The 144,179-nt window shown below is 36.7% G+C and overlaps 1 protein-coding gene across 2 annotated transcripts; it reads right to left on the reverse strand.

The window, feature by feature from the left end:
• Positions 1-41,528: 41,528 nt before the first annotated feature.
• LOC131052167 (uncharacterized) lies at positions 41,529-112,669 on the reverse strand. Of its 2 annotated transcripts, XR_009107296.2 has the most exons (10): positions 112,370-112,669; positions 102,744-102,849; positions 86,264-86,613; positions 86,044-86,149; positions 85,468-85,944; positions 85,289-85,374; positions 85,004-85,128; positions 72,007-72,201; positions 42,104-42,267; positions 41,529-42,020 (listed from the first exon to the last, which is right to left on the reverse strand). XR_009107296.2 is itself a non-coding variant. In XM_057986774.2 (9 exons), the coding sequence occupies exons 1-9, from the start codon at positions 112,444-112,446 to the stop codon at positions 41,989-41,991; spliced, it is 1,554 nt and encodes a 517-aa protein (XP_057842757.1). In that variant the 5' UTR covers positions 112,447-112,665; the 3' UTR covers positions 41,529-41,988. The 2 variants fall into 2 exon arrangements, 1 of the variants encoding a protein (XP_057842757.1); XM_057986774.2 differs by lacking the exon at positions 42,104-42,267 and having other exon boundaries at positions 112,370-112,665.
• Positions 112,670-144,179: the final 31,510 nt, after the last annotated feature.

Here is a 144,179-nt window from a genome sequence, read left to right on the forward strand (position 1 = left end):
AATCGGTCAGTTGTTGAAGCTGCTAGAACTATGCTAATAGAAGGAGGCACTGCTAAAACTTTCTGGAGAGAAGTTGTCAGCACAACTGTCTACACAATGAACTAGATATTGTTTAAAAGAGGTAAGGATAAAACTCCTTATGAATACTGGTGGTATGGTAGGTCGCCTAATGTCAGTTACTTTAAGATTTTTGGCAGTGAATGTTTTATCAAGAGAGGTGACTATGTTGGTAAGTTTGATGCTAAGAGTGATGAAGGCATATTTCTTGGTTACTCCACCAAGAGAAAGGCCTACAAATGTTACAACAATCGGACAAAGAGAATCATTGAAAGTGTTGATGTCCAAGTGGATGAGTGTCCTGAAGATACAGGAGAAACCAATGAGGAAAAGAAGGAATATGAACCTTACATTCTGATTTTGGAACCAGAACTGGTGAAGCTAGAAGTTGTTAAAATGAATGTTGCAGTGCCAGTTCAACCGAAATGGGTAGATTCTGCAAAAGATGAAGCTAGTGAGGAAGAAGAACCTGAAGATAATGATCATGTTATTCCAAGGTATGTTAGACTCAATCATAATCCTAATCAAATTATTGGAGATAAAGATGTAGGAGTGTTAACCAGAAGAAGAATAAGAGAAAAATTTTGTATGATCTCCACTATTGAGCCTAGAACAGCAAAGGAAGCCTTTGGAGATGATCACTGGATCAAAAATATGGAAGAAGAGCTTGACCAAATTGAGAAGAACAACACATGGACCCTAGTACCCAAACCAGTGAACAAAAATGTAATAGGTACTAAATAGGTATTCAGAAATAAACTGAATGAAGATGGAGTAGTAGTCAAAAACAAAGTCAGATTTCTATGCAAAGGTTATGCATAGGAAGAAGGAGAAGACTATGGTGAGACATTTGCACCAATTGCTAGATTGGAAGGTGTTGGGACTCTACTTGCATTTGGAGCATATAGGGGATTCAAAGTATATTAGATGGATCTGAAGTCAGCATTTCTAAATGGAATACTGGAAGAAGAAGTTTACATTGAACAGCCAGATGGTTATGCTTTGACTGATGCAAAGGATATGGTGTGTAAACTACACGAGGCACTATACGGTTTGAAGAAAGCACCAAGAGCATGGTATGAAAGACCACATTCACTTTTGGTGAAGATAGGTTTTCAGAGGACCAGTAAAGACAACAATATATATCTCAAGACTGAAGGGGAAAAGATAATGGTTACTGAAGTATTTGTGGATGATATTATTTTTGGAGGCAATGATGACATGAGTGATGAATTTCCAAATGAGATGAAAAGTGAATTTGGGATGTCTCTGGTAGGAAAGATAAAATTCTTCATAATTTTGCAAATTCAACAGATGAAGAATGTTATCTTTATCACACAGTCCAAATATGTGAAAGAGGTATTGAAGACATTTGAAATGGGAGATTGTAAACTAGTTGGGACACCAATGGTTATAGGCTATAAACTGTATAAGGAGGATGATTCTACATCTATTGATCAAAAGGAGTATAGGTCTATGATAGGGAAACTACATTATGTTGTTCACAGCAGACCGGATATTTCTCAAGCAGTTGGATTAGTTGCCATATTTCAAAAGAACCTGAAGGAAACGCACATGGTAGCCACTAAAAGGATATTCAGATATTTGAAAGGTACTATTGATTATAGATTATCGTATCCATATGCAGGTAACTTTGATTTGAAAGTCTATACAAATGCAGACTGGGCATGAAATGTTGATGACAGGAAGAGTACAACCAGAGGTGCATTCTTTCTTGGAGGAAGCCTTGTATCTTGGAGCAGCAAGAAGCAGAGTTGTATATCATAGTCCACTGTTGAAGCTGAATATGTTGCAGTATATATGAATTGTACCCAGGCAATCTGGATGAAACAAATTCTAGAAGGTTTTAAGTTGAAGATCACAGAACTAGTAAGAATTTTATGTGATAACACCAGTGCAATAAATATTTCAAAGAACCCGGTGTTGCATGCTAGAACCAAGTATATTGAGTTGAAATATCATTTCTTGAGAGAGAAAGTGCAGAGTAAAGATGTGTTATTGGAGCATGTATCTACTAAGGAACAACTAGCGGATATCTTTACTAAACCTCTGCCTAAGACTACTTTTGAGTATCTTAGAGGTTAGTTGGGGGTTGTGCCCCTACATGAGGTCAGTTGAACAGATGTGGAAGACATCAGTCCCAGAGCTTATTGAAGATCTTGAAGCAGGATTGGTGTAGAGTGGAGCTACTCCACAGGGGGAGCATCTTGATGCAGAACACTGAAGTATGACACTGTATGTTTTACTTTCACTTTGGCATTGTTGTCAAAGAGGGAGAAGAACTATTATGATTGTCTGTGAGAAAAATTGTATGATTGATAGAGAGAAGAATTATAGCCAATTACCAGCTAAAGACATGGAGACTCAGTTGAAGGAGAGTACATGGTGAAATATAAACCAGGAATCATGTACCTATGTATGTGTATTACTCTCAATCATCACAATCAAAGCGTATTGATATTTGTATTGTCATCAATGCCAGAGGGGGAGATTGTTTGCATTTGCATGAAGATTGCATTAATGAATTTTAAGTGTTGTCATTGATCTTAATTGTAACTTGTAATGGAGTTGTTTTGCAATTAGTAGTTGAGCAAGTGATGGAAATCAGTATTACTAATGTAGTAGTGAGATCAACCGGTAACCCTACCTGTTGATATGCCAAACCCTAACCGATGGAGCTTGGTGAATCGATTGTCTTGATCTATGATCAAATGGTGATTATGGATGATTATTGCATGTATGCATGATGCACATGATGAGTTTCAAAGTGGTTTTTGGTGCATAGAGATAACTGTTTAATCTTGGGAATGAGAGAGTACATTGCATGAAGTGGAAACCACATGATGAGTTATAGGATTCGATGAACGGTGATCAAGGAGTGGTCGAGGTTGTCTTGAACAATGTGTTGATGATTTTTATATGATCTAACAGTCATGTTTGATCCAATTTGTTTGTAATCTCTATGAGATCTTAGGTTTTGTGATGTGTTACCGACCTATTGTTTTTCTTATAAGGTCGATGAGTTGTTTTGTAGTAGTGTTGGCAATTTTGGTTAAGTGTCAGTGTGATTGATTGTTGAACCAGAAGGAGTATTTGAAGAATGTTTGAAGGTAGATAGGACCATGAATAGGATCTGATCAAGCAAAGTAGTGTTATTACCAAATCCACAAAAACCATGTTGTTCTCTAACAATTACAACAGTTAAATCCCTTAACTGGGTAAGCTTTAACAGGCTTAGTGTTTTATAAATCCTCTATCCAGGTGATCCATTAGCTTGGATTTCAAATCCTCTATCGATGTTACTCCTAACAAGGTATTTCCTTAATCGGGGTATTGTAGTCAATCCCTTAATCGTGTGGTCTTTAACCAGATTTGTTCCTAAAAAGACATTTTTGTAAAGCTTCTAACAAGGCTTGGCTCCTAATAGGGCAAACTTCAGAAGAGTTCAGAATACCTGTGGGTATTCATCCCCACCATGGTTTTTCCCATTTGGGTTTCCACGTCAAAAATCATTGTGTCAAGTGGTGAATGGTTTTTTGTGGTTATGTTTTGATATGGTTAATTTGTTTAACTGGTAAAGTCACTTAGATATATTAAGATTAATGAAAGCGGTCTAAAAAGTGCATTTACTGATGTTAGTAAAGTGTTTTGATGTTTTGGTTAAATGGTTTGAGAGTTTCATATTTTTGCACTGTTATTTTTGTTATGCCAGTCAACCAGTAAACTTGATAGTGCGATTGCAGTTTGTAGTTCAATGTTTGAACCAATTACTTCAATGATTTATTTATGAGTTGGGTTTTGAGTTTGGTGAAAGTTTAGTTTGTTTTCTATATACTTAGTCACTCCCCCCCCCAATAGTTGTCCAGATCCTTATTGATTCATCATATCATCAAACCCATGATTCTAGAAAATGGGTTTTTGTTGTTTGTATTCATATTGTTGATTACATAGGCAAATACTCATTTAACTTTATAAAAGGGCAGTCACCAAATAGTTGTCTAAGTTTGAGATCAAAGAGTAGCCAAGTCTAAGGAGTAGGTTGTGAATTTAGAAAAAGTGGAAGCTATTTTGAAGTGATCCAAGACTTTCATTATGATTGAGACATGGAGTTTTCTAGGGGTAGTTTAATATCTGAGAAAGCTTATCAAATCATATTCCACAGTTGTAATGCTTCATATTCCCTTATGGCAATTGTTAAGTCTTTTATATGGGGTAGAATTCAATAAAAGGCATTTGTTTAGCTGAAGTAATTGATTAGAAAGCCTCTGGTTTTGGCAATACCTAGCTTGCAACTACTATTTTAGGTAGAGACAAGTTTTAATGATTGTGTGTTGGAGGCTCTTTTATTACAATTTTGTAAGCTTGTTTGTTGTCATTTAGACTTATTTCATTGAGCACTTTGGATATATTGCTCACATAATGAATTGTATGTCTTTGTTTGAGCAAAAATTAACTATATCAATTATAAATTATTTATATATATCAAAATGCATAATAATGAACACAATGAATAAATTGTTTATGTAGCGAATATCAATATCAACAAAATGCACAATAATGAACATAATGCATATTTATTGGATCGAATATCAACATTTATACATATCAAAATGCACAATAATTGTGTATGTATACAAAAATGGCATATATGCCAAGCCAATAAAAGTTTTATAAAAATGTGGCATATGCCATGTCCAAATCAATATACAATAAAAATGCAGAATATATCTAGATGCAATGGTCCTTTGATGACCACAGCTAACACTATATGATCCTATAGTTGTGGTGTATCATCAAAATCGAGCCTCTTTGATGCAGTATGCGGCTCTGTAGATGGCTACACAACCACAATTCGAAAGCCAAGTTAGAATCCATTTGAGGAAAATAGTTCACAATTATCAACATAACTATAAATTCAATTATAATTTCTTTTCAATTGAATTGTACATTATCTCATATGTCGATCTGGGATCTACCATCTTTTTTCTTGTTGCCTTGTTAGCCTTAGAAGTCCTCTTAAAATGGAACTTGAGACAATCCACGCTATAGCCAAACCGCAAAGGTGCCTATTGTAGGTTAAATACAATTAATACAACGTAATAACATATATAGATCAAAAACACTAAAAATCTATAATATATAGAACAAAAGTGTATTGGAGCCTAAGATGCTTCTCCTGTTGACTTAGGAGGGCTCGCCATTGGTGAAACAACTATGGCTATTTCCTTTATGAAAAATGATAAGATTATAATTTATCTAAAGTTCACATTTACATGTAAATGTAATCATCAAATCAAGAAAGTTAAATAGAGATACATACATCTTCCCTCTCTTGATCCTCTGGCGAATCAGGTGCATTCATAAATTCTACAAAGCAAAATTGTCGTTGTATATAAAAGAGACAAAAAAGACTAATCAATCTACAATTTCCAATTTCAATCTTTTTAAACAATTGTGTCAATTAAAAATGTGTTCAATTTCCTTTTTACGTTTAGGCGTCCTTGAGGATTTCTTTCGCCCAGGAGGTGTCCTAGACACGCGTGGGGTACCCCCAAAATAAATTAACACAAGAGATATTAGTAGATAATATTAAATACAATTTAAAAAATCTAAATTTAAATGACTTGCATATTCAATCAAAAGAATACATAAATAAGAGGTGTGCAAATTATGATACCGCATAGCTTTCTAGGCCAAAATCGATGGCTAAGACCATGGCATTATCAATCTGGGACATTTGATCCTCTTACACCACCTATAAAATGCAAAATAAATATACATTAAAGAGAGTTAGTATATCTCATAATTTATTTTTTGAATTCAAGGTACTATTCTATTTTAACATGTTACAAAATTTATACCTCAGGCGTTGAAGCTGTAGCTGCAACAACTGCAGGAGGAATATCAGACGGTGTATTAATAATCGTTGTTGCATCTTGAAATGCATATTGTTTGTATCAATTTAAATCAATCTATAAATGAAAATTTATTTACATTTACAACTTTTAATTGATTGATAAATAAAATGTTATCAATTTAAATAACACGTGTCTGCGTCTGACCACCAAACACCATATCCATAAAATCATTAGTCAACGCCATATCCTCTCCCATGCGAGTCTACATCTATCCTTGCAACATGTTCATAGATGGGACATGGAACCATCTAAACTGGCTTGAACATCCATCCCAGAGAATATACATGAACAAGTGGGACACATGGTTTAGCTAAACCGCAAAGGCCAAATGGTTCAGCTATTGCATCATCGTTCAGTCCAAGAGGGTGTGATAACTATGTGCCATGCAATGATCGCCTAAAGAGTTTGTAGCTCCATCAACTCTCTTAGGGCTACTGGGACCATGACATGGACCACAAGTTTTGGTGCTAGGTGGATGCGACTTTCAGGGTTTAGTATCCTTTGTGTTCTAGGTCTATCTTGGGTAGAGCCTCCACCTCTACCTTGGAGCTCTCTCATATAAAAATAGTTTGATCACTCATTGAAGATAAATTCACAATATAGTTTCTTCAAAAAATATAATGGAACCTCAAAATTATTACAAGGTGGTTGGTCAAAGACCATCCACCACCTATTCCAAAAAGCAATTTTCATCAGCAAATGGTTACACTAGTGTATAGGAAACCTCTTTGAATTAAGACGTAAGGTATCAACGGTTTTGGGATTAGTAAAAAGAGCACATATTTATGCTTTACTTATGATTTTTTTCACTTCATTATAGGACAACCCACTAGCATAAAAAGCATGGCATTGATCCCTATAGCTTCCCCATTTTATAACATGTTTGGAAACTTCATTGGCACTACTAGCCAATGATTCTATGGTTGTGGCAAGGGATGCATGATGTTCATGCTCAGATGCCTTCAATCTATTCACCAATCTAGTTATTTTGGCAATGTTTTGTGTCTATTGGAGGAGTTGGAGGGTTTGTATCTTGAGGGTCTAGTTATGGGTTCTCCTATGGGTTTTTCCCTAAGTTATCAAGAGGTGTGTCTTGTTGGGGGGCATTATTTTCAGAATCTGACATGCATTCATAACAAAAAATAAAAAAACATAATAAAAAACAATGAATTTACATTCAAAATCCGAATATAATTTATCAAATGGATAAAATAGATGAAAAAAAATCAATCTCATTGTAGCATCGTAAATTGTACACCCTTAATTGGGTGGTACAATTCCACACTTAGGTTAGTGCTTGCCTTAGTGTGTTTGCATCTTGCATTTAAAATTCCCTTTAAGAATTTAATTAAATCTAAAGTCTTATTTTATCCCTCTACACATCATAAAATTGGGCCCTTTACCCTAAGTGTGCCCCTTTTTATTTTATTCCTCCAATTACCTATTTCATCAAATACCCTAATTATGTCCTATTTCGACCTTCAAGGCCCGATTTCGCATATCTAGACACCTCAAATTCCCATATACTCTTGGAATTAGCTCTAAAATCACAATATCTTGCTTTCATGAAAATTTGGCAAAAAGTTGGTTGGACCGTGTGTTCGGACCAGCTACTTGGTCCTAACATTTTCCCCCCGAATTTCGGGAACATGTTTTGGTAGTATTTTAATATTCAAATCCAAGATATTGGCGGGAAATTTTATTTCTAGGTCAGCCTATGACTCAAAACAAAGTTAGGGTCTCTTACATGAAGCCTTCCTTTCTTCATTTGAACGATCTAAGATCTAGCGATTGAAGGAGCCTCTTGTGAAGTGAAAGTGCAAGTTATATGAAGTCTACAATAGAAAATCAAGCATTCATCAAGCATTTATCAAGCCTTCATCAATAATATTCAACAACAATTAGGAGCTCGGAAGACATTGAAGAATAATAGGAGATCACCAACTAATGATTAGCTTGTACCTCTCCCTTAGGGTTTGGTATGGTTTCATGTTATTTTCATGTCTTTACATGAGCTTCATTTTCAGATTTACATTCATGCTTTAAATCTCTTAGTTCATTTCTGATTTGAAGCATTTGCATTTATATTTACAAGCATTTAGGGTTTTCTCTACAAAGCATAGGGTAGAACTCTATATTCTTTATTACTCTCATTTAGGATCTTTCATACACACAAGATTCTTGCACACACATTTTCAGTACACTATCGGCTATTTGTGGAGGTGGAAACCACCAAAACAAGGGTTTTGACTTAGGCAAAACCCTATATAGCCACCTAGACACCATTTTTCTAGTTGTAGGTGCAAGTACAGGAATATGGCAAATGCACAATTTTCAGAACCGACAAATCACATAGGTACAAGCTTAAGGATAGAGCTAGGTCTCATATTTTTTAGACCAGCACATGGCACCCTGGTCCCCTTCATTTTTCAATTTATGTAGGCAGTTCATCATATCAGACCTTTAACACCTGATTCCCAGAACCACATCAACTTGCAATGTCAGGGACCAAGGCGCCCAACGCCTTGGTCCTGCACAGTCACCATCAAATTTTAGTACCAGGTACACATCAGAATTCCCCTCCCTGCTCTGTGCTCAGTTTCTTAGTTTCAGTTCAGTCAGTTTCTGCATTTTCAATTTATACTTTCTTCCTTGTTCATCTCCTAGTATAGTTGATCATTGCATCATATTTTTTACATCTCCTCTTCATTTGCAGCAAAGGAATAGAAACCCTAAGAGATACTCCTTGATTCTCTCTTTCTTTCACAAGAAGTAGTCAAACTAAAATATCTCCCTAGCCTCTTTCATATTCCAATGTGTACATGAGAATGGAATTAGGTCTTAGCTACTTGGTTCCATTTTTATGCATCACATTTTGGTGAACCCGACATGAATCCAACCTTCTTAGATTTGCATTTTCTGATTAGATCTTTTTATTGCATGTTTCATTTTTATCAAAAACATAAAAACCCCAAAATATTGTTGTATGCATTGTGTGTTCATTTCTTAAACATATAGTTCATGCACTTTTATGCTTGCATTTAGTGTATCACATAATTGCTCCAAATCTTAAACATCTAGTTTACTTTCTTTGCTTGCATTGTTACTTTCATTTCATTTTGTTAAAAAAATGGACATTTTCAAATATCCTTTGGTCAACTTGTCCTTTCATCATGATAGTCTGTTAGACCTTGTTCTAACACTTCACCCCCTTCCTAATGACCCTATTGAGGAAATTTTTAGGCAAGAGGATGAATTAAATAACACCTTTATTAATGCTCTCCCTCTTAAAGATGATGCATTAATAAATAGTGTTATTACCTCTCCCAAAATTGACCCTACCCATGAAGACATCATTATGCAAGAAAATATTTTAACACTCCTAATGATCTCACTATTTGGGATGAACTATTAGATGATGATGTTGATTGTTCTCTTAATTTGTTTCTCTTCTATGAGAGTACCTTGGTCAAAGAGGATGAAATTATGATAAAAGAGGGTGATATGATTGACAATTCCCTTAATAGCACCTCACCTTCTATTGATTACAATAATTTTTCCTCTAAAGATGAAGCATCTCCCTCTCCCCAACTTGACTCTACTCATGAGGATGCCCTAGTTCAAGAAGAGATCGTTAATATTTCTTTCAAAGATCTCCCTCTCAAGGATGAACCTTTGAAAAGTAATCATTCTCCTAAAAGACCATCTCTCAATGTGAATGTAAGGAAGTTAAGTAGCGGAACAACTTCCTACACTAACCTTGAGAGGAGGCTAATGCAAAAAAAATTAAAAATCCTCACAATAGTTAGAGAAAATAGAGATAGATATAATAACATTCAAACCATAACACAGTGATTTACATAGGGAAAACCCTTTCGAGAGAAAAACCCCACACTCCAAAAGTTGCCCAATATATTATTCAACAATCAAAACATATTACAATATACTTGCAAAGAAAGCTCTTCGTGGGCGTACCACTAATAAAAGCTTCAGAGGTAACTCAATAGCCATAAGACTCTTACACACAACCTCTTTCTCACGCACCTCATATATAAGAGATACAATACAAGAAATCGTCAAACGGTATCACAAAACCTTGGGCTAAAACCACCTAATAAGGTGTAGCCAACCTTATATCCCTTCTAGATTCCCTATGACATGTTACAAAACACATCAACACGTGTCCCTCCCTTTTACAGCTCATTTATGTGTTCGGTGTATTTTATATTTCCTATTTCAGGAGTACAAATTTCCAAAGGCCATAACTTGAGAACTATGTGTCCGATTGACGAACCGTTTGAAGCGTTGAAAACATCATGAAGTTCTCTATTGCCTCAAAAATTTCTATGCCATTTACACCCACTTTTCAGGGCATTTAGGGGCCTCTAAATTCCTCAAAATCAAATTTAAACCTTTCATTGGACCCCTCCAAAACAGAAAATTTAATATCTTCAAAACTAGTTGTGATCTTACGATGTAACATTCCCGGAATGCTTATCTAGCCAACCAAAAGCTTCAGGGATAATTTCACACCATTTCATGCCCAAATGAAAACTTAATATAAATAGTGACCTTATGCAAATGCAAGGTTGAGACACCATTTTCCCAACAATGAATGTTATATTTAGTAGTGATGATGACTTCACCTCAATCAGTTCATCCTCTATATCTCTCAACACTCATCCCCCTCATAAGGAAATTATGGTGATTAACAAGCCTCTTTATGAATCTCCCCAAGAGATTTCCAATCCCACTTATGAGGCTTTATCCTCCATTCATTCTACTATCCTCTCTTCTAGAAATAAGGCCCTAATGAAATATACTAATCCCTCTCCTAAGGCTTCTTGTGTGCAAGAGGAACATGACTTAGTGGCCTATTCTTATCCTAAAAACTACTCTCTTGATCAAGACTTTTCAATATTTATCATCTTATACATGTTTTTAATCTCACAGATGGTAGAGCATTTAACATGTCATATTCAAATTCTTCATTCAATCTTCCATATCTTCAAATAACATTAGTGGCTATTATGTTTCTCATCATTATGTGATATTGGTAGCTCACTTACTAGGGGCTCATTGTCATTCGTGATAGTATAATTTCATGTGCAATCATACTTTCGAAGAAACATAATAGCTCATTTTTGTCCCATCTCTTGTCTCTATGTGTGTGGGGCAAGAGTGATTTCAAACATCTCTTCTTCTTAAGGTTAAAACATTCCCTTGTGTGAATTAGTATCTTCTATAAGGATTTTTTATTGATTGTAGAGGTGTATATTCCTATTGGGAACTCCCTCTCTCATATTAGAACAAGTATCCCTAATGAGGATCTTTATTACATATCCTTAATTGGACCTCCTCCTTAGTGTGGGAAGTCTTTAATCATGAAACAAATTATTTTCTCCATTGAGTGGTATCTTTTATAAGGAACCCTTCTATGTTGTGAACATTCATATCCCTAATGAGGATCTATTTCCTTCTTTTAGAAGAAATTTTCTTTTATAAATGATCTCTCTTTGATATCCTTGCCTCCTTTTCTAAAAGATTCACCTTTCCTTTGATGTCATTTCCTGCATAGAATATGTGTCTTCCTTATCTAGGACCTACTCTCTATTTGAAATGATACATCTTTCATGAACAATCTCTCCTTAGTGAAAGTGTGTGATCCTTCATTAAGAATCCTCTTTTCTTGAACTAAATATTGGAGAAGGTGTGTATTCTTCTCTTTCTTCTCTTCCTTTTAAAAGGTGTTATCTTTATCAAAGATCCCCTCTATTCTCAAAGGTGGATGTCTTTGAATATCTTCCTCCTTTTTCAGGTAATTCTTTTCTAAACCCTAATGTTGCATTGTGTTTCCTCTTAATCTTTCATCTTGTGTTATAGAGCTCCAATCCTCATACTCATGGTTGCTTTGGATTTGGGTTCAGTTCTCTTTTTTACCAAATGTTCCATGATACGCTTCGATCTTGTATCAAGCTTCATTGTGAGCATTTGTCATCACCTCTTTTCACAATTCGTTGTGGTAAACATGATACCCTATTTCACGTCACTAACTAACAAGTCAAAAAATGGGGGGCATATAGCTACCTGTGAATTTCATCACTTCTTAGTAAGCATTCAGGTGATTTTGTGATTTTATCTAACAATGTGGTTTTGTAGGATGCGGTTCCTAATAGTGTACTGTAGATGCTGCTAGGGGCTTCGTCCAACACCTTATGGATATATCATTTTTCATGAAATGTTTATTTTTCTATACTTTAGCTTGCATATGAACATAGTGTCATATGACCGCTAAAGTTTGGTATAAATGTAGTGTCATAAATTGTACACCCTTAATTGGGTGGTACAATTCCATGCTTAGGTTAGCACCGCCTTAGTGTGTTTTCATCTTGCATTTAAAATTCCCTTTAATCATTTAATTTATTAATTTAATTAAATCTAAAGTCTTCTTTTATCCCTTTACACATCATAAAATTGGGCCCTTTACTCTAAGTGTGCCCCTTTTTATTTTATTCCTCCAATTAATCATTTTATCAAATACCCTAATTATCTCTTATTTCAACCTTCAAGACCCAATTTCGCATATCTAGACACCTGAAATTCCCATATACTCTTGGAATTATCTCTAAAATCACAACATCTTGCTTCTCCAAAAATTTGGCAAAAAGTTGGTCGGACCGTGTGTTCGGACCAAGTAGCTACCTACTTGGTCCCGACTTTTTCTCCCTAAATTTCAGGAGCATGTTTTGGTGGTATTTTAATATTCAAATCCAAGAGATTTGTGGGAAATATTATTTCTAGGTTGGCCTATGACTCAAAACAAAGTTAGGGTCTCCTACATAAAGCCTTCCTTTCCTCATTTGAAGGATCTAAGATCTAGCGATTGAAGGAGCCTATTGTGAAGTGAAAGTGCGGGTTATATGAAGTCTACAATAGAAAATAAAGCATTCATCAAGAATTTATCAAGCCTTCATCAATAATCTTCAAAAACAATTAAGAGATTTGAAGACATTGAAGAATAATAGGAGATCACCGATTGATGATTAGCTTGTACCTCTCCCTTAGGGTTTGGTATGGTTTCATGTTATTTTCATGTCTTTACATGAGCTTCATTTTCAAATTTGCATTCATTCTTTAGATCTCTTAGTTCATTTGTGTTTTGAAGCATTTGCATTTACATTTACAAGCATTTAGGGTTTGCTCTCCAAAGCGTAGGGTAGAACTCTAGATTCTTTATTACTCTCATTTAGGATCTTGCATACACACAAGATTCTTGCAGACACATTTTTCAGTACATTATTGGCTATTTGTGGAGGTGGAAACCACCAAAACAAGGGGTTTGACTAAGGCAAAACCCTATATAGCCACCTAGACACCATTTTTCCAGTTACAGGTGCAGGTAGAGGAATCCAACGCATGCACACTTTTTGGAACCGCAAGTGTAGGCTTGACGACAAAGCTAGGTCTCGTATTTCTGAGACCAGGTTGTGGCGCCCTAGTCTAGCATTATGGTTTGGCACCCTGGTCCCCTTTATTTTTTCAGTTTCTATGGGTAGTTCATCATATCAGACCTTCAGGACCTGATTCCCAGAACCACAACAAGATGCAGTATTAGGGACCAAGGCACCCAGCACCCTGGTCTTTCATAGTCAACATCAAATTTTAGTACCAGGTACACATCAGAATTCCCCTCCTTTCTCTATGCTCATTTTCAGTTTATACTTGCTTCCTTGTTCATCTCCTAGCATAGTTGATCATTGCATCATATTTTATACATCTCCTCTTCATTTGTAGCAAAGGAATAGAAACCCTAAGAGATATTCCTTGACTCTCTCTTTCTCTCACAAGAAGTAGTCAAAGTGAAATATCTCCCTAGGCTCTTTCGTATTCCAATGTGTACATGAGAATGGAATTAGGTCTTAGATACTTGGTTCCATTTTTATGCATCACACTCATACCTCTTGGTAGTCATTCCATTGAGGATGTGTTTTCTCTTAAAAACCTCATTCGTGTATCGCTTGTTTTAAAACCCTCCAAAATGTTTTTGTGCGACCGCGAGTGAAAATGACCTAGGCGGTCGCAATCAAAAAACATTTATTGACAGTAAAACGCGTACAGGGTTTTTTAAACTAAACCATGTATGTGTTTAGTACACCATAAACCCCATATGCGGTTTTGCTTCATTTAGGCTTCGAGCCTAAATGCGTATGGAAGTTTTTCAAATTTGAAATAGCCCATGTGTGTTATATGTTTTTTCAACTTTTGGGGGGGTGTGTCCACTTTTTTGCACACCATCTTGGTGCACTTACCCAACTATTAAGCATGGGATACTATTGCCAAACAATGGAACATGATTCCTCTATCTTTATCAAGAAATATTCCCAATTTCAACAACATAAAAATCTAATTTGATCTCTCGCACAAGAACTTAATACTCAAGAATCCACTTGATCATTTTCAGTATGGGGCTTGGATATCATAAGAAAAGTTTCTACACCTTACTCTAAGGGACACGCATTAATTATTACAACTAAAGATTACTTTATGAAGTGGGTGCAAGCTATTCCACTTCGATCTACTACTATTGAAACAGTCTATAAATTTTTCAATTTAGATTGCCTTCCACTGTTGTTTTAGACAATGGTACATCATATAAGAACAAAGAAATGAAGCAATTTTTATTGAAATGTTATATTCAACATCACTATTGTACACCTTATTATCTTTGATCTAATGGTCAAGAAGGCTTCTAGTAAATCTTTGAAATATGTTTTTCATAAAAATATTAAGAAGCATGCTAGAAATTAGCACACTCAATTAACATATGCATTATGGGCCTATCACACAAGCATTTATATGGCTACAAATACTACACCGTATAATCTTACGTATGGTGTCAATATTACCATGCCTTTGGAGTTGGAAATTTCATCCTTGAGAGTTTTCGTTGAAGGACTTATTGATGATGACACTTATTCTGACAAACATTTCCATCATTTGAATGTATTGATGAGTATCAACAAAATACACTCAAACACCTTCAATATTATCTAAAATCTTTATCTCACCACTACAATTAAAATGTTATTTTTCATACTTTATAAGCAGATGATCTTGTTCTTTACAAGAACCAACAAAATGTAAACACGCCCCCAGACAAAAGAGAAGTTTAGTCCTTATTGGTTGGGTCCTTACACCACCTCCATTTATGGTTTTGATGCTTACAACTTATCTACAATGGATGATAAACCCCTAAAGGAATCTGTAAATGCAATTCATCTTTATCACTATTATGTATGAAGTTCTCTATGTGACATTAGTACAACAATCAACCCTTTCGGATTGACTTTGTTTATCTCATGTCATTCCATCTTGAACAAAAAGTATGTGTTTTGATGTACGTGTGAAATGTATATTTCGTTATATCATACAATCCACATGACTCTACAAATTAATTATGTTATGATATATTCTTATAGACTTTGTAATTTAATTAATGACTTGTAAAAGCACTGTTCATTTACCTTATTTTTGAAAGTAGTGTTATTTATACCTAATTGAAATAATTAATGTGTTTAATTAACTGATTGTTTATTTAAATTTTTGATATCATATGCAATTGTTAACTGATTATAACTAGCTCTATCAAATCATTTGATTTATTTGTAGTCCTCGGTATTTTCTTTTATTTAGTACACATTGTTTTACTAGATTATCATTGTATTTCATTAGACAAATATATAGATATTTATTTGATTAAATCATGGCAGCATTCAATTAAACATGTAAACCACATCATATACAAGTATAAATCACCACTATGACAAATGTGGTGTCTATATACATCAAAATAGCAGTACAAAAATCTGCATAATGGGACATGAGTCCCTAAGCCCTTTGGTATTGGTGGATCCTCTAGCTGAGCTTGTGGCTATCTAATTAAACCTACAAGCATGAATGTATCCTAGACACGCTCTGCAATGAAGATCGCATTCCTCTAATCTCACCCCTTAGTCCAATGATCTCCCCCACTCTGCAATGAAGATCACACTCCTCTACTCTCACCCCTTAGTCCAATGATCTCCCCCCTCAACATCATCTCTCGCTCTCATGTTATAGTCACATCATCCATGAGTTCTTGAGTTTGAGGATGATCAAGATCATTAGCAATCATGGTTTGAGCTCTCTGCAGATCACCTCAGAGTTTCTCGACCTGTAGAGCATCACGTAGAACAAATAAGCCCTTCTCTACTCTATGTTCCTACACCTCGGTCACTCCCTAATCTTGTTCCCTCGTCGTAGCAGCAAATTCTAATGTCTGTTGATCCTTATGAACCCTAAACTCCTCATAAGAAGCTCTCAGCTACGTGATGGGCTCAAAAACTTGGGTGTTGCAATGAACAATCAGTTAGTGCCGATAGGATACTTATTGCACCCTTGAGTTGGATAACTAAGACCATATTGGTAATGACTCAACCAGTGAAGTCAAGCCACTCTCATGTCCACATTGTAAAAACTACATCAATAATTAAACATATAAATCAAATCAAATCATATGTTATAACATCTATATAGAAACTTTGTAGGGTCCTCCCCATTTGATTCTTCTTTTAATGGTCTTAATGATAGTATTGTATGGATTGTGGCTTGTCGCAAGTGGAAGGAAAAGTCTTCCCCCTCCTTCAAACTCCTCCTTGTCAAAGCTTGGGCTTTTCTCCCCATCCTTGATTTGGGTTTTGGGTTTTGGGTTGTTGCTGGTTTGATAGGTTTTTTCTCTTATCATATCCGACCTTATTTTGTTGTCTCTCATGCAACCTACCCTTATTTTGCTGCTTTCTTAAATAAAAACATCTATATCACTTTATAAAACAATGACATATCAAAAACATAGTCATAAAGTCACTAGGGTCTCTAGGCTACTAATGTGGATCTGGGGGTGTAAGTGCACTATTGGATATGACACTAGGACTGGTTTGGAGCTACAGGTGATGGCCTCATTGCTGGGTGCAACCACTGGAGAGAGTACTCTCAACCACTCCTCTTGTCTCTCCTCTATGCCCTCCTCTCCACTCTCAACCTCTTCATCCATGCCTTGTGTTGCCATAGATTTAACAGATCCATGTAAATGTTTGAAGTATTGATGAATTTTTTTTGGTAATAATTGATTTTGAGAAAATTTCTTATATCTTGTCTAGAAAAGACTAGGTTTTCAAAACCACTTAAACTCTGACAAAGCCTATAGCATTTGATAAAATTCAAGTCCCATAGAGTGTTGGGTTTCGAACAAATAGTCCACAACTACTCCATTTTTTGAAACCTTTGTCGTAATCCGACATGGTTTTGGGAACCCTCCTTCCACCCGACAAAGGAATGAAATACGTATCCACTACGAACCCTATTAATGTAAAAATGGCCTTGGTAAATAAGAAGGTTTCGAGAACCAATTGATTGACCAACAAAACAAGAAATAAAGAAAAAGAGGAGTTACCTTAAGGAGGAAGTTGAAAAAGGTTTTGAAACCAATAGCAAGCTCCGAAAGCGTTCTTAAAACCTATGTCACTTTCAACTCTCTCTCTCTCATAGATACGTTTTGTCAAAAAGATCTGAAGCAAATTGAAGGAGTTTTGCCAAAAACTCATATGCCATTAATATTGTATCAAAGGGATCACTGGAGCGAAATTAAATTTCAAGATTTTGATATTAAATTTCGAATGAGAACATCGAAATTGGTGTTTGTTTGCCAAAATTTGCCAATTTATTTTTTAAATTCGTAGGTTTCACTATTTAAAAAAAAAAAATAGGACACATGCATATAAAGATCTGAAGGCAAAGAACACTACATCACCGGTCAATCACAACAAAGGAATTAATGCACTCTCATCCTCACAACCATCTCAATCATAGCTATTTGTTGTTTCAAACATCCACTATTAATGGACTTCATTAATGTTTAAAATTTTATGCTCTCAAAATTTCATTATCTTTCAAAGACTTTATTATTAATTGGTTACCCTAAGAATCGATTATCAACATTGACAGTAACGAAGTCGTGTTATATATATTCTTTGAAAAGACTTTAGGAGGCTCCAATTGTTTTTGGATTGGTTAGTTGTACTGTGATACAAATTCATCAAATTTGGAACATCAATATAAATTTTGTTGTGATTCCAAGATGATTATGTTTATGTGCATTAAATTGAATGTTGTTATCATGTGTTGTTAACTCTGTGTGCTTATACATGTGAAGTGGTATTTCTTTATTCTTGAAAGTTGCAGTATTGTTTCCATTTCATTTACTTTACCCCACACATTAATGATCATATCTATGACTTTGTGTATTGATGGTGGATATTGTTGCAGTTGAACTACTGCAAGTTTTGTTTCATTCAATAAGTCTTATTTCAAAGAATAATGATTCACATCTTCTACATAGTGATGTGGAAGGGTTAGTGCCTTTCCATCTTTTTTTTTTATATTAAAATATTTCAGAACATATACAACATATTATCAGGTGTCATATTTTTTACATATACTTTGCATTGCTTATCTTATGTTTCCTGCTTTGCTTATCTTCTGTTTCTTGCATTTATACTATATCCTTTTTTACATGTATAACAAAACAAGTCGTAACCCTGTGTCAGCTGAGTGAGTATTACAATATAAAAAGCATATAAGAGGGGTTAATACAAAATGTCTCATTGGCCATACACCAAAGTAACATAAGAATCCTTTCTTCAAACCAGGCTTAATGAGATTGAACGGGATCTTCAGAATAAGGGGAATGACCTTAGGTTGGAAGGAGAGTTGTCCTCGGTGAAGAACCTTTTAAGGAAATTGTAGAATTTTAAGATTAAAGGGCCTTTCCTTCTTTTTGGTAAAAGCATTCACCTTTATATTTATTATTCAAAAACAAATGATCTTATGTGGGAGTTGTACCACATAAAAATCCAAAGGGAGATTAGCCTCATAATCTACCCAACTGTTAGTGAGTTTGTTCTTCATTTATGGACATAAAATTCAATTATGAAATTATCTTGTAAGGACAAATCTGTTAACCAACACATTAAGCACTGGGATACCTTTTGAGGGAATCCTCAAGAAAAATGGGCATTAGACCAAAACCTTGCCACTAGTCATTGTGGTCCTAAGTCACACTGGTGTTGCCCACATTTAGAGTTGGACAAGCATCCTCCCCCTCGCTATCAAGGTATCATGAATGAACATACGTGAGTATCATTGGTTGCACCTATTGCACAAGTCTGAATTGCCTCATAACACATCTATAATAAAAGGGCATAATAATATATTCATACTGAGCAACAAGAAGGTGATATCATTGTGGGCAAGCCATCTGCCTTGTAGACCTAAGCCAATCTCCCATGCCTTTATATAGCTACTATGTGATCTTTGCATTATGCATCTAGTCAAAAATCACTAACAAGTATGCATGTGTTTGTAATGCATCCTGCAACATTTGTCTAGGGTAACCTGCAGGTCTCATGTATTTGATATGCTTAAGGCCCATACCTACAATAAGGTGCATGTCATGAGGCTCAAACACTTACGATGCAGGAACCTCCCAAGAGCATGGTGTAAGTGGGTGAACATACTCTGACCCCACACAAAATGATCTCATGCTCCCCCATAACTTTGATGGTGTGTACAAGGCCCCCATGAAGATTTATGCCTCATCTATCTATTGCCCCACCATCAAGGGCACAACAGCTATCAGTATCCTTTGGACTAAAAGGATGGGCACTAATCCCTTCTTGATTCATCTCATCCAAATATGACCTATCATGTTAGTTGCAATGACTCAACCAAGTGCATAATATTGGACCTCCTAAACCATGACTAGTAGTTGATCATCCTCGATCATCACATGCTCACTATGGTCTACAAGTCTCAGAATCCAATGGATGTGTCTATTATGGCTCCAAAATGGACCTGTCATAGCAACAACATGCATCGATATACATGTCTGAGACATGCACACCATGCCAACTTGTCATGGCGCCCGGACCCACAGTATGAGAGGGGGAGTTGCCTGTGGAGTTTGTCGAGTTGTCAGTTTCACTCCTCGGGGTACACACAAAATTACGTGCACATGTCGGAGGATAGCCGCAGTTGGATTCGTGGTTACCGGTGGTTTATTATGCATAACACGCACATTAAAAGCAAATGAATGAAGAAACTACGTTCGGACGGTATCCCGATGGGAAAAAGAGGGCGCAGACTCCAAAAATTGGTACATTCATCGGAGAAAAGACTAACATGGTGCGATTTTATATACCTAACGAGGGAAAAGTTAGAGTAATACGTGAACAAAATGATGATAACAAGGTCGTGGCTTAATGGTCACAGGGTTGGCATCCTTGCCATAGGTGGTAAATCTGTTCTGAATCACGTTGGACTGCTCGGCGTAGCTTTTGAATTTTTGTATCAATCCATTGCTCTCACTGTCGTAGTTTTTGAAATGATGGTCAGGAATGTTGGTCTGCAAGCCATAATTTGAGAAATCATTGGTGTCTCCGCCAGATCCGCTTATGTAAGTGGTAAAGCTCTCATTTTCTAGATTGGTATCGGGCGCGTAGTTTCTGAAGATCTACGACCCGCTATTGGAGTTACGATCGTAGCCTCTAAAGCCGTCTACAACAACGTTGCCATTGTCAGAGTAATTTTATAACGTGTCAAGTATGTTGAAATTCGGTTGCATAGCTCGAATGTTTTTTATTTCATGTTTCGCATTGAGGTTAGTTTATCATTTGCGTGATATGGTTTGGATTTTGTGTTTAAAATCACTACGGTTTGCATTTTTAGTTTCAAGCGATTACGGTTAGTTTATATTACTTAATATAATATGGCTTGGAGTTATACACACACAGGTCAGTTGATATAATACAGCTATACACACAGAGGTCACGTTAGGGTTAGACACGTCGGTTAGGAGCTATACACAAACAGTTTGCTTGATATATTATGGCTATACACACACATATCACGTTAGGGTTAGACACGTCGTGGGACGCGTCTATTTTGACTCCAAAAAAACTTACGACATGACTAACACACGATGTTAGTCCCACCTTTTCAACCGTAGATTTTTTATTGGACGGTTGAGATTGCGCTAGGGTTAGAAGTCGCGTTAGTGTTAGAAGTCGCATTAGATTTTCGATTAGTTGCGTTAGGGTTAGATTTTTTATTGGTCATGTTAGGGTTAGAAGCCGCAAAAACAAGTCGTGTTAGTTATAATAACCATTTTGCGGGTTAACATGTTGGGCTTAATCCGCAAAGTAGTGAAATAGCGAAAGTTGTAACTGGTTGTGTCTATTCACGCAAAACTGCGAAAGCGCTTAAAACCGCATGTTAGTTGCAATAGTGAATAGGTGGGACTAATACGTGATGTTAGTCCCATCTTTTTAACCATAGATTTTTTATTGGACGACTGAGATTGGGTTAGAAGTCACGTTATATTTTTTATTGGTCACGTTAGGGTTAGAAGTCACGAAATACAAGATGCGTTAGTTATAATCATCATTTCGCGGGTTAACAGATTGGGCTTAATCCATGAAGTAGCAAAATGACAAAAGTCACAAACGGTTGTGTCTATTCATACGAAACTGCAAAAGTGCTTAAAACTGTGTGTTATTCGCAATCATCGTCCAGCGGGTGAACAGATGGTTTGACCCGTGAAGTCACGAAATTGCGAAAGCGCATAACTCTTGTTAGTCGCAATCATTGTTTTGCGGTGTTAGAGAATGCATTTAATAGGTCAGGTGTGAAACTCCAAAAGCACCTAACATGTTGTGTTAATCGATATCATCATCTAAAGGGTCCATATATGGTATAGACCTATGAAGACGCGAAATTGCGAAAGCACCTGACACACTGTGTTAGTCGTAATCGTCGCTTGCGCGGTGGTAGAGATGCATTTAAAAGGTCACACATGATAGTCTAAGAGCACCTAACATGTCGTGTTAATCGATAACATCGTCTCGCAAGTCAACATATGGTATTGACCCGTGAAGTCATGAAATTGCGAAAGCACCTGACACATCGTGTTAGTCACAATCATCATTTTGTTGTAGTAGAGAGTGCATTTAAAAGGTCATGCATGAAACTACAAATGAGGAAAACACAGCGCATTAGTTGCCATCATCGTCTCATGGGTCAACAAATGTTATTGACCCATGAAGTAGCGAAATTTTGAAAGCGCACACACATCGTGTTAGTCACAATCACTACTTCGCAAAAATAGAGAATGTGTTTAATAGGTCATGCATGAAAATGTGAAATCACCTAACACAATCTGTTAATCGCAATCGATGTCTAACGGGTGAACAGATGGCATTGACCTGTGAAGTTGCAAAATTGTGAAAGAGTATTACACATCATGTTAGTCTTCATTGTTGCTTCGCAGTAGTAGAGAATGCATTGAAGAGGTCATGCATGAAATTGCAAAAGCACATAATGCGTCGTGTTAGTTGATATCACAATCAGCTTAATGAAATTAAGTTTTCTATTAGCTATGTGCATAGGATGAATCCAAGCTCTTCATAGGAGAAGATTATATGTGAGGGTATAGGGGACATGGATAGGTGTAAGTAAACTATTGAGACTTACCTTAATAGGCAAGGTTATTGTACCTAACGATTATCTACCAACATTATCAAAGCCACAAATAGATAGAAAACAAGGTTGAATAATATAAGTATCCACAATGATTTTACACTTACAACTCACCAACTGAACAAATCCAATCATATTTGATGTTAAAATATCAGTTGCAAAAACTTATTTGTGCATTTGAGAAAAAACTCCTTTCAGAGATAATACAATATCTGAAAAGGCCACTAATATTGTTACTATTTATGAACAAAAAAAAAAATCAAGGCACCAATCAAATTTCGTTGTTTCATACATGGTAAACATTCCTCATGCTATTCTCTTGGTGTGACTAACACGATGTGTTATATAGTGTTTGCAATAATACTTCTACCAACCTGGGACAACGCCATCTCTGTCAATCTAATCTCTGCAAGCCTCTCCACTGGATCTTCTTAATTGTTGACATCAATGACAATCTAATACCAACAATCTCTCCCTTTGGCATTGATGTCAACACATAGACAAAGTAGTGCTTCTCTCCCCCTTTGACGGAAATGGCAAAGGGATTCATTTCACTCTTCCTGTGTGATCCAAAGAAGCAAATAGACTAATATTCTGCTGGAAACATGCATTCTACACCTATCATATTGTAGAGCTAAGCAAGATGAACCATTATTACAATATAAAAAGCAGTGCCAATACTACTTACAAAAAAATTAGAACTCCCCCTGAGACAAACATGAGGTTCAAGAAAGAAAAACAGTAAAACAGTATGCTCCCTCTGAGCCATAGACATCAAAATATTGAGATTCAATCATAAATAACTGAGGCGTAACTTGCACACATTTGAATTAAGGCCCCTTTTGGAGGGATTTGGGTCTTGGGCACCCTAGTCCACTCAAACTAGGGTTTAGGGCACCATAGAATTAGTAGGGAAGGGGGAGAGATATAGGGATAAGGGGGGAGAGGGGGATAGAGAGGGAAAGAGGAAGAAAAGAAGGGTGATACCTAGAAATGGGAGGGAGGGATAAGAGAGATGAAATAATAAAGAGAGAGAGGAGTATAAGGGGATTGAGGAAGTATAAGCTAGAGAATGAAGATAGAGAAAAATAGAGGAAGAGAGATGATGAGATAGTGGGGGAGGGAGATAGATATGGAGAGGGGAGAAAGGAAGGGAGAGGCCTAGAGAGGGGAGGGAGAGATAAGAGAAGAGATAGAAGAACAAATAGATGAGTAAGACGGGATAGATGGAGAGGTAGAAATGGGGGGAGTGAAAAACCTAGAGAATAAGGAGATAGATCTAGGTTTTGGGAGAGAGAAGAGAGGGAGAGAGTTCATAAATAGATAGGGTAAGGGGAAGGGAGAGAAAGGTGGAGAGGGAGGGAGAGAACTAGAGGGTGGACAATTAGATAAGTGAGAAACCTAGAGGGGGAGAGATAGGTGGGTTTGCACGTGTTTCAATGAAACTAAAAAAAGTACCATAGAAAACTCAAGCTCTCTCTTAGCTATCCAAGCATGTAATTATTTTTGCATTTTCATTTCGTTAAGGCTTTCATCTATAAATTTTTTTGTTAGTGTGTTCATTTTTTGTCAAAAACCAACATACACTATGTTGAGTATAGTTTTTTACACATTCATCGGATTTTGAAGAAACTTACATTTTTAGAAACTAGACTCCATTCTACATAATTTTATAAAAAAAAAATTGATTTTGAATTAGTTTTCAATGATTTTAGGGGGGAGAACGATCAATTTTTTGTTTTTCAGGATGTGTCCACTTCGAAAATTAGTAAAAAATCATACTCATTAAAAAATTAGTCGAAAAATCCGGCATAAACTACAAGGTGTTAGCTAATTTCTCACTGAAGCGATTTTAAAAATTCAAAAAAAAAGTTTAATGTTTTAGGGGGCCACAACAGACACTATGTTATGTTTTTTGCATAAAAACAGGACCACTTTTTTTGGCCCCCCTTTTTGAAGCCCTTAATATCCACCATTTCCAAAAAAAAAATTAGTAGTTTAGAAAGTAGACTCGAAGCACTCTGACTCTTGTTCTTGTTGCATCTTCAAATTTGGAGTGTAACTATGTTCAATTTGTCACTGAAGTTTAGACTATTCTGATTTGAGAAAAAAAAAAAGTGGCATCTTAAGACCCCCTTTTGGTACTACAACTTGGTGCACATACCCTTTGTGAATAAGACTTGTACTTGTAAAAGCATATAAAATATATAAAATTTGCCTCAATGTAGTATCAAGTACAAGGTTATATTAGAAACATTCCCAATTCAAAACCTTCTTGATGGGTGTTTAGGGTCACTCTTAAGTTACCAATAAATTATAGGCCTAATAGGCAAAAATTTATTAATATTTAACTATGAAAACCCCATTTATAAATCATCAAAGAAATTATTAGAAAAACTATTTGAGGTAAATTATGCTAGCCTTAATTGAAACCACTATCCTATGGATCTTTTTTATATTCAATAATTTGAAGACTTTAATAATGCTATAATAATTTTGGAATTAGGTAAATTTTTAATGTTGTTTTTAGTTGTGTTTGTCCATAATTACAATTGGATGTGCTTGTCCCTAATCACATTTGTTTTTTATTAAGGTAAAAACAGGTTTTGAAGGGACCCCGAAACCCTTTACAAAAGGACCTTGCAAGATAAAGGCATTAAGCAACCAGAAGGAACAAACCCAAGAAAAGCCTGCGAAATAACTAGAGAAAACTAGCTACTAAAGCCCCAAAAAACTAGCAAAATCCGGCCAGACCCGACGAAAGAAACTAATTAATATTTTTCAGGGCATTAGCCAAGTTATTGCTAATCCCATACAGGTCTTTGATATTTTCCCTAAGATTAGGGATATCCTTAGCAGACGTAGCAGCAGCTTTCTTAACACTCGCTCTGGTTCTCTTCCAACTCCACCCGAAGTAGCTTCACCCCTTCCAATCTCAATTGCATCTTCATCCATGTCGAGGTCCACCACCGGTTTGGGAGAATTGGAATTATCAAGGACCTTCGAGATATCCTCAAGGTTTTTAGTGACAGCAGACAAGATATTTGGGATAATACCAAGCAGGTTTTTCATCGCCACTTTCCCTTCTTCCAGCAAGTTAATCTGAGCAGCTATTTTATTAACTTTCTCCTCCATTTCCTTCTTCCATTGCTTCTGATCCCTGCCATCTTCCTTCCTTTTGTCATCCATTTGTTTCCCATTTTTCTCCAGGTTCTTCAATAGTTCATAAGTCCATCTGTCATAACCCAATCTGGCCTCAGTAAGTTTTTTAAGGTTATCCAAGAATAACTCTTTTCCAGCACTTTCCTTTTCCTCACTCAAACTATCCTTTGCCATATCCTTCTCGGGTTCCTTGTTCTTCTCCCTCTCAGAGTTCAAATCTTTTTCCTCATTATCCTTGTCATCCACATCCACCATGGGTTGGTTGTTGTTGTTGCCAAGGCTAGCACTATGAATTAGGCTATCATTGTTGGACTCGTTCTCACCTTCTTCATGCTCTGCTCTTATTTCCTCATCTTTCCAGTTTCCCTCACCCTCTGACTTGTCCATTTCCATTTCACTGCCCTCTTTTCCAATTTCCTCTATGTCATTCTTGTCTTCATGGACTTTCATCCCAATGGCACTCTTGCTTTTTTTCCTGGAGGTAGCCTCCTCCTTGCTAGGTTCCCCTTCCTCTAGCATTCTCTTACTTTTCCCTGGAGAAGCAGATAACCTCTTGTTTTCCAGCATGGCAAGGGTTTTACAGTGCTCATAAATGAGCAGCAAAAGCCCACAATGGAGAACCGGATTCGAGGGATTCTTGTTGTATTTATTGAGAGACCTAGAAAGGGACCTGAAGAGATAGTAGGGCAAGGATACCCATTTCTCATATCTAAAGTGGTTTAATAACATAAAGTGATAAGTGTGGGCCCTGGAAAAGCGGCCCTCAACAGTTATATATTCCATTATGGCATTCAAAACCCAGCCCTAGATTTTCTTGATGTTGGAGGCTTCGTAATAACCCCTGGTGGCTTTTCCAATTTTAGCCCTCTCCTTTTCCTTACGTGGGAACAAATTAACCGCATTATTGGAAACCTTGAGATCTCTAAAGAAATTAAGCCCAAAGTGGGGCATACCTGTCATAGTCACGATGAGGCCTGCATCCAATTTGAACCTAACACCATAGATTTTAAAGGACACATTACACCAATTTTTTAGAGATTTTGGAGACAGCAAGATTAACCCTACCTTTGTTGTAATCAACCAGCTTCTCCATGAAACTAGTAAGGGAACCTTTTTCCAGCTTCGCCCAAACTTTAGGCATGTCCTTCCATCTGGATGTGTTGTCCGGTTCCTCCCTCCTTAAATCTCCTCCCATTTTCAAATTCAGACTTTCACCTCTGTTCTTCTGCAAACTTAAAACTTTATTCCCGTTGTCACTCAAGATTTTGAAAAAGATGAACCACAAAATGTGTGAAGTGATATTATATTTGATTGGGATTCTGCCACTTTGCCAAGTAATCATAACCTTTCCATCAAAGCATAAATTACTCATATAAGCTATCATGATTATGCAGTCCTTCTTTCCCCATAAATCTATCCTTCTTAAGGAGCTCTTTAACACTCATGTTAATATCTTCCCTGTGCCAAATTATTTGAGAATCGGAGTTAACGCCTAGGTTCGCTAGATAGTCTGCCACCATATTTTTCTCTCTAAAGGCATGTTCAATGATAATAAATTTAAAACTAGCAATGATTTCCCTAGCTTTAAAAATAATGTTTTCAATAGACCACGATGGCTCGGATTCCCCCTTCAAACACTTAATGATATTAAATGAGTCTCCCTCAAGCCATAATTTATCATGATTTAGGTCCTTAACTATAATAAGAGTGTTCAGCGCAGTTGAGGCTTCAACAAAATAACTGGTTTGACTCCCCAAAGGACCAGAAACCGCCACTAGGCAACTTCCAGCAAAATTCCTGACAATGCCCTGATAACCAGCTTTACCCGGGTTCCCCTTAGAAACCCCATCAAACTTGGCCTTTATCCATCCCTAAGGTGGAAAACACCAAACAAGACCTTCTTTGCCCTTCTCCTTACTAGGTTTGGTAGTTGAGAGGTTCCACCTGTCATTGAAGTCTTCTTTAGCAACTGGTCCATCATCAGTGCCATTGATGCATTCGAAGATACTCCTGTAAATTTTATCCACCACCACTTCAGGGATGGCACTTTTATCCCTAAAGATCTTGTTATTACGCTCTTTCCAGATATTCCAGATAACATTCGGGAAGATAAGTTTCCAAAGCTCCACTATCTTTGGGTTGGAATTAGGGCATTGCCATTGCTGCCAAGATTCCCCAAGAGAGTTCAGAAAGACCCAACTCAGCTTCCACCTCCTTAAAATAATTTTCCAAATTTCCTGACTGAAGGTACATTGATGGAGGATATGGCAAGAAGACTCTTCTTCCCTGCAACAAAGAGAGCACCTGTTAGGAAAAATAAATCCTCGCTTTTGAAGGTTGTCCAAAGTTAATACCTTGTTTTGGATATAGATCCAAAAAAAAATATTAACTTTAGGAACTAACTTTTTGTTCCAAACTTTAGCCCAAATAGGAGTTTCTTCCACTTTGTTTTGGATAGACACGGCCGAGAACATGGAATACTTCCCATCTGAGGTTTCCTTCCATATCAAACTATCCTCTTTGTTGTCTCTAAGAATTTTAGAAGAAAGCACAACCTCGAGAAACTTTAACTCCGGACTCTGCTGGCTAAAATCAATCCATTTCCCATTTCTCCAATAATCTCTAACCAGACCCCCAAACCTGCTTTTGAACCAATCTTTCCAATCATAAAGGATTGGAATTTCCTCTAGAGGTTTATCCATTATCCAATTGTCTTCCCAAAATCTTATACTTCTACCATTTCCCAGATTCCACAGTCTGCCAGCTACAACCAAACTTTTAGCCAATTGAACTGCATTCCATATTGCAGAACCTTCAACAATAAAAGACTTATCTAAGAATTCTTCCTCAGAGGGTTACATTTGAAGATATTTGTTTCTCCAAATTAAATTCCTCTCTTTCCTCCCCTTTCATTCTCCAAATTTGTTTAGCTAATAAGGCATTGTTCATAGTGCTAATATTCCTTAAACCCAGCCCTCCAGAGGCCTTAGGAGAACATATCTTATTTCAGGCAATAATGGGAATTCTATTCTTGACTTCCACTCCCGACCAAAGAAACTTTTTTTGGATTCTTTCAATTGCTTCCACAAACTTTCTAGGAATTTTAAACAAACTAAGGGCATAAACAGGCAGGTTTTGGAGAGATGCTTTGAGCAAAGTAACTTTGCCCGCTTGGCTAAGGAGAGCCCTTTTCCAACCAGCCAGCTTGGAGTTGAATCTGTCAACCAACTTAATCCAAAGATTATCCATAGGCTTGATACAAAGGGGAAGCCCAAAATAAGAAGAGGGAAGCTCATCAAGTTTACAGCCAAGAATTCTTTCCATCCTTAATTGTCTTTGAACAGGGGTATTGATGAAGAACAAAGAGCTCTTATCCCAATTAATTTTTTGACCAGAGGCAAATTCATAAATATTCAAAACGTTCTTCATATTTTTAGCTTCCCTAATGGTAGATTCCCCCATAGTAATATAATCATCAACAAATTGTTCATGGGTACAGGTAAAATTGGTAGAGGAAGGTTTCAGTCCTCTGAGATTGCCTTCTTCTACATTTTTAAAGATGAATCTACCCAAACTTTCAACTAAAATGGTAAACAAGATAGGGTAAATGGGATCCCCCTATCAAAGACCTCTGGTACTTTTGAAAAAACTACAAGGGGATCCATTAACAATAACAGCAGAAGAGGAAGTTTCCATCAATTGAGAGCAAAGCTGAATAACTTTTTCTCCAAATCCAAACGCTTTCATAATCCTTAAGAGAAACTACTAGTTCACTCTGTCATAAGATTTTGCCATATCTAACTTCAGAAAGAAACTATGATTGTTAGCTGCCTTTAGAGAATGAATATTTTCATGAACTGAAATAATGGAATCCAGAATCTGTCTACCGGGGACAAAACCATTATGCTGGGATGAGATAATTCTTGGAAGAATATCCAGCAGTCTGGAGGTAAGAACCTTAGACAAAATCTTGTAAACAGAGTTGCAGAGACTAATGGGTCTAAACTTATTAAGAGAATCAGCTCTAGGGATCTTCGGAATGAGGACAATGAAGGTAGCATTCAGTTCTTTGAGAAGCCTTCTAGAGCCAAAGAATTCTTTAACACCTTTACAAATATCAGTCTCCACAATATGCTAAAAAAATTGGAAAAAGAACATAGGGAAACCATCCAGTCCAGGAGACTTATCTCCTTGAAAAGAGAACATCGCCTTTTTGATTTCCTGATTATTAGGAATTTTGGACAGATGTTTATTGTCTTCCTCATTCAAGGTAGGAGGAATAGCTTGCAACGGGAGATTTTGGTTACTAGCATCAAGGTTATCCTCTTCTCCCATAAGGGTGCCAAAATAATCCAGAGCTTCCTTTCGTATATCATTATCCTCCGTTAAAATCCCTTTATTATAGGATAACCTAGATATCATGTTAGCTGCCCTATGCTTAAGAGTAGTTAAGTGGAAAAAACGGGTATTTTTATCACCTTCCTTCAAGTACAAGGCTCTTGATCTTTGTCTCTAGAATGTCTCTTCATTGGAAATAATAGTGTGGTACTTAGATAACAAACCATTTTCCACAAATCTCATCTCTTCGGAAAGCCCCTCCTCTTGGATTTTATCTTGAACTTCTTTTATTTCAGTTTTTATTTGAATTTTACTCTTGAAGATATCCCCAAAAATCTCTTTGTTCCATATTTTTATTTTAGCTTTTATAATATTGAGCTTTTTAGCTATTCTGAAAAGAGTTGTTCCCTCAACCTCAGAATTCCACCAATCAGCAACACAAGCTTCCAGGGAAGGATGGGATAACCAAACTTTTTCAAATCTAAAAGGGAAGTTTCTCTTAGCGGAAAAAGAATTGGCAGTAAAAGAAATAGGGTAATGATCATAACCAACTTGATAACAGACGCCAGAGAACAACTATACTTAGATAACCACTCAGGAGAAATTAAAGTTCTATCTAACTTAACTTGAATAAGATCAACTCCAGTTCTTCTATTAGTCCAGGTATAGTTAATCCCTTGGAGATCCACATCCATAAGAGCTTGATCATTGATGAAATCAATAAAATCTTGTCTACCATCAAGCTGCAAGGGAAGGCCTCCCATCTTCTCATCCTCTTTAAGCGGAGTATTGAAATCTCCCATTATTATCCAGCTTTGATCAGCAAAATTAAGTTTGTCTTCAGCAAGGCTTCTCCAATATTTAGCTCTCCCAGTTTTGGTATTAGGCGCATAGACATTGGATAAAACCCAAACAAAGTTATCCTTGATATGCTCAAGCTACATAGAGATCCTATTAAATTCAGAGATGATTTCCTTCCCTTTTATAGTTTTTTGGTTCCAAAAAATCGCAATTCCTCCAGAGGCTCCCTCCGAGCTAGATCCTATTACTCCATTATTTTTGAATATTCTGATCTTTTCAACTTTATCCTTACACATCTTGGTTTCCTGAACAAGGACCACATTCGGTTTATGATCTCTTATAATGTTACGTAACACATCCTGCTTGTGAGGGGCATTCAACCCTCTTATATTCCAGGAAATTATCTTCATACTTTAACCGGAGATAGGGTTGACTCAATGGAACACTGTGTTCCATCAGCATGGATCTTCCAACTTTCTTGTTCCCTCTGATGTTTTAGAGATGGTCTCCCCTACTTTTTGTTTTGGCTTCCAACATCTGTCTTTTTCTTATTCTTGCTTCTAGTTGCAATACCTCCATGGGGTCCCTCCTTATTCGATTTTCCCTCTTTTGTGCCAAGAATCCTAAGATTTCCTTCTAGGATTTCCATTTCCAAACTATGTAATGGGGTTTTGCATTGGGATAGCTTTGGGCTTCCATTGGTTAGAAGCAACAAAGGCTAAACATCAGAAAGGTTAAAATCTTGCACTTAATTAAGTCTTCCTCAATTGCTTTTGAGTAAGATGATGTAGACACATCATCATTGGGACTTTCCTCTACTTTCTCCTGACTGACTGATCCAACCTCCTGGTCCTCTGGATCATTTTTATTATTTAACTCTCTTCTTTGCTCATCTTCTTTAGTACTTTCTATTTGATTATTAGAACATACACAAGCACAAGCAGGTTTTTCATTATTACTATTCACATCCTTCTTCACCTCCTTTTCTGGCTCCATCACTTCCTTATCAGGATCACACCCTACTGATGGGTCTCAATTTTTCTCTTTAGTTTGCCATTTCTACTTCTTTTGCACACTGCTATCAGTCTTGCTTTCCTTACCCTTCTTAAGCGGACAGGATTTTGCCCAATGGCCCAATTTTTTGCAATGGAAGCAAGCAAACGAGAGTGATTCATATTCAATCGCTTGGGTCCATTTCCCTAATTTAGAAATAATCTCAATAGATTGGGGCATGTCCGTCATTTGATTAACATTTACACAGATGCGAGCGAACACTAATCTTGATTTAGCTATAGTCATTGGGTCGATCGAGAGAAGTTCTCCAAAAGAGCTCGCTATCCCCTTAAAGACTTCCTCATTCTATAATTCCAGAGGAAGGCCCGGGAGGCGCGTCCAAACAAGCACCGATACAAAAAAAGACTCATCAAGAGAGAGGTTAGGAGCCCATTTCTGTAGAGCCAAAGTTGACTTGTCGAACATCCATGGGCCTTCACATAGAGCCTTATTCATATCTTCTTCAGAGTTAAAAGAAAAGGAAAAAAAACCCCTAGGCAACGCCGCCACATCCACTTGACCCTTGAGAACCCATTTCCTCCTTATAAAGTTCCTAACAACATCAATGTTAGGCCTAAAACCAGCAAATTGTCCGATCAATGTCATGGCTAAACCAGCGATAGTGAGATCAACAAGCTTATCCAGAACAGAAATAGCAACCAACCCTGAAACTGGATCAAAGATGTTTGTAACTTCCGGAAGTCCTGATTTTACCATCGGCTTCACTCCAAAAAGCGAAGACCATTTTTTTTCCTTACCTCTATCGTGTGGGTCCCCAGTTTTGGAATCTTTGTCTTCCACCGATTTGACTATCTCCTTGTCCTCTTTTGTACTTTGGGATGCCTAGAAACCAGCCTGATTGCCAATTCCACCCCCAGAAAGACTGCCTTCCCCAGGAAATTTGCCATTCCCAGATTTGAAATTTGGGATTCCCGCTCGCCACTCTCCTTGCCGCTCCACACCCATATTTTTTCACCCTAATCACATTTGTTGCATGATAATGATTGGAATGTTTATTCTTAATCATATTTGTTGATTATGATTGGATGTGTTTGTGTCAATCATAATTACTATGAATAGAAGTGTGTCCTATTCAAAAGTAATGATAGATAGAAGTGTGTGCTCCCATCTAAAATTTGTGTATGACCTCAAATAGATGTTTTTATTTCTATGCTTGGTTATATGAGTATATGTGTTCTTCCCTATCCTTGGATGAATTCCAATAAGGTCAATCCTATTAAAGAAGCGTAGTGAGTGTAGATCCACTATTGCTTGTCACGAGTAGTGTATTTTTTATGAACTAATAAATGTTTCATCAAGTATTGTTAGTCCACTTATCCCCATTGGAGAATGATGTAATAAGGGAGGTATTGGGAATGTCACATAATTTCCATTGGTTTGTTGGTTTGTCATAAAAATATTTTTTGAGGAGTGCTTTCTTGTATTATGATTTTTAAACAACTCGTCTATTTTCCTATAGTATACGAGATAAAAATTGAATAATTGAATAGAAGTGCAAGATTGTTTTATGTATAAAAAAAATTGACTTCTATAAACTCAGCCCAAAATCCTAAACAAACTTGGGATTCATCGTTCCTTTTGGAAATATGGGGTGTGTATGCAAGGAATGACATGTTTCTAGCTAGCTTTGTAAGATATTAGTGAGGAAAATGAATAACATAATCCCACATTATTAGGATGGTATATTATCTTTCCAAGTAGGTTTAGATGTTTATTTTGATTAGTATATGGTGAGCTTCAAAAGTGAATAGAATAAGATTGCGGTAAAAACCGGTCATTGCATTATTAAAAATAGTGTAGAAGGCATATAGACATTGATTAGAAAACTTAAGGAACTAGAGGAGGAGTATGTGTGGAGTCCACCCTTGCTAGAAAAATAATGAGGATCATAACATTAAGTAAAAGGGTAAACAAGTGCAATAGACTAAACATAAAGGATCAAGTTCTTATACTAGAGGCCGCAAGAAGAAGAATTTTGATGAGGAGAAAAATGAGCAATTAGGCTTGGCAAATATTCCTGAAAAAAATTACTGATAGGAATTAGAGTAGAAAACTTAAAGAAAAGTAGTAGGGCTTCTTTTTTGTTTTTTCTTAGGTTATTTAGTCTCTTTTTGTTTTCTATAGTTCAGTTACTATTTGGTTGTTCCTTTTCTTTTGGTAGCATTTTGTAAAAAGGGTTTCAAGTCCCTTCAAAACTTGTTTTACCATTAAATAAAAAATGCCTAATCACATTTATTTCAAAAATATTTTAATTTCTTTTTATTTATTTGATAGCATATAAACCACCTAGTAGAGGGTAGCTTACTAGACTATTGGTTTTCATACATTCTCCATGATTGTCCTACAACACAACTTGCAACAATCATGGTCTAATATGTTGCCATATTGGCATAATTGTTGATGATATTGATGAACCGGTATAAGGATTGTTGGTGATGATATAGTTGAGATGTTGTTTGATGACTTGATGATCAGTTTGTGTTGTCATTGATGGCAACTATGGTTATATTGTTTTCTCATGTTATCTAAGTCGTCTATGATTGACCGAAAATCTTTGGAATGGATTTGACAATTAACTGGCAAATGGGACTTTAACCGGTAAATGTGAAATTGTGTTATGCTTAACTAATTGGATCTTGAGATTGATGAAGAATTTGGTGTTGTGGTTTGGAATATGTGTTGGTAACATTGTAATGAGGGTATGACCAGAACCACATCATGTTTTGGCTACTGGAAGTCATGTTTGTGATTGACTAATGTATTTTGTGTAGGGTTTTAGTAGGGTTTAAGAACTAGTATTCAAATCTTATAACCGGTAATGATTTTGAGTTTGACGGTGTATTACATTATGTTTGTAAGCTAGTGATGACGTGGCTGAAACTGTGTGAAGTGTTTAAATGATGTTTTGGCGCAATCAAAGAGCGAATTTCTTGGGAAGTTGCGAAGTGCTTAGTAGAATGAGCTAAGGGTTTGAAAGTGTATCAGATCAAGGGGTGGTGATCATTCAATAGCTATAATTGATTTGTATTTGATTGTAATGATCCATATGATGATCTGTAATGAGTTGTAAAGATGTGATGATCTATAACGTAAATCTTAGGGTTTTGTAACCGACTAAGTTGTAAAGTCTATTTAGGGTAAGTTTGTGATGATTTACTGTGTCAGTGATCAAAGGAAGAGTGTGTGGCCGAACCAGAGTGTGTGTCTGCAAGAGGGAAGTAGATTGGAATAGAAAAGGATTTGTACAAGCAAGAGTGTTATTTTCATATCATACTATTGTTCCCTAACAGTTGCAACAAACTCAAAATCCCTTAACCAGGTAGGTCCTAACAGGCCTGATTGTATAAATCCCTTAACCAGGTGACTCATTAGCTTGGGTTCTAAATCCTTTCACAAGGTTACTCCTAACAGAGTAAAGCTCCTAACATGGTTGAGGTAAATCCCTTAACCGGGGGACTCCTAACAGGGCCTACTCCTAACTGGGCATATTTGTAAGCTCCTAACCGGGCTAGACTCCTAACAGGGCGCATTCCAAAAGAGTGAAAAAATCTTGTGGGTACCAATTCCCACTGTGGTTTTTCCCATCTGGGTATCCATGTGAAAATCCTATTGTTCATTTGTTGCTTGATTTCTTATGTGCTGAGTTGATATCTTTCTATTGCATGCAAGTTGATGAACACTTTGAAGAATAGATTGATGAATCAGATTAGCAGTATGATTTCAGTTATTACCAGTACTATTTATGAGTTGTTTTTGAAAGAAGTTTTTGGTGGTTGTTAAAGTTTTTAAGTTTACTTTTATTACTGATTCATCCCCCCCACACCCCCCCCCCCCCCCCCCCCTCTCAGTAATAAATTGATTCCTCACAAATAACATAATCAAAATAATTATATGATCTCTAGCATATAACACAACTCACTAACCATACCTACCTTATCAAAAACCATCTTTTAATATTTAATCTTTTTTCACATCTACTTACTCCAAGCTATCTCTTCCTAACATGTTTATCTACAACTAACATGTTTCTAATGAAATTCATAGCATAAAATATCAACTTATGCATAATATCTCAGCTATTTTTTAGATCTTCTCCTTAGGGACATCTCCACATGGATAGGAACATTTTCTCCCTCTACAATATCCTTGGATAAAATTTTAAATGTCAAGGTAGTTTACTTTAGCTGAAATATCCAATAAGATGCATATGTTCACTAAGTGTGGGTAAAATGTAGTGTCAAAATTACACACCCCTACAATTTCACATGACACAAAATCTCCTATTTAGCTTGAAAAAACAATAATATTGCATTTATGCTATCATAACATGAAAATGATAATTTTGTAGAAAAATATTCTCAATATGTAGTTTTTGAGTCTCATTTTCCTAGATGAAAGCACCATGTGCTTATGTCTATGTGGCACACTAGCATCCCATAAAAATGTGTGACTTAATTGACATATGTGTAGCACACTAGTGTCCCACAAAAATAGAAATATTATATAAGTTGATATTATAAATTATAACTCTTTAAATAGGAGATAAAGCAAATTGTTGGGTAATACTTTATTTGTTGAGCATGTAGCAAGAAGTTAAACTCTCATAGAAGATACTAATTTTCTTCACTACACTTAGATAGAGCATAGGATGTACATCTGCACAAATTTTGGGCACCATGCACCAACCGAACATTAGTGAATCCATAAGTCACCAACATGCATCATGGGGTCCATAGGAGCCTAAAATAACTAAACAACTAAAATCTATGAAAGAATTATGTACCTAGTGTAGTATTGCACCCTACTCAACTCTTGATTTAGGCTCATCAATCATAGATCATCAAAAAAAACTCTACAAGGTAATTTTGCTTGAAGATCACATTGAGCTCTACGAAAATCACCTCAGTAAAAAGTAAAAAAGAATAGACTTTATTTTCTATATATTAATCAAAAACTTTGTTAATTTTTGGAATGTATTTTTACTGAGGGTGAATCAAACATCCTTTTTTTGCCCCTATGAGAAGTGGAAAAACACAAGTGGGCACATAGTCACATTCTTTTAATAAATTTTCTTTCAAGTTTATTCTTCATGACATTCTTCTATCTGTAGTAGTTTCTTCCAATTTTGAGTAAACAAACGTCATGATTTTGTAAGACATTTTTAAATGCTAACACTAAATTTTGTGGGATTTCATACTGAATACTATAGAACTCCATCAAACTCGACCTTAAGAGCATCATTACTCAGCTCTATCAATTCATACGTCCTCTATAGTATAATTTTTAAAAGAACGTTATTCTAATGTATGCAATTTTTGGATTTGATTGTGTGCAATTTTTTTATTTTATTTTTATCTATTTCTTTATTAATGATTAAAAAAAATTGCACACAATCAAATCCAAAAACTACATACATTATTGTCATGGATTGTGGAAAACTAATAGGATTACCTTATTATATTTTTGTATATTTTATTATCTGCTTTAGGAGTGCTTATTCCTTAGAGTAATCAGCTCGCTAAAATGGGAACACGATGTAGTGTTAAAAATTGCATATGCACTTTCACTCATATTTTGCATCTGTCTACATGTAAAAATTAATGATTAAATTTTATTTTATTTCAAAGACTTTATTTCCATGATCGACAAAGATGAAGGATTACCATCTTCTAGTTTAAAAATCAGCAAAATGCTTTGAGACTTTGCTACAAACGAACATTCGCACGACACGCTAACATCCAACAAATTTTTAATATTCAAAAGTGTATTTTTTGCGTAGACCATTTATAACGCATGTCTTAACATCCAAATGGGAAGTAACAACTTTAGCTTGTTCATACAAACAAAACCCCTTTTCTTCCCATTTTTGAGATAGATTGTAATCCTCTAAAGCAAGCTATTCTCTCTTGTCATAACATTCAAATGGGAAAGTAACACCTTCTTCCACCCGTTCAAACAAACAAAACATCTTTTTTTCTCACTTTTGAGATAATCTCTCTAAAGCAAGCTATTTTCTCTCCAACTAAAGGAAAACTTTACCAAAATATCTTTAGCCATTATGATACTCTAAAAGAAAATAGAACAGCTCTAGTGATCTTTTCGTGTACTACATTTCAAGCTTGCTCAATCTGCTCCACATTGTCAAATCGGTAAAATCTCAAAAGGGGGCCCCAAGCTGTGGTAATACTCTTTGTTATATCTATTTGTTATTCTACAATAGTAAAATAAGCCTTTGAGCCTAAACATATTAGTTTCTCATTGATCAAATCTATTAAAATCACATGGTAGTTTTCACTATAGCCCAAGGTTGACACCACATCATTATTTAATCTTTCTATCATTGTTTTTAAATACCTAATATAACATGAATTTAAAAGTGGTCATTTTATCATTTTTATCTCTAATTGTCCATTGAGGTCGAATGACCAAAAATAAGGGTTTGACTAAAGGCAAACCCCTTAACACCCCTCCACCCCCTCTCCCGTCCCAAAACTTTTTTGTTCATTTGTGTAGGTCAACACAAGTTTAACACTTAAGATGAGCATTCCAAAAAAAATTGGACTAATTGTAGAAGGACAACAAACGCAATGTCCTCCCATGGCAAATATTGGCATCTTAAACTGAGATTTCCTCCTCTCTATTTGTACCATTTTGCTTCTATATTGGAGATAAGTCACTTTGATTATTTCTTCACCTGAATTAAGTTATAATTTAGTTTATTTGAAGTAATTTATAGATTTGTTATTTAAAGTTATATCTTCATTAAGTGACAAATTCTTCATCTCACTCCTCAAAGAGAGGATATTGATTCTTGGATAGATTTGTTTAAGAATGAGAATTCGTCAACAAAATTCAAGTCTTAAGAAAGTAAGATTCCCTCGAGCTCACCTGTCCTATTCTTTTGGAACAGCAAAGGCACAATGGAGGTTTCCTCCCCAAGATCTTTGACTAGATGGGTGAAATATCTTCTATGAGGTTTGAAACATGCTCATGAAATTTTTAGGGTCAATACCAAATATAGATGTTTTCAAAAGCTAAGCTAAAAGCAAATAGAATAAAAAGGTCAAGTGGAGATTTATGCTATGGTTAAGGATTTCTTTCTTCTATCCCTTTCCATGAAGATTGTCTTAGAACCCTCCTTGATGACTCATAATTTCTAGGTAGATCTAGTTTATTGTCAAAAGATGGATCTAAGATTTAACTCGATTGTGGAAAACATAAAAGTGGTACCTCTTTGGGTGAAACTCTCTAGGTTGCCTCTTAATACTAGAGAGATGAAAGTCAATTAAATTTGAGAATACCCTTTTGTTCACTACAACTATCATAGATTGGGTCAGTGTGAAAAACCACCCATAGCTGGAAAATAAGTCAGCTAGAGGAAGAAGGAGAAGGTTGATCAGCCTGGCTCCATAGACATCAAAGATCCAATTGAGAGTAAGTTGAATGAGAAGGCGGCTCCCTTGGTGCAAGAGGAACAAGGTATTGCTATTGAAATAGCTGGCTTTGAACCATAGCAAGTTGTTCATACATTTATAAGTGCAAGCCCTAGGAAACAAAGGAATTTTAAATCTTTAAGGATTTTTTATTAATACGAGCTTTCTTTCTTTGGAAACCCAAGAAAATGGGCCTTGTGATTTGAGAAGTGCGAACTACTTGGCAAAATGGGTGCATCTGGAATGGTAAAAGTTGTTGATGATATTAGCTTATTGCAGATGGCACTGCCTTCTCTTAGCATGCCTTTGCCAAACAAGGAAAAACGAGAGATATAAGATTTGTGCCCTAGCAATTAGTTTGACATGAAGTCATCAAGAAGCTTTAAGTTTTCTGATCGAGCATCAGCTCCTAAAAAAGGAAGAATGATTAGGAAGCAAACCCACTTCATGATATAGAAAGCAAGGCAGATGTTGGAGTTCAAGGTCTTCAAGCCACCTGATTAATTCATGCTTTTGGTCTTTGGTATGTTGCTGACTCTTCTGCAATTACTTTTGAGTTTATTGCTGTTCTTTTACAGCCATACTATTCTGGGTCTATTTAGGTATTGCATTGCTGATTTACCTTTAATTCAAAAAATAATCATCACTTTTTAAAAAAAAAACTCAAGAAACGGGACATGGCAGGTATTGATTACTCGGTATTAAAAGGGAGGGTTTTTTGAGCATAAGGCCGGTATGATGTGGATTCTATACTACTGCAAACATTGATTTGAAATGATTATATATTTTATCATCTAACTGCAAGTAAAGCTAGGATAAATAGCCACCAAAAGTTTTTGCAAGATGCCAAAATACAAAGGATAATATGAGCTGCTTCACTGTGCTCTGTGGGCCTTAAAACTTCAACTCCCTCCTGCAAACAGTTCATACAAGAATGTCTTTTACATAGATTGACAAATGGAATTGTGTGCACCATATCCCAGAACTTTGATTGTTTCTACAGCTATAGCTGGTACAAAATTCTCGCACATTTGTTGGAATTCTGGAACAAGGTATAAATTGCAATTTTTGTTCACATTGTGGTGTTCAGATAATCTTGCCACTTTAGATAATGTGAAATTAAGGTATGCTTATTAAACTGGTGTTTAATACCAAAAAACAACAGCATCGTTCATCTTAACTACTTTCAGAAAAATGGTTAGGAGGCATTTCATGTCTACAGAGCATACAACTTAAAAGAGTTGCCATGGGATTGTTATATGCAACAAAAAAGCATGTTTTGCATTACATGGATTGTCAGGACTTGCTAGTGTGAAGTAAAAATTTAATGTTGTTGATTCAAACAGAACATTGGGCATGTAAGTCTCACAAGGTTAACACTTAGGCTTTAGTGCTCTTTAGCAACGCATTTTATCACATATCAGCTTCTACATTCATGTGCAGAAAAGGAAGGCAAACTGTAAACGATTAGCCACAATATGCAATCTCAGAATAGTCTCCTGGCTCAATTTACTTGCCATTTTTTTGCAAGGGAATAGGAAACATGTAAAAAATAGGCAATATCTACTTAATCTCTGCAGACCATGTAAGGGAATAGGCTATTAGGATATAAATGACATGAGAACAAGAGAGCAAGAAGTTCAGTTGCAGGAAAATCCATGAGAAAACTGATCTTGTAAATAAATAGAGGGTAGGGAAAACAGCTCTTAATTCAAGTAAAGCTACATAGATGGTTTGAATCAATGCAGATAGCAAGGCACTTGTTCAAGTTAGATTTCATGTTGCTTCTTGTTAGATAATAAAATCTTGGGAGTCAAACCTACATTGGAATTTATTGATGCGACTCAAAAATACAACCTGAATACTAATTATATTTTCATATTCTGGCTAACCTGATGTAGACACAATTCAAAAGTTAAAACTATATATACTGTCTTTTATTCTTATTTCAACCTCTTCTGATTTGAATTAATGTGGCATAAGATGTATATGTAAATGAAAATTGATGAATCTTTGAATTCAAAATTACACAGCTATCAGGAATGTGTGCTTAATGTATCTCTACTACTAAACTTTGCTGCCATCAGAGAATCACTGAAGTAAAGATACTCTGCAATTACCAAGTGCTTTAATTAGAACTTCTCTTAGAGTGCATACCATCACAAATAACATCTCCAATGTTTCTAAAACTTGCGATTGGGTCATTTTCCAATTAAGCATCAAGTGAAAGATAAGGTTAGTCTCCTAACAAAAATGGATGTCATTCAATGGACCAACCCCATACAAAAGTCCCTTCCTACAAATTGAGCTTCATATTGAACAATCATTAATATTGCAACAGGATTAGAATGTTGCAATTGCCTGCTCGAACATGCAAATGTGAAAGACTCCAGAGCTACCTGCTATTGTACTATTTTGAGAAAGCATATTGACAAGAATAAGGTACTTTTCCTTTCTGTTCAGTCATGACTGGTATAGTACAGAATAATGTCTCTCCTCTGATACTATCAAAGACAGAATTAGACACTGCCCATTTACAAAATTGTTGTTCCAATTCAATCACTTTCCTCTTCTTCTATTACTGGCTCTGCAATACACAAAATAAGAAATTCAAATAATTTATTGAAAATAACAAAAATCAGTATACAAAATACAAAAACAGTGGTATACCATTGTTCATATTCATCCACCAGCACTTTTACACACATATTATTCCACTATTCCAGCCATGATCCTCTTATGCCATGATGTTCCTTCAATTAAACTTAATCTGGACGATGTCTTACACACTCTTCTTGTTGTAACCAATTTTTATTCAGTCCTATTAAGTGTTTCTGCATAAGAGAACATCTTTCTTTGAAGGAATGAGAGGGGTATTTCTCTCAGCCAAAAAAAACCGCCAAACCACTTGCAAGCACAAGCTAGCATAACTGATTAAAAAATTGAACAGAAAAAATGTACTAAAATTCAAGAAATCAAGCTAGTTTGTACTGATACTGTTATCTTGGAGAGAGCATATATGTGCATACTTGACACATTGTACCTTCTTGGGGATAATCCTAACCTTCTTTCGATATCAAAAAACCTGACCACTGACAGTATTGCAAATTTGCAGGAAAGGACCAAACTCAAAAAGGCTAGCTATTTTGCATGCCAACTTTGGAGACAACAAAAATAATTTAAGAAATTTTCCACTATGATGAGAATCTCATAGGGTGCACGTGTACTATGTATACCCACCATTTTTCTATAGCATACAACCTGGACACAAATATTGTCTTGCAGATTAGTGGACAATAACTCGACACAAAGCAACTGGTAATTTTGTATTGCAGATTCTGAGATAGAACTAAATTAGAGAACAACGTTCCTTTTATTGTTCACTTTTACAAATGAAATGCAGTGATACACAGATAAGACAACAAGCAATGAAATGCAGTGATACACAAATTGGTCTGTAGGGCAAGTGAGCATAAAAGGAAGGTAGAGATTATGAAGACAACCTTTTCAAGATGCTACATCTCTAATGGTAATATTTCTAGAATTAGAGATGTAGCATCTTGAAAAGGTTATAAGAGTCTCAATACAAATCACTGGATCTGTGTGGAGCAGTATGTAGCGTAACATCGGAATAGCTGAAGAATTTAACTTACTGGATGCACAAACAAATCAAGCAGCGTGTTGTCAAGCAGACAATTATTAACAACCTTAAGAGTTGGTAATCATTTAACCGATTACCGGACATACATATTTCTAGAATTACAACTTACTCAATTTTTAGAGCTCAAGTTCTAACTGAATTTATTTCACAAAAAGGAATGCCAAATAAGTCTGGAAGATTTTTCAAAGAGTAAAGAATCAGAATTAGCACTCAATGTTTGAGGAACATTGTTCACCATGCATACTGCTCCATTCTGTCTAAATTAAGAGTTAAAAAAATTAATATGTATCAGGTTCATAGTTCACCATAAAAGCAACACATCCTGAAGATAGAATGCACGATGTCAAAAACCATATGTATGAATGCAAGTACCTGTGCTTCAAAGGAATTAGAAATTACCTTCGCAAGTACTAAACATATTTAGTTATAATGTTGTAGGGTCAACTGTTAAAATTCAGCACGTGGTATACATTTTCTGTACCAAGGATGAAAAAATCGGCAAAAAATCGTCCAAATCGCGATTTATCGGGAGTCATTTGTCCCGCCGATTTAATCTGCTAAAAAATCATGGACGATTTTTGGTAAAATATAGCGATTTCCGCAGGGAAAAAATCGCGATAAGATCGCGATTAAACTGTTAAAAATCGTCGTGGGCCGCGTGGGGAATGAGCGTGAATTTATGGGGATGCAACTGGCGTGTTAGGGTTTTAATATATGTTTGATGAGATGAAAATTGCAACCTGCCCATGTGTGCACAATTAGGTTTCACGCAATTCAATGCTACCAAAGTGGTCGGGCAGGTGATAACTTCACATTCAGTACGTTTTGATGTGAGGTGTTAGATTCTAAGTATCCACGATAAATAAATTAATAATTTACTCTTGGCTTTTACTATTTCAAAAGTATACAATTTCAGGTGTTAGGAATAAGATTTAATTAAAATATATTTTGGGAAATGGATAATTATTATAATTTTTTAACTATAATATATTTTGCGAAATGGAAAATTATTATATATTTTGTCTATCTATATTATTAAGAGTGTTGTGTTAAAAAATATTTAAGTTGATTGTTAGGGTTAGTTCAGTCGATCTCAACGGTCGCTCTAGATAGTCTAAGTTGTGGGGATGAGGGTCCGTTGCATATTGCTCGGGAGGTTATATAGGAGATTTGCTCAATAAAGATGAAAGCTTTGGTTGCTCGATTAAACTCCCGATACCCCGATTGAAATTAAAAAAATATTTGTCTTTAATGCAAATTTCCTCATGCAATAATATATATATATATATATAAACACACACACACACATATATATAAAGTTATAAACAATTTAAACTCATTGTTACTAGATTAAATCTTGGCAATACTGGTTCAAGATACACTACAAATGTTATAGCTGGTTGGAATGTAACATTGCTAATATTTTAAGAAATTATATATTTCCAAATGTTCGATAATTTTGCTGATTTATTGCCCCGATTTTTTCCCAATTTTTTGCTGATTCCCGATTTTTTTTTAAATTTGGGCCAAAAGATTTATTGTTGATTAAGATTTTTACATCTTTGCTCTAGGGTTTGAAACAAATTGACTAACCTACCTTCAATCAAATCTGTTACTATTGAGTGCACTAACCTGCATACACAAATTTCTGAAAGTACAAACAATAGAATGATAATACTTAAATTGGAAATATGCTGTTGCTGGAAAAATAAAATTTATTATTCTAAAAAAATTCTGAATATGAAAGATGCATGTCACAAAGTCATAAATAAACCCTAATTTTAGATTGTATTTCATACCCAGAACACTCTAAAAATAAGCTAATTGCCCAAAATAGCACCTAAAAGGCTGCAGTCCCTTAAAACTCAGCAAGACAAAAATCTGTTCTAGAAACTCAGGTTCTGCTGTTGTGGCCAGCTACACCAGCTGAGCAACAAAAAATCTAACACCCCCTCTTTGCAAGGAAGATGTTCTCCTTCAACCTGTTGTGACGTTTTCACACATCGCCCCATTGCAAATGGGGACCCATGTTTTTTGCTTTTTAGGGTTTGTTTTCTAGGTCTTTTAGGGTTTTGTTAGCTAGCCTTTGCATTTTGAGTGTCGCCCAGGTGATCACATGGATAAGCAAGTCCGGCTTGAGTGAAGTCTGGAATGTCCTGAAATTTGGGCTAAGTCTGGAATGTCCTGATCCTGAAATTTGGCTAAGTCTGGAATGTCCTGATCCTGAATTTGACTAAGTCTGGAAACTGAAAAACCTCAAAAAACTAGATTTTGCAATATAACTCCTGGAGGTCTGAAACCACTCTCAAACATCCTAAAAGTATATATGGAATATAACTTAAAGTATAAGTTATATTGTCACTTATACTTAAATGTTATATTCCATTAAAATTGTCCTGATAGAGAGTTCGAAAAGTCAAATTTCGCTCCGGACCTTCACTGAGATTCCAGAGCGAAAAGCGCTCCTGTCCCTCTCCAAGGGTCCGAGGCGAATCGCTCATGTCCCTCACCAAGGGACCAGGGCGAAAAAGCTTATTTGAGCCATTCCTCGCCTTGTTTGGTTAAATTGAGACATCAAAGGCATGGTGAAGGACGAAATGAGCATGATAGAGCATCCAGACTTGATCAAAAACAATGAAATGATGAAGTTTTTGCCTAGAAGGTCAAATTCGCTCCTGTCCCTCACTGAAGGACCAGAGCGCTTTTCTTTATATGCACAATTTTAGACCTTTTTTGGACATTAACTTTTATTCATAGCATGAAGTAAGATGATATCTTCCTTAGCCAAGACATTTTTTGATGAAAATTGTAACGATTTGGCCTAGAGAGCAAAAATCGCTCCTGTCCCTCACTGAAGGACCGGAGCTTGAATTCCAATTTCGCATTATCCTTGCAAGATTTAAGTGGTTTTGCGATTTGAGGAGGTCAAGGGAAGTATGTTTTGCCCGTTGAATATAACTTAAGTACGCCACAATGAAGAAAATCGGACTAAGTAACAAGTTCGCCCCTGTCCCTCTCCAAGGGACCAAAGTGACTGGCAAGGGCGCTCCTGTCCCTCTCCAAGGGACCAAAGCGATTTTCCCTCAAGACAAGATTCGAGCAAGAGAAAAACAAGTTTTACGTTTGAGGTGGGTGAAGGAAGACGCAATCGATCCGTTGAAGATAATTTTCGAAGCTAGCAAAGGACGAATTGGCTTGTAATTGCAAAAGTGCTCCCGTCCCTCACTGAAGGACTGGAGCTTGAATTTCAAATTTGCACTGTTCTTGCAGGATCAAGACAATTTTATGATTTGAAGAGACCAAGGAAAACATGATTTATCCATTGAATATAATTTGGAAGGCTAACAAAGGACGGATAAGCTTGGATTTGCAAAATAGCTCCTGTCCCTCACCAAGGGACCAGGGCGAAAATGCTTTAAAGTGCACTCATTTCAAAGATCGAATAAATTGAACTCGAAATTCTAAGTAAAAATGCCATCTTGGACGTCAAAAATGAGGTCTTGGACGTAAAAAACAAGAAGTGTGAGGTCTAGAATGAGATCGCTCCTGTCCCTCACCAAGGGACCAAAGCGATCTTGTTAATAGCCATTATTTTTCATGATTGGGCGCCAAATATCCTTCAAATTTCATTAAATGCCAGATTCGATAAAACCTTGAAATATTTTTGGCATTTAATAAAAGCGCATGGTATTTAATAATTAATTTTGAGCCTAAAAAAATCGAATTTTTTAATTATAAAGGCATTTAAAATTAATTATTATTATTTTAAAAATAAAAAAATAAAATAAAATTGGAGCGCTTGGGGTATTATTTAATGTTTTTATCAAGTCAGCCTCTTCTTTTATTAATTTTTATTTATCTTTTGGCCTATTTTTCCAAGTCGGCCCATGGAAATACAATGTTGAGCGCTCTATATATTTGAGGCATGTTTTTCATTATTCAAATCATTCACTCATCATTTCAAGTGCGATTTGGAAGAGTAATTTGAGGAGCGAATTTCTACCAGAAGTGGAGACTAAGAAGGGCGAAATTCATCTTGAAGGCTATTGGAGAGGCGTATTTCTTGCTAGATTGGAGGATAATTTCCAGATTTTTGAAGACATTTGAAGGCGAATTTCCAAATCTTGAAGAAGCTAGTGGAAGATGGATTTCTTTTCCAAGCTAAAGGGGGCGCATTTTGCTAAAGGGAGTCTTGATCTACATTTTGCCTAGCGAATTCTCCTATTTTTGCATCATTTTTTAGAATTAACTCCCAAGTGGAGGTATGGCAAAATCATCTTGACACCCTTATTCAAGGTTTGATTTTTTTTAAGCATTTTTGGGAAAAATCTAAGTATTACATGGTTAATTAGGAAATGATAACTCAAGATTTATCATGAAGTTTCCTAATTAAAATCTTGAATATTCCTTTTAAAGTTTGATTTTTAGATTTCAAGATATATTACTAATTTTGAAATGTTGTGTAGGTATCAAGATGGCGACTCCAAGCTCGAAAGATCTACAAATCGGAAGACTCTCCTCAAGGAAAATCAAGCCAGATCAAGGACGATCAAGCAAGGACAAGGACGACCTTCTTCGATCCAGCCTAGCATCGACAAGGACGATCTTCTTTGGACTAACGTCATCAAGGGCGACCTCTTCCAATCCAGTATTCCAAGGCGAGGTACATCAATCATCCTGCACATCAAGGACACAAGAAGTTAGAACAAGGGTTCGTTGAAGAAGCAGATAGTTCCAGATGAATTAATTAAAGCTAGCTTCTCAACAACATCAAGTTGAATATCTACCAAGTTACAAGTGTCAGACAAGGTGGCATCCTAGTCATCACTTCTCCAATCAGTGTGGTCCACCTCAGCATTTCCAGATTCAATGTACCTAACTCATGGAAGGTGGCACAAACTCCGATGTACCTACCCCGGCTATCCATTGGTCGATTTTTCCAGAGAGGACATGTGTCCAAGCAATACAATTTTATCATTGGTCGAGCATTAAATGTTATGTAATGGTTGTAACAAACCCTAATTAGGGTTTTCATTGTTGAATCTTGGCCATTGATCTCGAATTGATCTAAGCCATCGAATTGTATTGAGGGCACTATATAAGCCCTGGCATTTCATTTTGTAAAGGCAATTAGCAATAATTAGAATAGATAGTTAGAGAGTGAGAATAGTTAGAAATAGTTAGGAATAGTTGGAAGCAATTAGAGTAGAGTAGAGAGAGAAGGCAAAGATTGTTGCCAAGATGTTGTTGTAAAAGACTTGTAACTTCATTGAAGAAATGGTGAAATTTATGGGTCGATTCGACAATTTGCATGGTCTTTATACTTCTCATATTTGATTTCATGTTATTAGATGAGTGGAAGAAATGTGCTTGATTGATGGTGAAATTCGTATATCCATACTACTAGCAGTTTGTTGATTGCAGACTTGCCTTGCGTAGTCAACTAGAATCATTCAGCTTAAGCTTAACTTCAATTGTCGCTTCTTCATTGATATGCATCAACCTGATGGTGTCTATGCCTGCAGTGATGATTTGAACATCATAAAGCTTCCCTTCGAAGATCGCACTAGCCTTGTGGAGATGGTCCTGCGATGTCAAAACAAGACCTAGTTAGAATTTCATCAAAGATCAATCATTGCTCCTACATTCCTTAGTATTGGGATTAGATTCTCTCCTCGCCCTCCTCTTTTTTCCTTTTTTTCAAGTCAAAGTTAGTAAAATCCTGTGTCCAGCAATATTCAAAGCAAATCAGAAGTTCAGGCATCAAATGTAAGTCCCCTTGTGATTCCAGCAAATCACATCATACCACAAAGAGCTTATCCACATTTAGAGACCCTACATACAAGAACCTTGAAGTCATCCTGATTGATCCTTTTTCGCGATATCTTCAGCAATCAAAGGCTTTACTCAAGAGAGGATAAGGTACCTTTAGGTATTTTATTCTGTGTTTGATAGTGTACAAAATACACGTCAACACAACCCCAACTTCTCTCTCAATATTTCAAACTTCCCTTTTGACAAAGGTTTTACCAAAATGTCTGCAACTTACTCATCTGAAGGTATATATTGAAGAATTATTGCTCCCTTCTAAACTCTGCCTCTAGGAAAAAGAACGAGCATACCTATATTTAGAAAAATCTATTTAAAAGCTGCCGAGGAATATCATTATGGAGACACCTATTTTTATTTATTTAAATTGTTCTTTCTTTATTGACTTTATTTTACTGAGTTATTTTAAATTTTTTGTAGATTAACTTATACACCATAAAAATGTTACGAGACACAGATTGATTTTACAATTTGTGTACTTTATAACCTAATTTACCTACACTTGTATTATATGAATCCTATATATAACCCTAAATAAATTGTAACCCCTTCTAAACACTAACACTAACTGTACCCCTAACCCTAAATTTTATTTAACTTCAATTCTACTGATTTCCACAATCCATGATAATGAAGTAAAGAGCTTCTGGATTTATTGTGTCAATAAATCCAGAAGCTCTTTACTTCTTTATTGAGCTTAAAAACCATAACCATAATTGAACTATAATCCTATCCCTAGTTAGTTCCTAACTGTAATTAAAATCTTATCTTATTCTCTATTCCTAACCATAAATAAAATCTTTAAAACCTTATCTTATTCTCTAAATTTTTTTAATTAATTAAAAATATTTAATATCTTTATCTTTGAATAAAATCTTATTTTAATATTTTATTATCTAAATTCAATCTTAAACGTAACCTAAATAAAATTTGTAAAGAAATCTTATCTTATTCTCTAAATCCTAAACGTAACCTAAATAAAATCTTAAAATTTTTATATTATTTTTTCAATTATTATAATTAATTAAAAATGTTCAATATTGTTATCTTAAATAAATTTGTAATTCATATTTTATTATCCTATTATCTAAATTCCCTCTTGCTTTTAAAATCTAAATTTATCTTTAAAATTTTCAAAGAAATCAAATAAAATCTTTTTTTAATATTTTATTATCCTGTTACTTAAATTTCATCTTGCTTTCAAAATCTAGAATAAATTTAAAATATCTTAAATTATATATGTTGCTTTTTGACTTTGTGAACACAGATGTAGACTTCCTATATGAGAGTGGTACACGCCTTTGGCATAATGAATATCAATATGCTTGGAGTGATCATGAAACAATGGATTTTCAAAGAGTTTGCTACAACTCTAATTGTCACGGTACACTCTGCCTCCTCCAACATCTAATTTGTAAGTTCTACTAACAGCTAGTGAAGCCAAAGAGCCTCACAACTAAAAAAAATTGCTGCTATGTACTCCAGTTCAGCTAAACTTTATGCTACAACTGCCTATTTCTTATTGAAACAGTATATCATACCTAACCCCACACTAGAACAAAGCTCTAAAGTGCTCTTCCCAGCACTAGCATCACATACCCAATCTGAATCCACAAAGCTATGCAACATTAAATCTTTGTCTCCAACCCATAACGAATTGTACTCTTCGACTATCAAAGCACACATTTTGCAGCAATTCGATAAACTTGCCCTAGCTTAACAAAAAAACTAATTTGATGTATATATTGTCAAACAAATATCAAGTATAACATTTACCAAGTACATTAGAGAACCTATCAATTGTTTATAAAATTATATACAAATGGATCCACCGAATCGGATTCTAAATCTACACTCAAATTCATTTTTCGAATCATTGGAGGAGCAAGGGACTTACAATCCAACATCTGAAATCTTTTTAGAATTTCTAATTTATACTTATCGACTTAGGTGGACTTCTCTTGTACCTTGACATACTACAAGACCTAAGAAATAATGGATAAGACTGCAATATATTTCTTGTCAAATTCAACTCCCAACTGCCTCTAGAGTCATACTATGAGCTTCTCAACATTTCCTATAAGAATAAGATCATCCACATATGACCTGTTAATGGGCCAAATTGGACTAATCCAATAAACAATAGAGATACAGTAGTAGAGTGGTCAGCACCAAACAAAGGTTGGATCAAAATTAACTTTGATGGAGCATCTAAAGGAAACCCTAGGCTGTCGCAACCTGGCTGTGTTGTCCGAGATTGGAAAGGAAGTATGTGGGCATGGGGTACACAAAAACTCGGATTGGGCACTAACAATGAAGCAGAAGCCAAAGCAGCACTCCTAGCAGTGAAAATGGCAAGGAAACTATCTATTTCAATTTTCAATGCTTCATCTCGAGGGTGATTCACAAATAATCACCAATGCATTGATCTAAGGTGAAGCAAAAAGATGGAAATTAGATAAATTGGTGAAGGTAATTAGAAGTTGGCTAGCTACCTTCAAAAATTTCAAAATTACAATATTAAAAGAGAGGGTAATGAGCTGGCGGACAAGCACTCCAAGCTGGCAGTGGATTTAATGCAAGGTAATAATGATTATGATTGGGGAGATCTTCGAGGAAGAAGAGATGATGAGATGGCGGTAGGGGAGGACGATATGTCAAGCCAACAAGGAGAGGAGTAATTACCCTCCATTGAACTGCATCCTTACAAGGTGGTGGTAAGCATGTGGAGATGATTATAGCATCCCCGAGAAGACAAATTTCTCTCATAGTGCAATTTGGGTTTGGGCTCTTTGAACGTTGCGTTAAACATTTTTCCACATTTGCACAAGGGCAAGTTGGATTAGGGTGGAGAAGAAGATGCAAGCAAACTTTTCATTAGAGACTTTGAAGCCCATGGTTGCGTTTTGAGGCAAATTTTCAAAGTAAAGCCTCAAGCATGTCTTCAAATTCGAAGACTTTTTGAATTTCTCCACAAAGTGTCAACGGTGCTTGGGGACGAATTTATAAAGGTAGAGTATAAGTATAGGACAAACATAGACATAGCATCCCCATTCCTAGCATGGTTCCTAAAGCTAGGAACAAAGGAGGATGCTCACTGGATCATGATCCAATGCGTCCATGAAGAATGGTGTTGGGCCTTGCTTTCCTTATTGCCATCACTAGACTGGGGGAGGGCTTTGTAGCCCAAGGTGGTGATTGGCTTCATGTTGGGGAATTCATTTCCCCTTTGAGACCATTTTTCTTGTGGAATGCCTCCAAGGATAAGGAATTGAGGCGAGCAGCTGCCCAAATCGGAATGAGTGGCATAAAGGACTATCTTAGGGCACAGGAGGCACAAGCTCGTCATGCAAAGTAGAACCAGTTCCAGAGTGAAGGCAACGGAAGGAAGTGGAACCAAAAAGCAAAGGGGGCATCCTTAGGGATTGAAGAACACCAAAGCACAAAGGGTCGAGGGAGAGTCCATTGCAGCATCAAGTCACGGGAAACCGAAGTAAGTTGCAAAGTCTGGGGCAACTTCCAACCACAAGTAGACAGGGGGTGGTCACTTTTTGTTTTTTGGTGTGGTGACAAGATCCATCTTAGTTTCAGTTTGAAAGTAAATATGAATTTGGTCTGTTCTGATCATTTTTTTGGTATCGACTCCATCAAGTGGACAATGTAAATTCATCGTATATTTTGTAAGGAATAGAGTTGAATCTATCAAAATGGGTGTACAAGGTTGTGCTTTTGGTCGTAGTTGTAAATTTTGTTAATCGATGGTGCGGGATGTCAATTGCAAATCAAACAGAGTAAGGTGTATTTTTATTTTTATTTTTTTGGGGGGGGTCTGGTATTGTTTACGAGTCAAAAGCTAAATCCAAGATTTCATACTATGTAACGTCTATATTTTACTATTAATAAAATAATATAATATTTACCAATCAAAAAAAAGATCATCCACATACAAAACTAAAAAATAGAAGATTAATTTTATTGAATAAATAATAAAGATTAGGATTTGCAACAATTTAATGAAGCCCAACATTAATAAGCACTCATCAATTCAAGAATGCCAAGCATGAGATGCTTGCTTCAACCCATACATGGCCCTTTTCATCCTCCATACATGGGTATCTTGCCCATGCAACTCAACCCCTTCCTCTTATGTTATCATTCTGAAGGGCTATTTTTGCACCCATCTGATATAAAGGCCAACCACAATAAGAAGCAAGGATTATAATTACCTATACAAAACTATACCTTGCAACTTGAGCAAAAATCTCATTATAATCTACTGCCTCTTTCTAAGAGAAACCACTTGCACAATCTCCCAAACATCATTTTGAACAATGGATTTATGCTCCTCTTCCATGGCATCTCACCATACCTACTTTAAGTTTGCCTTCACAAAAGTGAAAGGCTTAGCATCAATGATAGAAGACATTAAAACAACATAACTTGGAAACTTCGTAGGTGGATGGCTCACTCTACAAAAAAAATCGGTGCTCCTGCTTGCTCTTGTGCCTACTACGAAGTTTGGGTAAACCATTTAGGCTTCCTAGCTGTTTTAGATGAGGCTAAGGTATCTTCAGCCTTACTAAACCTTGGTTGATCAGCAAAAGAAATGACTGCATTTTGCTGATCTGACTTTGGAACAGCAGGTCGTTTCATGTCCTCAATCTTTAGGGGAGGTTCCTAAGGATTAAGGGACCAAACATCCTCATCAAAATTAACATCTATACTCCCAAGAATGTTTCTTTGTGATAAAACATGAACTAGGAAACCTTGGGGGACTCACCATATCCCACAAAGACACCCTTTAGGCTAGAAGATTCAAACTTGGTTCTTTTCTCTTCTAACACATGAAAGTAAACAAGAATTCCAAACACCCCAAAGTGAGAAACATATAGTCTCTAATGAAGGCTTCTTGTAGAGTCTTGTCATTCAACACTACAAGCTTGAACCCATATAAACATGGGCAGATCTAAGCCATGAATCGTAGACTATAAACTCTGTGATGGGCTTGTTATTTTTTGTACAACCCCATTCTACTGAGAGTTGTAAGGCAATGTCAACTCCCTCTTGATCTTTGCATTTTTACAAAAATCATCAAAATTCTTGGGGATTACACACCTCCATTTTCAAACCTCAACACTTAAATCCTTTCCACAAGAACATTAAATGATTAAACTCTTGAAGTTTCCAAAGATCTCATCTTTGATCTTCATGAAACAAATACAAGTTTTCCTTGATGAATCATTAATTAAATAAACATTTTCAGCCAACAAAACTACTAAGACAATGCAAGAACATCTAAATGGATCAGATCTAGTATTCCTTTTGATTTGTGTTCATTGCTTAAAAAAAAGACAGTCTTGATGTGCTTGCCAATGACCATCCTTTGTGATGCAGTCAAAGATATGGCACCCGGTGAAAGGCAGCTAATCAAAACAACCGCTCACATGTTCACTTAAGCCACTTAGTCAATTCAAACATACAAGGACCTATACCCAGTTCAAATATACATTATTCAAGGAACAACGATCAACATCTACATCAATCAAATCTAGATTACATACTTGCCTCATAGGCACACAGTCTAACAACAAGGGTTTACAATCTCCTTCTCAATCTCAAACTTCTCTTACACATACAGCAATAGACTTCAACATAAGCCAAACAAGAACATACTTTTGTATCCTTCTATCACAAACTTATCTACACTCTCCCACCTCGTATCCCTTACTCTTACAATTGCAGCCACAGGCTTTTACAATAGTTAATCAAGGAGTATCTATGTATCTTTCTTCCTTCTCTTATTGCTCAGTCCTTAGCAAAGGAGGAAAATATTTTGAAAAATTCTCTCCATACTCTCCCCTACCTTCTGCAAGCATAGGCAAAAGAAGCCCAGAGCAAAGTCCTAAGAAGACTAGCCAACAAAGGAAAACATAAAAACCACATACCAAAATTAAAGCGCACACCAAAATCATTTTTTTGCGCAATGCAAGATTGCTTTTGGACCCAAATGCTCCTACATAACTTTACATACACTTGTATTTTCTACCTTGAAGTTTGGTGATCCATGGACCACATCCTTCAAAAGAGGTAGAACTCCATAGTGCAAGTGGCCAAATCTCTTGTAACAAATCTTACACAATTTGTCACTATCATCTATCAAGGTTGCCTACTGGTTTGGATTCGCAATCAGCCTATAAAGACCTCCTTCACAAATACCTCTAGCTAAAACTTCACAAAGATTTTAGCTGCATTTATTTATGATCACTTGTTGATCATCAAATCCAGCCACACTTAAATTTGCATGGCTGAAACTAAAAGTTCCCTTTTTTGCATATATCAACGAACATATTCTAGTCATAGAACATATGGCATCACCACCAAGTTCTACTAGTATAGCAGCATTTTGCCATTGAGACCTATTGAGAGCCTTCTCATTAATGGTCTCGTCTCAAGATGCCCCATTGTGGACATACCACTCTACTCCAAAAATGGTGTTAGAAGATGAACATGAAACCATGGAAAAAGAAATCTTAGGCCTAGATAAAATCTCATCATCTATTAAATCTTCTACACTCCATGCCAACTACTTCTATTATTGTTGTTGCTTTTGTTGGAAATCTGAGTTGTTTGGTTGATATCTGAGTTTGGTTGTCATTGATGTCAAACTTGGTTGTCTGGATGGAGTATGGTCCGGATATGATCCTATACTATTGCAGGTTTCTTTGTCTAGTGTTTGGTGTTGTTGTTGAGTTTGATGCTTTGGTGTTGGCTGTGGCAAGTTCACTATGCAAGAAAGAGTTTTAAATGTATCTTTGTCTAGTGTTTGGTGTTGTTGTTGAGTTTGATGCTTTGGTGTTGGCTATGGCAAGTTCAATATGCAAGAAAGAGTTTTAAATGTATGCAGCAAACAATGTTTAATTTCTCAATGGTAAAATGCTTTGCATTCCTCCGGATGGCAAAGATTATGTTTTATAAATGTTGCATCGACTACTTTTCTGATTCGTGTAGTGCAAAAGTTGGTTGTTACTGTACTCTGACAGTAAGGGAGTCTCAAACTGGTCCGGAAAGTCTTTGGTGGCCTCCAGATATGTTGAATCTTATGTTGCAGTTCATGGACATGTTTGTGTGGTTTGTGCAATGTTTTTAGTTCAATTCTCTGATGGTGTTTCTATTCCACAAGTGAACTATGTTGGTTTACAACTTGGTATATTCAATTATGTTGTGGTTTGATGTCTCTGGTTGGATTATCTTGTTTGGATGATACCTTTTGGTTCGGATATGCATTGAAGGTTGAGATAGAACATTGCTATGGGTCTTACCTTGTTGGGTAGAGATCCGCATTAGGTCATTTGCATTGGAAAATGTCTTTTGGCCGACTGAGTACTAAGTCTTATTATTTATTTACACGTTTCATTTGGTGAGGACTTTCGAAGATGTGTTGGTGTGTGCAGTTCGTTGGATTCGACTTGGAAGAATGTATTGTGATGCTTTTGGGTCCCCTCTTTCTCCTAGAGTGGACCACTTTGAGTATTTTTGGTCCAGGTGGCTTATTTTGTGTAATAATGTTTATTTTGCTCTTGGCCAACCCTCAATTGGGTTTTTGATGATCTATCTTATATTTAAGGAGATGTGTGAGTTGTGAATGGGATAGTGTGTAAATTGATGAGAAGCAAATGTGAATGATGTGCAAGCAGATTTGAGACTGCAGATGTGCTAAAGTCAGTTTGTGAAGACAATGTATTTTCACAAAGGTGATTATCAAAGATGTTTTCCATGATGTTGGTCATTTGACACAGAGGTAGGACAATTTCATGATCAGGAGATTCTTCTCATATCAGTTCTGCTATTTTTTCTATCATTGGAAGACAGTGGGTCTCTTGGCAGCCTCTTTTGTATCTTGCTCTCAAGTAGTGTGCCTCAGTTGAGCAAGTCCATGTATCTTGCCCTAAGGTAGTGCACCTTAGTCTTGCAAGTCCATCAGGTGTATGATGCTCCTTGGTTGTCAGCCTAAAACTCTATAATCAATTATATTTATATTGTGAGTATGATTATCACCATGGTTTTTCCCTGATTGGGTTTTCCACATAAATCTGGTGTTCATGTGTTGATGGTTGATGTTTTTGGTGTTGTTGTTATTCATTGTTTAATATTAGTTAGATCAGATTTGACGTGTTCTAGACTGATTCGTTGTAATGTCCCCTTCTCCTCAATGACCACGTGAGAGTTGATTAGCCTATTTCATGTCATCCCGATAGGCTGATTAAGAGATATAAGGGAATATATACTGGTCACATCACTAATTTCTATTGGTGGAGAAATTGAAAAAAAGTGGAATATTATTATATGGCATCTTATATTATTATTTGGTGAGAAAAAGTTACTTATGTTATAAAATAAAATTATAAAAGTAAAGTGACTTTATTTATAAAAAATGATAATAAAGTCATAAAGTGACTTTATAAGAGTAAATAAAATAAAGTGAATTTTAATCCCACGTTGAGAGTGAAAGCTCACCAACGGTTTGGGAAGTCTTTATAAAGGAGCCTCATCCTTCCCCAAGACGGATGTTATGTGATCATTTGATATTCAAAAATTTCTCCATAGTTGCTGGTGTGACAGCGACAGCCATTTTTTGGGACGGAAACCCTCGGAAATTATTGTATTGGGCAGAAACCCAACTCCACGTAGAGAGATGGATTCATCCAAAATTCATTAATGGGCTTATTTGCAGTGACGTGAACAGTGTCATGAACAGTAATGCAAACAGTTCTGCTACAGTGACGTGAACAGTGCTTGCAGCAGGTTTAGATTTGTATGAGCAAGGGTTTGTTAGTATTTCATTGCTACCATCTTTGCCCTAGACAGCTACATTGGAGGGGAACATTCGCAGGTGTTAAGGGTTTGTAGAGGCTGCCATCACCTTCAATTTTGATCAGAATTGCTTCAGACGTCATCAGCAGAGCTGCAGATCCATTCCCAACCACAACAAGTCGCATTTGGCGTCATTTAGAGTCCACGCAAGCAAGCAAACAAATCGGGTATGTGAAGGAATTGAATCAGACCTTTTATTGGCAATGTAATGCACTATTCATATGATGTTTCAATCTGATAACATTGTATCAAACCTGATAATAAGTGTACTCAGACCTGATTTATGCCCAAGTAATATCATTTCTTTGAGATTAACTTGTCAAGTTTTATGCAATCATTCTCTATCATTTTCTATGCATTTCTATCTGATTTGGCAATAGACATAAACCCCAAACATAAACAATAATAGATAGCAGGAAGTTTTGTACCAAGTGTTTGACGAAATGTCAAACCCATCAAACTGAAAATCCAAGGGTAGTTTTAGCAGGGGTTCTTACTTTCACACCCCCCCCATCTCTCAGTCCTGCCGTGGGTTTAGCAGCTTTCCCTTCCCCTTCATCTTAGGGCACTGAAAAGTATAGTGACCAAACTTTTCACAGTACGGCTCAAATCATTCTTCCCTTGTTGAGAAAACTTTATATATTGTTGCTTTCCTTTCAAACCCTTCTCGGGTCCTTTTTTACCACTTTTCTAGGTTTTCTTCATCTTCTCAATAATAGTTTGATTTTAACTTTCTTCCAATCTAACTGAAGTAGCTTCAAGTCTAGTATCTTCCTAAATAAAAAGCTTCTAACAAGCACAAACACCCTGAACAAATAATACCTAGTACAGAGAAAACTAATCTTAAATTGTGGGTACCAACTTTTCATCCACCACCTTAACCCTAACTGCTAAAACTTGATCACAACATTCTATGCTCTTCATCAGGACGTGAATACTGTGTCTATGCCACTGATGCATGTGGTACTGAGTTTGATCTTTAGCAAAATCTTGCAGGACATGTTCACAATCTTATAAACAGTGGTCAAGACATCATACATCTCCTTCGCTGATTTCTTTTCAGTAACGTGAGGAATCAAATGATCTTTCATAGTATCCAAGATAAAATGCTTTGTCTTGACCATGTTCGTGTTATGCCCAGCCAACTGAACAAAATCAATTGGAAGTGTCAACATGCTTTCCACAAAGGACCCAAAAATCAACTTCTTCCGGCAGCATCTACAGCTTGCACTTCCAAGAGTAAAATTTGAAGCATCCTCTAGGTAGTCACACTCTCTAAGACCAGACAAATCATATTTTCAGCGGTTAAAACATACTGAAACTGAATAAATCAGCTGAAATTAAAGCAGATCAGCCAATTATTGCAAGTGCAAATCAACACTCTAATGGTTGGCACAATTAGGGCATTACACTCTACAACCTTAGCATAATACATCATAAACAAAATACATCATGAACTGTAGAAATTTAATCTCTTTAACTCCACAACCTTTCACCTATCCACGATAATCAGTCATTAAAGTAAAGTACTGAAATCTTCCAGCAACACCCAATCATAGGTAGCAGCAAATCTCATTCACGAACCTGGAAAACTCAGCAACAGTGTTTTAATACCATATTAAAATTCAGCACATGGTATGCTAATTATGCAATTAAAGGTTTGAAACAAATTGATTAACTTAACCTTCAATCAACCTGTACTTCTTAATGCACTAACCTGCATACACAAAATTCCTTATAGTACAAATAATAGAATGACAAAACAGAAACCAGAGTTCCACATTTGTTAAAAAATTATTATTTTGGAAAAATGTTGAATACAAAAAGGATGCCATAAGGTCATAAATAACCCATGAACTTGGTGCTCCAAAATAAGACAAAGGAAGCCTAATTTAGTTTGTTTTTCATCACAAAATACTTCTATTATCTAGAATTTAGAAATAAACCAACCACCCAAAAAAACAATAAAAAAACAGCACCCAAATAAAGTCTACAGTGCCAAGTATAGACCTAATAATAAACCAACAATAGCACCTAACATTAAGACAACCTCCTTTGCATATTCACATTCTACTGCTGTTTTCACATTCTACACTCTTGTGTTCTGCTAATGTGCACAGCAACACCAACTGAACAACACAATTCTAACAACAATATGTGATCATTATTGATGATTTTGTCTTATTAACAAGCCAGGAATATCAAAGAAGGCAAGCATTAAGAAACCAGCAACCACAAGAGATGAGACAGTTCGCGGCCGAAATAGCTTAAGAATAAGCTACAGTCATTAGAAAGATCAAATGAAAGTAAGAACCATTTTGCAGACAATGGATGAGAAAGATGAAGTCCAGCATAAAACAGCAATAGAATATGCACTCTTATTGAGTTACAGACACATAATTCAGAGAAAAACCCCTTAGGCAAAAGAATATAAAAATCAAATTATTATGATGTTGAAGGCAAAGAATCATCCCGAAGCAGATATTTTTCCAAAGCCACTAGAGGCCAATCACTATTATAGTGAATATTCTATTGATAACTAACTAGAAGTGGTTCCCAAGCAATACTTAAGGCTATCTGCAAATTTCTTAAATAAATGCAGGGTAGAAATGTCATAATTGCCCTTAAAAGCATTTTTTTTCCTAAGTATCTTCCCTGTTTATTTCCAAATATTGCGACAGCAGACAGGCAAACAGAACAAAACAAAGATAAAATTCTACAATGTACTTTTTACACCTTGATACTGTTTTTCAGTGACAAAAGAATGAAGAACATGCAGATAAAACTAAGACAATAGGACAATCCATTGTTAAACCTGTTACAGAGGAAGATGAGGATGTTCAAGCTCATACAGATGGTGATATGTTAAAGACACCTCACCTGCTCCCCAATTCAAGTGACAGCAAAGAAGAATATGATGGATCACTACTCCGAAATAAGACCTATTATACTTGCCATACTGAGGGAAATAAAACCAAAAATGCTGCTTTACAAATTTGCTATATGTCTCAACTAAATACAGGACACAGAAAGGGTTGTTATGCAATGAGAATTCAAGAGAAAAGAGGTACACAATCTGCTGCAGTAGGAATGATGGGAAACTTTTTGGTGGAATCAAGGAAACCAATAGAGGGCTGCATCAAAAGTTATCTTGTGTCATCTCACAGAGCTTCAAGAATTGTCATTAAAGTAGGGGAGATAGCCTGCAAATGAAATCAATAACCATTGCTGCTAATCCTGGCACAAGCTGGAAAATTTGTGTTATGATCATCTTTCATAGACATTGTAAGTGGGGGTTATTCTCACACAATGCAATTCCACATATATAACAATATACATTAGTCATTATAACACATATGTAACATCACACAGCTTTAGAGAAAATAACAAAACATACTGCAGAGAACTCTTTATACTAATGTATATTGTCCTTGGGAGGCTGCAGCACTCTTCCCCTCAAGTTTATTTGACCCCTTTGTAACTTAACTCCTTCACAAACTACTGTCTTCGCATTCTTATATTGAGTGTTGTGCTTTTCTTTCCAGTCATTCTCTTTTCCCTTTCATCTACTTTTCCATATTTTGCTACTTCCAACTCTAGCAAAGAAGCATTAGAAAAGATCTTAGAACTGTTTGTGGGTGTACTCCTTGCACTCAAAGCTAACAATCAGCTTCACATCACAAGTCCATGGATTGCCTCCTTGTTTTGTCTTGGCCTTCTTCAATTCAGCTAGTTCCCTACATAATTGCTATATCTTCACCTTCATGAGGTAGTTATCCTCAAACACATTTATACTTTCTTGGTCATCTTCTTAAGTTGATTTTATATTTGCAACTCAAAATCTATGGGAGGTGAGCATCCTCCACTAGTACAACTGATATCAGACCATTGTGATGGGTAATATTGTGTACTACAGTGATCAGTCCTTACCACAACAAAATGTGTTCCTCATAGTGGAAAATCATCTTCATCTTGTGTTGTTCCCACGTAGCCTCATGATAGAATTCAGAAATTTTGGAAGCCACTACCCAAAATGGTCAATCACTCACCATGTTGGAAGTTAAAGTTCTTCAATTAGCATCAAGTATGCAATTTCACCAGCTGCTCTTGTAAATGAATTCACATCCAGGCACTAGGCTCTCTTACCCCTTCCCTCTTGGAGAATGGTCAGCTAGTACCATTCACTAATGGTGCTCCTCCATGACATTAGTTTGTGTGCCCTCCAGGCAACAATCGAATTTGTGCATCCCCCACAACATCTCTATAGTGACTCCTATCTGATGACTTGGGGGCTCAACCTGCATTTCACCCTCATCATTTGTATTTTCTCCTGCAGTTCAAGTCCCACGTGGATCCCTTGTCCCTTTACTTGTTTCATCAAGATCGTCATGCACTTCAATCTCATCACAATGTCCTCCATTTCCAGCAGGAAAAACCTCCTCAATAGAGTCAATCACATCACCATACTGCTATGCAAGATGGGCAATCGCATCAGTATCTAATTTTTTCAAGCTCAATTTTGATGAAGGCTAGACAACCTTATCAAAAATGAGTCTTACATCCCTGCCCACACACCCAAAGAAAGGTTGTGTAGCTAGGTCTGCAAGAGTTTCTTGTCCAAACAAACTATGATCTTGACGATGCAGCCTACACAAGAGTACTCCCTTCAAATCTAATGCGAAGGATGATCTCCTCCAAAGAGTTTGTCTTCTCATCATGTTACACATCAACATCACAATCATCTTCTCTATCATGACCACCATTCTTATATGTGATAATGGTCTCCTCATGGCATTGCTCATCAAAAGATCCTATCTTTGTCGAGTGAAGATAATTGTAAATGTATTTCAATTTTCAATTCAAGGTGCAAGTTATATTCAAGGTTATTTTTCTTTTCAAGTATATGTTAATTCACAATATAATAAATCTGATTATTATCTGGTATGTTGCAGATGGAGAAGGAGCATTTATAAATTTTGATGTTCTTCTCACAATCACCGATCAATATATATATATATATGCCAATAAGGAGGATCAAGCAATACCTTGACCGGTCATGTCTATTAGACATGACCGATCAAGATATTACTTGATCGCACCTCTTCAACCATAATCGCGTTTAACCGATACCAATCGGTGTGCATATAATTAACAAGTTTAACCGATACCAATCGGTGTGCATATAATTAACAAATAAAACCGATACCAATCGGTATTCTGTGCTTTATGATTTGCAACCGATATTAATCGGTAGTTAGGCATTGGTTAAGAACCCAATGTTGATCGGAATTTGCATGCAAGGTTATATATATATAAATCGAAGAATAATCATCAAATAAAGGAATGATAATTGAAGTCTTATCATAGTCTATCGATGAGATAGATGATTGAATGAGAGACTTCATTTATCTCTCATTCAATCATTTATCTTACCGAGGCTATCATGTATCAACACTCCCTCTTAGCTAGGGAAGATAAATGAAAGACAACATATCTAGCATCACATTTCTCATGATGGTCAGTATTCCTTAAGTAATCTTACTCTCTAGGGGATCATGTCACCTATACATGTGACATGAAGTATCATCAATCATCTGATACAAGAAATCACATCACCTAAGCACGTGACATGAAGTATCACCTAAACGCGCAATACAAACGTTCATCACATCAACTTGTGATGACAAGATATCACCTAAGCATGTGATATCAGTATTGCCTAAACACGCAATACTTTAAGAATAAGCACATGAGAATAGTTAAATTCTCAACTTATCCAAGTTGTGGTATGTGCACTAACATTTTATCCAAATGTTTTACCACAACACAATCATGGCACATCCATGGCATACCAGAGATCCAACATGATAATTGGTTCAAACATCATAAGATCATCACCTTATAATGTCTACATACAAGTGTTCATTATCTGAGAGATCGTCACCTCTTAGACATGAACACAGGGGGTTAAACCCATAAAAGTCCTAACATAACAAAGAAGTTTACACATAAAACATCTTAATAAGTATAGGAGTACAAAGCAAGTTAAATTTCAATCATACCAAGACTTTTTCTAAAGTGATCAACTTTCACCCTTGAAAGTGGTTTGGTAAGAATATCTGCTGTCTGATCTCCTGTACAAATGTATTCCAACTGGATCACATTCCTATCTACCATGTCTCGTACATAATGATATGAAATCTCAATATGTTTGGATCTGTCATGAAACACCGGATTCACTGAAAGTTTTATACAACTTTGGTTGTCGCAATGAATAATTGTAGGCTTCATTTGTTCACTGAATAACCCCACAAGAAGCTTCTTAAGCCATACTGCCTCTCGAGCAGCCATGGAGGCTGCAATGTATTCGGCCTCAGTGGAACTCTGTGCTACTGATGATTGTTTTCTGCTAATCCAGGATATCATTGCTGAACCTAAACTGAAACAGCACCCTGAGGTGCTTTTCCTGTCAGTTACACTTCCAGCCCAATCTAAATTTGTGAATCCGTGTAAATCTAGTTCAACTCTCTCATATTTGAGACCAAGTTTTAGGGTACCTTGTAGATATCTCATGATATGTTTTACTGCTACCAGGTGTAACACCTTTGGTTCACACATAAACTGACTCAAGGCATTAACTGCATAACGGATATTTGGTCTCGTATTTACAAGATACATCAGGGACCCAATCATTTGCCTGTATAGAGTAGGATCTGAGGGTTGTGATTTTGTTGCTGCTTCCTTAAGTTTATGAAGGTTTGTTTCCATTGGAGAGGTCATGGGTCTGCAGTTTAGCATTCCAAATCTCTTCAAAATGTCCAAGGTATATTTACCCTAGTTTACCATAATGCCATCAGAATTCTGCCATACTTCCAAACCTAGGAAGTAATGAAGGAGTCCCAAGTCCTTCATGTCAAATTCTTTAGCAAGGTCTTACTTAGACTGATCTATGAGTTGATCTTTCCCTGTAATTAACAAGTCATCAACTTATAAAATCAATATCAGCATATCACCTTTGTCTTGTTTATAGTAGAGATTTGGATATGCATCATTCTTTGAGAAGCCTAGCCCTAAGAGATAAGTGTCAATTCTTTCATACCAGGCCCTGGGAGCTTGTAGATATCTCATGATATGTTTTACTGCTACCAGGTGTATCTCCTTTGGTTCACACATAAACTGACTCAAGGCATTAACTACATAACGGATATTTGGTCTCGTATTTACAAGATACATCGGGGACCCAATCATTTGCCTGTATAGAGTAGGATCTGAGGGTTGTGATTTTGTTGCTGCTTCCTTAAGTTTATGAAGGTTTGTTTCCATTGGAGAGGTCATGGGTCTGCAGTTTAGCATTCCAAATCTCTTCAAAATGTCCAAGGTATATTTACCCTAGTTTACCATAATGCCATCAGAATTCTGCCATACTTCCAAACCTAGGAAGTAATGAAGGAGTCCCAAGTCCTTCATGTCAAATTCTTTAGCAAGGTCTTACTTAGACTGATCTATGAGTTGATCTTTCCCTGTAATTAACAAGTCATCAACATATAAAATCAATATCAGCATATCACCTTTGTCTTGTTTATAGTAGAGATTTGGATATGCATCATTCTTTGAGAAGCCTAGCCCTGAGAAATAAGTGTCAATTCTTTCATACCAGGCCCTGGGAGCTTGTTTAAGCCCATAAAGAGCTTTCTTGAGTTTACATACACGAGATTCTACATCATGAATCTCAAACCCTTCAGGTTGCTCTAGGTATACTTCTTGTGCAATCTCTCCATTAAGAAATGTTGTCTTTACATCCATCTGATGTACTTTCCATCCTTTTGCTGCTGCAATGGCTAAGACTGTTCTTACTGAAGTATATCTGGCTATAGGTGCAAAGGTTTCTTCATAGTCAATTCCTTCCTTTTGTGAGAACCCTCTGGCTACAAATCTAGCCTTGTGTTTCTCAATGCTGCCATCTGCAGCATGTTTGATTTTGAAGAGCCATTTGGAGGTGACATCAGATTTTCCAGCTGGCCTAGGAACAATTTCCCAAACATCATTTTTCATAATGGAATGGCATTCTTCAATACTTGATGTTTAAGTGCATCTGATACATTAGTAGGTTCATCTTTTGAAAGATCATTCATGAGAGCAACGTAGTTGGTAAGTTCATTAGGCCTTTTGCTTTCTCTGAAGGTTCCTGAAGGGGCAGCATACTTCTGAGCTTCTTCTACAATTTTGGTGGCCCATAGTGGTCTTTTCTTGAAATTTTCTCTAGGTGGGTTTTGAGTTTCAATTTCATTTTCCTCAAGACTCTCCCTCTGAAGCTCAAGAGCAGGGTCTTCATCTATGCTAGGGGTAGGGACATAGACTTCAAATTCTATTGAGCTTTGGGCTCTTTCGAAGGCTAAGTCTTCTTCAAAGATTACATCCCTACTCAGTTCAATATTCCTCTGACCAGGTATATAGATTTTGTAGGCCTTGGAGGTTTCACTATATCCTGCAAGTATTCCCCTTTTTCCAAAAGGTTCTAATTTTAATCTTTTCTCCTTAGGTAAATGAATATAGACAGGACACCCAAATATTCTAAGGTGGTTGATATCTGGCTTTGTTTTAGTAAAGACTTCCTCAAGGGTTTTATCTTCAAGATGGGAGTGAGGACATCTATTTTGTATATATACAACAGTGCTGGTTGCTTCTGCCCAAAGATTGGTATTTAGATTCTGATCAAGAATCATGGCTTTGGCAGCTTCTACAATTGTCCTATTTTTCCTCTCAGCTACCCCATTTTGTTGAGGATTATAAGGTATGGTAAGCTCCCTCTTAATCCCAACATTTTTACAAAAATCTTTAAATAAATCTGAGGTGTATTCCCCCCATTGTCAGTTCTTAAGGTTTTAATTTTATTTCCTGAGTAGTTTTCTATTAGTGATTTAAATTCCTTAAACCTATTAAGGATCTCTTCTGATTCTTTACATTTTAGAAAGTAGATCCAAGTTTTCCTAGAGTAGTCATCAACAAATATTACATAATACAAAAATCCCCCTAAAGAAGGTACAGACATAGGTCCACATACATCAGAATGAACTAACTCTAAAACTTTGCTTGTTTTCCTAGTACTATTTTGAAAAACACCCTTAGCATTTTTACCTAAGGCACATCCCTTGCATGCCCCTGAATGATATTGCTTTAACTTAGGTAGGCTTGTGACAAGGTTTCCCATTGATGATAAAACTCTAAAATTCAGGTGACCTAGTCTTCTATGCCAAACTTCATTAGCATATGTAGTTTCATAGATTAGGGCTATGTTGGGCTCTATGCACAACTCATACAAGTAGCCTTGTCTTTGACCAATGGTTTTAGCTTTCTTGATAGATGAATTCTTTGGCCAAGCCAACACTCTGTTGTCCATGAAGGGCACTCTGTACCCATTATCCTCTAGTGCTGATATGGAGACTAGATTTCTCTTGATGCCTGGGACATATAGTACTCCTTTAAGTTGCAATGATATGCCTGACTTCAGTTTGATGGTGCAGGTGGTGCAGGTTCCAACTCCTTTGACTGGATGTGTGGAGTCATCTCCGATAGTCACTTCCTCATCATTCTCCTCTATCATGGATTCTAGCACTTCTCTAAACCCTGTAATGTGTCTAGATGAGCCACTGTCGATCACCCAGGAGTTCACTTTGTTTGATGCTTGGTTTGTAAGTGCTGAGTAGAGTACATACTTCTCGGAGTCATCTTCCCCTTTAGATTTTCCTACTATGGCAAATGTGGCTTGATGTTTGGCTCTTTCCAGACATTTGGCAACATAGTGTCCGAATTTGTCACATCTGTAACATTGAATCTGTGAAAGATCCTTCTTGAAGGTGTTCTTGCCATGACAACCTTTCCTCTTCCTAAATTGTTTATGCTTGCTTTTCTTATTGGAGTTTGTATTTAGGACTTGAAGAACTTCATCTATATTCTTTTGTTTGATCCCTTTCTTATTTAACCTTGATTCTTCTTGGAGACAGTCTGCCTTTAGCCTTTCAAACTTTGGAAATTTATCCCTTGCACTAATGCCTTGGACGAATGTTTCCCATATACTAGGCAACCCATCTAGAGCAATGAGTGTTAATTCTTTTCTTTGGATCTCATATCCAAGGGTTGCTAGCCCATCCCTTAGGGCTGATATCCGCATGAAGTAGGCATTGACTGACTCCCCTTTGATCATAGCTATATGATTTATTTCTCTCTTTAAAGCCAAGGTTCTACTTCCATTGGATATCTCAAATGCATCTTCAAGTGCTTTGAACATGTTGTAGGCCGTTTCATGTTTTTTTATGATGGGCATAATATTATTCCTCACCCCATCAACTATGATTTTGATGGCCTTTTCATTTCCCTCTATCCAAGTTGCTTTGACAGGTTCAGTCTCAAAATCTGTAGTATCAGTTTTTACAAATGATTCAACTTTATTTTCTCTTAGAATCATCTTAATTCTGAACTTCCATGCTGAGAAGTCATCGCCTCCGAGTCTATCTTCGAATCTGATAGTGCTAACCATTTGAAAAATGTGATGTTGAATATATGCTAGTCTTGAATTTTCCACAAAATTGAATAGCCTCAGGTTCGAATTAACTTGGCTCTGATACCATGTAAATGTATTTCAATTTTCAATTCAAGGTGCAAGTTATATTCAAGGTTATTTTTCTTTTCAAGTATATGTTAATTCACAATATAATAAATCTGATTATTATCTGGTATGTTGCAGATGGAGAAGGAGCATTTATAAATTTTGATGTTCTTCTCACAATCACCAATCGATATATATATATATATATATATATATATGCCAATAAGGAGGATCAAGCAATACCTTGACCGGTCATGTCTATTAGACATGACCGATCAAGATATTACTTGATCGCACCTCTTCAACCATAATCACGTTTAACCGATACCAATCGGTGTGCATATAATTAACAAGTTTAACCGATACCAATCGGTTTGCATATAATCAACAAGTTTAACCGATACCAATCGGTATTTTGTGCTTTACGATTTGCAACCGATATTAATCGGTAGTTAGGCATTGGTTAAGAACCCGATGTTGATCGGAATTTGCATGCAAGGTTATATATATATATATATATATATATATATATCGAAGAATAATCATCAAATAAAGGAATGATAACTGAAGTCTTATCATAGTCTATCGATGAGATAGATTATTGAATGAGAGACTTCATTTATCTCTCATTCAATCATTTATCTTACCGAGGCTATCATGTATCAACAATAATGACCAGACACTTTCCTTGTAAACTCTTCCACTTATACACAATCTCCCATCTTCACTTTTGTCATGTCCACTACACATGTATCTAGCAATTGTCAATCTCCGAAAGTGTCACTTTCCTCATATGTGGATGTTGACTCCTTTCTTGCTCTCCTAGACTGCTCATCCTGAAGAGTTCACTATGTTATGTCAATGACCAAAAACACTCATCAAAACACCAATAAGAAGTTTAGCTCTATATGAGGTTTGGAAAATAATTTGTGCTTCCTTGCTTCTCTAGCAAATATGCCTCTGGTGAGATCCTATAGTGAAAACTCCTATAAAAACCTTTTGAACACTTGCTCTGTATATTCTTCATCTTAGATGACAGGAAGTTGGTCTAATTATACAATATTCCTTCGGAATCTGCATTCATATGGTATTTAATCACAACAGTAAAAATGTTTGTCATCTCACTAGAGAGTCTGCAACAAATAAGATCTTGTTGACTCATTAACCCTTGTACTTGATGTGTAGTAATGTCTAGATTCCATTCCTCTTTTGTACTACAGTTGGATATCTTCCGTTTATTCTTCCACTTCATTGGAACATCCTCCTTGCATCATATCATCATGCCCTCTTGGTGCTTCATCACCACAAAACTCATCAGCAAACCATTTTTCTTTAGTTGTATTCTTGGTCTCGACCATAGTTAGCAAGAGATGGGTGCAAGTACTGGTATGGAGGCGCAAACAGGTAACAGTATGCCATATTCAAAAATTGTTGTAGGCAGATACATGGAGACAGCAATATATACATATATGTACATACATACATACATACATATATACACATACACATACACATACACAGATGCAATGTATGTACATGTACTTACACATGTATTGTATGTATATGCATATGTACATACACATGCATAGAAGCATGTGTGTACATACAGATGTATGTATATGTATATATATCATACAAAAATGTATGTATGTACATACACATGTATGTATATGTATATGTATATGTATATGTATATGTATATGTATATGCTCACAGACATATGTATGTGCATATACACATGTATGTACATATAGAAATGTACGTACACATACACATATATGTATGTACGTACACATGTATGTATGCACGCGCACACGCACACACACACATATACTACTTAAAAATTAAAAGCATTGAAATAGATTAATTATGTTTATATTTGATGATCATCATCATAATAGGAAAAAATATTAAAAACCATAATCAGTTGGAGATAACAGAGAAACTAGGAGGGCATGCCATTATTTTTTTAAACATGGTATAGAGGACCTTGGAGATGACTGTAATTTCAATAAATTAATAAAACTTCAAAGCATATGTACATATCCTAAGACTTATTAATGTTTCACTTCATATTCTTACCTCTTGGGACTTAATAAAGATATTTTCTACCACCAAAATAACTTGTAAAATTTTATGGAAATTTACAAGCCTATTAGTGTATATGTTTAGTTCTTTTGTCAGCCACTTATCAGCATTTTAAGAAAATCCAATGTATTTTACCTAATACATCTAAGAAACCTCTATTGGAATTTTTGTGATTCTCAAGGGAGGAGACGCAAAGAAACTGCATCTGAAGTCTCCTAATGTCTAGAGATGTCTCCCTATAGGTCTCCAAAATAGGGACATGTTTCCAGTATGGGAAACAAGTATTAAGGTTTAGGGTACAAGTCTCCTAGTAAGTATGGTCTCAACCTTCTCTCTTGTGCATGGTAGTTCCAAGGATACTATCAATATCCTTCAATTGCACAATTTGATTTCTCTATGGCAGGATCACAATTTCTATACAATGAGACAGAGAACTCATTGCAAAAAGAAGTGTTCCTATTGATACTAAGCATTTGTGCGATTGCCTTCAATGTCAAACCTTGTTTCCTACAGGCAAACAAAAGATTCTTTTCAATCTGTCTTTAACTTAAGATTAAAAATCTTGCTAATTTAAGAGAAATCATATTAGCACCAATCAAAGATTAAAGCACAATTTTGAAATTTTTCTAGTTATAATGTTGTAATTATTGTAAAGCTTTATCAGACTCTATTTTATGTTTTCCTCTTAACACCATCATGAAGACTGCTGTATTTAAAACCATGGTATGATTCCTCAAAGCGGACAACTTCTTATGATTATTTGGAGACTTAATATGGAATCTAGAAGCCAATATCAGCAGGAAACCTGCAGTGTACTCTTCCTTTTTCCTTTCAAAAATGGACTTTTCATGGACACTAAGTTACTACCTTCTTCCCAGTTGATTGTACTAAGGTGATGTTGTGGTCTGGCATGGCCATGGTTATAATAATTATTGTAAAGATGAGATTCACTCATTATTGTTAACATTGTTAAATTTAAAATGAAATTGAACAGCATCAAGAAAACAAGCTTTAAGATCCAGATAAGATTCCAAATAAAATATTTCTCTAATTTAAGTGTTTTTTCCCATGTGTGGCAATTTATCACATGCAAGTATCAAATCTTCAAAAAATATCAGCTCGATTGCATGTGTTACAATATCCTAAATCTGTGCAGCAACTTGCACATTCAAATTGATTGATATTGCTATTGCACCATACATATATTACAAAATTATTTAGATACAAAAAATCTATGTTTTGGAATGGAAGAAACCCATCACCAAGAATAAAAGGATGAGAATTGATCTAATATCCAAGAAAGTGGCCAAAAAGTGTCCAAGATAGATATTCAAGAACAAGAGAACACACGAATCATCTCTGACCCAGTTCTGATGGCCTGATGAGTTCAAAGTTATAATGATATATAATCTATATTCCAACAGACTAATGATAATACAATCCCAATGTTGCATGTACTTCAAATTTCATGCGCATTAGTTATGCTAAACTATCACAAGCAAAAAAGTATCAAAAACATACCATCATCTTCTGAGCTTTTACCATCTTCATCATCACTGCTATCCTCATCATCTTCATTTGAAACCTTATACTGTGGAGGAGGAATTAAGAAATTGGAAGTTGCTCTTCTACGACGAGAATCAGATATGATATTTGTCATATCAATGCCTTCAAGATCCTTTGCTTTCTCCTTGCGTTTTACTACAGCCTTGATCTCTGTGAAATAGAAAAATGACCATTAATACACAATCTAAATTGTGGCAAGGTAATTGACTATCTGAATCGATAGTTGGTTTATACATTCATATGATACTTGTGTGAGATATAAATGTGACATGTATGTGGACAGTAACATATAAAGTAGAAGATCAAGAGTTATTTGAAAACCTCTTTCTTTTAATTTCGTATAATACAAGCTCATGGTGATTGATATATATGTTGTTCATCTATTTCATGCTTACATTTCTTCATACTCCTGTTCAATTTCTGCTAGAAAAAATTAGTATGCAGTACTTGAGCAATTGATAAGTTTGTGTTTGTGGAAAAGCGTAAGGATTGCTAGCAGGTCCTAGGCCGATCACAACTTCTTGCAGGCAAACCTTGAGGCTTGAAAAATGATTGTTCTGGTTGGTTAAGAACACTGCCAAGTGCCACATAACTACTCTATGTTCAAAGGTGATGAACTGAGGGAAAAAAGCCTACCAGGAAGATTTTAGCCCCTCTGATTATTCATACAATACCAGTACAATTAACAAGTTACTGCTCCAGAAAATTGTTTCCAATAAGAATATATCCATTTTCCTCATCAGGGTCTGTGAATATCTTGATGTTTACACTTCTAACCAATCTCTTTGCTACACAGCTGTTAATATGCTTAAGGATAAAACACATCAAGACATAGCAGGCCCCAACCCAAATTGTAAGCCTTGTAAAACCAAAACTTCTAATATACCCCTTCCTAGAACCTCTTATATTCATGGAGGCCTCCACCAGTACTGTTAATAAGATATGCCCAGCAGAGGCCAAGTCAGGGCTCTCTGAGAAACCACCAACAGCGTGTACAAGAATGACTAGATCAATGTGGAAAGTCATAAAAGGAAGTCCAGGATCTGGATCTAAACCAGCACACAGATGAAAAACATGCTCAGAGAAAGTTGACCTACTGCCAGCATTTTTGGGAACAAGATTGTTTGCAGAATTATAGGTTTGATCATTACAATAGCTGTCAGTTTTTCCCTTAAATTTGTAATGACAAAGAGTCTCATCAATCTCCCAATCTGTAGTGTTTTTCTCACACAGGTTTATCTTTCATAATATCTGCAGGACAATCTAGCTCACAGGCTTGATAGAAGCTGAACATTTGTTATATTTTGTTTACAAAAACCAAATGCTGGAATGAAAGTTTTCACTTCCAGCATAATAAAAGGAAACCAAATTTTGGGGTATCCCAGCCAGAAAATTCATGAAAGAAAGAGGGAAATACAGGGGTCGACAGACTTGTATATAATAATCTGTTGAAGATATACTAAGGTGCAGAAAAAATTATAGCAGTTAGACTGTCAGAGCAATCATTGCAAAAATAGATTTGATTGTGGGAAAGGAACAAATACTGATAAGGACAAAAAGCAAGCTAGAAGATTGTTGTCCATTTCAGAGATAAACAAAAATGAAAACAAATGTACACTTTGGAGGACAATTTCAATATAATCTAGATCAGACAGCAGGTGGAATCAAGAAAGACCAAAGAAACTTGGAATTGGTTCACTGAGACATAGTATAGAGAACACGAAACAAACTATACATTGATGTCCACAGATGACCAAAATTGGGTCAACAGGACTCAAAGTAAATTCATTTAAATATTTAAAATCAAGAAAAAGATTGAACTTAGAGTTGTAAGGACAGCATATAAGTTGAAAGAGAGATGCGAGGGAGGCCCCCTCAATGACACAAAGAAGATGATGATGAAGATGTAGCTGAGACCTAGGACAGGAGACCAGCAAGTCATAGCTTGCATAGCAAGGCTTCAGCCAAGAGAACTAGTGTGAAAGAGCCAATGCAAGATCTGATAATGCTCATAGAAGATTGTTAAATAAAGGTTCAAGAAGGTCATGCTGAACTATATGTGGAGGTGGTAAAGTGATCCTCCTAGAACCTCTCCTAAATACTTGTTCCACAAGGACATTCACCGTGCCAAATCCACACGTTTTCAAAACAAGGATGCAGGGACTTGGGAAAAACATCCCCTCACTGTCCTACTGTCACTGGGTGCGACCAAATCTGGGACGTATGGGTGTCCCCCACAGCAAAAAAAATGAAAAATTCAATATTCTTTTAAAATTCAAAAATTCAATTTCTTTTAAAAAACAAAAATTCAATTTCTTTTAAAACTCAAAAATTCAATTTCTTTTAAATATCAACAAATGTTTTGATTTGTGTACCACTAACCCTAACCCTAATTGTCTACGAGGAACATCCAAACCCTAAGCACCTGCAAAAACAATTATAAATAGGCATCTAAACCTCATTCCAAATCACTCCCAACTTTCGACAAGCTGCAAGAGTGAGAAAGACTGCGACTGAGGGTACTAGGAATAGTGAGAGTAAGAGCAAGTGCACAAACTTCATCAAATCGTCAATCCACTATTGAATTGACACGTTCTTCAAGCCTCAAGGTAAACTTGGCCCTTCATGACAGCTTTTTGTGTTTTTTTCAATTTAGTAATTTTAGTTGACTAATTTTGTAATTAATTTAAGCCCTAGGGATTTCCATTGTTAGAATTCAAATTATAGTTTTACAAATGATCAAGTTTTAAATTTTTTAATTTTATAACAGCAATATTAGGGAGTTAAAAATTATTTATAAATATTCTTTGCAAATTTGCATAAATATTTGATTAGAATTTTAAAAAATAAAATTTACAAGTCACTTTAGGATTTTGTATTTTGTGTATCCTCTGCTTTTGTGCTTCGTGTGACCTAAAGTAAGAAAAACAAAAGAGAAATCTTGTTTGATGAAAATTGAAGAACGAGGATTCATATTTTTATATTTCCTCTGCAGATGTGTTTCTTGCAACCTGAAGTAAAAAAAAAAGAAAAAGAAAATCCTTGTGCCTTGAGCAGGTGCATAATTTATTACTTAATGACATTATGACATGCGTGGTAACCATAAACTTTGTTTCTTGCAACATCACTATGAGTTCTATTTCTCACAACATGATTGATGAAGAGGATAAGGAAGAGCCTATGGGGGTTCACTCCAAGTACAGATGTGGTGGGGGAAGGGTTGAGGCAACTAGCTCTATTGGCAATGCACATTTTACCTGCCCTTCCAAATTATTAGAGGATTTTGCCAAGGGTTCATTTGATAAGAAGTCATCTTTAAAACAATTTGCTACTAGATTGCAAAAAAAAACCCATGTCAATGGAAACCACTAGGCTATGGACATGTCATCTTTGTCAACTTGAATTTCAAGGCAATATCACAAGAATTAATGCACACCTTTATGTCATAGGCAAAGGTATAGGAGCATGTAATGAGTATGTAATGGATTGTCATTTGAAAAAAAAAAGTGAAATTAGTATATTGTGGGGTTATGCTAATGACCAAAGTCTTGTACCTATCACTTTGCCATTGAGAGCTCCACCTCCTACTAGTACTAGGACTACCCCAAATCCACAAGTTTCAGATCGTTCTACTTATACTTTTCTAACTAGTTCAAGGGCCATTGCAGCACCTAAAGGGAAATATAGAATGACAATAGTGATGTTGCAAACGTGATGGAGAGTTATTCAATGTGCAAAAAAGAGATGAGTTGTATGATGCCATTGGCAAGTTCTTCTTTGCTAATGGCATTCCATTCCATGTGGTTCACTCTCCATATTATAAGGAGGCTACGGCAAAAATTAATCAAAGCAAGTCCATCATGTGTACCACCAAGGGAAACAAAATTGAGGACAACAATCTTGGAAAAAAATTATTCCAAGATTAATATTCTAATAATAATATGAAAACTACTTGGGTCACTAGTGGATGCAACCTAATCATGGATAGGTCAATAGAATAAGGCATCATCCACTCATCAACATTGTGGTCACATGTTTAGAGGCCCTTACTTAGGGCTATTGATTATTTAAAGCACTGCAAAGATATTGATTTCCATTTCCAAAATCTTAAAGATGCTGCTGAGGAGGTTGGGATAGAAAATGTGGTGCAAGTAGTGACAGATGCAGCATATGTGTGCAAACCTGCAATGAAATTGATTGAGGCTGCCTTCAAGCATATTTGGTGGACTCCTTGTGTGCATGCCATGGATAATGCACTCAAGGACATGGGCAAAATCAAATGGATGAATCAAAGAGGTGGTTATTTAATGCTAGAGGTGTGCAAAACTTTATCTACAATCATCATACTCCGCATACTCTCTTTCGAACCTTCTCTAAAGAGTTTTTGAAACTTAACGAGACTAGATATGCATCATTCTTCATTTTCTTGGAGAGGATTCTTGAGTTGCAAAAGGCATTGCAACTAATGGTCATGACAACAAAGTATAATCGGTGGCTCAATTCTAAGTCAAATAGAGGGTGAAGAAGGAAATGAAGAGTGATACTTTTTGGCCTCAAGCAAGATATATTGTTGTCATCATTACTCCTTCAAAGTTATTAGATATAGGAACACAAAGCACCTAACCTTGGAGAGGTATATGAGTGGATTAACGGTATCTTGGGCCAAATGAAGGCAATTGTATGAAAAAAGACCCCACATTAGAGCTCTACAATGAATGCATTTAACCAATCATTCAGCGTTGATGGGAGAAGCTCAACAATCTCTTGCACATGGCTATCAACGCATTGAACCCAAAGTGGAGTGTGCAAAGGTCCAGCAAAATTACTCCTATAGAGAATGTTGAGGTGAAGACAAGGTTTATGAAGGCCATTCAAAATGTATTATTCTACACAAGCCAACATCATTTGTATAAGAGGACAAAATCTACCAGTCTTAGGGGATATTCAAAAGAGGCAAAGATGGATAGGGAGACTATGGCATAGGAGGACCCAAATCTACGGTGAACTATACATGGGCCTAATTCTTGCACTACCACACTAACCATTTGTTTGTTTGTCCCAAGTATCTAGTTCTTCCTGCTATTGAGAGGAACCGAATCATCCCCAGGAGGGTGGACAAGCTTGTAGTTGTACATAGAACCTTGCATTGGATTGACCACAACACAAGTTGATGAAGATGTAGCATAAACAAGGTTGGTATTGCCTTGGAGAAGCTTGAGCTTGAGGAGTCTAGCCATTCAAGAGATGAGAAATTCGGTATAGACTTTCAAGATAAATGATGCTTTGAGGCATTTGGACCATTGGCCAATTGTATATTTGAATGTTATCATCATTTTGAATATAATATAAATATATAGATATTCAACATTTTCATTGTCCATTCAATGCAATATCAAATATGTTTGAGTATGTCCAAGTTTCATTTCTTATTCCTTGTCTATACTTTTATAACTATTTTTTTAAGTATCATATATTATTGTGCAGCCATCCCCCCTTTGTCCCCAAATATAGGCCCTTGGCCCGCTTGTCCTAAGACTTCATGGAACATGGCCTAAAATCCAAATCCAACGAACTGCTAGAGATTAAAAAAATCTAGTAAAATGTGCTTGCCCAAACCTAGTAATGTGTGCTTGTCTATGAAGCTTGGGCTTCAAATAAGGAGGACCTCAATGCCAAAATGAAGCATATTCACTCTACCTAGAAATAAATTTTGGGGGTGGGAAGTTTGATAGTAACCAAAAAAATGCAAAACTATGCCTACCAATTTGTCCCAAAATGTGTAAGTTCTATTCAATGGACCCTTACTACATTCAATACTTGTAGCAGGCTTGAAGATGGATATCATCAAACTAACAACTCCTAGCGTAATCAAACTAATAACTCCTAGTGTCCCTTATAAGCATCTACATCTAAGGAAGACAACCTCTCAAAGGAAAAAGACTAGGCACTCCTCATCGGGTTAGCAAAAGAAAGTAGATAAAGCACAACCCAAAACTTTGTAAGGTCATGATATTTTCCTAAATCTCATAGTAGCTAGATTATAAGACGGCGTTCCTCAATCTCCCCTTCCTACAAATAGCAGAAGCAACCATCCTATCACCTGGAGAAATATGATGATCAATTTCAACTCATAATTGATGGGAAAACATCCCCATCTAGCTAAAAGGAGAATCCTCAAGGCATAAGACCAATGATGGTGGAGATAAATGTATTGAATAATGATACAATTTATGTACAATAAAAATGTTCAACATAAAAAGCATTTGTGGAGGAGACATCAAGGACTTGAATGTAACACACCCTCTCTGACATCCATTTTGATGACCATGTTTGAGGATATAAGGCCAAGGACATCTAAGTACTACCTAAATAGAGGAAGTTGATTAACTAACATTCTAACAGATTGAAGAAGTGACCTGGTTTCAAGATACCAATAACATGCATGACTATTGAGATCCAAAGAGGAATCACGTTGGAAGAACAAGAGGCCTCACACAAATACCTCTATTGGCCTAGGGATGAGCCACCTAAGGATCTAAATATGTGATTATTGAAACAAGTACTGAAGATACCTGTTGTGAGGTTTTCACACATCGCCCCCTTGCAAATGGGGACCCCCACTTATTTCTGCTTTCTAGGATAGTTGTAGGGTCTTTTTGCTATAAGCCTTTCATTTGGAAGAAGTGTAGTATCTCAGGTGGCCAAGATGTAATCAAGAAAAGTGATGTCGAGGTATGGTTCCAACAACTAGAAAATGCTCCAAGTTGCTCACTTGCTCAACTGGCAACCCAATCCCTTTCAAAAGAGATTTTCCCAACCAGACCTCACACCTTTACAAGCAACAGATCAATGTCTCATTTCAATAGTTTTCATCCCCATAACCCCCCACTGAGACATTTTACAAAGGCTATCAACTTTGGTTTGTCAACCCCATAGGCAAAGTGCTCAAATGGCTCACACCCCTCCAAAATGGTTCTACAAGTCCACAAAGACTCAAATAAAGTTTATTAGGATCCAACAACCTCCAATGATGTTAAACAACCCTCAGATTGGGTTGATCAAGTCTCAAAGGGGTCAAAGTGCAAAATGGCTATTCTAGCCAACTAGCCCTCAAAAATGACTTTTTGGTTTTTCTCCCAAAAACTACAAAGGACAAAGAAATTTTATTTTATATTCACCATTAACAAACTAGGACAGCACTTTTTCCAAAAGGGTTTGATCTGGAACCTCCTACAAACACCATTTCTAGTAAACCCTCAACTAGGCTAAATGGGGCTAAATGAGCACTTTAACAAAGGAACTACCCTCCAAACCTGCAATTTCTCAAGGGCAGCAATTGGAACACCTTGGGGTATCCAAATAATCACCAAATACCAAGTTATAGCTTCTGGTTTGCATTAAAACTAAAGTTATGGGGACTGTTCATGAATTTTATTCAATTCCCACAACCAGTCACATAGAGATGCCTGGCCAAATTTAATAAAATCTCACCCAAACTGCATCCTTTCAGTCTGAAACTTTTTGGATATTAAAATACACTCCCAAATCCTCTATTTCACCAAGTTTTAGAATTTTCCCATGGTGGATTTGGAAGAAATGGGAAATTGAAGTTGAAGCCCTAGGAAAGGGCACTTTTCCGGGCTGTTTGGATCTGTTACAACTTTTCTCCCTCAATACTCCACCTCCAGACCTCTGGTTGGATTCAAACGAAAGGTATTTCACCCCTCTAACTCCCCATGAAAGAATTTTTCAGTTTGGAGGTCGTGAAATTCCGTACCAACCAAAAGAACAGCGAATTTTCTGGAAAATGCAGTTTTTTTATTGATTTCAAATATCAAGTTTTACAAATTTCAACCACAACAACCTCCACACGAGTTTGTTGAGGTATTTTATAGTTTTCCCAACATGTTCAAACTGATTTTAGGTGGTTATGAACATTGAGCAACCAATTACAACAACTTTTTGAAAAGTTGCTTTACAAATTGACAACTTTGTCAATTTTTGACAATTTTTGACAATTTTTGCATTTTGCCATTCAAACTAATTTTATCATCAACCTAGGGACCTAAACACATTGAAATGGATATAAATAGACCAAAACAACCTTGACTCCCTAATTCTACTCGTCCTAAGTCCCTTTGACCATAGTTGACAATAGGGTTTATAATGCACCCTAGGCCACTAGGCCTTACAAAATGGACAATTAGGACCTTATTACAAAACAAAACATAAACAAAGGATTCTTTGATCCCTCCCAACACCTTGCTATCAACAACATGAAGTTTTAAATCAATAAATTATGAAATTGAGGCTTGTGCCCCTGCACCAAAAAGGCTCTCTATTTAGGATGAAGTGAGGTGCAGCACTTCATTGCCCTCCTGATCCTCCAACCTGCCTCTCCCAGCACTACCAATGGATGCCCAAACTCCCATCCTTCCCTTGACATTCATTCCCACTTCTATCTCCTACCACTTCTATCCAGCCTCACCCACCACCTCCACTTCCTACCATCTTCTCTTCACATTCTTTCCTCTCCACCATCCTTCACTCCCTCTTCATCTCACAGCCCTTCCATCTTCTCTACCATTCACTACCTCTCCATCTCTCATCCTTCCCCATCCCTACACCCTCTCTTTCCTTTATCTCTCACCTTTCTACCTTCCATTCACTCCCATCTCCTTTCTTCTATCTCTCATACCTTCCATTTCCTACACTCTCTAACCTACATCTCACACCCTTTACCCCTTGATTCTCCTAACATACCCCCAATCCCATCCTCGCCTACCCATCCACTACCCATATTACTTTATTACCCTTCCACTACCTCGATCCTACCTTAGCCTATCCCTTATACCTCCCTATTACCTGATACCTTCTTCACCACTCCCTTACCCCCTTTACTTCCCTTTCCTAACCTCACATCCCAATGTAGCATTTATTCTACCCCCGTATCCCTTTCTTCCTACCCCCATGGCTTTTTCTTACCGTATGCCCTCATCCTTTCTTGCCACAACATCACTTCAAAACCTATTCCCTTCCTACCGCACACCCCCCTTTCACCTCATAACCTTCGATTCTCCCTTCACTATCGTGGCATGCTTGGGCCCCACCAATCTTACGGTGGAGATTTAAAATGTTTCTAAGGCATTAACAATGCCACTTCATAAACCACTGACATCAGCACCTTTTGACCACTTCTAAGGCACGAATTGAGGCCTTGCAATTCCCTTTTGACTATTCAAGAAAAGCAAATTAAGCCTTGCATTTCCAGCTGGGCACCAAAGACACGACTTAAGCCTTGTCACTGCGAATGCTTGGTCAAATCAGAGATTAGAACGGTTTCCTATGCAAGTCAGCAATTTATCTTCTGATTTCATGTTGGAAATTAAGAAAATTTGGCTAAGGCATGGAATTCCTAGGATATTTCATATTGGAAATTAAGAAGATTTGGCTAAGGCATGGAATTTCAAGGATATCCCATCCTTTAGCCAAGAACATTTCATCCTTGAGCTAAGGATATCGACACCCTATGCATTTCATGACTTCCTAAACCAAGTATATTACATCCATGAGCCAAGTACATTTCGTCCTTAAGCTAAGGATATTAGCGACTTAAGCAAATCACACATCCTTTGACCAAGCACATCAGCACATTAAGAATTTTGTGCCTTCCTTGTCTAAGGATATTTCATCCTTAGGTTAAGGATATTCCTTAGCCTAGGATATGTACGATACATCCTCCCTGGGCAATGAAAATCAGCGATCTAAGAATTAGCACCTCCTTTGCCACACGAAAACAATGCAGTTCAGACCTGTCTCAGACCTGAAACTTATCAAATCAGGCATATAAAAAATGAGAAATCAGACATAAATCAGGCCTGAGACACAAAATCAGACTTAAAATCAGATGTTTCCATGATCAGAAAATTCATTTCCAGATTGTAGAGAGAGATTTTAAGGAGCAACAGTCAATGATATCAAGTGGATTTGAATGCAAGGATTTTGAATTTCCAATTTCTTCAGGTTTCATCTTTCTTCCAAGGTTTAAAGTGCTCCTTCAGCTTTTCAGGTTTGATGCAAGCAATCGTAAGACATAAAGGAGGAAGCTTCCCCACTTGAAAGTGATTTAAGACATACAAAGGATCAGCTCATGGTGATTCAAGGAAGTGGATACAAGAGAACAACGATGTGAAGATGGACAACATTCACATTTCAAGATGCTTGAGACCTCAACATGAAGATCTACATTAGAAGGAAGATATCAAAATGGAGCTCGACAACATCTAGGATGAAAAGCTCAAGGTTTTGAATAAAGAAGGCTTCTATCACACTAACCTTATCAAGCATAAGCATCAAATCAAGCACTCAAGGAAGGAATTTTCACAATCTTGAATTCCCTTCGGAAATCCAAGAATCACTGCCAGTATAGCCAGATGGAAGCTCCAAAGCTGAAACGATCAAGACAAGAGGTAGTTTTAGAAGAGTTAATCAAAGTTAGAAGATCGACATGAGCAAAGTTATCATCACATCAAGAGCTTGGAAATGTTGAGTATCAAGAGATATGCCTCGTTCATTCACACATTTGTGATGAGTTACAAAGATCAAGCTAACTAAGGTGTCGCCTAGTCATCACTTATCCAATCACATCATTTCAAGCTAGCGCGTCCAGATTCAATGTACCCGACTCATCCATCAAAGAGATAACTACCACATGGGCACAAAGTTTGATGCAGCTACCGTCACCATCTATTGGTCGAACTTTCAAAGGAGGACATGTGTCCCGTCAAATGTAATTTTATCATTGGTCAAGCATTAAATGCTTTGCAATGGGTGTAACAAACCCTAATTTGGGTTTCTATCTTTCAATCCTGGCCATTGATTGTAAATCAATCTGAGCCCTTCAATTGTAACAAAGAGCACTATATAAGGCTCCACTCTTTCATTTGTAAAGGTGAACAGTGGGTAGTCAATAGTTCACAGTTAATAGTTAGAGTAGAGTAGGAAGAGAAGGCAAAGATCGTTGCCAAGACATTGTTGTAAGAAGCATGTTAATTTCATTGAATATATGGTGAACTTTGTGTTGATTCAGCAATTTGCATGGTCTCTACTTCTCGTTTTATTTTTTAATTTAGATGAATGGAAGAACTTTGTGTATGATCAATGGTGAAATTCATACATCCATACTACTAACACCTTGCCGATGGTAAAGTGCCTTGTGTAGTCAACTGGATCCATCTTAGCCAAAGCTTAACTTCAATTATCGCTTTTTCATCGATATGCATCAACTTGATGGTGTCTATGCTTGTGGTGATGATTTCAAAACCATAAAGCTATCCTTAGAAGATCGCACTAGCCTTGTGGAGACGTTCACTACATGTCAAAGTAAAGTTTAGTTGAGTTCCACCAAAGATTGTCCATTGCTCTTACATTCCAAGAATTAGAATACCTTTCTCAAACCCTATCCTTTTTCCTTTTTTTTTAAAATCAAGTGAAATCCCACATTCCAACGACATTCAAAGCATTCAAGCATTCAACGTAAGTCCACCTTGTGATTCCAGCAATCTCACATCATATACAACTGAGTCTATCCAAGAGCACATCAAGACCTGACATTCGAGAACCTTGGGGTCGTCCCATTTGATCACGCAGCTTAGCATTTGGGGAGTCTTTGTTCAAGAGAGGATAGAATACTTAGTATTTTATTCTATGTTGCATAGCGCGTTAAAACACCATCAACAATACCCTCAGGGCAAAGGCAGATAAACTTAAATTTAACAGTACTTTGAGAAACCATTTGTTTTTCATTAGTCATGCAATAGCGTGAGAGGTTGGACCCACCTCGATAAAAGCCCAGCTGGCAGATCTTAAACCTATAAACCATAAAGAAATGTAGGCCCAATGACTCCATTGCAAAGGCACATTTTTAAGAGATATCAAGGAGATAAACATTAGTGCTCAAGAACAAAAGGCGAGGCATACCCTTTGCAATGTGGTTGCTGAGAGGGAAGATCCAGAATCTTGGACTACAAAACAGTCCAATGAACTGAATCCCAAGTTGTTATAAGCCATTGTTGCAAATGCTTTTTGTCGTAAAACTAAAATCTTAAAGAGTGCCTAGAGATATGTTGAAGATTAAAAACTTTAATTTACCAATACTCACCACAAGCCAATGAAGCTCACAAAAACAATTGAAGGCATCAAATTGTCTCTCCAAATGGTCAAGAGTGAGTAAGGAGGAGAACATCATTGAAACAGTAGCATACCAATACCAATACAGAGATGAAGGCTTCCAAGTTCTATAACAATTTTAAGCAGCTTAAACTGTGAATGTATTTTCTTATCGCGCAGTGACCATCTATTCACATAGTTAATGACGAACCAGTACTGAAATCTAGCAGATTTGGTCCTGAAAGGATCACGAACTTTGTAGAAGATCTATAGAAGATCTATTGGTCATGGCAACTAATGGATTAAACTCTAAGATAAACCCTTGCATTTATATTAGCCGAAACCATAATTCAAACCTTCTTAAAATTTTAGGCATGATGTGACCATAGCTGTTTAATTTGAACAATTTTCAGTCTCATTCAAAGCTGACCCTCCATTTAATTGTGTTTCAGTCCAACTTGGGAGCTTTAAGTTAATTGAGGTTAAAGTAGTGATATGGGTGAGAGGAAGATGGAAATGATTTTCTTTTATCTTGGATATACAATATGCTAGGAGATATAAGAGGATAGTTCAACAGACTAAATTCATTTTTTCACTATACTAAACCTAACAAAATGTAGTTGAAGAAGCTTCTTGGATTATTATTTAAATTTTCTAGTTAAAAGATGAACTACAGTAGCTGTAACCCAAATATGTCAAATGAAGGCTAAACTAAGAGCAGATAGATATATATTTCAACTAATTTTTTCAAAACTATGATCTTGGAATTACAGTGACTAGTCACCTTTGTCTGTAGGATTTGTAGACAAGCCTTCCTTCTTCAAAATTGCTATCAATTCCTGTAAAAGGTATGCCTCTCGCTTGCTGTCAGGTTGTTGTTTTGCTTTCTTGTAAACTGTAGGAGGAACACTGAAAAGTAAAAGAGCGTAATCCTCAAATATTTTTCTTCCCCAGCTAAAGGAAAAAGGATATTTAATGCAACTGATAGCTCAAGAAATCAAACAAATATAATTGAAATGATTTCACTACAATATGAATTTTCTTCTGATAAGAGAATCAAGAGAAATACGTCATTCCACAGGATCTTATGATCTTCTTCAAATTCTGGACTTGCTCGCCATGCACAACTGCATTGCTTGTCTTCTTCATTTTACTCTGGTTAAGTACATAACACTTATTATAGAAACATTAAAACAATTTTTTGATCATTTAACAATCACTTCCATGCAAGAATATATTTTACCAGACCTTCTCCTCTTCATTATCAGATGAAGCACTGTCACTGTCTTCAGAAGCCTTGTTTTTTACTGGTTCTTCAATTTCATCCACACTGTCTTCTTCTTCTTTCCTTCTTGTGGTCTCTGATTTTAGTGGCTCTGTGTCTGTGTCTTCAACTGATTTCTTTTTCTTTGGTTTCTTCACTGACTTTTTGTGTTCGTTTTCTGGATCTAGTTTTCTCTTTCTCCCCTTCAAAGTCGCAATGCCTAAATCTTTCTTCCTGATTTTTTTAGATTTACTGGCCTTCAATGTTTCTTTGTTCAGTTCCAGCCCATCATCTCTTGAAATTTCTGTAGATTCCAGTGAATCCTCCATTGTGTCAGATCTAGTATATTTGACTTCATCCTCTTCAGAACCAATTTTCTTTCCCTTAGATAACTTTTTCTTCTGGCTCTTTTTGTTCATCTCTTTGACATTATCGGGTTCATTAGAAGGACTAGTAAGTAACTGTTAAACAAAACTATCAGACATGTTGGAATGAAGAAGATTTAACTGTTCAGGTAAGAAATGAAAATGCCAAAACAAAAAAATTGAGGAAGAAAGTACCTCATCGACAAGCTTTGAAATCAATGTTTTATGAACATCTAGTGCTTTTGTCTCTAATCGAAGATCTTGTTCCAAAAGTCGACGAAAACTTCCAAGACTAATAGATCTACACACATGCAAATCATGAATAAGTATCAATGAAACAATCCAATCACATAAATATCATATGTAATTCAACTTTTTATACAAAATTGAATCACTACTTGTAAGAGAAACTTACTCAATTTCAGCTCTTAGATAGGAAGCTCTCTTCAAAACTGCTTCCTTTATTACTGTTTCAGTCACTTCCAGAGATAATTCATTTTTACCATTTATCTCATCATCAACTTCATCATGTTCTGTTTGAGCTTTTTCTCTGGGTTCAGGTATGTCAATATCAGATTCAGTTTGCTTTTTTTCTTTCAACAATTTATTGTCTTCATTTCTTCCTTTGCCATGTTTTCCAGATGGCAAATTTTGTCCCAGAGATTCTAGACTTTTGGAGCTGTTTTCCAACTCTGAATTCTCAGCTTCATTTTCATTTTCTTTCACATTTCCAGAAGCATCGTCCTCCTCTGAGCTATAGAAATTCTGTCCATCAATTCAATGAAGACTAGGTTACAAAGAGTGACTAAAGAGAGCAATAACTAATAAATTCAGCTAATAGAACGTGAAGATGGTGAGGAATCCATTCAGGTCAGCGGCATCAAAGAAAATAACAAACTTGTACTCTTAAAGTGAAGAATATAATTCCAATTATTAAGATTATGTAAACAAACATACATCAGTAACTCAACCACACTTATTTACCATTTGGACTAGAGGACTAGATGATGTGCACCTTGCAAGTCCTAAGTCTAGTTATAATTATTTAATATTTGTAATAGTGTAAAAAAAATGCCCACATGGAAAAGGGCATCCACTTAGATAGAATCTTGAAAGTCAAACTGGCACTCTACACCATGTGCCATTGGTCCTATGGAGATAAGTCATTGAATAGGGGATTATTAGGTGGACTATGACTCACATCATTCACTGGCTATTCATAGTTATGTGCAAGAAGTGTATAACTGTAAGTATTGCCCCATATTGAAGCACTTGGGAGTTACAGTTCAACCCTCTTTGTCATAGGGTCAAACCAGTTAATCAAGAGTTACATTCTATCTGTGGAGTTATTCTTGGAGGTGGAGCACATGGTTTGGACTTTAACCTTGAGATGGACCCACTGAGTTAGGGCCACCTGGCCTGGATGGCAGCACTGGCTGCCAACTGCACACCCTTGTCTTTTTGGGAAAAATCAGATTTTTTTTTGCTAACCGACTCCTTTGAGGAAAATCCAAAGCAAACTCTGTTTTGTCACCTAGTGACAACTGACTTCTAGAAGGGGGCCAAGTCAGATTTCTGTGACAACTGTTGTTTTTGTCTTCTTGTGTTAAACGCCCCTCCTAAGGGGTTACCCCTTAGCTGTTTTTTGTCGTTTTCTGAGCTGAATCAGATTTTACTTAGCATGGAAGCCAACTCTCCTAAGGTGTCTTCCAGCTGCAGCTATCTTGATAGGGCAGATCCTTAAACCGCCCTAGGGTTTCTCCTTGAGGGCGGTTCCCTAAACTGTCCTCAGGCAAATATTTATATGTGACTCTGTTTTTCAATTTGGGATGCTGAAAGTTTTGTTTGCCTTTGTGCATGCTGAGACCGAGTCTCTGAGACGGAAACCTCAGAGGCAAGGGAGGTGGGACGATACCCCCACTTACTCCTTCCACTTTAGGTTACAATCATCAACAGATCCCTTTTGCTGTGTATTGAAATTGTCATCAACAGAGCAAGAAGGGTGATAGGAGGAGGAAAGGAAGGCCATAGAGCAGCCCACAGCTACAGCAGATTCGAATCAGATCAGTTCACATCTCACAGGCTCAGATTATAGTGAAAGTTATGCACTTTTTAACAGTGCCCCTCTAAGGCATCAAGCTCTATATTGACCTCTGTAAAAGCTGTAAGCTTAAAGTGCTGCCATTAAGAAACTCTATGTCAGTTCTATGTATGAATCAATTCCTAAATTTGCAGTTCCTAAGACGAAACATGTTTATTGATGCTCTAAATCTGTGTAAGCACTATTAATTATCTGGATGTTCTATAAGCAATTTGGAGCTCCTTGTAGTGTGTATTTCTTTTTCTGAACCAGTCTGAATCTATATTGTGCAACCAGTTTGTTTCTTTGAATTTAACAGTTTAAGTAAGTACAAAGATTTAGATCATACAGACCTTAAGTGTTAGCCGCATTATTGTATACGGGAATACGACTAGTTAATTTAAGCAAAACCTCTGAAAGCAGAAGTGGAGTGGGCTATTCGGATGCCCGTGTTTCCTATCCGCGAGTATGAGGGTGCCCTACGGTTCATGGTAGACACCTTCGACAGGCACACATGCACCAGCACTTTCGAATACCTCGGGAAGGGATGTTACCGTATCTTTCAAAGCAGGGGACTTCACGAGGGTATTCGGCATCCCGGGCAGACAGGGCAAGAAAATAGAACTAAAGGCTAAAAAGATGAAACGGGAAGAGAAGGAGTGGTGGATTAAATTAATCTCCAGGAACTTGACGACAGCAGAGTTGGACAGCATGGCTAGTGCCACGAAGGGTTGAGGAATCCGTAAGACTTTGGTTGCGGAAGGCCACTGGAGATGCATTATGGATGTCATCAAGAGCAGATTGACAGGGTCGGGTAGGGCGTCAGACATCGCCCTCCCTCAGATTATGCTGATGAACGGGTTGATGAATGGCATCGTGTATGATTGGGCCACGTTACTCGCAAAGCGCATGTATGAGTTTTTGACGCTGCAACATCGCACATTCTATATGCCTCACTACACTATAGGGTTGTTCTTGGAGGCCACGCGGGAAGCAATGCCCGAGGAAGAGTTGGAGATACGATCACAGGGACCGTTGACAGCAGGTGAGCCTCCAATAATGTATTGGAGGCACTTGGACATTGGGCACTCTTCCGCGAAGCGGAAAAGGGCGATAGATATGGCCTCGACTTCAAGGGAGCCTGACAGCGGGAGGGATTCCAGTAGCACAAAGGAATCAGAAACGGAAGAGGAGGACGATAGCAGCCAGGCGACGGAGGAGCCGGTACGAGTCTTGTTTGCCCCACCCCTGCTACCGATGGGCATGCCTGTGCCATCATCTGGAGTGGGTGGCCCCTGTATTTCGGCCTTCGGGCAGAGTCGTACGCCTATTACACTTGGTCCCCTCCAGCACGAGCACCAAGGAGCATCACCGAGCCCAACCACGGCGGCACTTATCGAGGACATGGCAGAGTCAGGGACGGAGGAGTCACCACATCGGGTAGTGGTTGCTGAGGAGCAGGGGCTAACGGAGGTGGTGGATACCGAGCCTCAAGTGCGGTTGGACGTCGTGGGTAGTGATGCAGTGGTGATTGTTTCCGCTTCCTTGTTGGAGGAGCCAACGACAGCGAACCATCCCCCGGTCGTAGAGATGCGTGCCGACCTCGTGGCTATGCAGAGTTGGCTCACACAGCGGTTTCAGATGACACTGGCACAACCAGAGGGAGCTGTTGTATTCTCACCATGTCGAGAGACTAGAGCAGAGGTAGTAGACTTGGATGACTCATCAGGAGAGGCACATGGACTCACAGTTGGGAACGAGGCAGGGGAGGTCGCCTCTGCTGGGCAGGCGCCCGGAGATGGTACACCTTCGGTGGCAGAGGAGGTACCTTCACAGCAGGATGTCGTTGCGTCTGTTCCACCAGAGACTTCAAAGCCTTCAGCGCAGACGGGGGAGGATATTGAGACCTATGTAGCTGACATGGCTGATATGGTGACAAGGGGTAGGCGAGTGGTGGCCGCTGCCCAAACGCAAGCATTACAGCGGGTGGTGGTGGAGCTAGAGCAGGTCTTACAGTTTATGCGGGTGGGCTGCCCGGCAGCCTATGCTACCTGCTTTGAGTCTCAGGGGTGGCCGACTACGGAGACAAAGGAGATGCTCCAGGCTTGGAGGCTGCGTCAACCAGTTGTGGAGAGTCGGGTGACGGCAGTTGTCCGCAAGATCGAGCAAGTCTACCGGGATGCCTATTATACATTGAGGCGTACACAGCAAGAGTCTGCAATTAGGGAGGCTGCACGAGTAGCGTTGGAGAAGGAGGTGGCCAGTTGGCAGGCCTCATGGGCAGCCGAGAGGGCGCAGTTGTTGGCACAGCTTGAGGTGGCCCGCGCAGAGACGGCTGAGACCCTGGCAAAGACGGCCGAGGTAGAGATTCGTCTGGCCGCTGAGCAGCGTGTGAGGAGCCACGTGCAACAAGAGTTGGATGTCGTTAGTACCGAGAGGAGTCTGTTGCAGACTCGATTGGTCTGCGCAACGGAGGCAGCGGATACAAAAGAGGAGTTGTTGCTGGAAGCCGCACACATGGTGAAGACAGCTTTGGAGAAAGTATTGGTGGCAGAGCGAGACGTGACTGTACGCACTCAGCAGGTGTATGAGCTCCGCACCCGTTTGGCGGCCCAGACACCGGCATCTCAGCCTTCTGTTTCAGGGACGCTTCCACAGCCCCCTCCCTAGTTTTTCTGATCTGTATATAGTCTAGGTTGCATGATCTCCATTTTTGTTGTAAGTCGCCTGGAGACGACTTTTCTTTTGGGGGGGATGATGTTAGCCGCATTATTGTATACGGGAATATGACTAGTTAATTAAGTTGTAATTGGGTTTGTTAGTTGGCAGCCGAGCGGTGGTAGTTGCGGTGCGACAATTGGCACTCGCACCCCCTCAGTATCTTTATATACTTCAGAATGTAACTTGCAACACACAATTATGAATGGAATAATATCTCATATACTTGTCTGATATCTATGGCGTTATTACATGTTTTATCTGTGTGCTTTAAGTTATTCACCTGAGAGGGCAAACATTAAGGTCTTTACAAACCACCTTGATTTGATTTTGGCTTATTGTTTTGAGCACATGATTTTGGAAAATCATTCATGGTTTCCCAGGTCTCTTATACCTATATTACAGGACTTGAGATGGAGATTGTATGTCATTTTTTATACAAGATTAAGCCACTGCAACACTTCCAAGTTCAAATTGCAGATCTCTTGTGAAACATTACGACTACTTTTGTAGTGAAACTATTGGTTGTTGATTAATACATTGGATCTGGTGCTTTGGAGGCTAGGTTTTTTCCTTACAAGAATTATACCAAGGTAAATCAAGTGTCAATTTTGTGGTTATTTTGTTTTATTTTTCTTCTTCTCTCTTCTAATATTGCTCTTTTATCTAAATGTTGTTACTATGCTAAAACTTAACTAGATTGAAAAACTTGGAATACTTTCCTAATTGGATTAGATAGGATTTACTGTACATTTCCTTCCATTTACAGAGGATGGATAATCCTAGGTGAAGAGAAACTAAGACTGAAAAGACATCAAATTCAAAACTTTTAGTAAGTGCCTATCATTAAGAGAAACACCTGAATTACACGCTTAAATGCTACCCAAAAGCTCTATAAAATTACATCCCATGGTAGATAATCTTTAATATTTCCAAAAAAATATGGAAGGTGGAAATTTACAAACTACAGAATTCAGCTCACATTTAATCCCATGCAATTAACTCACAAAAAGCATTTAATGTTAAAACTTTGAACTTGTACAATCCATAATGTTTAAGAGTATAACAGTCAAATTGCATGCCCATGCCTTTTTTCCTTTTCCTGGGCCCAATTTGATTAGAGTGCCATTTATGCACTCACAAGTCTACAGGTGGCATATTCTTGCATGAATTTGGCTCATGACATTTTCCCAATCCCATCCCCATCATCACTCATCCTCAAAAGTTGATATCAACTCCTAGATCTCTCATTTCATATCCTAGATCAAATAAGCAATCATAAATCTAAAACTTTTAACTTTTAAATCAAATTAGAATTAAATCATGCCAACACACTGCTACTAGTAGTTGTCAGCCAACTATAATGTCCCCAGTCGAGTAACCTAAGGAAATAGACAATTTGTCAACTATGTGCAAGTTGAAATGAAAACAATAACAAATGTACATGTCAAATCCAGCTGAAAATAATGTTGAACAGAAATATAACAATCTTGCAAACCCTCATCCATCAAAGTACTCAACTATGAACAGTAGTTTGCATTCCATGATGCTGATATATTTTAGAAATTCCTCAAATGCAAAGTACACAAGTATAACAACAGATCTTAATTACTCCTGGGCTATTACAAAGCTGAAATCCCTTATACAAACTTCATCATTCAATCATATATGGCAGATCTTATTACTATGACAAATGTCAAATCAAAGCAATTGGAAATAAAACCCTTTCAGCAGCAATAAACCCTATAACAGTGCTTGTACAGGTCTGCAAATGATTATCCAATAGGCTTCCCCTGTGAAAAAGCTCACATATGGAAGTTCAGAAAAGTTGTCTCATGTCGGATACAGGTTGCTGGTAAACAATTTCACAGTCGTTGTTTACGGTGACGTGATGGTTACCTCCAACAGTAAAACAATATTTTATGGCTTTAAACATTCCTTGCCTCATGGCTGAAAACAAATCTTTTACTCACAAGCAATATTTTCGGCAAAAGGCTGCAAAATCTTGTCTCGAGCTCACGAATGCAGTAAATCTAAAACCCGATATATTTAGATCTATTTTTGTTTATTGAGAATATTCTGAAGTGGCTGTAGGGAGATTGTTGTTGTTTCGTCGCATTTTTTAAAAAAATCTACTCTGGTAGGGTTTCGTAATATTTTTCCTACAAACCCTATCCATTTTCTCACTGCCAACATTGACAACATGACACAAATTTTTCAAAATCTTGAGGTAAGTCACTTGCCATGGCTACAGTTGTTTTTTCAGAACCATACACAGTCGGAATTTTTTTGTTGTGTTTTATTTCATTATTCTGTTATTTTCCTTTCGGCAAAATTCTTGCACCTGTTAGCGATGCAAGTGCTAGTTATTAAAGTCTTGATTTAATCCAGCTCATGAACAATCAGCAATTTCATTTATAATAGACCATACAACCATATTGCAACTCTTGGATGGCGATTAAGGCTTGAAAATCAGCAACAACTGTCAGATCAAACCCTAAAACCCTCCAAATATCAACAACAAATATCTGAAACAGCACTTCAAAGTTCAAACCCTTGAAAGTCCCAAAGTCAACAATATATGACTTGTATGACAGCAAAGATGATTGGTACAGCAGCTGGAAATAACGAATCAATGAAAAATCCTCAGAAACGGCAGAAATATCTGAAAACTTCTACAAAATCAGCAAATCTAACCCTTTCGCATTGTAGTGCCACTGTAGCAACTGAATATCTCTTCAAATCTTCAATCAATCTTCAACAAGTTAGCACAATTGTGATCCCCAGATGGAAGCACCTCTAACAGATAACAGGGTTTTCATTCTCTAATCCAAACATGGAAACTAAGAGAGTCTTTGCCCTCTAGATCTCCCACACCAAAAAATTTCATCCTTGAATGCTTCAAACTTAAAATTGGAAGGAATAGCTAAATGACAAAACTGGATGATTTGCTTTGAGCAATGCCTCTTTTTATTGTTGCCTTTTGGGCCCTCTAATTCAATTTACTTTTCCCTCCAAGAATTTAAAAATACTTTTTAAATTGCATCAAGTGTTTAAAAGCAATTTCTAAACTACATACTGGATTAACTGTTAAACACACTTTTTAAATATTATATATGCCCTATAATCATATTTAAGGTACCCTTTTGAAAATAAAGTGATTGGGCTCAACTTAAAATATCATTATTATTTCCCTTATTTTGTTCCTTAGCCTACACAAAAATAAAGAATAGGCTATGAGTCGTCAATTAATTCCCTTAATTCTACAAAGAGGATACGACAACAACTTGGTGCACATTTGTGTGAATTTGTCTGCTATGTTTGTTGTATTTAAAGACATCCATTCATTCATTTGAAATCGTGTTAGGATCCTAAAAGAGATGGAAGAATAATCAAAGAACATTCACATGAGAGCATTATAGCTGCATTTATCAAAGCATATATCATCCTAGGCATCCTTACATATTTGCTAGTTTTATTTGATCTTTGTCCATGCTCATTGAATAAAGCCACCTAGCAGTCTGACCAGGAAGAACATGTCTCTTGCAAATCAGAAAATCCCCCAAAGGTGCTTGTAAACACCGCCAATTTCCTTTACAATATTAAGTATCATGGTGAGAACAAATTCCAGCAACCAAATTTCTTCCAATTCATTCATGTGGGTACAAGTTTAGATCCACATGCCTACAAGTGTGGAGAGCCAGTCTGCAAGTGCCGAGGTCAGGTCCACAAGTGCAGATCTAAACCACAACAGAGAAAAGTCAATTTGTCGATTTTAAGGCAATTGTTTGATCAAGCTCTAAAATTCCAACAGTGACGAATGATTCCCAAAATCTTTAACATCAATTCCCCGTCTCCAAAATCCAACTAAATGTTGTATTTTATTCATTTAAATTCTGCATTTGATTTTAGTATTGATCCCAGCTCATATATTTAGGTTGATTATTTATTTAAATGCTTTCTTTATTTATTTAATTAGCCAAGATAATTTAAGTGGTATACATTTTACGTACATTAATTGGTGAATTTGACATTCTACAAGGCCTAAGGTTTAGCCTTAGAGTTTAACCTTCCATTTAGGGATTTCTCATAAATCTAATTTTATGATTGCATACTTTGTTTTAATATCTCATTAGGGTTTTGATTCCCCTTTGCTTGTGTCCTTCATTGCCATGCATCTTTAAGGTTTTGTGCTTATTGTGTGATCTTGTTTCCCCCACTGTACACACCTTTATTTTTGCCTTAGGGTTCTCAACTTTTCATTTGCTGATTTATTTTCAAATTTGATCACTTGCTGATTTTTCCGATTTTACATCAAGTTGTACATTCCTTCTATCATTTGGCCTTTATGGTCTACTGAGTTGTTTTCAAGCCAAGGGTCTCATCTACATCCTCAACTTCCCTTAAGAAGAAAACCTCATTTGAATCCTCAAATGGCCTAATTTTGTGAGGATGTTGTTTCCAATGATGTTCCATGAGCAAACTACTATTGTTACCACTACTATTAAGAATGAGGTTGAAATTTTGATCATGAAGGTCATTTTGAATGAAAAAAATTTACACGTGAACCTGCTAGTTTAGTGGAGATGGATAATCCAGAAACTTTTGTTTAATGTTTTCAAGATTTATTGCTTACTAATCCACTTGGTTTACAAGTCCTTCAAGGCATTGGTGCTAAAGGTACTCCTAGTTCTTTGAATGGTGCATCCTCCTCACATCTTCCTCCAAATTTTGCTCCTCAATTTAGTATGCCTACCTATTCCATCTTCCCCCATGCCATGGTGGATTTTACTGTTATACATACTTCCCATCTAGAGCTTTATGCCTCTACTCCTTCCCATCCTCCTACCATTTCACTTACCTTTCATGTTATTCCTGCTAGAGCCATGACTACGCATGGTCCTAGTGCTTCATCTACCATCTCCACTTTCACTACTGTTGTTGCCTCCTCTTCTCCTAATGTTAGTGCTATCCCTATCTCTGTGTAATGTCCCCACTTTGAAATATAATTTAATAATAAAATCAAAATACAAAAAAATTAAAATTAAAATATATAAGAATATAATTAAAATTTGATTAAAGTTAATGAATGGTCAAAAGGCATGAAATGATAAGTTGTGACTCCCCCAAATATGAGGTATAAAAGAGAGAAGAGAACTCATTTGAAGGGGGGATAATTTGGGAATCAGAAGTGCAGATCTGATTGTGAAAGGTTGTGTCCCTTTCAAAGGGCAGACATAATGAAGAGTTGCACTCTTTCAAAGGGTGCTCAAAGGGTGCTAATGGTGAAAGGGTGTGTCTCTTGCCAAAGGGCATACATGATGAAGAGGTGTGACCTCCCTCACATTGAGAGATATAAAGTAAAGGAATCAAAAGCATCCAGGGATATCATCATCGAGCAGATCAAATCAGATCTACTATTAAGTTACAGACAGTAACATCCTTTATTCTTGGTGGTATGCATGGGGATGTGCTTAATATGTATGCTTGATATGTGAAGTCCAATATTTATCTTATGCAGAATTTAATAGTAATATTAATATGGACTGCAATATATACGACAGTCATACTTAATTTCATATATGTTCATAATACATGAGAAGTTAGTATACTCGTAGCCTAATTCTTAATCATTTGCTATTGCCCCTCATGAGGATAGCTTGGTTTTGTTAGGGAGAGGCAGAGTAATACCTCACAAGATAGGTAAGCCCAAGATGGGATATGGACGGAGTTCTGAAACCTTGAGAGCCTACTTGTAGACTGGTTTCCCAGCGCCCTATGACAAGTAATTCCCCATCCTCCATTAGGGTTGCTGATTAGGAAAGAAGGATTGGGGCTTAAGTATAGTAACTGTCAAATGTATTATGAATCCTAATTGTTCCTTATTTTAATAATCTGATTTAAGACATAATAATGCATAGAGATGTATGTTGATCATTTGGAATTGGCAGCCTCCTAGTAGGGGACTACAATTGGTAAAGATGAATCAACGAATCATTCTAGTCAATGAGAAGAATCTAACAATACGAGTATTCACATGTATGCTCCGTGTTTGCATATATTCATGTGTATGCTTCGTGCTTTTATGTGTATGCTCTGTGTTTGCATAAATCCATGTGTATGTTTCGTGTTTTTATGTGTATGCTCCATGTTTGGTTCATGCCTGATATGTTTCTAGCATGTTTTATCCATCTGTGTTTCCAAAGCCAATTGATATTGGAAGTCATTTTGAACACTCCATGATCACTGCTTGAGGACAAGCAATCTTAGGTGGACTGGACTGTAATGTCCCCACTTTGAAATATAATTTAACAATAAATAATGATAAAAAAATTAAAATACAAAAGAATGAAAATAAGAGTTAAATTAAAATATAAAAGAATATAATTAAATATAATTAAAATTTGATTAAAGTTAGCGAATGGTCAAAAGGCATGAAATGATAAGTTGCGACTCCCCCAAATATGAGGTATAAATAATAAAAGGGAGAAGAGAGCTCATTTGAAGGGGGGATAATTTGAGGATCAGAAGTGCAGATCTAATTTAAATAAGAAGTGCAGATCTGATTGTGAAAAGTTGTGTCCCTTTCAAAGGGCAGAAAAAATGAAGAGTTGCACTCTTTCAAAAGGTGCTCAAAGGGTACTAATGGCGAAAGGGTGTGTCTCTTGCCAAAGGGTATACATGATGAAGAGGTGTGACCTCTCCCTCACATTGAGAGATATAAAGGAAAGGAATCGAAAGCATCCAGGGATATCATCATGGAGCAGATCAGATCAGAATTGTTATTAAGTTACAGGCAGTAACAACCTCGTTCTTGGTGGTATGCATGGGGATGTGCTTAATATGTATGCTTAATATATGAAGCCTGGTAATGTTCTTATGCAGAATTCAATATTAATATTAATATAAACTGCAATATGTATGACAGTCATACTTAAATTCACATATATTCATAATACATGAGAAGTCAGTATACTCTAGCCTAATCCTTAATCATTCGCTATTGCCCCTCATGAGGATAGGTTGGTTTTGTTAGGGAGAGGCGGAGTAATACCTTACAAGATAGGTAAGCCCAAGATTAGATATGGACGGAGTCCTGAAACCTTGAGGGAGCCTACTAGTAGACTGGTTTCCAAGCACCCTATGACAGGTAATTCCCCATCCTCCGTTAGGGTTGATGATTATAAAAGAAGTAAGGATTGGCGCTTGAGTATAGTTACTGTCAAATGTATAATGAATCCTAATTGTTCCTTAATTTTAATAATCTGACTTAAGACATAATAATGCATAGTGATGTGTGTTAATCATTGGGAATTGGCAGCCTCCCAGTAGGGTACATTACACTCTGCTCTTGCTATCCCTCATTCCATTTATTGTTTGACTTCTAGTTCCATATCTCAGTCCAAACACTCTTTTGTATCTTATTATATACCTTATTCCACTCCTACTATGGCCATGTCTGTGCCCTATTGCTCTTTCTTACCGCCAATCCTACCTCTGCCTTGGATATACTTATTCAAAAGCTAGATAAAGTAGCGCATGAATTTGACAGCCAAGAAAAAGATAAATATGTGGAAGCACAAAATACACCACTTGCCTTTGAGATCATTACTTATCATTTACCTAGGGGTGTTGTGGCACCATAATTTGAAATATACAATGGCAAAACTGAGTCTAATACACATTTTAGATCTGACTACTACATATTTAGATTGTTATGAAGATAAGGTGTTAACTACAGTGCTTCCACACACTTTATAAGATTATGCTATTGAGTGGTTCTCCTCCTTACCTCATGGATATATTCATTCTTTTTAGCACTAGCCAAGCCATTTCTGAAACATTCAAAATTAATGTGTTTGAAGACTGTTATTGCTGATTTATTGAGTGTGCACTGTTGATTGTAATTAGGGATGGCGGATTCCAATTGCCTTGGGCAACATTGGAATCCGCCCAAGGGGGCCAGCCCCTTCCCCAACGTGTAGGGCTGGGCCCTATACCTCACGGCATCAAATAAAGACTCCGCGCTACATTCAAGCCAACACGCCAACATGATTGGGCCAACCCTATCCCAATACATTTCGGATTAAATAAATTAAAAGGTCTTTAATTTATAAGGCAAGCCGACATGTTTAGGAGTATAGCACCACATATAAATAAACATAAACTTCATCACCATTCAATTATTCATGTTCATGCGAAATACTCATATCTGCCTTATGCGAATTAAAGGAGAGATATTACAGCGAAATATGTCTGCTATACCAGGGAGTTATATCTGCCATTAAAGTGCAAAATTCATCCATAAGGAGAGTGAACTGAAGTGCTAAAGGCTGCAGACCAGCAAAGTGCAGGTTTCATATGCAATATAATTCAGACCTAGGGTTTGGATCTGACTACTGTTGGAAGTGTTAAAGGGAGCAGATTTCACAACTTGTTGCTTGTGAAAGTGCAGTCTTGTGAAAGACCATCAGCCCTAAGTGCAATCACCTTCAAGTACTTGAGATAAGTGTTGTAATCTTCATATGAATATAATCCATAATCAGATATGAGGATCTTTTCTGGCTGGGTTTTTCCTCCTAGGAGGTTTTCCCAAGGTAATCGTGTCTTGTTCTTATTTGTTCTTTTCTTGGTTATGCTTAAATCTGGAAAACTATAAACTATTCGTTTAATCAATTTAGTTAGTAATTAAATTCTGATTTTCTGAGTTTACATTAATCTGAAAGTGTTAAAATTCAACATGCACAAGGACCTAATGAATTTCATTTTCTATTGACATTTGAAAAATAATGAATTATGAATTTATGAGTTTTTTTGGCAAATTATCAGGTATTTTATTTTTAATATAAATGAAATTATAAATTATAGTTATATTGAGTATTACTATTTTTATATATTTTGTGTGTGTGTGTATACAAACCTGTACTCTTACCCAGAAAAGAGAGTTGTATTGGCATATCAAACCTATGCTTGTTCCCTTACCAGGACCAGCAACTTAGAATCAAAACAAAAATCCTTGACTATGCTAACCTACAAACACATACTAACCGAAAATATCAACAGAAACACTTAGTATTGAATTCTCAAACCTGCAAATGTCTTCTCATTATATCCAAAAAGAAATACACTAGAACATTTTTTTAGAAAAGTGACTATATGCATCATAATTAAAATTAAAATATGTGCCCTTTAAAATTTTAAATAGACAAATGCACTAAGAATCTAACTAAGAGAATCTAGATGAGGTGTCAAATAAAGCTCCAACTTCACTGAAGTGATACTCAGTTTTATTGACCAATCAATTAGTCTAACTAATCCATCAATCCAGTCTAACAATTAATAACTCCTAATCAAAGCAGTTGAGACTAAGTTACATCCACAAATCACTCAAGTCTCCGATAGTTAACTAGACACTAGTCTCTAAGAAAACTCCCTAAATAACTACATCCTCTCCACGCTGATCTCTCAAATGCACACAAGTCTCAATCAACTATTATCATTGTTGTGCCATAACTATGAGAACACTGGCCAAGGAATCAAGGTGAAAACTCTAACACACTGCACAATGATAGAAAAGAGACTCTATATGCACACTGCACAGCAGTAGAAAAGAGACTAAATGCATCATAATTTAAATTAGAATACATGCCCTTTAAATAGACAAGTGCACTAAGAATCTAACTAAGAGAAACTAGATGAGGTGTCAAATAAAGCTACAACTTAAGCTTACAACTCACTGAGGTTGACTAACCAATCAATCCACAGTCTAACAACTAATAACTCCTAATCTTAGTAGTTGAGGCTAAGTTATATCCACAAATAACTCAAGTCTCCAATAGTTAACTAGGCACTAATCTCAAAGAAGACTCCCAACATAACTACGTCCTCTCTATGCCGAACTCTCAATTGCACACAAGTTTGGATCTACTATTATCACTATTGTGCCGTCATTTATGAGAACAGTAGCCAAGCTACTCAGCATAAAAACTCTAACACACTGCACAGTGGTAGAACAGAGACTCTATATGCATCATAATTAGAATTAGAACAAATGCCATTTAAATAGACAAGTAAGAATCTAACTAAGAAAAACCAGATGAGTTGTCAGATAAAGCTCCAACTTAATCTTACAACTCACTAAAGTGAATACTCAGTTTGACTGATAATCAACTAGTCTGACTGATCAATCAATCAAGTCAGACAACTAATAACTCCTAATCAAAGTAGTTGAGACGAAGTTACATCAACAAATCACTCAAGTCTGTTGAATTTTAGACTTTCAGATTTAACCTATACTCAGAAAACTGAAGTTAATTACTAAATCAATATATTTGCTGTTTAGTTTAATTACTTTCAGACTTAGACATAAACATAAATTGAACAAAATGAACACAACACACAAATACTCTGGGAAAACCTCATAAGAGGAAAAACCCAGCCAACAGATCTTCAGATCTGACTATGAATTATATCCAATTATAACAGTACATTACTTAGCTGGTAGCTTTGATGTGGCACACCAATTTGTCTAAGCCTTTCACACAGCAATACACCTCTTGAATCTGTTTTGCATATAACAGCAAGATGACCTTCAGATGAGCAGATCTGGAAATTGTCTTTGGCTTCACATATGTCTTGCAATTCGCATCTTCTATTGAAGTTCACCCTTGTATTAACAATCGCCTCAATGCACACTTCCTTCACTTCGCATTTAGAATTCTTTCTTTCTGATTTTTGCACTCGCAGAATGATTATCGCATGTGATATCATTGTATTAATGAGGTCAAGTAGTTGTTTATTTATATAAGGCAGGACCTATTTGAGGTCGGCTTGGTGTTGATCCCTTTTATTTGTTTCATTACTTTATACTTTATAGGGTCGGCCCTATTAGAGGGAACACGTTTCCCTTTTGAGTGGCGTGTGTCTTTTAGTTATAGGGTCAGCCCTATTAGAGGGAACACGTTTTCCTTTAGTGTGGCGTGTGAGAAGGGAGAGAAGGGCCCAGCCCTTGGTGGATTCCAATGTTGCCTTAACACAATTGGAATCCACATTCTACCTAGTTACAATCAACAAAGTCTCCAATAGTTAACTAATCTCAAAGAAGACTTCCTACATAACTACATCCTCTCGATGCTGATCTAAGTTGCACACAAGTCTCACTCTACTATTGTCACTATTGTGCCATCACTATGAGAACAATAGCCAAGTTACTCAAGGCAAAATCTCTAACACACTGCACAGTTGCTGTGGCTCACTATAGCCGCCACCCAATACAGTAGGCCTTGCTGCCACTTGTAGCAATATAGTGCAAAATAATTTCAATTAAAACATTGAATTAACTATACAAATTTTTTTCTCTACTAGTCAAGCCAACATGATTTCTCAGTTTTTTCCTTCATATGCATTTGCCTTAAATGCAGAAGCAAACCTCTCATCATCCACCTTCACAGACCCACTCCCTTACCTAGATGCTCATTTCACTTATTCTTTCCACCATGCAGCCATTTTTATTTGCTAATTTTTAAAATGTGGTAAAAACTTTTTTAATTAATTTTTTAAGGATTTAAAAAAATTGTGTTGAAAAGTCACATTGGCCCTCAGAAGTCTTTTGAGAACACATCCATGCCATTACAACCCCCTTGCCTCCACTATAGATTATGCCTCTCAGCAAAATTAGTTACCATGATATTCTAGCCCATGTATGATGGTTCTCCATAAGTCACTAAGCTATAGGCTTTAATCTATTTAGATTATTGGGATGTTTACAAGTTTCAATTATTTCACTAATTTTCCTTTTCGTATAACACTGCTCCCTAGCCAAAATTTATCCAGAAGCTTACTCTGGAACTTTTATGGTCTTCCAGTCCACAAGTATCTTCACTTTTGTGCATTGAAACTTTCAGAAACAAGGTCTACGTATTTAAGGTAACTCAAAATTAGATTCTTATCTTTATGCATGCAAATTGTAACAGGCAATAACATAAAATACAGCCAAGAAAAAAATTTCATTGTATCTGTATATCTATTCATAAACTACTACTTGTTTTGTCTCTTATTTCATCAAGTATATTTTCAGTTGAAGGGAATGAAAAATTACCTCCTGTAGAAGTGCCTTAATCAATTTTTTGTGTGAATCCAATGAAAATGCCTCCAGGCCCAAATCCTTTTCCAAGAGTCGCCGAACTCCTTCAAAGGTCAAAGAACTGCAGTAAATTTTCATCAAAATAAGTCCTCTTGATCTCCACCATCCAGAATAAACGTCATTCCATATACAAAAAAAATAAATGAGATGAATGGAAAAGAAAAGCATTTCACTAAGACAAATACAAAATACAACAACAAAAACTGAAAAAAAAAGCTCAAAATAATTTAAACTTTTAATCAATAATAAAAGAAACTGTAGCTAACATTTATGTAAATTAAATCAAACTGGACCAAACCCCCTATCTCATTATCACTTAAAATCCATTCACATTTTGGCAAATGCAAATCAGAATCATCCAATGTGCCATGACCAGCACTAAAGCAGAGCAATTGCTGTGATGATGAACCAACTTTAAAACTCACTAGACTTTATCCATGTTATGCAGTTCATGTTCAAGTACGATAAAAAGCACGTGCATAGGAGAAAAAGCTCCCCTAGCTTATTTATGTTTGATGTCCCCACTTTAACAGAAAGAAACTTTGTCCTTTCCCTAACATTCACAAAATACAAATGATAGTGATTGTGCCAAAATGACTCAGTACTTCAATCAAAATTATGCAAGGAATAGATATAATTGCATCCATAGATTAGGTCTAGGCTTCTTAATTCCAAGTAAGAAACGTTAGGTACAAAAGTCAATAAGCATAATGCTAACGTAAACAGCTATAGAGTGGTAAAATTAGGTTTTAACCAGCGCTAAGTTAAGGCAATGGTAAGTCCGTGTCTTATTATACCTTGACAAATATGTAGAACAACGTAGATAATATGGATTTTGATTTGACCTAAAGTGTGGAATCAAGTTTAGTAATTCCTTTCAAAACTCTTCAAACTTTCTAAGATTAAATAAAAAGAGTGCGCTTGGGATATTATTTTAATGTTTTTTTTTTGCAAGGTCGACCTCCTCTTTTTAAATTTTGTTTATTTTTGGCCTATTTTCCAAGTCGGCTCTCTGCTCTATACTAGGCAGTCAGGAATGGTTATATTAAATATGTTTATTTTATGTCCAACGAAGGTGAGCTAGATGTAAATGGGTGCACTCTCTTGGGACAGGTTCAAACATCTCTGTAGACATGTAAAATCTAAATGTGGAATTCAAACAGGTTAAGTACTCTTCCAAGACTAAACCAGGTTTATCAATATCAAAAAAAATAATAACAAACTTTGCCTAGAATCATATTGCAAATGTAAGGCAATCCATGAACAGTCAGGCAAGGGAGCACACAAAGGACCAAGGCACCAAAGGAGTCATGTCATGCTTTATTACATATAGGAATAATGCGCAAAAATGTCATGGACCTTTATGTACAGTTACTTCGGCAATTAGTGTGAAGGGGTTGAATAGAAAAGGTCCTGGAAGGGTAAGTTCACAATGCATGCTTCGCATACACAACTTCAGCATATTTGCCATTTGTCCGTTGAAGGAAAGCATCATCATTGATACTACCATACTGCTATTACAAACCACCTTCACCCACACACACACACACAGAAACCAAAGAGCTCTTGTTGTCACCTAGGACAACATCCACCAAAAATTTTCATTATCATAGGTCATGTGCTCTCATCTCACTCAAAGTCCCTTCATGAAATATTCAAAACATAGAATAGAATAGGAAGCTTTTAACATCCACAAGGCCAAAAGCAGTCTACAGGACAAAGTGTAAAATTTTGGTACGGTTCAATCATTGATCTTTGAAGTTGTGATCCCTCATTATGAATCATTGTTCAAATCGTAGATGTAAAACTCAGCAAGTTACTCGTGTCCTTTCCTCAAATATTCATAGAATAGAATAGAATCAAAAGTTTTTAACACGCACACAGCCAAAGGCACCCTATGGTACAAAGTGTAAAATATTGGTAAAGGTCAATCATTGATCCTTTAAAGTTTTGGTCTCTCATTCTGGATCATTGTTCAAATCATGGATTTAAACTCAGCAAGTTACTCGCAAGCTGAAACATCTCAGCGAGTATTCACTGATCTTTTCACAAACCTGTGGAGAAAACTCACCCACTGACTCAAACAGTATTCAATGCTTAAAACACACCAAACCATGTCATTTTCCTGACTTTTCTGCCATTTGTTCTTGTGATGTGCCCTTGTGATTGTCATTTGATCATTTTCTAGTTGCCTTGAACTGGTCTTTGATGGATTTGACACATTTGATGACCTGATTTAAAAGGTATGTAACTTTTTTTTAATTTTACATTTTTGCTTTTTTTTTTCATTTTGATATTGTTCAAGGGTTTCAGTCTTCTGTTTTTTATTACTTAAGCAGAGAAAGTGTTGATTCTTTCTTGAATATTCATTTCTGAATTCTCATCATTTTCAGTTCCTCCATCTCATACTCAGTTGTCACAAACCCTTGTCCTGTGTTATCACAGTGATTTCGGTATTGTTTACTTTACTCAGCTTCGCAGTGATAAGATTGTTTCCTTTACTCAGATTCTTCTGTAGGAGCCGCTCTTGAATGCCATTCAAGCAGTTTGAAGATCCACATGTCGTGGCTAACTACTTGTAGAATATTTTGAAACATCGCAGGCTGGTAGGGTAACTCGCTCTGATACCATGTTGTTTTGCTATGCTCATTTAACCACAGGCACTGATTTGCCCTCCCAGCCATAGACAATTCACAATTGTCTCCCCCGAGCACTATATATTCAATCTGCAATTGTATTCCATTGTTATATTGCTATGTATTTTTTAATTGTTTCACATATCTCATTATATATGCGACAGGTGTCTATACACCAAGATTCGCCACTCTTCCAAGTGGCACCAATTATTACATTATTAATATAATATAATAATTATTGTATTATCATATAATATAATAATTATACATTATAATTATAATATAATTATATTATCTCATAATAATAATATAAAAATATAATCACAACCTTTGTGATATCAATGTTGGCCTATGGAATGATCAATCAATATCATAAGATCGTCACCTTACGATAATGATCAGATGTACAAGTGTTCATCCATTGAAGAAGCATCTCGGGCCTTTCTATCACTCCCAAGGTGGACGTATATAGCTTTGGCTTGACGATTGTTGGAAATTATCTCTGGCCGAAGAAATCTGGATTTAAAGGTAGAGGAAAGTGGGTTGTACTTCCCTACCTGGGCTTCATTTCAGCTTCAGAGGGAGCAGCTAAGAGGATGTGCTTCAGTTGACATCTGAGGATCTTGGTTCAGAGGGAGTGGGCCCTGTCAAGATGGTTTCTCTAGTGATCAGTCAAAGGACTATGATTCATGGGATGGAGTCCCATGGCCTTTATGCTGACTCCTAGGTCATGCTATTTGGTGAGCTTGGAATACACCAAGAGTAATGCAAACTCCAACCTTGTATTTCTTGGAAGGTCAAAGCACGTGGAGATCAAGTATCACTATGTTAGAGACATGGTGGAAAGTATTCACTAATGTATTCTTCTTTTCAAAAGATGTTTTAAAGTGTAAACTCTTGTGATTGCATTTCTCTTTGAGAGAGACTTAAGGAGAAAACCCGTATCTACACCCTCTGATATGGTTCATGGTGGATGTCATGTGTGCGACTCCATGACAATTTCGGTTCAGTGCTTGATGAGCCCCTATGAACATTATTGTGAGGTGACAATCTCTCAATAGTGAACACTTGTACATCTGATCATTATCATAAGATGACAATCTTACGATATTGATTGATCATACCATTATGATGGATATCATGGGATGTGATATCTATGGATATGTCATAATGGTATATATCTCTAGTAGTAATATCTATGGATATGCCATAATGGTGGATATCATGAGACGTGATATCCATGGATAAGCCATAATGGTGGATATTACATAAAGAGATATTTATGGTGGGCTTCATGTGACGTGAAATCCGTGGACATGCCATGTAGTAAAATCTTGAGATATGCCATAATGGTGGATATCATATGAAGTGATATCCGTGGATAAGCCATAATGGTTGATATCACGTGAGGTGATATCTATGGATAATTCATAATGGTGAATATCACATGAGGTGATATTTATGGATATGCCATAATGGTTGATATCACGTGAGGTGATATCTTTCCTGTCCACATATGGATGTAGCCAGTGTGGTCAATCATTACAAAGAGGTAATGTGACTAGTAGATATCAAAAAGGATTTCTCCCTAGGTAAGAGGGAGTGTTGATTCTATTGTAGTTGTGGTCAGAATCCACAGGCCAACATTGATATCACAAAGTTTGTGATTATATTTATATTATTATTATGAGATAATATGATTATAGTATAATTATAATGTATAATTATTATATTATATGATAATACAATAATTATTATATTATATTAATAATGTAATAATTGGTGCCACTTGGAAGAGTGGCGAATCTTGGTGTATAGACACCTCTCGCATATATAATGAGATATGTGATCTGATTAAAAAATACATAACAATATAACAATGGAATACAATTGCAGATTGAATATATAGTGCTCAGGGGAGACAATTGTGAATTGTCTATGGCTGGGAGGGCAAATCAGTGCCCGTGGTTAAATGAGCACAGAAAAACAACAGAAAGGGCCCCGAACCCTCACAAAAACAGACACAAAACAGCAAAAAAGAGCAGCAACAGAACAGCCCCTGGTTTCAGTCTATTTTTGCTTTCAAAGCTAGTGTTTAAAAAAATTGAGTTGGTTGCCTTTGTTTCCTTTTTGTTACGGTTTTCAACTTGGCATTGATATTGAAAAAGCATTCTTAATAGTCGTAGTAAAGTCAAAGGACCCCACTTAAAAGCATAGCAAACTCACTTTGGGCACAAATCTTTGCCCAAGATGTGATGTGCAGTCATGCATTGCAATAGAGCCCAAGGATCCACAAGAGATGGAGCCTCTCCTTGCTAACAACTAGGAGGAAAAAAAAAGAAAGAAAAGGAGAACTGAAGCAATTGCAGCAATGATAAATTCTCCTCATAACTCAAACAGTGAATTAGTAAGTTCTTGTCAATACACATGAAGGACTCATCACAGAGCTCTAGCCACTTGCATCCACAAGGCTTCTCTGTTCCTTGTAATACACCTGATACTAGTTGAAAGCAGCAAAAAGTAAGGATGGCTGCGACAAATTATTGGTATTCTAACAACACACAATTCTAAGTTCCAAGGAGCCCATGTAGATAGTTGTTGGTCAATGCAATGACTATTGCCAAGAGAGGGTTCAAGGACCTAATCAACATCAGTTAAGTGGGCCATTGTTGGACAAAGCCGTGAAAAAAGCTGTGAAAAATACTAAGTTCATAAGAGATGATCAAAAAAGATTTGGTCATAGCTGCACATTGATCAACTTTCTAGTCGCTTGAAGTGGTCAGTTAGTGTTCCTTAAGTCCATAGATGTCTCCCAAAAACTGCTAAGGTACCGGATCTACTTACAAACAGGTCAGATCCCAGTTCCCATCCAGTCTGCCTGGGGAGCCCAGTTTGTCGAGGGTGAAGCTAGGCGCACCCAGGTCAAACCAGTCAACACAATGGAAGGTTTTCTATTTTTTTTCTTTTTCTATTTGACAAAAAATGGGTGCCCCACAATTCTTCCTCGACCCTAAAATTGACTTCTAAAACACATGAAACACCAAAACAAGTTCATTTAGTTCATTTCTATTGCAAACAAGTATCTTTCCAAGAGGCTGAACATTGTTTTTTGCTTGTTGAATCAACAAAGGGAGTTGAAGATTGATCTTTGAAGGTTCTACAATGATTGCATGTCATTCCTACATATTTGCATATTGTTCATTGGCTGCCATGAAGATCATAGAAGACTATTTTGGCAAAGAGATAAAGTTTTTTCAATTTTTTTGCTCCATTTTTGTTTTACAAACATGAAACAAATTCTTTGCTTTGTTTATCTAAGTTTTTCCTTTCTTCTATGAAAGTATCAATGATTGAAAAGAGTTAGGTTTTATATATCTACTTTTTGTTTCAAATTTATTTTGTTGTTTTCAATGTGTTGTTTATAAAATTTCTTGCCATACCAAAAACTCAACCTAATTGAAAACAGATCTGAATTTACCTCTATGGAAATAAGTTGATATGCTACAACCAATTCCAAGAAGTGGGGGTTACATTTGGATTCACAAAGGATGTGATGTTAGATATTCTAGTTCATATAGTCAAGTGGGAGCCCATTTGTGTGGAATACTTGGGCAAGGCATCAAACCTTACACTAGAAAGAATGGTAAAAGTATGCCACCATAGACGGTGATAGAATATATTATGGAGCAAGAACAAGCAAATGAATGAGCAGGCCAAAAATCAAATCACCCCCTAACAAAAAAAAGATCAAAGGGAATGAAACCCCCAATGCCCCCATCTAATCCCAGTGTTGTGGTAGAGAGCCGCCCATATTTCTCTACTCCTGAAAGTGAAGAACCCACTTCAAAAAAAAGAGCAAAGGGACCTTTGGAAACTGCTTTTCAAAATAATAGTCGAGAAATTGCCGATCAACAAATAGGAAGATGTATTTATGCAAATGGGTTGGGTTGGCTTTCAATGTTGTTTGCTCCCCATATTAACAAGAGATGGTGAGAAATTAATGAAGCTCCAAAAGGGTACAGGGGCTCGGGTTATGAAGTGGTGTGTGGCACCTTATTGAAAAAAGCAACCAAGCTTGTAGAAGATTCATTGAAACCTATAAAGAATTGATGAATTAAGACAGGTGTGTCCATAGTTTCCAATAGATGGAAAGATGCAAAAAATCAACCAATGCCATAGTGGTGTCCCCTAAAGGGGCAATGTTTTAAGAGTCATGGATTATAAGGGGCAGGTGAAAGATGGTCAATTTATTGTTGATATTCTCATTGCAGTGATTGAGGAAGTGGGACCCCATAACATTGTTCAAGTCATAACAGGCAACGCAAAGAACCATAGAGTTGTTGGGTTATTGGTTATCTTTTGGACACCTTGTGTAGTCCACTTTCTCAATCATATGCTACAAAATATTGGGAATAAAATTGATTGGATCAAAGAGTTGTATGCAAAGGCTAAGGGCATCCAAATGTTCATCACCAACCACTACATGTCACAAGGCATTTTTAGATCATTTTCAAAATTGGACCTATTGAAGGTAAGTGAATTTGACATTTTCATAGTTTTATTGCATATAAAAATAAAGTATGTCCAGCTGCTAATTAATTAAATTTAAATAATCCCATAGGACTTAGGACTATTTCACATTTAATTAAATAATTATGACTCGAAGAGAAGGGGACATTACATTGTCCTATACCCATTCCCCCTCATCTTGCCATCCATTTCCCACTTCCTATGATTGGACTTCTTGGTATATTAATTTTCCGTGATAGGGAGATTAGGAGTATTCACACTAGGGGGCCTCATAAGTCCATCCTTTCTAAGCCCAAAGGCAGTACCCTTTGTACCTGTTGAAATGTGGCGACTGATCAGCAAAGTACTGTACACTCAGCACATATCCTTGCCGAGGTCCAGGGCTAGGTCGAGCCCCAAGCAAGGGTTCGGGGGCGGGAGCCCCCGAGAAAAAAAAAATTGGGTATTGTTTTTTTATGAAAACCGACATTGTAATAAAACCCTAAAAAGGCCGACTTTGTTTTTGCCCTAAAAATGCATGTTATAAGCGGCTGAGATGCTTAAGGCATTGTAAGGTTGATGTATTGTTTTTGCTGGATAATAAGAAAGATTGGACGGCTGTGTATGGTGGACGTAACCCATTCTGGGTGAACCACGTTAAATCTCTGTGTTATCTGTGTCCTATTTTATTCCTTTATCTTTTGTATTTAAATCTGCTTATAATTGTTAGTTCATATTTGCTTCGGATCTGCTTGAAACCCTAACAGTACCCCCTTGACCTCATGGGGCCATTCCGTCACCACCATGAGGTGGCATACCTAGAAGAGTACCCCATCGTTGTTCCCTTCTAATCCCTCATTACCCCTACCATGGTTGAAAAACAGAATATATATAGAAAATCCTATATAATGTCACGTATTAAACAGTCATAAGCAACAGCATAATATTAATCATCAATGAGCAGATAATATCCATCATGCTATGTACAAAGAACTCATAAGTTCTCCTATTTTCTGTTCTTAAGGTCTGCTCTAAATCTGCATAATATTTATTCTCTTCATTCCTCCCCCTCACCCGCCCCCAACCCCCCACTTCCTTGTCTTACCTTCCTTTTATATCTCATCGCACCTCTTCTTGAAGGGAGGCAATCTTTCACAAGAGGTCAGCCTTGCTTATTAATTGATTTAATTTAATTTTGTTTTATTTTATTCCTTCCAGGTCGGCCAGCATCAAGGGGTCGGCCCACTTGAAATTCATTTATTTTAAGTTGGCCCTATCACTTTAGATGCCCAGCATTATTACTTACTAATGCCTGAGTCGGCCCATCATATTGGTTTCATTGCTTAAATTCTATTAATTAAAGATGCGATTGGTTTGCCTAGATCTCCACTCCACAAATCCCTACTTTGCTTCCACTATTGATACCTAACAAGAACCCACAATGCACAATCAAATACCATTCCTCGATCGCAGTTTACAGCATGAGTTGTTATACAAGCTCACTCCACGAGGTGTTTCTGTTAACTTGCCAACTTCTGATCCAGGAAACCCATTTGTCCTCTTATGAGGGACATTTTGGCATATCTAAGACCTTGCAACATCTCCAGCGCTCCTTTTGCTCTCATTCTATGTGAAAATAAGTTGAATATCAATCGATAGTTTGGCTATCACTGTACATTATGAATGATACTTTCATTTCATTTACTCTACTTAGTTGAGGACCACGACCAACAAGGAGAGGAGGCTACTCTATCATATAGAGAGCAAGATTTGATTATCTCTGGTAAAGAACTCTAATAGGAAGAAAAAGGATTCAAGTGTTCAAGTGTTCAAGTGATTTGCGATTTTCTGATAGTCACTGCAAGATTGATATCTACATTAATATCTAACTAAAATATATAGATGATTGAATACATTAGCTTTAGGGCATCATGCATAAAATGGCACGGACGCCATGCGCACTAGCTACATTAACAAAAGGGCGTGCTCAATTCATCCATGTAAAAGAGGGCATGACCCATTCATCCATATAAAAAACAGGCATGTTCAAGGTAAAGTGGATTTCATGCCACAGGCAACTCTAAACTGTAAGCCTTATGAGCATTTCTATTCTTTGCTACGGATGCGAGCGAACCCTTTCCAGTCCGGAGTGTGATATTGTACTCCAACAATTTATTGACTATTATTAAAAATATCAACGGTCACCCGCCCAATAGTTCTATAGGTCAGTTACTCGTACTCGCCAGGCTGGACTTTGCAAATTCAAAATGCAAAAATTATAATAACACGGATTTCACAGACTTATAAAATCGAAAAATTTTCCCGACCCGCGTCACGAAACAGCATTAAAATTGAGCCAATTGGCCGGGGCAAGCATTATAATTGAGTATAAAAATTGTTAACAATTGCATTTGTAGAAATAAAGAGTTCACTTACTCGGACTGTTTTCTGAAGAAGGACAGGCGAGAGCGCACAGCTTCAGTTACGCTCATCTCGATCTCATCAGTAGCCATGTTCCTGCTTTTACCGGCTCTCTGGGCTCTTCCCGCACTCTGAGCTTGTTTTTTGTACCCAAATATATGAATTAAAAAGGGCTCCTCTGATGTTTAAACTTTCTGCCCGGGTTTCCGGACCGCGGAGCTGACCATGGCTAACAGAGTTTAACAATCCCGGTTAAGACGATCAAGACAGACTTTTTAAAAACTTGTTTCGTCCCGTAACTAGGGTTTCCTTAGAGGGGTTAAAGAAGGAAATGAAAACTCTATCTAAACATTATAAATATTTCTAAAGCAAATTTGGGTTAGGGATATAGGATTTATAGTTGAGTCTTTTCTAATGGTTACGATAGCATTTGTTGATTGATTTAATGTTTACATTTGTTGACAATATTGTAGCAATAGTTGTGACTTTAAAATTGTTATTGTGATGATGACTACCCATAATTGAATGAAATGTATCCCTAAGCACTAAAAAGTAATAAATCATGTGATATCACATCAATGCACAAGTATTAGTCTCACTTTTGCACAAGTATCAGTCTCACTTTTTTGAGGGGGTTGTTTTGAACACCTTGGCAAAAAACATGCTAATGTGGCATCATGTTTGATGATGTGGCCCTAAAACCTTAGTTATAAGCAAGGGACTTGCCAAGTAAGTTGCTATAAAAAATTGGGAGAGTTTTGAAATTTCCATATAGGATTTTGGGAAACACAAAGTTAGGGTGTTCAACTACTAGGTCCTCTCCCCTAGAGAGGGTAGAGTGATATTCTTAAAATTTTCTCAACTAATTTGAATATTTCATGTTGTTACAATTCTCACAATATGATGGTTGTTGTTTTTTATGTGTGTGTGTGATGGTGGAAATTGTATGTTTATATCTTTAATTTTTAAATCATTTATTTTTTATGAATAGGCAGTCGGATTCTATTAATTTAATCTAAATAAGATACACTATTTACACAAAAAAGTAGGGGGACACGAGATCACCCTCAAAGTTCATATGGGCAGAGCCCAGAATATCCATAAAATGCGAGCAAAGCTCGAAAACATAGCAAAAAAATACATAATAATGATTGCTAAGCGGCTAAAGCAATCCCAGTGGGAGTCATAGGTGGATCTTTGTCATCTTTAGGACCCCATACATCAACGAGGTTAGGAGCATCATCCAGGAGGGTCCAACCCTCATCAGCAGCAACAGCCTCCTATGTATTCTCTTCTCCACGCACAGGGGAAATGGCCAGAGCCAAGCGAGGAAAAGCCTTGGACATACCAGCCAAAGCACTATCATCTCCAATGGGCCACCCACTACCACCACCAATAGAAAGAGTGGCGCCTCTAGAACCCCACCCACCAAGATCAGGCGAAGGAGAGCACCAATGGTGGAAATCACTGCACCAAACTGATGGCGAGCTTGGGACTACGGGGCCTAAGAGCAGCAGGAAACATAACTACACCCACGAGGTGGCAATTGATCTCGTGAAGGGGGATGATCAAGAAGCACTCTAGCAACTTTACAAGGAGCATTACCCCAATGATTAAGAAGCTCTTGTAGGTGGGCCACCTCAATGGTGACCTTATTGGCTTGTACCTGGATCTGCAACAAAACATTATTACATATGAAAGCTTTAGCATAAAGCAAAACCTATGTATTAATAGAGTTGTGAGAAAATAAAATATCATTTTAGTCTTTCAATAAAGCAAAGAGAATTTCCATCGTGAAAGCATGACATATCTAGGTGAAGGAATGAGGGAAATCAAGAGGGTCCCCAAGCAAGGCCATGTGCCAAGAGAAAGCCTCTGGCCTGAAAGGTTTGAAGAAATCATGAATCCATCTCCCAAAAGTCTAAGCCCGGTGACAATACCAAAAGAGATGCATAAAAGTCTCAAATTGCCCACAAAAAGGGCAACGGAGATCCAAAACCCCCATGTGCACCAACCAAAGTGGGCAAGTTTTGGCTCCACAATTGCAAACCAAATACCAATAAATATGTGTTGCTAAGTGGTAGAAGTCAATTGCAAGTGTCGTCTCAAATTCAAAGTAGGCACCATAGGAAGGTGCAGAGAAAGTCATATGTAACCCAAAGAGGGTTTGTATTAGGAAAACAAAGTTTGAGGGTACCATAACCAATCTTTCCACTAAGGGTTCACAGAGTGAATGCCTAACTTGTGAATCATTTCCACAAGAAGAGCCAACAAGACAATATCAAATTCTATCGATTTGGCCGAATGAGCCAGAATTGCACTTGTAATTCTTCTCAAGAGAGAATGCTTGAATGGAAGCTCTGAAAAAGAGATCTTTAGGAGTGTGAATCCCATGCTTGTGAAAGCATAGCACTCACTCTAGGGACTTTAACTAGAGGACATCCTTGGATCTAAATGAAGGGCGACCACCAAAAGTTGTGATGATTAAAAGAAAGACCATCACAAAAACCAAAGCCATTCCATCTAAGCCAAAGATTGATGGCCTCCCAGGAACACCATATGTTTGAGGTGACAAAGTGCCTTCGAAGGGAACAACATCCTTCATAATAAGAAGGGTTTGAAATCCAAACCCCTTCTAGATAGGTTTATTAACCAGATATCCTGAAGAAATACAATGCCCAAGAAGAACTTTGCAGGCCTTCGAGCTAGAGATGGCTCATATGACCCACTTGTCACACAGAGCAAGCCCTTGTTTCTAGGTAGAAAGCAGACTAAGACCACTAGATTCCCGAGGAAGACAACAAAACTCCCACACAAATTTGTGAAATTCAAAGTGAGCAGGAGAAGAAGCCACAAAAAATCCCTCAAAATCTTCTCAAGCTTCAAATATGGAGCTTTCAAAGGAGCCCAGTAAGAGGAGTAGTAAACATGGGTGGTTGCCAGCAATTTAGTGCATATTTGAAATTTCCTCACAAGAGAAAGGGGCTTGGTGAGCCAATACGATAACTTTTTGTTAATCCTAGCAAGAACCGCATTTTGCAGGTCCATTGGGGAACCCTAAAAAGCAAAAGGGACACCCAGGAACCTAAAAAATTCACCATGATCTAACCACTTCTAGCCAAATTAGAGAAGCCATGAAGGAGTAGGTAGAAAATATTGCCTATAGCATTTTGTCTTGTGCCACTGAATGGAAAACCCAGAGGCCAGATAGAAGATGTCGAGGTAGCGAAGGGCCTTCAAACATTATACTCATCCTCAATGAGAGTGAGAAAGGAGACATCTACGAAATGGACATTACTTAATTGAGAAAGGGGGTTAACATGGGTCCCCAAAGAAGGTGACTCGGGTAGGGCAATATCCCTGACTCTATTAGTTTCAATGGCATTAGCAAGCAAATAGCCAAAACCCTCAGTTGCCAAAACATAGAAAGAGGGAGCAAGAAGGCAACCCTGTCGAATATACTTGAACAAACCAAAAGCATAAGATTAGTGACCATTGATAGTGATAAACGCAAAGGTGTCCCCAAACAACATTTGAACTAATTGAATGAAACAAGGACCAAAACCAATAGCCCGAAGCATGGCGAGAATGAAAGGTCATTCAATTCTATCATAAACTTTAGCAAAGTCAATCTTGAGAAATATTGCGCTCTGCTTGGAGCGACGAGCCCACTCCATACCCTCCCAAACAACAATAATATTATCCATAATGAATTTGGATTTAAAGAACCCAATTTGTTATGGCCGCACAATCTGAGGGAGGAGGTGTCGAGTTTTCAGAGTCGAGGCCTTTGCAATAATTTTGTAAGAAACATTAAGGAGCATGAGGGGCCACCAAATGTAGATATCCTCTAGGTCCTCGGCTTTAGGTATGAATTTGATATTTCCTTGGTTAATAATTTTACCTAATGAGCAAGAATTATAGGCTTCTTGGTAAACCTCAAGTAGATCAAGCCCAACACAAGGCCATAAAGCCTTGTAGAATTCATAGGGGAAGCCATCACAGCTCGAGGCTTTATTATTTTGCATGCAGAAAACCGCTTCTTTTAAGTCTTTGAGAATGAGCATTTGATCATAAAAAATTTGTTGAGCTTTAGATAGATGAGTAGGAACCACTAAAAGGAACTCCTAAAGAGAAACATCACACTCGGGAGAAGGATCCTGACTAGTATAAAGACCTTCTCATAGTGATGGACAAAGGTTTGAAGAATATTCAGTGATTCCAAGAGCATTGTTTGCCCTTCCTTGATGTGCTTAATACCAAGTGAGGAATGACAAGCCCTAAGGGTAAGGAAAAATTCCTTAGAAGCACAATCCCCCACCTTAAGCCAATGTAACTGAGATTTGATTTGAGCCCCTCTAGTAACATGATTGTCAACAATTTTCTTCTAATGTTGAAGCATTGCAACCCTCACCTATAACACGAGCAAGAAAGGGTTCACAACCAAATCATTGATGGCATGTTGCAAATTCCTCGTGGTGGCTTTGTAGGAACAATGGCAAAATTTAGCAAGTTGTCAGCCATAGATTCTAAGAAATCTCACCATGCGCTAGATGGCATAATTCCACCAATCAATCCACCCATGTTGTTGTGTAGGATGACCCTCCAGATTCCAAATTTTTTAAATGTGGGCCATAGAAGGAGGGTGATTCAGCAAGGAAGTATGACAATGTCACATCTAGCAGGGGCCTGACCGGAGGATTGTGACAACTCCCAAAGGAAAAATAGGGTCGATTTGTGATCATAGTACGATCAAGTATCTTAAAGGCTACATGCGGTCCTTCACGGAAGTTGCACCATGTATGCCAAACACTAGTAGGGTGGCATTAGATAACATTAGGATCATAAAGACCCAATTAAATATGCATGTGGAGCCACGCTTCTCGCTCGCTAGTTATCCAGTGAAAAGGAATTAACCCTTCCTTGTCAGAGGCTTCCTCTATCATATTAAAATCCTTGCACATAACCCAAGTGGCGGGAGGTAATGAGTCAGCAACCCATCGCAACAAAGAAGATCTTTCAACAACATTATTGGAAGCATAAACATCAATGATTCCAAAAGAATGATTGTCAACTAGCAAGAGGACCCAAACCACTCAACGAGTGGGATCCAAGACATTAGGCACAACACAAGAGTTCCAATGTGACACCAAAATGAAGACAACACCTATGTCAGCAACTTCATGGTCTGAAGCAAAAACCAGACCACCTAGCCAAATAACACAGCAAGCAATATGCAACATAAATGCAGAGATTTTAACTTCCTGTAGACATAACACATCTAAACCAACAATCATTTGTCGAGTATTCCTTGTAGAATACTTTTTGGAGAGATCTATAAGACCTCGAACATTCCATGATAAGAAATCCATGGAAAAACTTCATGCATATCATCCTTGTCCTCAAGAGAGGAGAAACTATTTTGCAAGAATGTGCTAATTTGTGGTTCAGAGACCCGACGCTTCTCCAATGCTCGTCTATCATCCTCATCGCACCCAAAAGGGCTACGAGAGTGACGAAAAGAAGACGGTTGTGCTAAAACTATGGAAGTGGGGAGAGTGTGCACCCAAGCGGGGCAAACACCACCATCCCCATCTTTATCATTCCCCTGCAACTTAGGATTTGAAATTGGAGGCAAAATGGGTTGAGAAGGTTGCTCATTTTGGGCATGAGGATGTTGTTGGGGTTGCAGCCACAACTGAGAACCGCCAAAAGTCAAAGACTTCATAGAAGCCTCGTAATTCTTGCCTTTATGATTAACGATCGTTCATCCTTCTTTAGCCTTACGAGCGTCAAAAGAGGAAGACAGTTCTGACTCTTTTGCAAGAGAGAGAATTTTTAGGGCCACTAGAGGGCAGTCCTTAATCTCGAGCTCTGAAGATTGGCAATGGAAATAAGTGTTCGAAAGGTTCAAATAAAGAACCTTTTGGTTGTGAAAAATCTTACCAATCTGAATATTAATAGTGTCTTTGAGGTCGCGAGATAAATCAACCTCAACATGGACTCGCTTTTGAGGGTGAGCACAATAAAAGCCGTCAGGCTCAACACAAACAACCTTGCCAAGAGATTGGGATATAGTTTGCAAAAATGACCGGAAATTCAACCCAAACAGAGACTTTGAGCTTTTTATCATCCAAGACTAAAAAGTCTCATGACTATGGTTGAAAAACCAAAAGAGAGGACCACACAAACCAAGGCTCGTGTTGAAAATGGCCTAGACATGATTAGACTTAGCAAAGAGAAAAAGAAAAACGCCCTCAATGAGGTTTTGCATGCTATCTAGTTGGACCCCATGAGGGGCCCAGGCCTTGACAACCCAGTCATGAAGCATGCTTTCGAGGAGAACCCTCCCAACAAAATAGCCAATCAAAGTAAAATGCTCTAGCCAATGGCAAGAATTATCAAAACCATGAACATGAAGAACAACATTAGGGATAGATGTACCTTGTGAAAAACTTTGGGAAGAAAATTTCTAGGTTGCTTGTTCAGGGGTGCCATAGTCACCCGACGCCAAAGCTCCAATACTAGCATCAATTGTTGTAAATGTGGTGTGACGATAGAAAGACTCAAGGGAAACCAACACAAGAAACATGCAAACCCTAGAAGAGCCCAATTGCTATCTCCATATAATGAAATTTTCTTAAACTTATTTTCATTATGTTCTTCTTTTGATAATTTACACATGGGTATGTTTTTCACCATGATTTGGTGTTTTCTCCAAATCTTACTTGTTTCAATGTCTATACATTATCAAGAATTATTTTAAATGTTCAAAGTAACAACCCATCTATCTAAGTAGATTATGTAATGTAAGATCAAACCCCACCTTTTTAGATTCAAAATACAATTTGGGCTCATGTTGTCTTTCCAACTAATCATTATTGTCAACTTGAAGTATAAAATATTACATCCTATTTTTTATGATGTAGGTTAAAAGATAAACCCTATTTTATCTTAACATGTTATTAAGACAAGAGAATAATTATTGACCACGTATCGATTTAGGAGCACTTGGGTGGTGTGTATTGAGTAAAGGATGGAAATAAATCTTACTTGTTTCAATTTTTGTGCATTATTGATAATTATTTATAATCTTCAAACTAGCCACCCATATATCTTAGTAGATTATGTAATGTAAGATTAGTCCCCACCTTTCCAAAATTCAAAATTCAAATTGGCTCCATGTTGTCCCTCCAACTAAACATTATTGTCAACTTGAAGTATAGAATACTACATATTATTTTTTATGATGTTGGTAAAAGGATAAATCTTTGTTTATTTTAACATGTCATTGAGACAAGAGAACAATTATTGATCACATATCGATTAAGGAGCACTTGGGTGGTTTGTGCAGAGTCAATGATGGAAAATATCAAATATCTATATTTTTGTAGTATTTTCTAATTTTCTAAAAATCATATTTCCAGAGGCATTGAAAGTGAAATCGGGCATGAGGACTTCCATCATTTTCTTGGAATGGTGTTAAAGGCTATAATCTAAGAAACTTAAACTAGATTTTTTGAAAATATTTCTAATAATATAAAGAAGTCCAAATTTTGCCCAATGAGCTAAGAGTTATGACCCCATCAAGTTGGAGTACCAAATTCAATATAGTTTAATGTATTTTGCATTTTTGTTGGTTATTTGTTTCCATCCAGTAGTTAATTTTATATTTCGTGGGATGTACTGTTGATATTATGTGCAAATGTATGAAAATTCATAATTTGAAGATAATGAAGTAGTTTTGCAAAGGTGTACATCCCTTTTTGTGATTTTATTCTTATGTGTTCTTTCTCATAATCTTTCACAATACTATGGAATTTTTACTAGGCATTACCCACCAAATTCTTAGTTTGAATCAACCATCTAGATCATATTCACTACTTATTGCATTACTCAAGGAGAAAGTATGAGAATTCATTGTCGTGTCGACATTTACCTAATTAGCAAAAAATAAGCATATTGCATGATTGTTTATTGTCTTGATCTTTGTTCGTGAATCATTTAATTGATCCACTCAGGGGTTTCACTAACGAGAGCATGTACCTCACTTAGCAATCTCTTCAAAGGTGTTTTCAAACACCATAAATTTGTGATGTAAGGGACTCCTTGTTGCTACAACATATAACTCAAAACATAATAGAACAAATAAAATTGCCAAATTTTATTGATAACAGTTTTTTTAAAATAAATTACACAAAACTATAATAAAATACATTCATGGTCTTTCATGACCTCTCGTTGTTCATCCATCTTTCTCTCCATTTTGTTCCCGACTTCATGCAACTTCCTCTTTGCCTTCAAAATTTCATCTTCTTCTCCCTTTGTTGTTGCTTTGATTCACATTTTATTGATGTTTTAATAATAGCTTTCAAGAATGGCTCCCATCCCTTCAATTTCCACTTTTCACCTTCCACCCCCTTATCTTCCTTCTTTCTTTTTTAAATTCCTTGTTGCCTTTTCTCATTTAAATACAAATTGTTGTTTGAAAATAATAACGAGTAGCACATTTAGTGAAAAGAAATATGGCTTGCATGTGAGCTTAAGGCAGAGAATTGTGTGAAGTTAATAGGAAGAAGTTTCGATTATTCCACCCTTTGTCATAGAGGTGAATAGAATCTTGTTAAGTGGGGGAGTCGATGCCATCTCAAAATCAAACACCCGACAAATTATTCTCCATCAAGCAGGGGAACCAAAGTTTTCTTTGGAAGGTTGGAATTGTTGGCATTATGGATGAATTGATTATGTGTTGCATTGATGTTTTGTCATTGATGTCAACACTAGTTGTTATGGTTGGTTATCGACAGACAGGTTTTGGTTATCGGTAGAAGATCTAGTGTTACCGGCAGAAGAGACTGTTTGTTGGACACTTTCGACATATTTGGATCAATAAAGTATGTTTGATTTTATGTGTTACATGTTCCTGGAGCATGTTTTGGTCAGTTGGTATTGACTTGGTAATCAGATGCTATCATACACTCTTATAAACCCATACCACCATTGGTTTAAGGTTTAACTAGTAGAGCTTTCACTGAGAAATCTTGATAGGATGCATAAGTGGTGTTGATGTGACTTCTACATGGATTTCAGGATGTTGAAGATGTTATTTGACCGTGCTTCGACTGCTTGAAGATATTGCTTTGGCATGGTGGACTCAGAATAGGTCCAGTACCTATCTAGGTTATGGATCGATATCATGTTAACGTGTACTCTACACGTTACCGAGATGTTCTATGGATTGGTTATTGTTGTTTTGGTCTTAAGCCGACATGGAATATCATTGTAATATGGATTTATGTAATGATCATTGTAATATCTTTTAGGTGGTCGACCTAATTGGTTTACGCCTTAGGGTTGGTGTAAAATGATATAAGATCTCATTGTAGATCATGGGGAATATATGTCGTGGTATTCGAATGCAATATCATATGCGAAGGAGATTTGGTCGATCATAGGTCATTGAATTGGGATTAAGGAAGAAGTTAAAGGCCTTTATTATTGAGCTTAATCGGTACTATAATCAGGCATGGTAGATGCTATCTCTGGCAGTTCATTATTCTAGATTGTTGTCCATTTATCTTGAGGTGGTTATAACCTCTCTGTAGTCAATGAGACTCTTTTGTAATGAGCAGTACGCTCTAGGCAACGTGCCTTCCTGCATGTGCAGACCCCTCATTGTATCACATACTTTTTGCAGAAGTATCATCTAACTATGGGTAGGCTTCCCACGGTGTTTTTTCCCTTTCCGGGTTTTCAACGTACAAATCACGGTGTTACATGGTATGGTTGCATTATGTTGATTATCTGCTTTATTGTTAAGTTTCATTGCCTATCGATATCTATTTCTACTATTATGGTACTTAATATTTGTATGCTCCGGTTTAAGGTTATTAAGTGGATTAATTGATATAATTTGTTAACAAATGATTCACACACCCCCCCCCCCCCCTCTCAGTTGTTCACTGGTTATCCTAACAATTGGTATAAGATCTTTGGTCCTCTTTTGCAGAAGCTTAACCGCTCGAGGTAGATCCTATGGTAGCTAACACTTCAAATCCACTGGCAACTATTTTCAGAAGAGAAATCCCTAAGCTTGATGGAACAAATTATGGGATATAGAAAATCTGAATGGAGATTCATCTTAGATGTCTTGGCAAGGATATTTGGGAGATCACTAAGAAAGGATACACACCTTATGACCTCACATCCGACAATCCTACTCCTATAAACCTGGACAAGAATATTAAAAATAATTGCAGAGCTAGAGAAACCCTCTTGTGTGCACTTACTGATCAGCAAATCATGGGATTGACTGATAAATCATCGGCAAAGGATATGTGGGATAAATCACAAATTCTGAATGAAGGTGATCCTACTGTCAAAATTGCTAAACTTGATGGTTACCGAGTAAGATATGAAAACTTGAAGATGGAAGATAATGAAAGAATTGTTGTGTTTATGGAAAGAGTAAATGAGATTGTTATGGGAATTCAATGTTGTGGAGAATCTCTGAGTGAAGATGAAATAGTTTCCAAAGTCTTGAGAGTCATTCCATCGACTTACAAGATGAAAGCAACTGCAATTAATGAGTTGAGAACAATGGCAAACACTTAAGTTAACAAAGACATTCTAATTGGGAAATTATCTGCTTTTGAGCTCAGAGAATTTGGATCTTCTGGAGCTACAAAGTCTGAACAAGCTTTTCATGCATTGTCATCTACCAGCAAAAGTGATTGGAAAGCCTTATATGCAAAAGAATTGGAAGATATGAGGAAAGAAGATGAATAATTTGAGCAACTTGAAGCCTTATTTTCTATAAGAGTACCTAAAGGACCGATAGGAAGTCAGTATGAAGGAAAAACACCTTTTAAATGTTTTGCATGTAATAAGATTGGTCATTTTGCATCTAGATGTCCTGAAAGGAATGCAAGATTTGAGGAAAGAGTTAAGAAATCACTTAAGCTTGACCAAAACAGATATAGATTCAAGAAAAGTAAACAATACTACATAGCAGAGGAGGAAGGAGTAAGTGATGACTCTGGGGATGAATCGACAGAAGACTCTCCTAGTGGATCCAACAATGAAAAGGAATGGGTGTTCTATGCTTTAAAAGAAGATGAACTAGAACCATCTATCATGAATGAATAAAAGGCCCTAGCAGTAGAAGTTGAAGACAAGGACGAATGGGTAATTCATAGTGGACGCTCACATCATATGACTGGAGATAAAAGAAAAAATTTATCCCTACAAGAATACAATGGTGGTCAAGTCAGATTTGGAGATGACAAAGCATGTATGATCAAAGGTAGAGGTATTATTTCTGTAGATGGAAAGCATAATATTGATAATATCTATTATGTAAAAGGTTTAAAGCATAATCTTTTGAGTGTTGGTCAATTGGTGGACAAGGGTTTCCAACTTTGGTTTAAAGATAGAAAATGCAAAATCATTAACAAGATGGTTTGGAGATTGCAATGGATATTCAGATTGGAGGTAATATCTTTCACTTGAACACTGGTAATAAGACATGTTTGATTGCTCATATTGATGAGAGTTGGTTATGGCATAAGAGGTTGTGTCATATTAATTTTGATTGTATTGTTAAGATCAGTTCAACTAAGGCAGTTAGAGATATACCTAAGATTATGAAGCCTCATAATCCGGTATGTAAGGAATGTCAATTTGGAAAGCAAGTTAGGACTTCTTTTAAGAGCATACATGATAAATCTAATAATGTACTTGATTTGATTCACACTAACTTATGTGGTCCTGCAAGGACTAGAAGCTTTCAAGGTGATAGGTATTTCATGTTGATTATTGATGACTATTCTAGGATGATGTGGGTGACTTTTCTTAGGGAGAAGTCTGAAGCCTTTGAGAAATTCAAGATCTTTAAAGAAAAGGTTGAAACAGAAACTAGATTGAAAATCAAATGTCTAAGATCAGATCAAGGTGGTGATTTCACTTCTCATGAATTTAATAATTATTGCGAGACAAATGGAATTAGGAGACAGTTATCTGCACCTCAGACTCCTCAGCAGAATGGAGTAGTGGAAAGAAAGAACAAAACCATTTTGGATGCAGCAAGATCTATGATGATGAAAGCCAAATTGCCTCGCATCTACTGGAGAGAAGCAGTGAGTGCAATAGTCTACACATTCAACAAAGTTCACATCAAAGGTGAAACCGGTAAGACCCCTTACGAATTATGGTTTGGCATACACCTACTATTAAATATTTCAAAAAATTTGGAAGTAAATGCTATATCAAAAGAGGTGATTCAATTGGGAAGTTTGATCCTATATGTGATGAAGGGATATTTCTTGGTTATCCAATTCAAAGCAAAGCATATATATGTTATAACAAAAGATTGCAAAAAATTGTGGAGAGCACTAATGTGAAAGTGGATGAGAAATACAAAAATCAATCTATATCATATGATAGGGAACTGGCAATGGAAATGATCATAATTGAACCAACAATGCCTCAACTGGTATAGGAAACTAAGACAATTACATCGGTCCAATCAGAAAATTCAACTGTGACCGTTGATCAGAGCAATGAACCTGAAGTTCAGAAGACACCAAGGTATGTAAGATTAAATCATTCTGAAGATCAAATCATTGGAGATAGGAACAAGGGAGTTATGACAAGAAGAAGACTAACAAATGAAGCAGTATGTCTTATTTCTCTAATTGAATTGACATCTATTATTGAAGCTTGTAAAGATGAACATTGGTTAAAGGCTATGGAAGATGAATTAGATCGGATAGAGAAAAATGAAACTTGGACTTTAGTTCCCTGACCTAAAAATAAGAATGTTATTGGAACTAAATGGGTTTTTAGGAATAAACTGAATGAGGATGGTCAAGTTGTAAGAAACAAGGCTAGGTTGGTTTGTAAAGGATATTCTCAAATGGAAGGAATTGATTATGGTGAGACATTTGCACATGTAACTAGAATTGAAGTTGTTAGACTATTTCTTACCTATGCAGCTTATAAGAACCATAAGGTTTATCAAATGGATGTTAAATGTGCATTTTTGAATGGTGAACTTGAGGAAGAAGTATACATTGAGCAACCTGATGGATTTTCACTAACAGACGATAAAGATGTGGTTTGTAGATTGAAGAAAGCTTTATATGGATTGAAACAAGCTCCTATAGCTTGGTATGTTTGGTTGGATAAATATCTTTTGAAGCTTGGTTTTACTGAAGAAAATGTTGATAGTAATTTATATTATAAGATCACTGATGATGACATTCTGATTATTGAAGTATTTGTTGATGATATCATTTTTGGAGGAGAAGATAAATTGTGCATGGAATTTTCTAATAATATGAAAAATAAATTTGAAATGTCCATGATTGGTGAGATGAGATTTTTCTTAGGTTTGCAGATTACTCAAACTGACAAAGGAAAAATAAATTCCAAATCGGTAAGTACTCCTATGGTAACAAGTGATAAATTATCTATGAAGGATACTTCTACATCGGTAAATCCGACAAGGTATAAGTCTATGATTGTTGGCTTTCTATATTTAACTCAGACTAGAGTTGATATTATGAATGCAATAAGTATTGTTTCAAGATATCAAAGTAATCCTAAATAAAATCATGAATGTGTAGTAAAGAGGATATTCTGGTATTTGCAAGGAACAACAAAATATGGCTTATGGTATTCTAGAGATGATGATTTTACTTTATGTGCATATACTGACTCAGATTGGGCAAGAGATACTGATTATAAGAAGAGAACTTTTGGTGGAGCTTTCTTTCTTGGAAAGAAACCGGTTTCATGGATCAACAAAAAATAGTCATGCATTTATTTATCTATTGTAGAAGCTGAGTATGTTGCAGTATCAACTAATTGCACTCAAGTCTTGTGGATGAAGAAAATGTTGAAGGATATCAAGGTAAATTGTAGTGAACTGGTAGTTATCTACTGTAATAACTCTACAACTATTGACATGTCTAAGAATCTGACATTTCACTCTAAGACTAAGCATATATCAATAAAGTATAACTTTCTAAAGGACAAGGTAGAAGGAAAGGAAGTCAACTTGGTTTATGTGAACACTAAAGAACATATTGCAGATATATTCACTAAACCATTGTCTAAGGAATCATTTGAGTATTTGAGAGACAAGTTAGGGGTTTCTGCCCCTTTGGCAGAGACTTGATTGATGCAGTTTGTCATCAGTCTGACATGCATTATTAGATATACTATTCATTCTAGCACTAATGAGTGTTGCTACTACTAAGGGGGAGTAGTCAACTTTGAGATTCAAATGTTTATATTCTTGCTTTGATATTTGTGTCAGATTTGTGGCATTGATGTCAAAGGGGGAGAGATAATGATGTGAAAAATAAATTTAGAAATTTACAGAGATATTATTCACAGGGAGAGTTATTGATATTCAGGAGATTGTTGGTCATCTTCCATAGGGGGAGAGTTATTGATATTCAGGAGATTGTTGGTCGTCTTCCACAGGGAGAGACTTGTTTGGCATTTTTTGGTACTTAGATGATTTTCACATCTAGTGTTGCCATCAATGCCAAAGGGGGGGATTGTTGGCATTATGGATGAATTGATTATGTGTTGCATTGATGTTTTGTCATTGATGTCAACACTAGCTATTATGGTTGGTTACCGACATACAAGTTTTGGTTATTGATAGAAGATCTAGTGTTACCGACAGAAGAGACTATTTGTTGGAGACTTTCGGGATGTTTGGATCAATGGAGTATGTTTGATTTTATGTGTTACATGTTTCTGGAGCATGTTTTGGTCAGTTGGTATCGACTTGGTAATTAGATGCTATCATACACTCTTGTAAACGCATATCGGTATTGGTTTAAGGTTTAACTGGCAGAGCTTTCACTGAGGAATATTGACAAGATTCATAAGTGGTGTTGATGCGGCTTCTACATGGATTTCAGAATGTTGAAGATGTTCTTTGATCGTGCTTTAACTGCTTGAAGACATTGCTTTGGCGTAGTGGACCCATAATAGGTCTAGTACCTATCTAGGTTATGGACCGGTATCATGTTAACATGTACTCTACATGTTACCAGGATGTTTCGGGTTGTTCTATGGATTGGTTATTGTTGTTTTGGTCTTAAGCCAACATGGCATATCATTGTAATATGGATTTATGTAATGACCTTATTGTAACATATTTTAGGTGGCCGACCTAATTGGTTTAGGCCTTAGGGTTGGTATAAAATGATGTAAGATCTCATTGTAGGTCATGGGGAATACATGTTGTGGTATTGAAATGCAATATCATGTGTGAAGGAGATTTGGTCGATCATAGGTGATGGAATTGGGATTAAGGAAGAGGTTAAAGGCCTCAGGTATTGAGCTTAACCGGGACTGTAATCAGGCATGGTAGATGTTATCTCTGGCAGTTCATTGTTCTGGATTGTTGTCCATTTATCTTGAGGTGGTTCTAACCTCTCTGTAGTATGTGAGACTCTTTTGTAATGAGTAGTACGCTTTAGGCAGTGTGCCTTCCTGCATGTGCAAGCCCCTTATTGTATCACATACTTTCTGCAGAAGTATCATCTAACTGTGGGTAGGCTTCCCACTATGGTTTTTTCCCTTTTTGGGTTTTCCACGTACAAATCATGGTGTTATGTGGTATGGTTGCATTATGTTGATTATCTACTTTATTGTTAAGTTTCATTGTTTACCGGTGTTTGTTTCTATTATTCTGGTACTTAATGTTTATATGCTTCGGTTAAGGTTATTAAGTGAATTAATTAATATAATTTGTTAACAACTGATTCACCCCCCCTCTCAATTGTCCACCGGTTATCCTAACAGGAATGGGGGATTTGGAAAACAAAGCAAAGAGCAAATATTGGAAGAGGGAGAAGGCAATCAAGAAAGGTTAGCAAAGAGAAAATCCCTCATCATCCCATAAAAGTCCCTTTCTTTGATAACAAACTGCCTCAAGGACAAAATGTTTTTTGTCAAATGGAATGACTGAGGCTTCCATAGGTGAAAGGTTTTGGATTAGTGGCACCAAAATTTTGCAAATAGAGTAAGCATCGCATCCCTCCCAGAAAAAAAATTCACGATTGAATGCATCTCTCTAAAATTACGAGATGAGATCTTGCTTGGACAATCCCTTTTCCTCAAAGGATTTGCCTTTTGCATTATGGGATTGAAAGAAAAATTTGATCCCTTTAAGTTCTGATTTAGGATAGCCTCGGTTTGGGTAAGACCCATTAATCTCCTTTCAGAATACCAACAAATTGAATCTATAAGAATTCTAGGGGAATCCGTAGGCACTTTTTATTGTGTTGACGAGGATTTCATCAATGAGGGAGTGAGATCAATGGCTAAGATTTGTCTAGAGATTGCTTAGAAAGTTGGGATTTTAGATGAACTAGAGATCATTTTTTGAAATGGTTAGTGGTTTCAAAAAGTATCGGTGGGTAGGCAGCTTAGGGTTTTTCTCAAGACAAACAAGAGTGGGGTTTTAAAAGGACCAGAGGTGGATTTGTTGAAATCTTTCCCAATGAAGGATGATAAGGAGTCTTTGGCTATTTGCCCTAATCCTGAGTATACTGTTGAAATAAACCATCCCCTAGGAGATTCAATCGAGGATCAAGTTGAGGAGATTAGAACCCATTGTGCTAAGGAGAGAAGAAGGAAGTCTTTAAGAGGGAATAAGTTTTGGATATGCCTCCTATCCTTTCAACCCCAATACAAGATCCAAATAATGCTCATCCTCTTCAGGGAGACAGACAAATAACAGATAAAAAAGACTCAACAAAGATGGTCTTATGCCTTTGCTCATATTCTCTCCTTAGTCTAAACAAATCCCCTCTCCATACACGTGAGAAAAATAGAATGGTGGACCCCTCACAAATTAAACCTCCTACAGTAGTGGAAGTTTTCAATAGAGCTTAAAAATTAGTATCGGCCTACAAAGTATACATCTTATTGTTATAAATGAACTCGACATTGCAATGAAGACTAGAAGGGACTACTTGCATACTATGAATCCAAGGTCATCCTAAGAGAAGATTATAAGTAAGTTTATCGGGCATGAAATTAATAGGTGTAGGTAAAATAATAGGTCCCACCTTAATACGCAAGGTTATAGTACCTAAAGATTGTTTAGCAATATTATCAAAGCCACGAATAGTAAGAGAATCAGGTTGAATAGAAAAATGATCCACCTTAATCTTATGAAATAAATCAATGCTACGAATATTAAGGCCAAATCCATTGTCCACTAAGGTTCTTCCTATAGTATTACCATTTATAAGAACAACAATCATAAGAGGATCATATTGATGTTGGATCTCATGAAAGGGTAGCTCATCTCACGTGAACACGATTTGAGCTTTAGATTCTTTCATAAGATCAATCAAAGAAGCCATATTATCAGGTGTTACTATTGGTGGGACATCTAAGTTCTTTACAGCATCTTGTAACATTCCATGATGAGTTGATAAAGTTTGAATAAAATCCCAAAGAGATATCTTGGCAGGAGTAGCTTTAAGTTAATCAATAAGATCATACTATTTACCAAGAGTTTGTGATATACGAGGTGCTAGTGGAAGAATAGGTTGGGAAGTAGGAAGTGAGGAGGGACTAATTGGAGGAGATTGTGTTGCATGTTGTTCTACGTATTGTATGTGTGGGAAATTGAATTGTAAATCTCTTAGATCATTTATTTATCATACTCATAAGAAACCTTAGTGGGATAACCTCCTTGCACAACAATAACTAGTTTGTTAGGGGTGCAAAAGGAATCATCACTATAACCACCTTGAACCACAAAGAGAGGCTTGTTAAGAGGTTGAGAATTTGGAAAAGGACTATCACCTTTAACTGCGAAGAGGGGTTTATTAGGTGTTTCATTCAAATGTATCATATTGATTAAAGATGGTTTGGGAACATGTTAGGAAGGTCTAGTGGAGTTGAAACCATTAGGTGGTTCATAAAGAGGATTATCAACCTTAAACATTTTTTCCTGAGTATGACTTTCTTTGGATTGAATGAAAGGGATATGCTCATATAGGGGATTATTAATGATAGTAAATCCTTGTAACTGAAGAATATTGTCTTGTTCCAAAGTATCCTTACAAGGGTTATGCATTTTAGGAGAAGGATCAACATTATTCATGTGTTAAGAACTATTGAAAGAAGTGTTGATAATCTCTTATTGCACGAAAAATGTTATCATGAATAGTATCATTGTTGGGAGAGGGATTATTACTAGTCATTAATGTTTCATCCCTAGAAGGAAGAGTATTCAAAGAAGGTGTAGTGTTAGTAGCAAAGATTATATCATCCTCTATCACCAAAGAATCTACATGGGAGGTGTACTCTCTAGGAGAAGGATCAACATCACTATTAAAAGCTTCACCCTTGGGAGGGATATCTTTTGAAGAAATATTAACAATCTCTTCTTGAACTAGGGTATCCTTGTGGGTAGAGACAATTTTGGGAGGCAAAATAACATTATCTATGAATGCTTCATCTTTGGAAGGGAGAGCATTAATAAACGTGTTATTGAAATCATCTCTTGCCTCAAAACGTCCTTAGTAGGATCTTTAGGAGAGGGGTGAAGAGTCATAATAAGGTCTAAGAAACTATCATGATATGAAGACAAGTCGGTTGAAGGTCGACGAAGGTAAAATGGAGTTCGGGGCAGCACCCCAAAAAAAATTTTTGGCATGAAAATATTTGAAAATGTCTTTTTTTTTTAAAAACTACATGTCTAAGATTTGAAGCAATTATGTGATACACTAAATGAAAACATAAAAGTGCATGGGATATATGTTTAAGAAATGAACACACAATGCATATAACAATATTTTTGAGACTTTTTATGTTTTTGATAGAAAAGAAATATGTAATAACAAGATCTAATCATAAAATGCAAATCTAAGAAGGTTGAATTTCACGTCGGGTTCACCAAAATGTGATGGATGAAAATGGAATCAAGTAAACTAAGACCCAATCCTACTCTCATGCACACATTGGAATACAAGAGAGCCTAAGAAGATGATTCACTTTGACTACTTCTCGCAGGAGAGATTCCAGGAATATATTTTAAGTTTCTATTCCTTTAATTATATGAATAGGAGATGTGCAAAATGCATAGAAATGATCAACTATGCTATGAGATAAACAAATATGTGAATGTAAACTGAAAAACACTAAAACTTGCAAATCCAAAACTGAGACACTGAATACAAAGTAGGGAGGGGCATTCAATTGTGTACTTGTCACTAAAATCTAATGCTAACTGTGCAGGACCAAGGCACCACGTGTTGGTCCTTGATACTGTACTTTGTTGTACTTCTGGAAATTGTTGTTCGAGACTCTAATCCATTGAACTACCAAAAGAACCTGAAAAACCTAGAGAACTGGGGCACCATGCCTTGGTCCTGGACCAGGGTGCCATGCCCTGGTCACATAAAACTAAGGTCTTCTTTTGAGACTAAGTCTACACCTGTGTGATCTATCAGTTTTGAATATCACGCGTCCATCAGATTCCTATACCTACACCTACAACTTGAAAAACGTTGTCTAGGTTTCTATATAGGGTTTTGCCTTAGTCAAACCCCTTATTTTGGTGATTTCCACCTCTACAAATAATTGATAATGTACTGAAAATGTGTGTGCTAGAATCTTGTGTATATGTGAGATCCTAAATGAACAAGAAAGTAATTCTAGAGTTCTACTCTATGCTTGGAGAGGAAACCCTAAATGAGTGTAAATGCTTGGAGAGGAAACCCTAAATGAGTGTAAGTGTAAATATAAATGCTTCAAATCACAAATACAATAATGGATCTAAAGCATAAATGTAAAATCTGAAAACGAGTGTTATGAAACTTATGCAAAGATATTAAAATAACATGAAATCGTACCAAACCCTAAGGGAGAGGTACACACAAATCAACAATCTGTGATCTCCTATTATTCTTCAATATATTCAAAGCTTCAATTGATTAGGAAAATGTTTGATGTAGAATTAATGAATGCTTTATTTGTTGATTGAAGCCTTCACATAAACTCGTGCTTTCACTTCATAAGAGGCTCCTTCAAAATTGCTAGATGGATCCTTCAAATGAGGAAAGGAAAGGCTATATGTATGAAACCCTAACTTTATTTTTTTAATCATAGGCCGACCTGTAATAAATATAATTTCTCAATTCTTTAGTTTCAAACATTAAAATACCATCAAAACATGCTCTCAAAATTCAAGGAGAAAAAGTTGGGACCAAGAGGCTGTCTCTTGGTCTAACCATCTTTTTTCCAAATTTTTGAGGAAGTAAGATATTGTGATTCTAAAGTCAATTCCAAGAGTATGTGAAGATTCGAGGTGTTTAGATATGCGAAATTGAGCCTTGAAAGTCAAAATAGGACATAATTAGGGCTTTTGATGAAATAATTAATTGGAAGAATAAAATAAAAAGAGGCACACTTAGGGTTAAGGGCCCAATTTTATGATGTGTAGAGTGATGATAGAAGACTTTAGATTTGATTAAATTGATTAATTAAATAATTAAGGGAACTTGAAATGCAAGACGCAACACACTAAGGTGGGTGCTAACCTAAGCATGCCCCAATTAAGGGTGTACAATGCTACAACTTCATCACCAAGCTTAAGCTTGTAAAGAATAAAATCAAGGAGTGGAACCTAGATCACTTCAAAAAAAATTTTGAGGTCAAAAAGACTCTAGAGGAAAAGTTTCATTTGACAAGGGAAGAGTTTCTCAAGAATTAGATGGATTCAACCAACTTTGTAAGAGAAAAATAATTTATGCTTGAACAAGAGGAGGTCCTAGAAAAATAAGAGATCTTTTGGAGACAAAAGTCTTAAGAGACTTGGATCAATCATGAAGATAGAAATACTAAGTACTTCCATAAGTATGTGATTGAATCTATTAGATTTCAACCCTCTTTTGAATGTAATGGTAAATTAGTGGTTTTCATCCCTCTCATGGTGGAAACCTTAATTTTTTACCCATTACTCTAGGTTGTCAAATACACCTCCTTCCCACACTATTTTGTCCTCTTGAATAGTTATCCAAAGGGTTTCTTTGATTCACCCTATGATATTCATCAGGGAGACTCTCTCTCCCTTTTCCTTTTTATTATTATGGCAAAGGAGCTTGGTAGGGACTTTGGGAAGGCGATTGATGCAAGCAATATTGAAGGGGTCGAAGTTGCTAACTCGTTACCTTCCATCTCACACTAGTAGTTTGCAGACGATATAATGTTATGTGGTGCATCAAAAGGTAAAGAGAATTTCCATACGAACACCATTTTAAATCAATACTCTTGGGCTTTAGGATGGGAGGTGAGTAGGGTAAAATATGAAATATCCCTTTTTCACAATCCCCCTAGGAAGGAGCTAGAAATTTTTAAAAAAGGAGATCTTCAATGCATATATATTGGTCTTCAATTAGTGAAAGGGATTAGAATGGGAAAGTTTTGGGATCTTGTAAAACAAAAAATGGACTAGAAGATCTCCTCTTGGAAGAGTAGATGGCACTCTTGGGTTGGGAAAGCTACTATGTTAATATCAGTCATCTAAGCCATGCCCATCTACTTATTATCTTGTTTGACTTTACCTGATGGAGTTAGTCAAAACCTTAATCACATGATGAAGAAGTTCTATTTGCAAGGTAACAGTGATAAGGACATGATTTCCCCATCTCATGGGATGAGATTTTTAAGTCCTAAGAGACAGGTGGTATTAGAACAAGGGATCTTTTTCTCTAAAATAAGTGCGACACACTGCTTAAGAACCTCAAAGGACAACACATCTAACTAACTAACCTCAAGAGGTAAACATTTTTTTTAAAGAGAAATAAATTAATACATTAAACTGCGATAAAGAATAGCATGATATTAAACATGAGAACAAATTATCTAACCACCAATGGAAACATCTTCAAACATTGACACTTATGTCCTCTAAGGTTCCCTAATGTCACCACAAGGCAACGTTATCACCCACTCAAGCACTATAATCATATGTAATCTAACCATTGCATAACATAATGCTTAAACGTAAATAAATTAATCTTAACTTAGAAATGATATCATATAAGAGCTAAACAACATAATTACTCCTAGGAACATTGTTCATTTTAAAAACCAGATCTAAATGTTCCTAAGATTACTTTCTACCTTGTCATATAACCATAATAACCTACCGAATAAATGATACCATGTTCATGAAATAACATTTAATGTATTTGCCACTTACATCTTACTTATTATGAATCTAAACCTTGATATAGGATAGACAATACCAACATCGTACTATATAACCTTGTAACACAATCACATAGCTAACATCATTACATCTTCCTCTCAATGAGAGTGTTATTATTACATAATGAGTATACATGGAACCTATTCTAAGAACATGAACTGAACATTACACAAGAGAATATTACATAATAAATCCAAAGCTTTGCAACTAAAGAAGACATAATCCATCCATGAAGCTGACGAACATAACACCAAAATCCCAATGGAAGAAAGCATCATCCACCTGATCATGTGGAACCAAAAGGTCCACCCCCCCCCCCCCCCCCCATGCTCTGGAGAACGACATAAACCCCACACACCAAACATACCACAAGGCTAACACTAACACAAACATGGAAATGCAATTAACATAAGAATGCAACAATCACAAGAACTAAAACAACATAACACTGACAAGGCTTATGTACAACACATAGGGAAGGGTCCTAGGATACACTTAGGGAAGAGTGTCATCACATGCCATCACCATGAGTTGTCCTAGCAACCCTCTTGGCCCTAGTGCCCATATGACACCCATGCGGAACTGAATCCACCTCTCATGAAGACAAGGAGGTACGGTTTGCCAACAGGCCTTCTCGATCTCATCTTGAGCCTATACAAGCACTCTAGGCCTTGAGTTGGGACATAATCATTATCTTTCTAATGTGAAATCTATCTTACCCCCAATTCATTCAATTATTTTATCACTTTGTTAAGAAAATATCCAATGGGATCTCCTAGCAGCCACTTAGGGCCCCAACATCCACTTGGAAGTCACTCCCCCCAACACGTGTCTAAACACCCCTAGCCTAAGGTTATTAACCTAAAACAAAGTATACAAGATCATGTAATGCATTAAATAACTCATATCACATCGAATCCATATCATAAACTGATCCATAAATCATTTTCTGAACAACATAAAATTCTCCAATTCAAATGCACTCAAGGCATCATCATGAATGCAAACTCAACAACCATAACAGATGAATGCATATAACTGAAAGGAGAAACATGAGTCCATTCCAAAATACTCATAAAATCTTTGAGAATAGCATAACAGAGGATATAAACCCAAGAACAAGCCTCTAGTCTGACTTGGACCAACACATGTCCCAAAAATTGAATCGAGAAGCCAAAATAGGGTTTCTACACTAAACCCCTTGAAGTGGGGCATTTATGATCAAATAAAAATTCCAGAGAACTTTGATAGTGTTGACACAAGCAATGATGGAAAATATCAAAAATCTAATTTTTCAGTATTTTCTAGGTGTAGACACCTAAAATTGTCGCGTCTAATTAAATAAATATATTATTTATTTAATTTAATTAGCTCATCTATCTTTTTCTAAGTATTTTCTCATTTAAATAAATATTTTTATTTATTTAAATTGTCCTTTTCTTAAATTAAATAAATATTTTATTTATTTAATTGATCCCACTTCCTTTGTTAATTAAATAAATCTTTATTTATTTAATTAATTCATTAGGCTTTTCTACCCATGACACATGCCATTCATCTCTTAATTCTTCTCTTTCCTACCCCTTTTATCATTTAATTATTTCCTCTACCTACCCTTTAATCCTAGCCGACCATTTATCTTTACTTCTCTTAATCTTATCCCTCCATTTCTTACAATATTCTCTATATAAGAGCATGCCCTCTTTATTATCAACCCTAATCGTCTAATCAATGTTATTCAATCAAGCCTTCTTGCGATCAAGTTATCAACCATATTTTTCGCTCTTTGTTGATCTCTTGTGCACACATAAAATCTGAGAGGAAGTATATTGAACAAGAACAATGGAGATAGGAAGAAATAGAGATTGAAACCCTACTAGACATGTGAATGGTATATCTTTATTTATTTTGTTTGTTTGCATGGTCTTAGGTATCTTCATTTGTGTATGGTGGATGATTTTCATTGTTAGGCTAGGGTTTTGTGGTTGGATCTTTGTTAGTATTTCAATATTGTTGTTTTTCACTATCCATTTTCAGCGTACACATTTTGGCACGCTCGATGGGACTCTTGTCCCTTTTTATTTTGACATCTTGTTTGTAGATTTTGTGTTTTAAAAGTTACAAATTTGACATTGCAATGATTCTACGTTTTTCTACATCTACAACGAATCTAACTGTGTCTGTGTTTGCTTTCCACGTTTGCAACTACTCTTTTTTCGTTTCTGATTTTTGGTTATTTTTGCAGATTTGTTATCTTGAAGTTGTGTCTGTCACACATCTAATCGCATTTTTATTTCTTTTCACGTTTGTCACATTTTTGTTTTCTAGGTTTTCAGTCAGTTTTTGTAGTTTGCAGGTTTTTGGAATTGCGTTTATGAGTTTTGTTTTCGCATCTGCAATTTGTTGTTTGTTTAGCAGGTCTCAAATTTGGAAATTGCGTCTTTATTCTATCATTTTGTGTTTGCATCCAGTATAGTTGCATATGTGTTTTTCAATTTTGTATTTTTGCTTTCATTTAGGGTTTTCATATTTGGTTTTTAGAGCTAATCTCTTTTGATCTGACTAACGATGTGGTGCAACTATTAAAAAGGAGAAAACGTCTTGTCGAAGGCCCTATTTCACAAAGTCTTTTGGGATTTTTTAAAATTTACCTATAGTGTCATAAAATTGCGACCTTAGCAATTTTTTATTACATTAGCGTCCTCACGCACGCGAGATTGAATCCTCTAGCCTGATCGGAGACTGGAGACTACTCAACCCTCGAAATCATCTTCTTTCTTTGCCTCCGCATCACCCTGTTTGTACTCTGCCTTGGAGAAAGGGGTAGCACAGGGGCGTGGCGCCCCTGTCCCTGCCCTATTTTGGGGTAGGACCTTCCTAAAGCATGCATTGTGGGTTGTGCATTGCGCATGAAACTGTTACTATTTACTAAGTTGTCATTAGTTTTATATCCAAAGTCATCCTATATACTCTAGTCGGTTAATACTACTAGAACATTTAGTCGGTAAGCACTAAAGCAGTTTGTTACAGAAGATAGAAGTCACAGAGTCTAGTATACACCAAGTTGTCTACCGAGTAACGTTCTATGTCTACCGAGCAACAAAGAAGGTATACCGAGTAACCTGAACCGAGTGAAAACATGTTACCAGATTCATTGAACCTGGACACGTGTGTGGAAAAGTGTTACAAGATCGAGGAACAAAGAATTGTTATCACATAGGAAATTGCACTTCTAGATTGTGTATGATTTTGAGGACATCTATCCTGTGAAATAATTTATAAGGTTATTCATTCGATGAATCTTGTTTGTAAGATCGATGCATGAACAAGATTGCCGCCCTAAGAGATCTATTTATATGCAGAATGATTTAAGGATCATATGAGAAAGAAAGAGTATGAGACATGTGTGATAGATAAGTTGAAAAGCAATATCATGAGAAATCACAATGTGTTATGACTATCATGACTATCAGAAATATTCAGAGGTCACCGAGAAAGATTTCAAAGAATAGTTAAGGGACGGAGTAAATAGAAGGGTTTACCGAGTTGATTTATCAATTACCGAGGTATGCTATGAGCAAGGTAATATTATATTGAGCACATAGAATCAACTATAACATTTCATATGTAAAGTTGCAGATATTTGTAAAGATTTTATTGAATTATTTTGACTTGTAATAGAAACCTTTAATAGGGTAAAAGACTAACAAAGTCTGTAAATTGTAAAGCCTTTAACCAGGTGCAACATTTAATTTAAGTGTTGTAAAATCCTTTAGCAAGGTAGATATAAAGATCTTGATACTCCTAATAGGGTAAGTTATTAGAAATAGCTAAACATGTAGCTCCAACTGAGCAACCTTTATTATTGCAGTAGTGAAGTTGTGGGTGCCATCCCCACCGCAGTTTTTCTCTCTAACCAAGAGTTTCTACGTAACTAGAATATATGTGTTATGGAGTGAAATATGTATGAATGTCATTTCTATGTTTTAGCTTTATATTATGTTTCAGCAATATTCAGTTTATGCTTAACAGTAAAGTTATTATATAAGAAAAGTTTTAAAGTACTGATTCACCCCTCCCCTCTTAGTACATTAGCTTTCCTGATTGGACCTAACAATTGGTATAAGAGCTTCAATCTTGGAAAAGGGTTTAACAGCCTAAAGAAAAAGATCTTATCAATGGAAGGCTATAAACAATCTCGGAGAATTGTGTATCTGCAAGAAGAGTTGGATCATGCTAATCAAGTGATTGCAGACATGCAAAGACAAATGCAAAAATCATTGAAAGTCAGGAGAAGGTTGTCTGATGATCTACAAGACTCACAAGAGCTGGTGGAACAAATTGAGACATCATCTGAGAATAGTATATCCGAAGAGACTGAAGAGATGATTGGAGAATTGAAAGAAAAGAACAAAGCACTAATTGAACAGCTAAAAGCAATGAAAAGAGAACATGAGCATTTCAGCACATAGATGACTAAAAATCTAGATGCATTGAGAACATCTGAGGATAAGATAAGAGATACAGAAAGAGAAAAATATCAACTTGAAGTATTAGTGACTGAAAAGAATGATGAAATCACAAGGATGACTGGAATTCAACACAATATGTCTGATCAATTGGGTTATGCGCATCATGAAGCAAACCTAAAGGATATCAAGATTGACTGATGAACTTGAAGCAGAGAAGAAAGCCAAAGAATCACTGATGAAAAGTTATGAAGCATCAAGGGTGTTGGATGAGCAACTGAATATAAGAAGACCCAACGAAGATGTAGGACTCGGTTACAAAGGAAAGAACTCTACTGAGAAATGAATCTTCATCACTGAGAGAGGAGAATCATCAAAGCAAGTTGGAAACAAGAAGAACATCAAAGGAAAGAAGCCTATTTGCAACTACTATGGAAATCAAGGTCATACTGCCAACATGTGCCAAATCAGAAAAGGTAAGCAACCAAATGTCACTAGGTCTGATGGTTATTGTTACAATTGCAATAAGTATGGTCACACATCTAATCAATGTAGGACAAAGTCTGTTAGCAATTATCAGAAGGCAAAATTCAATGGGTTTTGCAAAAACTGCAAAAGATATGGACATAGTACCGAGAAGTGTTGGTTTAAGCAGAAGAACTATATGTGGTCTGCACACCGAGCAAATACTGGAAGCTACCGAACTCACACAGATCCTAACCAACAATATGTTGCAGTACCATGGGATTACAATACAAGGATATGGTGTGAATGCTATGGAAGATATGGACATATAAGTGCCAACTTCTTTATAAGGTTTGGAGTGAACAACCGAAGATCATGGAGAAATCCTGGTATGGCATGTTTTCATTGTCACAAAGTTGGACACTTGGCTGGAGATTGCAGAGATCAACCCAGATGAGATATTGAGGTAATAAGAAGCAAATTACAGATGATTTGGAAAAAGAAGGAAAATGGATCAACTAATGAAGAAAGCACCCTACCTACCGAGTTAGGTGCATCTACTTCGAATTAATCGGTAAAGGTATGAAGGGACTGCATTCTCTCAAAGTTAGATCTTAATAGTTCCTATTTTATCATGTACTTGATTCCAAAATCTGCATAGCTAAGATGCATTAGCAGGTTTGAAATTCTATCTAGTCTTTTGGAGCACCAGAGTAGTCGGTAAATGCAGGAAATTTGTCTAGTCGGTAAAAGGCAAAAAGGAAGGCAATCAGTTTAGTGGAACCGAGTGCATTTAATGTTTTTTGACCTAACCGCACGAAGCCCGACAAGGTAAAATGTGTACTTAAAGCACTTTGCGCTGTCATTTTACACTTACCTAGTTTTCAGAGAGCAGAGCTAAGCGATTCAAAGGTGATCAAACACCTCCTGAGTAAACTTCAAGGTATTTACACATCGATCTCAAGCATTTTTAAGAGCTAGTTAACTGGGAAATATCAGTGTGATTATCTATTTTATATTTACTAAGTGAAAGCATTTTGCTGGCTAAGTTTCAAACCCTAAGATTTTTTCGTTAGTAGATATCTTGAGTTTGTAATGGCTCCAAAGATTCAAGAACCCACTGTTGTTGAAACCATTGAGAAGCCCTCATTGAAATATTCCCTACCTCCCAAAGTAGCATCTGAACTAGATGATAAAATGATATTTTCACTCATTCTGGATAAGGTTCTGTTGGTTGAGGATGTTAGATTTTTCACCAAATGTCGTGTTGAGGAACTAGGTCATACCGAGATCAAGGACATGTATGATGAACTTTGCACCGATGAGAACTTGGAAAGAAAATTCGAGCATATCAAAGTCAAGGGATTGACTGAAGCCCTAACCTATCCCTGTGTCTTCAAACCCTAATGGGTCAAGTTTGTTCTGAGCAGAGTTCATGATGATTTCATGTGGTTAGAGGAGCAACCATTCAAAATCACCAAGGAAATCATTCACTTGGTAACCAGATACCCTATATACGACCATGCCTGAGCTCAGAAGATGATATCACAAAAAGAATTGATCACTTTAACCGGAGTTGAATATGATTGCAGAAGTCTGAAATTGAACAATGTGACAGATGCTGAACTAAAGTTTGCAATTAGAGTCATAGGTTATTGTTTCTTTCAATCGGCAAGGGAAAACAGTGTACCATGTGCAGTTGTTGATTTAGCATATAAAATTGTGAAGACGGGAATGAAGATTGATCTTTGTGAAGTGTTGTTGAAGAATCTGTTTGAAAATCTAAACACCATAAGGAATCCCAAGAAGAACAACTCGGCTAACACACTGAAGTTTGGATCACTCTTGGTATGCATGTTTTTCTATTTTCAGAAATTCTTTCCATCTATCAGTAACGTAGTTTGGGAGCTACACTGACCAATCACCCATCAAATAAATGACTTCATCAAACAACTAGGTGATAACTTTAATGAGATTATGAATGATTACTTCAACAAGTTTCGGGAAAGGATGCATAACAGGTACTGGATCCCACCTCATCTTGTGGAGAAATATAAGGATGATATATGTTTTGAAGTAGACATCGACTATTGTTATGTCAATGCAATAGAACAAAGGACTCAATCTCTACCATCCATGGGCTATGAAATGGATCTTGACATTTCACAACAACAGATAGATGCCTTTCTTGCACTTCCAAGGCATGCTACAGAAATTAGGTACGGAACCTATGAAGAGGTTAAAGAAAAAGTTAAGATGAGCATTGTAGTACCTAAGGCTACAAGGAAAGCAACTAAAATGATGAAAGTGTTAACTGAGAAATTTGGAGAAGGTTCTTCCTCCACTCCTGTCAAGAGTGAACTACTTGCAATTGAGGAAGAATCTGAAACTCATGAAGCTATTGTTACTTTGAGCATCGAGTTGCCAAAAGGCAAAATTTTGAAAAGGAAGAAACAAGACGCATCACAAGTATCACCGACTCCTCTAGCAAAGCGACCTAATACTAGATCATCTGCAGTGTCACCGAGTAAGAAGCAGAAAAATGTTGCAATGCCTAAGGTCACAAGGACTTATAAGAAAATGCCTCGGAAACTCATTTTGAGCAAAGAGTCAAGTGACGCAAAGTTTGAAGACGTAAGCAAATTTTAGATTGTCAAAAGTACAAAGGAAGATGTACACAATGTTGAAATTTTTTGTACAAAATTGAAACAATATGGTGGATTTGGAGCTTTTAGATATGTGAAATATGATTCCAGAAATGAAGATGAAAAGAGGCAAATAGAAGAAGCAGTAGTATGTACACTATTTAAATTATGAATAGTCCCATTGGAAGTGACTAATTTCCTTCCTAAAACATTGTATTCACATATTGACACCAGGTGGCAATATGCTATGGACTCAGAGAAACAGGTTAGAGAAAGAGTTTTGGTATATCTCTTTCTAGACATGTCAGTATATGACATTAAAGAACATTTAAAGACCTCACAGACAAACTTTCAAGTAAAGCAGAGAGCATTGAAAGTGATGAACGGTCTTTATCTTGAAGTCGAGAATGAAACTAAGGAAAAATGGCAAGAAATATTCCGACTCAAGAATGGTGAACCTCATGCTGAACCTCAAAGTGAAGTTGAAATAGTTGACATCACCGAACAAGATCCTATTGAAACTATTCAATTAGATGAGGATGTCATGGCTATTGAGGATCAGGGACAAGAAATGATAGAAGGCAATGCCTATGCCAAACTGGTATCCAGTGAATCAGTTTTGGAACAAGTCAAGTCATATCCTCCGGTCACTCAACAAGTCCCAACCGAGCATCCTAAGGATACTGATCAAGGGAAAGAGGGTCAATAGTCTACCAAAGGAGAACCTACTTCTCAGACCACTAGGGAACAAACTTCTCAAGCACCTGCAAGCACATAAATTGTTGCCACTGAGACCCCAAGCATAGAAGCACCGAAGGACACAAAAGAGGCTACAGGAATTGACAAAAGTGTTGCCTCTACTGAGCAACCTATTGAGGATGACGAACCCTCCAAAGCCATTGTACTAGTTCAACCTATGAAAGCCTCATCATCTAGAGACAAGAAAATGAAGAAACATAGTTTCAAGATAGATCTATCTAAGCCCATTGTGTTGCCAAATGTTGACATCTCTAAACTAAAAGGGCAAGCACTCATTGAATTCGGAGAGCTATGCAAAGCCAAAGCTGAACAGGAAAGACAAATAGCTATTCAGAAAAAGAACTGTGTACTTCAGAAGGTTAAGGCATTATTGTCAGACATGCTACCTGAAGCTACTGTGAATAAAGATGCTGCCATCCATATGCAACTGGATGAACTCCTCACTCAATTAGAAGCATTAGGAGTAGACACATTTGAATACCTCAGCAAGCTGAAGGATAAAGAGCTAACTGCAAAAATGGTTGAAGAAGTGCAGAAAGCAATTGTTGTAGGTAAAGTTAAACTTGTTGGATTCATAGCTGAGTTGTCCCCTCAACTTAAGCATATTCTTTATTTATCTCAAAAGCTCTGTACATTCTCTTTATTCATTAAGGATATCAAAAATAAAACCGAAGTCATTGAACAAAAGATCATCGATCTCACCAATACATTGACTACCGAGCCAAATTCTATTCAGAATTTCTACACCAAATTGCAAACTCTTATGACTCAACAGTTGGAACTTTGAAATGAAGAGCACAAGATCAGGATGGATATAATGACTCTTCAGACATTATTCATTCCTCATCTTTCATCTGTTCAAGAGCAGATCAATCGAGCCACTCATTTATCCGCTCAACCAGAGGGAAGCACACTAGATGGTCCGATCTCACTCCTAGCTGACATTTCAACTTAGAATTCATTAATGGCAAGTGTTAAGGATGCACTTACCACCGCTCTCACCAACACCAGTACCAAGTACTAATCCATTTTTGACCAGTTGCCTCCACCGAATGGTAACTAATTTTGATGTTTGTCAAAAAGGGGGAGTATAGTATCAAAGTATCAAAGGGGGAATGTAGTATATAGGGGGAGTATACCGAGCAGAATAGAGTATCCAAATGCACAGTTGAATTTGACAGGGGAGCAGTAAACATTGAGTAGTGATCAAAGAGAAAAGAACA

This window comes from Cryptomeria japonica, chromosome 2, assembly GCF_030272615.1.
Source record: "Cryptomeria japonica chromosome 2, Sugi_1.0, whole genome shotgun sequence".
NCBI classification, from domain to species: Eukaryota; Viridiplantae; Streptophyta; class Pinopsida; order Cupressales; family Cupressaceae; genus Cryptomeria; species Cryptomeria japonica.

Bases quoted from the DNA above. Each gene is read 5' to 3' on its own strand.
- LOC131052167 (XM_057986774.2), bottom strand. From the start codon at position 112,446: ATGGCTACTGATGAGATCGAGATGAGCGTAACTGAAGCTGTGCGCTCT. The intron at 85,129-85,288 runs GTATTTCTCTTG...TTTACTTTTCAG, and splicing joins ATAAGATCCTGTGGAATGAC to TGTTCCTCCTACAGTTTACA. The intron at 42,021-72,006 runs GTATGTTTTTGA...TGTGTATTGCAG, and splicing joins TAAAAGCTCAGAAGATGATG to AGCCAGTAATAGAAGAAGAG.